Source organism: Taurulus bubalis (genome assembly GCF_910589615.1).
Source record: "Taurulus bubalis genome assembly, chromosome: 2".
In the NCBI taxonomy this organism is placed as follows: domain Eukaryota; kingdom Metazoa; phylum Chordata; class Actinopteri; order Perciformes; family Cottidae; genus Taurulus; species Taurulus bubalis.
Genome location: NC_136590.1, coordinates 38,215,211 through 38,359,389, shown reverse-complemented (window position 1 = coordinate 38,359,389; position 144,179 = coordinate 38,215,211). Strand labels below are relative to the sequence as shown.

General features: G+C 41.8%; 3 protein-coding genes across 3 annotated transcripts; 1 reads left to right on the top strand and 2 right to left on the bottom strand.

Moving 5' to 3' along the window:
• Nucleotides 1–12,787: 12,787 nt before the first annotated feature.
• LOC306753995 (T-box transcription factor TBX2b-like) lies at nucleotides 12,788–17,832 on the bottom strand (the record flags this gene model as incomplete). The annotated part of the gene is made up of 7 exons (XM_079237907.1): nucleotides 12,788–13,111; nucleotides 14,401–14,921; nucleotides 15,873–16,027; nucleotides 16,105–16,181; nucleotides 16,488–16,634; nucleotides 16,853–17,120; nucleotides 17,498–17,832. The coding sequence occupies 7 exons, from the start codon at nucleotides 17,830–17,832 to the stop codon at nucleotides 12,788–12,790; spliced, it is 1,827 nt and encodes a 608-aa protein (XP_079094033.1).
• An 11,075-nt stretch (nucleotides 17,833–28,907) lies between these two features.
• On the bottom strand, nucleotides 28,908–44,530 carry LOC306753994 (protein phosphatase 1D-like; the record flags this gene model as incomplete). Its single annotated transcript, XM_079237906.1, has 8 exons — nucleotides 28,908–28,922; nucleotides 29,965–30,054; nucleotides 39,242–39,562; nucleotides 41,077–41,310; nucleotides 41,409–41,590; nucleotides 41,712–41,836; nucleotides 42,022–42,250; nucleotides 44,029–44,530. 8 exons carry the CDS (start codon nucleotides 44,528–44,530, stop codon nucleotides 28,908–28,910), a joined length of 1,698 nt encoding a protein of 565 aa, XP_079094032.1.
• Nucleotides 44,531–60,694: 16,164 nt separating this feature from the next.
• On the top strand, nucleotides 60,695–135,549 carry LOC306732908 (roundabout homolog 1-like; the record flags this gene model as incomplete). Its single annotated transcript, XM_079214083.1, has 30 exons — nucleotides 60,695–60,788; nucleotides 62,578–62,670; nucleotides 84,369–84,695; nucleotides 116,569–116,726; nucleotides 120,027–120,147; nucleotides 121,103–121,241; nucleotides 121,344–121,471; nucleotides 123,467–123,591; nucleotides 123,691–123,862; nucleotides 126,000–126,205; nucleotides 126,304–126,385; nucleotides 126,476–126,638; nucleotides 126,733–126,899; nucleotides 126,992–127,113; nucleotides 127,983–128,217; nucleotides 128,410–128,531; nucleotides 128,706–128,877; nucleotides 129,181–129,378; nucleotides 130,093–130,119; nucleotides 130,954–130,993; nucleotides 131,185–131,339; nucleotides 131,505–131,864; nucleotides 131,963–132,082; nucleotides 132,175–132,310; nucleotides 133,036–133,188; nucleotides 133,293–133,753; nucleotides 134,625–134,765; nucleotides 134,857–135,078; nucleotides 135,164–135,300; nucleotides 135,425–135,549. 30 exons carry the CDS (start codon nucleotides 60,695–60,697, stop codon nucleotides 135,437–135,439), a joined length of 4,791 nt encoding a protein of 1,596 aa, XP_079070209.1. The 3' UTR covers nucleotides 135,440–135,549.
• Between the last annotated feature and the right edge of the window lie 8,630 nt (nucleotides 135,550–144,179).

Genomic DNA, 144,179 nt, shown 5'->3' with positions numbered 1-144,179 from the left:
CCAGCTGCAAGCCAGGCTTCCCTGGGATTTCATCCTCCGAGTTCTCCTCCGATACCGATCCCACGATGAAGTGCGAATGCAACGCTGCAACCGCGGGGTTCTTCTTGGCAGCGCCGTCCTGCTGTGCCATGGCCGGGCGACACGAACAGGCTGCAAATACTGGCAAAGACACGACAGTGGCAGCAACAGTTATAGAGGAGATACAGAGAGTCCAAAATATCAGGGTATTGTGTGTCACAAGCCGGCCTTGACTGGCATGCAACGCTGTTTGTCATATTGCAAAAGTGAGTTACATAAACTTGAGTATCTTGATAAATGCAACCGATATTGCGACACTTGAACTCACACTGGGATCATCAGAACATTGTGTGCAGACTGGGAAAAGGGGGCCATTATTTAGGATGCCAAAATAGTTGAATATCAGAATGCAGGAAGGTTTCAATGGCATACACGCTGTCCGTATTGTTATCATAAACCAGAAGCATCTGCAGCATTGTTTCGGGTCTAAGTAACCACCCCATGGGGAGAAGAAAAAATGTGAGAAGCATACATTTAAAAAAGTCTAGAAAACATGTCCATACAAATGCTGCCTGCATGGGAGATACACTTAAAAGTGTCCCTGCCAATTGAAACAAAGTGTAATTGACAGTGTATAATAACAACAGTCTGGTGCATTCAACTTCATTTCAGGGCACATTTCACTGAAAAGCCTGACTCAACCGTCTGTAATGGACTTCTCCTCGTGCAACAACTAACTTATAAAAGACCATTAAGACACCCTACGGAAAAACAATAACAACATTAACTACCACAGCGCTGTCCTTCAACTACATGTTCTTCTTTTTTGCTTGTTTTTTCCAGCAGCTCGACCAAGTGGAAGGAGTGGACTCGCAGGTATGGCACACCTTACCGTACCTACCTTTCAATAGCCGCTCGCGGGACCAGAAAAACAAGCAGAGCACTGCGGCCACACACAGCGCGACCGTGAGCCAGGGGAACATCACACAATGGTCCCGAAGAGCCACAATGTTAGCGGGCCCGCACTCTGGACTCGAACCACCATCATTCTCACTGCAATGACGTCGAGCTAGCCGAGTTAGCGTGAAGTCAACCAATCAACGGGGGACGCCACCTGTCAACGTCAAAAGCTAGCTTCCTCGCTCAAAAACCCGCGGATAAACTGAGGCGCAGATGATAGCAGCGTAACCGGTAGATTTACGGAAGGTTTACGGAAGTAGCTCGTGCAATAATAACCCGGTGGTGGCACTGGTATAGTATCGCCGATTTGTCCGCAGGTGTACTGTACACGCAGCGTGGTCGAAGTCGTCAATGCAGTAGCAGACAGATAGAAATAATCTGAGATGAACGTCTCGGCTGGTAACTGACTCACCGGTGGAGATGCACTGAAACGTAATCCTGACAAAATAAAGTTGCGCACGAGAGATCGATGAATTAGTGGTGTCTTTTAGACATCTCTGTGTCCGGGGATGGTGATGGGGAGAAAAGAGAAGAAGGAGAAAGTCACATCATGATGAGGTAACAGGCGCTCTAACAGCAGAGAGTGGGGTGATGTGATGATGCGCGTGCAGGTTACTCCTGGACGTTGACCTCGGAGCGCAACTTCCGCTATAGAAATGGATTTGGTAGAAAACACCTCACGCCCGAGATGGTTCGCTGAAGTTGGCAAATGGTATGTGGGAAATGAAAAGACAAAAATATAAATAATGATATTATTAACATGAAAGTAAAATTATTGTGTCGCTTTTTATTTGAATAAAATAATGATTACAAAAATGCACTATCTACAACTACACTATCTGAAAAAGCAACACAGATGAAGTGAAACTGAAGTACAAACGCTGTTTGAAGTTAGTGTTATTGTTTAAGCTGTAAAATTCCAATGCATATTGTAATACAATAAATCAACAATTACAGGGCACTTTCATTCTGATAGTCCCCGTTTCTAAATAGTTAAATATAGTGACTATTAATGTTGTTATTGTTGTTGTTTTGTTTATACTGTGCCTCCATCAGTTTCTTTATACGTTTTGATTTGGTGATACTGTAACTTGGTTGCTGTAATAAGAATCCCCAATAAAGTACTCTATTTATATCTCATGCGATCTTAAGGTCACAGAAAGTCCCTGTTAACAAAATGAGGCTCCCTTGATTAGTGAAACGATGTTAAGACTGCCATGGAAACATCTTGCATCAAACGATAAATATTACACTTTGCGTGTACCGCAAACAAGATCCACTGTACACAGAAAATATACTTTTCTATCTATTACACCCGGATCTAGGACGGTGTCGTTCGTAGAGAACCAATCAGATTCAAGAGCAGTTAAGTGGGCGGGTTTAGAGGGTTTATAGGAGGGGCGGGTACCGGAAGAGGCTGTCTTCGCTTTATGCAGCCATGATGTAGCTGCGCCGGGTAGGCTACTCCTTCCTCAGCGGACTGCTGGCGTCTTCACGCTGTGGATCATCCTGTCGATAGGTCCTCCTCTCACAGATAGCCGGCTCTGGGTCACAAGCTAACGCTAGCTTAAGGCTAACGCTATGTTAAGGCTAATGCTAGCTTAACGGCCGTATACTCCACGTCAGATCTTCACAACTTCAATAACCACCTGCGTCCGGATTCCATGGACATTATCAACGTTTATGAATATGCTCGTTGAGAACTGAGAGAGCTGCAGGAGGCGTTGACAAAAAAAAACTGCGGTCAGTCGGACAGTTAGAGCTGCAGGGAAATGATGATCTGTGGTGGATTCTGCTCAGGACCGGTTCATCCCGAACGAGCCTATTACTTTGCCGAGGCCATCCTTCACAGAGAGGCTCTGGCCGCATGTTTACTTACAACTTCACGTCCCCAAACTACATCCCCCATCTTCCCTATGGTCCGGCTCGCAACCTAAAGCCTCGTTACAAAATCACAACAAACGACACGTGAATCTGTCCAATCTCTGTCCTCTTCCTCAGTCCTCACAGCCTATCACAAAGCAACGGCACCTGAAACTGGCTTTGCTCAACACTCGCTCACTCAACAACAAAAGCCTCATTCTGAATGAATTCATTATGGATAGTAACCTTGATTTCCTCTGCTTCACTGACACATGGCATACACTCCTGGACTAGATAGATAGATAGATAGATAGATACTGTATTAATCCCGCAATTTGGACATGCATACAATACAATTTTTATTTTTTTTAAAGCACAGTATATACAAAACAATTCAATAGAATTATAAGAAAAATGCACAGTATGTACAGCAAATAGAATAATACTAATATTAAATTAACTAACAAAACGAAACAATAGTGCAAATATGTAGCCACAACGGTGTTGAGTGATTGATTTGGCCAAAGGTGATTTATTGTGAATACTTTTATATGGACTTTCTCACTAAACCAGAACACCCCCAGAGGAATATATATATATATATATATATATATATATATATATATATATATATATATATATATATATATATATATATATACACATTGGTGTTACTATGTCTGTAATATTCCAATCCTATCCCAGGTATCACAGTACCCAGCATAGCGGGCCCCTAGGCTAACGGTAGCCTAACGATAGCCTAGGGCAGTGGTTCTCAACCTTTATTCAATGGTGTAACCCCTGTGAAATATGTTTTCAGCCAAGTACCCCCTAACCAGCGCAAATCATTTTTGGTAAAAAAAAAAAAAAAAGTAGTAATACACAGTGCTGTGTCGTCAGTGTTGGATTTATTAAACTGTCAAGAATGAATATGGCATTGAACTGAATGCTTTTGCATTTACATTTTAGTGAGAAACTTGTGCTTCACTGAGGATCTTTGTCAGTCTTGGTGGCAGGGAGGCCATTACTGTGATCAAGCTCTTCTCTCTTCTCCAGACACAGTCTGCTTCTTTGCTTTGTTTTGATCAGTCATTGCAGAGAAGGAGGCCTCACATAAACATGTGGAGGCAAAGCGTAGTAGCTGCTCCAAAGCTTTCCGTCCCAGGTCAGGGTGCTCCTGCTTCACACACACACACAAAACTGTGTGAGTGTGGATGTGGCAAACTTCATCTGGTGGCCACGGTCAGATGACACTTCCAGGAGTTTTTCCTGATTAGTAGCAGCTTGCTTCCGTTTGCTTCAGACAAGAGAAATGGGTTCCTCACCCAATCCAGCTGTACAGATTTATCCTCCATGTCAGGAAAGTAGGAGTGAAAATCTTGAATCAAGTTGGTCAAATGTCCCACTATGACCGACTTGACTGGAAAGCAGGTGAAATCTCCCTCTGCAGAGGACCTTCTCCACAGCTCTGCCTTCTTCAGGAAGCCACCCACCTTGTCATACAGGTTTAACATGCTGGTCTCTTTGACCCACCTCGTCATACAGGTTTAACATGCTGGTCTCTTTTGCCGCAGAGACACATACTAATACTGTGTTTGACCCCCTTTCACCTTCATTCTATGTGGCATTGATTCAACAAGGTGCTGAAAGCATTCTTTAGAAATGTTGGCCCATATTGATAGGATAGCATCTTGCAGTTCATGGAGATTTGTGGGATGCACATCCAGGGCACGAAGCTCCCGTTCCGCCACATCCCAAAGATGCTCTATTGGGTTGAGATCTGGTGACTATGGGGGCCATTTTAGTACAGTGAACTCATTGTCATGTTCAAGAAACCAATTAGAAATGATTCAAGCTTTGTGACATGGTGCATTATCCTGCTGGAAGTAGCCATCAGAGGATGGGTACATGGTGGCCATAAAGGGATGGACATGGTCAGAAACAATGCTCAGGTAGGCCGTGGTATTTAAACGATGCCCAATTGGCACTAAGGGGCCTAAAGTGTGCCAAGAAAACACCCCCCAGCATTACACCACCACCACCAGCCTGCACAGTGGTAACAAGGCATGATGGATCCATGTTCTCATTCTGTTTACACCAAATTCTGACTCTACCATCTGAATGTCTCAACAGAAATCGAGACTCATCAGACCAGGCAACATTTTTCCAGTCTTCAACTGTCCAATTTTGGTGAGCTCTTGCAAATTGTAGCCTCTTTTTCCTATTTGTAGTGGAGATGAGTGGTACCCGGTGGGGTCTTCTGCTGTTGTAGCCCATCCGCCTCAAGGTTGTGCGTGTTGTGGCTTCACAAATGCTTTGCTGCATACCTCGGTTGTAACGAGTGGTTATTTCAGTCAACGTTGCTCTTCTATCAGCTCGAATCGGTCGGCCCATTCTCCTCTGACCTATAGCATCAACAAGGCTTTTTCGCCCACAGGACTGCCGCATACTGGATGTTTTTCCCTTTTCACACCATTCTTTGTAAACCTTAGAAATGGTTGTGCGTGAAAATCACAGTAACTGAGAAATATTTAGACCGGCCCGTCTGGCACCAACAACCATGCCACGCTCAAAATTGCTTAAATCACCTTTCTTTCCCATTCTGACATTCAGTTTGGAGTTCAGGAGATTGTCTTGACCAGGACCACACCCCTAAATGCATTGAAGCAACTGCCATGTGATTGGTTGATTAGATAATTGCATTAATGAGAAATTGAACAGGTGTTCCTGATAATCCTTTAGGTGAGTACATACATGCATACATACATATATACATACATACATATATATGTGTGTATGTATGTATGTATGCATGTATGTATATAAATACATATGTATGGAACATGTTTGACTGTTTACTGTCAAATTACTTTAAAACATGTTTAAATTTTCATTGTAACTTGAAGAAAGAGGAACATATAAAATGTTTTATGTTCAAGAATACCATAAAGAAAGTGTTGTTGTTTACATTTTTTTTTTACACACTAAAAACTAAATGTAAAATGTGTATTTAAAATGTTGAAATATTAAAATAAATGACTTTATTTTACTGTTATTCATTTACAGTAGAATGCGGATAAACAGTAGTCTAGGATTTGCTGTAATCTGTACACGGTTACTGTGATGACAAGTACAGTATTTTGCTAACTACTGTAATAACAATGACGGTACTGGGATTATTACTGTAAAAATGACTACAAACAGGTACTGTGAATCAGCTTCCACTTTCAGTTCGGGAGGCAGGCACGGTCACCTCATTTAAGAGTAGACTTAAGACTTTCCTCTTTGATGGCGCTTATAGTTAGGGCTGTTTCAGGCTTATAGTTAGGGCTGGCTCAGGTTTGCCCTGGTCCAGCCCCTAGATATGCTGCTATAGGCCTAGACTGCTGGGGGACATTTTAGGATACACTGAGCTCCTCCTTTCCTTCTCTTCCTCTTTTCGCTCCTCCTCTTCACCTCTTCTTTCTCTCCTTCTGGATAAATGATTGTCTCTTCAATGCATATTACTAACTCTACTTTCTTTTTCCATGGATTCGTGGCTGCCTGGAACCAGGGGGAGGACCCCTGCTGATACAACCATGGCCCTGCTGATGCAACTGGCCTGGAGCCGTCCTGCCAGCTGCCATGGCCCTGCTTTCTCCTCCCACTGCCCCTGGGATGCCCCTCGTCTCTACCTCCTTCTGCTTAATGGGTCGTGGCTATCTGGATCATGGACCATGCATACTCCTCATTATATGAATAATTTCTGTCACATTCATTGAATGTGCTGTAACTCCGTTACGTTATTCATTCTGGCCACATGACATCTATTGCTTCTGTCCATCCGGGGAGAGGGATCCTCCTCTGTTGCTCTCCCTCAGGTTTCTTCCCCTTTTTTTCCCTGTGAAAGGGTTTTTACTATCTTTTTGGGGGAGTTTTTCCTGATCCGATGTGGGGTCCCGGGACAGGGATGTCATGTGTACAGATTGTAAAGCCCTCCGAGGCAAACTTGTATTTGTGATGTTGGGCTGTACAAAATAAACTGAATTGAATTGAATTGATTAATTGTACAGTAAGCATACTGTGACACATTCTACAGTTATCTCGTTACAGTGTAGATGCTACCTAGAATCTCAGGCTGAAGCCTGAGAATCGAACTTGCTAGTGGAGTTACTGATGACGCCTTTCGCACAGAAGGTTACGGGCATCTGGTGAGTGAACTGCTGGTTGTGTTATTGTTTTTACATCTGCAGTCGTATTTAATCATAAACAAGCCATGGCACTGTTGTTGCTGCTGGTCGAGCCAGGGCTGGTTCTGTCGGGGAGCTAGCTGCTGCACCTAACGTTGAAAACACTTTTTCATATTTGTGCTGAATTATCCGTGTTGTTTACTAGAATTAAAATAATGTGCAGGGCAGCAGCTGCTACTCCTGCCGCCGAAGATGTCTTGTTTGTGCAGTGTTTTAATGCCGCAGTTTTTGATTGTTTTGTTTTGTCATGATATAACTAACCCACTTCGGGTTGGGCTGGTGAAGTCAGCCAAGGTCAGCCAGGATGCACAACATCAGCGAGGCGAGGTTGGAGGCATCCAACCGAGAAGCGCTGCGTATTTTCACATTGCTGCACTGTCCGCTGTCTCATAAAACACCTTTTTTTCTCGTCAAAACACCTTTTTTTCTCGCCGTGTATTGGGCAGCGCGCTGTGTATTGAGTGAATCGGTCTGACTAACTCCCGGGACACTTTTTTCCCCCAGTACGCCCCTGTGTGGACTACACGGCACTGAAGGCCTAGGTAGTAAATGCACGGCCTGCAGAGACCGTTCTCACATTTCAAAACGCTATATTTTTCAAGTTATTGCTGTTGATGGAGCTGAGGCGGCTGCCCGTAGGAATTGTGGGTAATGTTTATGACCTTGATTTTGATAGAGCTTTGATAGGGCTTTGTAAATATGTATGTATGGAGAATTCTCATAACAGATTTGCACGTCAAATTAGTGCAGTGACATAAATCACCAACATAAAATACATTTGTATACTGATGGAACGAAAAATAGACATTGTGTTTCTGCTGCATGGTGTTTAAGGTGAATTTCAGCTGCATAATCAGAACATACAACGAAGTATGAAGATGTGAGCTTAATGCTGAAACGAAGCAATCAATTAATTTCAATCTTTTAGTTTTTATTGTGTATATTTAAATTCAGTGAAACAACCTCTCAATGACGCAGTCCCAATTTAGTCTTCAGGGTGTAGTTCTTAAACGCTAATTGAAATTGCAGTGTAACTGCAGTTGTGATCCACTAGATGGCGACAGAGGCCGATAGTTTGCCATTTTCATCTCATGGTGGAGTAAATTAAGCAGGAGATCAAATGGTCCAGACAAGCAAGGCTTAGTAGAAGTGTAGCATTATGGATGTATAACTATACAAATAAAATATCTACACGTGTTTGTCTTTATCTATATTTCATTAGTTTGACCCTTGGCAGTGACGGCAAAATAACTGTTATAGGCGATTATGGGCTGTGTGTAATGGAAGGGATACAACTGTGTGGTATGCGAAATAACAATGTTGCATTTAATCTATGCATAACATAACAATAGACCGACATGTGACATACTTGCACGAGAATAGGTGCACGGTCTACCAACAGACCTACTCTACAGCGTAATGTTTGATCCTTTATATCCATATGAATGCATTTGGTGAGCAAATCCACAATACAACTGTCAACACTCAGAGGAAGTTCTCACTGATCCCCATCGACCTTCCCGTTCTAAACTTGTGTTCATAGCATCCACACACCTTTCTGCATCAGCACTGTTGCAAAGCCCCGCAAGACACTAGGGCCTTATTCATGATAACGCAGGCTTTTGGATGATAACCGTATAAAGAGCATTATTTATACTGTATGCTAGATGACTATCATAGCGTCTTGAAGACATCTGTGTTGACATTTCTTATCTCGGCACTTATACTTTCAGAGGAGAGGAGATGAGTGTTCTCCCAGGAATATGTGATGCGCCATGTTGCTTTGACACAGCGTTATGATTAATTTAAAAATCCCATCGGGAGTTTGACAGATCTGAGGAAAAACAATATTGCATCTCTTGACACGTTCCAGATCAGCTAAACAGAGGCAGCACCACGTGTGGTTGAGATATTATCACGATACAACTCATTATGTGCGAGTTAATAGTTTAATTCGCTGATGCATGTTGGCTTGCCCTTTCAAGCAGATCTAAAGAAGAGGAATATGAGTGAGGCAGGATGTGGTCTCCTCTGCTTTTGGTGCTTCTCTCCCCGCGCATGCGCAAACCCCCCAAACTCTGCAGTGCAGCACGGAGAAGTTTTCTGCTGTCTGCAAAAACTTTGTGGGTTGACCTCCTCGCCACATTTTTGAGCCAGTGGAGATGTTCATTCGCTATAACGCTCAGCCAAGGAGAAAATGCGCACAATAGAGGTTTGACAGCACAGTGGGAGGGCTCTCAGATCAATCTTTCCTCCTGGGGGACCGCCTGACTTTCTCACACCATCAGCTCCAGTGGAAAAGGGAACCGTTTTGCTTCGCAGTGCCCTGTCGTGGCTATTTTGTCACGATCGAAAAATGAGCACAAATATATTTTAGATAAGAGGTCCTGCTGAGCAATGCAATCGTTTCCCCCATAAATAGTGGAGCGTGAAGTCAAACAGATTTTGTTCTTTTATTAATTTACAAGTGATGATATTAGTATTGCTAATATTACAACAGTCTGTGAGACACTCATTGGGGCATTTGATTGAGTGCATTGCTAATTCAAGCATTGCAGCCTGTGGTCATTTTTCTGTCCACCCTTAATCTACGACGTTATTAAACACAGTAAATGTGTAACTCAAATATGTCCTAATGTTTCCTCCTGGAGGCCTACTGAAGCCGTTCCTTATATCTCCTCTTAATGTTCAGATAAAGCTTTTCTTTGTGAGCCCTATCATATTTTAAATCATGCACTTCCACTGTTTGCATGAACAAATGTGAGCAAATCTGTGTGAAAGCTGTATAGCGTGTGAAAAGGTCATACGCTTATAAATATCTGAGAAATATTTCCAAAGCACCTTGCGTCGACCACATGAGTCGATATGTCATTTATGTATTCAGAAAAAGTATTTTTTTCGGTGCAGTTTGAGCAGATGTACGAGCAGAGGGATTAGCAACTCAAGTGTAACTTTGCTGTCACAAGCAGAGATGTTTTGGGAATTGCCCTAGCAAGCAGTGAGCTGCAGTCATGCATATGGAATGAAGTGCACAGGACCGCTCATTCACCTTTATTGCTCAGCCACCATCGCTATGGCCAAGGGCATGGCAGCAGCTGTTGCACAGAACCTCTTCCAGCTCCCTCTCCAACAAACAATACAATGAAGCAGCAACTACTGAAATTAAATCCTTTAGTGACACATAACAAAAAAGAAAGAGGTCATTATTGATTCAAGATGGAGTAGTGCTCAGATGTCTCCTCACATTGCCATTACTTCAGAACTAGATCATTTGTTTCACAGACATCTTTGATGATGCAGTTGACTTCCAGTGCCTTTTTAAACTGGCAGAACGATGACAAGGCAGAGTGAGTAATATGGTTAGAAGGGCAGCCAGGGCCAAGACACAGTACTTCAATACGACAGGAACACACACAGGAGAGAATTCATGCCAAGCCAGAAAGGGTACAACAAAGGCGGACTTTGCCAAAACAGTATTCGGAGGTACAAAAGAAACTGAAAGCTTAATTTAGTCAAATTAACTTAAAAGATTAGGTCTGACAACCAGACAGACCCTGATCCCACGCCGGATGAGCTGGTTTAATTGAATCCAGCCCTTGCATCCAATCTAACTCTTGACACATCTATAATACATGTGCATGTGTTGACAAGAGTCATTCCCACAGACAGGGTCAGGACCCACAGGGTGTCACAGGAGATTACATTAGTGTCGCCAAATACATTTTCTGAATTTCATTGTCTTTTGATTCAACATTTATATCTGGAGTAAATCTTTGAGCCACAAGAGGGAGTCTGGATATCCATATTGTTATAATATTAAATCTGATGTGAATGGCTAGCCTATGTTTATTTAACTGGTGAGAGGAAAACATATGAGCCTGTTAACTCCACCTAAATCTATGCATCTGAGTTCATTTAATACATATTTAACGTGTACATGTTTTTTTTTATTTCTTTGTTTACTTCTTTCGATCTTTGGGCTGCTGTAATACCTGGATTTCCGCTCTGGGATCAGTAAAGGCTTATTTTATCTTATCTAATTTTTATAAAAAATAATAACTCCTGCGTCTGTGAGTGAGTGTGCTTAGCTGTGTCCGTCCACGGCTGATCTCGTATTTTGCATTATATTTTGGGTGGCCAATCATAGCTGCTTGCTTAAAGACGTCCTATGGATGCAGTGACTCACAGTTTCTCAAAACACATTTTATGGCATGTTTTACACTGACAGTGACTCCCTGTTGACTCCTCAGTCACTACTCTTGACCGGCACCCAGCTGGTAAGCCGCTAGTGATAACACAGCTGAGTGCATCTGCCTGCCTTAGACACTGTGTGTGTGTGTGTGTGTGTGTGTGTGTGTGTGTGTGTGTGTGTGTGTGTGTGTGGTGGGTTTAGTGTACGACCACACTGCTGAGTACATCGCCACCTCTCAGCCGCTGCTATACGGGCAGACAGCCTACTGACTTTTATTTTTTGGAGGGAGTGTATGATGTGTCTTACACAACGACTCTGATCCAATTGCCTGCATACATCGCCACTTGTTTTTTAGTTTGAATGAAATTAGTTTTAGGACACCTTACTTTCTAGACTGGGGACTAGCCAATTGTGGCTTGTGTTCATTTAATGACACAATGCAGCAGTCGTTGTTGCAGACACATCTTGAAGAGATCTGCACTCTGCTGTGTGCACCTTTCTTTCTTTAAGCTGATCGGGTTAGCTTGTGCTTCGAAATCACTAATTGTCACGAATGACACGTTTTGTGTGGTGGTGCTACAGCAGAGGTAAATGTGAGAATAGTCATCTGAGTATTTAACGTGCAACATCAACAATACTATATAGTTTAAACATATTAAGAAAATGTGAACAACATCTTTATTTAAATTGTGAAAAAAATACACACGCAAAAAACAATTCACCTGAATAATTTGCGAGATTACTGAAAACTCTTTTCTTAAGTGCTGGTAAAAGGTAAAAAAAAAAAAAAATCCTGAGTTTCCCCTCGAAGTCCACGGTGCGGGCTTGGTACATTAACACAATGTGAAACAGTGAACAGGTGGTTTACAGTTTCCTCATGACGAGCAAAATATGTACACCATCATACAGAAGAAAGAAATACAAATGAGTTTTATTCATATTTAAAGCACATTGCTGTCCGTCTTTAATCGGTCCACTTTGGGAATTTTGCATAGCTCGTTCTCCCCAAAGGAATTCTAATTAACATATATATATATATATATATATATATATATATATATATATATATATATATATATATATATATATATATATATATATATATATATATATATATATATGTTCTTCCAGTAAGCATTTATTTGGTATGTTTGCAAGTCAAAAGACACCCCGATATGCATATAACAGCATACAACAGTTATTTAACTATATTCAAACGTAATGAGAACCTGCTTCACACTGAACTAAAGTAAATTCAATGACGCCTCGCGTTAAAACACACTTTTGGGTGTCTTTTGCCCTACAAGTCGCTAAATCAGTGTTTAATGGGAAGGATTACTGATGATATAATGACAAGTTGAACAGCAGCAACACACAAAATACTTATTTTAGGTGATTATTACGTGCAACACCATAAACCTTCTGTGTCCATCACACTGTATCCACCAGGTGTGGGATGAAAAACAACATATATACTGTAAGAGAGTGTATTGTGGACAAAGTGGAGTCCACCAGGTTATGTGCCCTAAATGTTTTTCGGTGGCGAAATCTTCTGCTTGGCCTTGATTTGGTGACTGTGATTGTCAGGCACTAAACTGGACTCTCTGCTCCCTGATTTGGACACCTCGGATTGTGAGTTTGAGGAGCCGGGCGATCTGGTTGGCAGCGGGTTTTGGCTTGAGGGGACGGAAGTGGGGATCTGATAAGGGCTGAATCGCAACCAAGGCCGAGAGCTGCGGAAGCAGGGGTTTCTGGCCAGCGTCGGGGTCGCCGAACAGGTGGGTAGAGCTGGTGCCGCCATGTAGCCGTATGGATAGAACAGTCCTCCAAAGGGTGACAGTGACATTCCCTGCGCACAAGAAAACAATTGTTAATTTTACTAACGCCGTACATTTTCTGATGTTCCTACATTTTCATGTACAGCGTCACAGGCTGCATGTCTGTGAGTTGTGAGTTCAGAGGAGTGGTTTTATTGAGAAAAGTCTTTTATTTATTTTTGTCCTATTATTTTCTAACCGGCAATCATCTTGGAACCGCAAAGATTCTTCCCTTGACCTAAAAAAAAGCATATTGGTGTGACTGTTTAAAAATATTCGTTGAGGTTTGCACTGCTGCAACAAATTGCATTCCATGCTGATTTACACGCTTTAAAAACTTGTCAATTTAGATCTCTTTCCACAGCTCCTCATTGGAAATATCCTTCCCAAACTTTAAATCATCCTCCCATTCCCCCAACCTTCCTGGCCAACTGGCTCTACCTCTCTTGAACCAAGAAGGGACGTATCTCCGCTCAATGATAGAACATAAGTTTGTATGATATTCCTTCTTCAATGACTTAAACAAACAATTGTTCTTTCATCAGAGGAATATTGGAAGGAAGTTTAAGACCCCCCTTCTTGGGGTGCCTTTCATGGGCAATCCCCCTCTTTGACATCTCATTAATGCATGTGTGTAGGTCCTGTTTTTGAATGTGTTAATTTCGGGCTTGTGTGTGTGTGTGTGTGTGTGTGTGTGTGTGTGTGTGTGTGTGTGTGTGTGTGTGTGTGTGTGTGTGTGTGTGTGTAATGTGTAAAAAATAACAAATTGAATTTCCTCTCAGCAATCAATAACTTCCTCTAAGGCACCACTGCCCATCCTGTTTAATGGGCGCTTGAACAATTTGGCAGTCAAGGGCTGTATTGACCATAATGTAAATATATACAATTCCCAAAAGTATCATTATCTCATTTGTCAAGGTATAATCTCAAATTAACACAAATTGCCTTTAATAATTTATGTGCATGCTGTGTTAAAATTGGAGTACTTTAAGCTCATTAAAAACAGGATCCTATAGCGTTGGCTGGTGGCTGATCGCATTATTTGGTCCAAGAAAGAAAGATCTTTTTAAAGGGTCAGCTGACCCAAATCATAAAAAGAGAATTTCAACGTTATCCCAGAGGGGCTCAAGTTCATTGAGGAGCTCAAGTTCATTGAGGAGCAATGGAATTGCATTCCCCTTGGAGTGATGTCTCTCTCTCTGAGGAAATATATGCTCGTATATTTTGAATGTACCCTTTGAGGAGCCAGCATCGCCAGCTTCCGGTGTCTGTTCACGAAGGTGCATGAGAAATATGTGTGATTGTGATATAAGACGCGTACCTGAGATGCCAGCATGTGCTGCGAAAGGTGAAACATGAAGGGAGATGGAGAGGCGATGCTTTGAGAAGGTAGGCCTCCGTTTTCTACTGCAGGCAAAGAAGGCAACAGATGTCCCAAGCTCTCCGGCAACTGTCCCGGTTGAAACAACAAAGGTGCCCCGAGCTTAAGAAACTGTTGGCTGTGCGCACTCGAGAAATCCAAAGTCTGAAGGGGACCTGCGCTGAGGGGCGACGGGCTCTGCGTTTGCAACATCATCGGCGGGAAGCCATCTTGAATTTCGCTCATGTGCTTTTTTAAAGAATCCCTCTCCGCAGAGTACGTGAACTCTGAGGATCGAGCCACTGTCCCGTCTTTGCTCGTGTCCTGATTGCCGCTGCTCTTGTTGAGAGCAGGCCGGTTCCACAGTATCTCCTCGCTCTTCTGACTCAGAGAAGACAGATATTCACTCCTGGAACGGCTGGCTTCAGCAATGTCCTCTTCTTGTTGATCAAAATCGGAATCACTTTCAATGTTGTCGTCATCTGTGGGGAAACAAGTCATTATATTCATTAAATATATATGCAGTTAAAAGTATAGAGAGCATATGTCTGCCTTGTTAGAGCCGTGCATTATTATTAGAACACAGTGCGGACAGAGATGACTTGGTTACATCTGGAAGCCATGAGCGAGAAAGCGGTGATTTCTGACTAACCCCAAGGCGCCAATACAGCTGATTCACAAAAGCAAAGCTATTTCTGTTTTGCCAAATTGAGTCACACAGTAAATTGAGATTGAGATCTGAACAATCCTGAAAGCCTCTGAAATCCTAAAACTAGTACACATCTCAGCACCTTATTTGTGTAAATGTATCGTTGCCCTTAGAAAATAGGACAAAACCAAAATCTTATCTCAAGGTCAACTTACTAGCTGATGAAGACCATGATATGTGGTTGAAAGCACATCGGAAAATAAGTATGTAGACCCAGAGTGGGTTTTGTTTCTGTCGTACATATGGACAGCCAAAAGCCAAAAATAAAAGCACAATTTCGCGGAGCACATTCTGACGTGACACAAAAGACAGGTGTAAAAGTACTGGATCACTGTCATAGGTGAGTTTCATTGCATATGTACAGTAGAACCTTCGGATGACAAGTGGTATCCCTGAGACAATCTGGGGTGTGGAGTTAGAGAGAAGTGAGTTTAGGAGACCTGTAGCCCGTTCCTCGTCTGCTTGATGCTAACAGCTACAGGCTACATTAGCCTCCCAGTAACACACCCTATAGTAACACACCCAGTGAGTTGCAATGTGCGTAATGTCGATGCCCAATTTAACAGAGGAATATTCAAAGTAATCAAAGAGAACATGCAGACTCCACACAGGCCGTCCAGCCCAGGTTATTCAGTTGTTTGTTCATTATAAATGAACATTGTCTTTGTTAAGTGACTGCAATGATCATCGCTCTAATGACATCGTGGACTGTGAGTTCACCCACCTTGACAGGTTGGTGTGGACATCAGAGGGCTGCTCACCAGCTCCCGAGGGGAATACAACGGATCACTGGTACTGGGTTGTTCACATGAGTCATCAGAATCCGCACAGTCCTGGTCCGCTTTGCTTTGGCTCTCATGCATTGTTAAAGGCCTACTCCTGCGGATCACAGATTGAGATTAGGTCTGACATATATATGTCCTTTAATATCATGATCATGCTGGCAAGGCAAATACCTCTTTTCTCGCCTCCCATTTCCTGTGTCTCTGAATCCTTTGGCAAACGGGTTGTGGTCGATTTTTAGCTGTGTAATCTTGCGGAGAAAAAAGACACATCAGCAAGTTAATTATTGCAAAAATACAGCTTCAGTATCCAGCTCATAATTAGGTTGCTCTAATGAGGGCCCATAGCCTCTTTTTGGGTCCCTTTTATTCTATTTTATTCTATTATAACCCTAAAATGTATACCTGCTAGTTTCCAAACCATCCCAATAAGACTCAGTTTCCCCCCAAATGTTTGTCATACACATAACATCAACATCACTGCCAAATAGTTGCCAGGTCTGCTGTGTCTGCATGTGCGGTTGGAGCGGAGAGGATGGGAAGGGACGGGGGTTTACCTTTTCATTCTGATACGCAGTGACAGCGATAAACTCCGTCTCCGGGAAAACATAAGTCCGGAAGGTGCTGTACGGAAGCTTCATTATGTCGTTGGCTCTCACAATATGAAATCTGGGCTGGTATTTATGCATTGAATTCAAAATCGTCTGGAAAAAGAAAGACAAAGAAATTCAAATGTGTTTGACTGGTAAATTACGTAATTTACTAGAATGGCACATACTAGAAATTGTACAGTCAGGTTATTGTGAACTCATTGATATGTGATTGTAATTATAGTCAATTAAAACGTTGCATATGCTACAATAAAATACAAAATAATATGTACGTATATATGAAATGTAAAATAAATATATTGTCTACTCACAAATCCATGCTTATCCGAAATATTGTTGGTGAGTTTGAGTTTATGGAAAGCGACGGGCTTGCTCATCCACTGCTCCCCTTTGGACGGGCTGTCCGGGTGGATGTACATGCGCTTTGGCATCTCCGGGTCAGCTTTTCCAGCCACCACCCAGCGGGAGTTGTGGAACTTGTAGCGGCAGTCATCAACAGCGACGATGTCCATCAGCAGGATGTACTTCGCTGTCTCAACCAGCCCGTCTACCCGCACTTTGAACGCCGGAAACATCCTCCTGTGGCACAGAATGAACGAAGCGTCGATGATGGAAACTTTGATTTCTAACTTTTGCATGCGAGGAGCTTCCCTTGTTGTTTTAATTTGTTTTAATTTATTTTTTACAATAATAGAGGGTAGAAGATTTACACGTCTGATCAGAGTACGGTTGTTGTTTTTTTTGCAGCTAATTGGACAAGGATTGAACTGGACCCCATGGAGCGTGAAGGGCCCCGATCTAAGTGACACGGATGTATTGACTTATTACAATAATAATAATGGCCCCATAACAATAATGATAACAATAATAACAATACAAGCTACATCATATTGGACCGTATAATAACAAATATAACTGTATGAACACTTCCAATATGCACATCGTAGTTCGCGTACCTTCCCGATTTTGTAATAACCATCTCCGTTCCCATTTTGTGAAACTCATTCCATAATTTCTTTGAGTCCAGTGTGACTTTCGGGTCGTCATCGAGCCCTTCCTCCGTCTGCAGGCTCTTGAAGGACCGCGGGGGGTGAACTGGCTGATGCCCCGCGTCAGAGGCAGCGCGCTCGGACAGAGGCTGAGACCGGGAGGCCACGTCCGGGAAAGCCAGCGCGGGGAAACACGAGGGCTGAGCGGCGGCGAGGAAGGCGGACAGTGGCAAGGCACCTGGTTGATGAGCGTGGAACGTGTGGTAAGCCATGTCAGCCGTTGTGGCGAGTGGATCTTTCATCGGGGCATCCGATCTGACGGGTCGACACTAAGGCTCAGCCCGCATGCTGCTGTGGCCGTATGGCGCGCGCGCGAGCGTCTGCATCCAATCGCGACAGCCTTTTTGAGAGTTAGAGAGTTCTGTAGCATGCCCGAGAATGCAAATTCCCACAAGTAGATGCTGAGAGGTGAGGACGGTGCTTTATTTGTCCGCTGGTAAGAGAGGGACGCGCACTTTTGGGGCCGTGCGCAAAAGATGGTTTCAAAACTTGTAATGGTTCCCGAGGAGTGAGGACGGAGAGATGGCGTGAACGCTGTCACATGTCTGTCCTCCCCGGGTCGCTGTAACGAGACAAATGTTTTTGACATCGCTTCACTGTCCGTACCAATTACCGAGGGGGCGGGAGGAGGAGGGGGGGGGGGGCGTGGCTTCAACCGCTCAGTCTGCGGGGACATACCCGGATTTTAGTGGATTGGACAGCAGCGTGGATAAACAGCATTAATAAGTGGCCCACCATGAATGAATCATAATTAAAGTATACTTTTAGCGATGGGACTAATACTTACTAACAGACTGAAGACTCATCTTTTCAGCCCAGTCTTTGTTATTCATTTTGGAGATTTTATTTTGTGTGAAATATTTGAAATAATAATAATATCAATACTACTACAACTACTACTCATACTCATAATTGTAATAATACTGGTTTCTCCAAATGACAAAGTCCAACTGTTCTTCGTCTGAATTCATACAGGCTGCCTGACTCATTCACTTCTCCATCACCCAAGGTTTTTGATGTAGTGCATGGATCTGTTAATTAAGGCAGACTTAAGGCGCCAGTTTGCTGGCATCACGCAAAGAGCCAAAAGCTCTCTCCTGTCACTTCACATTTAGGCAACTTTCCAAATCCTCAAGTTGCCTGCTCCAGTTTTCTTTCAGTGCAGTCAGGCCATGCTGTTGTGAACAGGAGAAAACCTGAGTTCAGAAATGAAATGACAAGGATCTAAATGAAAGCAGCCCCGCCTATCTATTGAAAGAAGTGGCGATACAACTTGGGACAATATGGCTTTTTAGTGGTGAAGATGTATTTACTTTATTTGTAATCTTTTTTTAAACAATTCATAAATTAATTATAATTGTTGAGTAGAGTCTCGAATTTCTGGGGGGGGGGGGGGGGGGGGGATCCCTAGCAATAGTAAAGGCTTCATTAATATTAAAGGCCGTATTAATATTGCAAGAGTCTTCTGTGAAACAAAGAAAGATTGTGTCAACTCAGAAAAGCACATTTCCCTTTCAGCAATGTGATATCGAGTGGTGTAGTTTGCACTTACAATATCTAATTTCTGAGTTGTTTTTTTCTGTCATCATATTACACATTAATAACAGCACAGATTGACATCCAAATAGCACTATACCTGCACCAATAAGTCACATACAAAAGATGTGGTGAAGAAAGTTAAAGCTTTCATCTACACATTTGTAATTTTGTGATTCTGATCAAGTATCGTTGTGTCTCTTATTCATATTTAACAGAACCGAAATAAAAAATGTTTTTGGTCTCTCTCACTCACACACACACACACACACACACACACACACACACACACACACACACACACACACACACACACACACACACACACACACACACCTCAAGCTATCAATCTAAACAGCTCCACTCCAATTTCTATATTTGAGATGATAGCTCTAATGTTACCGTGCTTTAATTTGCACGGTAACATTAGAGCTATCAATTTGTTGTTTCTTTTCTTTTCTCTGTGGAATTTGTAGCGAATCCAATATATATATAAAGCCAGCAATCCTGCACACAGTGACCAATTTGGCATAACACTGTAGTTTGCTTTCATTAATAAAAAATAATAGTTGCGTCTTCATTTTATATTTCACTCTTCAACATGTATTTGAACAATATCACACATTAAAAATTGAATACCACAAACAACTTATTAATAATTTAGTCATACATACAGAGTGTGATAGAGCAAGAGAGAGAGAGTGAGAGAGAGAGAGAGAGAGAGAGAGAGAACATGTTAATTATGGATAAGTAAGGAATGATAATTGAGGAGCTTAGAGAAAACGTTCCACGTAAAATTCTTGGTTTGATTTGTTGTAACATTTATTAAACAGAACATACAACTGTTTCAAAATCAGCGCATAATGATTGTTAACTTGTTATCAGACCTTTGTCCTTGACTATAAATAATAATAATAAAAAAATTCTGCAGTTTTTCTCTTTGCTGTGTCAAGGACTGGACTTCGATGAGTGCAAGGTGAAGGGGAGTGCCGCATGACAGTTACATGGCAGGAAAGGCTCGGCGTAGGAAGTGATCTCACAGGTCCCACAAATGATCAATGGCTCCTGAGATAGTGAAGGGTAATAACTTGTAATCAAAGCCAGAAGAGGATTTCAGAGAATTATGGTCCAGAGAAGATAGGTGGGGAGATAATCATTCTGCACTCCTTTTTGTTGATTTTCACAGACTTGGTGCGCACAATGTTGCCTTTCTAACACAGGCCATGACAACACTGAAAGAAAAATGTGGTAGTTGAAGAGGGGAGTGGCGGTGTTTGGGTTTGCTTATCCTTACTCAGCGCTACTGAGAGAGATGGACCATATGCCACCATTTGTCTCTGGTGCATCTCCTGCCGACTGTTTGAGAAAAGCACCAGAACAGGAAGGAGGCAATCAATCTGAGTGATGGTGCATGCATTTCACCTCTCTGGTCACAGTCCACACCTGGGACAAATTCAGAAGAATGTTAGGCCACTGCGGATTCCTGGCAAGTCATCCAAAGGGCAAGACAGTAAAGTAGGTATCGGATCTTAAGGTTGGAGAGCACTCTTAAATGACAAACGGGAGGAAGAGGACAGGAAGATAACTTAAGCGTGGACTTAAGGCCGAGCAGAGAGGTCTAAGGACCGGCCACCTCAAGTGTTGTCTGGGCTCTGTTGTGCCTTGTTTTAATCATGACATCATCTTGGTAACACAACACATGGATCTGTTTATCCTGATTGTTTGATGTAGATGCTGGGATTAGTGCAGCTCCAAAGGCAGGGAGCTGCATTACTACGAAAAGACTTATTTATGGATTCAATTACGAGTGTCTTTCCTGTAATGCGCAGGAAAGATACCCTCTGCCTCCATTTATTTTTCATCACGAATGTATGAATCATGTATGTGCTGTGATGTGAAAATGTCTGTCCAAGCTTATCTAAAATGATGCATGATGATATCACTTTCTAAAGCTCAGACTTTGGTCTACTTTCCGAGCTCCAGCAGCGTGGAATGTGAATGTTGTGAATGTAAATGATGAACTCTATTAGAGAGCTGAACACTTTGTTCTGCATCTTAGAGCTCCCACATGTGTTTTCTTACGCTTTTTGGTTTCCAGACCATTTCACTTTCGTCGCAGAGTTTGCATGTGTTTGCACCATACCATGGTACACGGCTTACAGGCTACATTTCTCATACACTCTAAAAAGAAGGAATTCCAGAATGACACCATATTGCAAATAAAGTGTTACACTCTTCACACAAAACACTGCACTTTAGCATGGAAGAGACACTGCATTTATTATCTTTGACCAAACCTTTCTTTTTTTTAAATGACATTTTATTTTTCAATAGTAACACATATATTCAGGGATATTTTTTTTATACATTGAATACCTGAAGAGTAATTCTGCAAATCAAATGTGACTTACAACTAATGTAGGAGGCATTTGACGCACAGAATCTATCAAATATACTCAGCAAAAATGTATAGTAAATACAAATCTGTATTTCAGTATTGGACATGTATCATATGTTTAGTTCTGGCTCTGTAATGGAGTAGAAATAAGACAACTCCAATGAGGTTAAAGTGCTTTAAGTGCCTTTAATTGTGCGAACACTTATTCCGTATTAGCTGAGTAAACATTGTAAACATGAGTTTATGGTCTCTGTCTCTAGCTTCAACACAGCATAATGTTCCGTGTTAATTGTAGCATTTTGGTTGCCTACAAATGTCTTGTTCAATGTTCGTTTGTACTTATCTCCACCTTCTTGTGTCACTTCTGGTTCCAAAAACCAGGTGGCGATGGCCAAAAAAAATGTTGAACTCGAGGATTCAAAACCGTAGTCCACAGAGCAATGGGTGTCATTGCGGTGACTATATCAGCTTGTTGTATACATTCTATGGATGGGACTGCAATATGTGCTACAAGTCACACTTCAAGTCACTGAAGTCCTTCCGGTTAGAGTTTATCGGGTAAATAATTTACTCAAGCCCTCCATTTACCACTGCTTTTACCATCTGGCTAGCGTAGCCGCTAAGCTTTTGAACAGTTTGTTGCCAATTGGGTACCACAACTAGGTTGCAAATCACACGGTTGATGCCTTAATAAAGCCACATGCCGATGTCAGTGATCCATAAAAGGAGACACTTTCTATCTTCCCTTGTGGTGCTCTGGCCTGCAATCATCTTTAATTCTTTTTGTCAGACCTTTTTGAGTAGATGGCTTTCATGCCACAGGGTACTCAAAACTAGCTTCATACACAACCGACCCATTAGTTTTCACATGAACATGAACATACTGTACTGCCGTGCAGAGTACACACACTTACCCTTTGTTCTGCACTGAAAGCCCCCAATCTGCTTGAAGCATAATCAGCCCTGTCCAAAGTCATTAACACAGATGCAGTTTGGTTGACGTTACTTTCGCTCGACCTCCATCCTGACAAGCATCACTTGAGCTATACTTATTTCGCTCAGTGGCAGACTGAAAGAGGAATTTAATGATACAATAAGAGCAGAATGGATTTATAGAAAAGAGTATGTGATGTGTCACTGTGTTACAGAGACGTTTTCTTTCTTTTCCGACAATATTATAAGGTGTTTAGTCAAGCTAGCAGTGTGGCTTCTCGGATGACATTGTTGGTCAGGTCGGCCACCATTTTGTTCCCGACTAAAATATCTCAACAAACATTGGATAGACATTCAGACATTAATGTTCCCCCAGAGAATGACACGTGCTGACTTTGGTGATTCACTAGTGTATCCTCTAGCGCCACCATAAGGTTGACAGTTCTGGAAATTACTCACTAACCAGTGGATGGATTGGCTGTTTACACTGGTGAGCACTTGTATTTTCATCTAGCACCATTAGAGTTTAAATGAAGAAAATGTAAAGTTTGAATTTGTATAACACCGTCCGATACTCATTTGTCAAATACCTACAAAACTAATGACCATCCTCACCTTATGTTTTGTGCTAATTAGCAAATGTTAGCATATTAACATACTCATAATGGTGAATATGATAAATATTATAACTGGTTAAAATCATAATGTTAGCATTGTCATTGTGAGCATGTTGAAGCATTTAGCTACAGTGTCAAGAACCACTAGTGTGGCTGTGTAGACTCTCTAGTCGTGTTCTAACATTGTCGCTCCTGCATATGTAAGTGAGGTGGACAAAGCATTAAAAACAACTTTCATAAGACATGATTCAGTTCAGTACAACATTACCGCCTCAAAAATATAGCTTCAAAAACAGTACTGATTCAACACAAAAGAAAACTGAAGTAGTCTCAACAAATAATGAAATGCATTGCATCCCACCGTACAGGTTCACCGTTCACTCAAACAAATAATATATTGTGATCCGAGTTGGATGTTCATCCATACAGTAGTGTTGCTGAACATCACAGCAGACCAAGTGAGTTGCTTCAAGTGAGTTCAGTGAATGACAGAAATGGAATGGTTTCATAGCTTTGAACTTAGAGTGAAAGACGGATACGGATGGTTCTTACGGCATTTTAAATTGTATGCAATTTTGTGTGAATGGCTTGTGAGGCTGACCTGAGGGGAGAGGCATGTTGTCTACGAGATGAACCTAATGTAAGGAATTTGGGGTTGCATTAACTCATTTGTGGTGGTATTTCAAGCACAGACACTGAGCGTCTAGGATTCTAACTTAATCTAATGACAGACAGGCAGAGACACAACTAATTTTAAAGAGAGGGCCATGTAATTGTTCTTGCTGCAGGTACTATAAATATATATCCCCAAATGTAATCAGTGACTAAGACACACTAAGACAAGCCTTGTGAACTCCCAGTGAAAAGTGGCGCTGGCTACACCACGTCCAATGGCCTTTGAAAAAGCATCTTTTGTTCACTTAATGAAATTAGAGCAAATAGTTTTGCTTACTAAACAAGTTAAACTTTCGACTCATTGGCATGGCAGACAGACTTCTTATTTTGGAAGTCATGCTTAACAGAGTTGGCTCCCTGTTGAGGCACCGTCATACCACTATAACTTTGTTTGTTTAGATTTATTGGATTTACAGGAAGATGTGTTTTCCTACAAATTCATTTAGCAGTGCTTTGTGCCATTAGTTGTAACAAAGATTTAGACCATTTCCCGTGAGGTGCTGCAGCTCTCTGGTTGCTTTTCTGCCTCAGATTTGCTATTAAATCATTTACTCCATGTCTTTTTAAGCCTACCACTCCTGTGCATTTCCTGGGACCCAAAAGCGTCAGATATCCCATCAGAGAGGTAGAGACAGCCAGCAGAAGACTATTGTAGAACTCATCTGTACCCTGCCTCACCTAGAAGTCTTTTTGAAGACAAGTTCTTTTGGAACCCCTGGTAGCAGTATGAGTGTCTACTAAGGGACCTTTCATAGCCAAATAGGGCTGCCTCCATGCCTAAGGGCATCTGACAGTGGCGGATGGGACCTGAGATGACAAGAGGGCTCACCAGTACTCAATATTACATGACAGTCAGTGTAGCTATGAGGCAGTGCGACTCACTTTACAGAGAAAAGCTACACTGTAAAAGTCTCTGATTATGCTCTACATATTTATTTGTAACATCAGTACACGTAGCTGTGTATTCCTTTAAACCTTCCTGGTGTCTTACACTGTTTATTTTGTAAAAGTACAAAAAAAGATTCTATGGAGTAATACAATTGGTATGGTTGCAAATGGAAACGCCATTACATTACATAACACAGCATGTTAGTTTTATTTCTCTTTTCCACATTTCTCTCTCAGCTCAGAACTTTGCTTGGCGCCGCAATGTTTCCATCAGTGGTTGGAGCAGCACCACATTGTTGCAGTACCACAGTGTTCGCCGTGCCCACCATGTTCATTCCTCAGAGTACAAACAACATCCACTTTTGATTATGTTAGATGATAATGTGATCTATGCAGAAACGCTGTAGCAGACCCACGGGCCCACGTCTTACGTGAATTGTGACGCCGCAGGTTTGACCTTAGTCAAACAATCTGAGAGAAATCAGTCTACTGCGTGTTGAGCGTGCGTCAGTCGACCCGCGTCATACGCTCGTCTGCTGTCTGGTGTTAGTTTGGCTGTGCTATGCTGACAGTTGCTAATGAGCACTAAACACAAAGCACAGCTGAGGCTGTTTTTTTTGCAGGAATTTAGTCAACTCCAAAGTTTGGGACAAATTGAAATTCCAATCCATTCAGTAGTTTTGAGACATTTCATTAATTTTTAAAAGGCACTCATCCAGTAGATGTTGACCAATTTTAGTAGATTAGTGAAAATGGATATTAATTGACTTGCTGGTGGCACTAGAGGCAAAGTAAGGGGATTTCCTGAAATCATTCAAACTCATCCTCTAGGCACCATGGATGTCTGGAATACATTGTGTGCAATGCATCTAGTACTTGAGCTATTGAGAGATTTCAGTCTGGATTGACGTGGTGGACCTTCCGACCAAACAACGTAACCCATAGAGACATGCCGTGGACATGGTTAGATCAATGCAATCAAGGACGGAAATTAAATAAAAGGGAGGGGGAAAAAATCTACTTTATAAATAATATCACATGGTACAAAAAGTGCTCACTTGTTGTCGTGCCAATTGCACTGCATTATCACTGCCTGCTAATTTGATAATTACCACGTTTCACTCCTTGATGAGTAAAATGACTTTGGAACGTAATTGGCTGCTGTGCTGCTAACACAAGCATCGGCTGTGTGAGAGACTGACTCACTCACTGACCCGGGTGACTGTGGCTCAGTGGTTAGAACGGGTCGTCCTTCAATCACCGGCTCCAGGTCGATGTGTACTTAACCCCAAATCGCTCCTCTAGGCTGGGCCTGCTGTGTATGGAGGGATTTGAATGATTAGACAGCCCTGATGGGCAGATGGCAACACCAAATGGCTTGCATCTGTAGGTGTGTGTTAGCGCACGTGTACTTATTTTAACCTGTTGGCTCGGAAATGATGTTAGCAGTGCAGATGTTGCTGAGGGATTGCCGAAGTGCCGACTTAAAGGCAGACAGTATTGTTTAGCTAGAAGAAACTCCTGCGTGATAATCCGTGATGCATTTCATCACTTAAGTAACAACTTGTTGAGATATACTGTAACTTTGCTCAGTATGTCGCTTGTGTTCTTAAGAATTCATCTCAATGTGTTGTATAAAGTTAGTTCGTAAGATAGCCAAATAAATAAACAATTCTTGCATTATTGCTATGATTTTATATGGGTAAAGCCCACAGCTTACCCATATAAGCAGTGGGCTACACTTTTACGTAAGGTTACGTAAGAATGTCCGTGGTTGTTATTCATTCATACTCATTGACATTTGTTGCGTTGTTAACGTTGTTGCGTTAAGTTGTCTAATCACAGACCATGATCCTTTTTCCAACCAAGTACTTTCCATTTCACGACATTCACGATGTGGCATTGTGCGCTACTGCAGGTGTGCTACACCATTCAACATATCTCGTGGTTTGCAGAAACGTACGATGCCAACGTGCTTCCTGGCAATCGGGTTGCAAGATTAGGCCTGCAGCGATGCATACATTATATCAGACCAAGGTGGTATAGAGCTGAGCCAAGGAAACTTTATTCAGACTTGGCTGCGAAGACATCACAAACACAGGTGATTAAATGTCGGTGTCTTTTTGACGTAGCCGAACTGAGCTGCTGGTCTATTTCAGGATGAAAAGCTCAGTGAACTGAGAGGAACTCCGAGTTGAGTTGTTGTCCTCGACAGTGAGATTGTGAATGGCTTATTGTCCTTGGTCTTAAAGGAATTGAACTAATTCACTTTCAGTTATGACTTGTAAGTATTGCATGGGATGATTTGTGTCTTGTCAGGCTGAATATCTTTCTAGTGTCTAAGGGATGAGCCTTCTTGACTTCGCTCCATGATTCATTCTGCATCTGTGGTCCGGGGATTGACCATTGGTGACCTTGCATTTCCCCCAAACAAGATTATTTTGGGATTCACACGGCAAACTCTTTCTATTTGGTCAGACTTTGAGGATGTACTGCGCAACCAAACCAGTGGCAAAAACCACATTTTATTGTGTCCGACTTTTCCACAAAGCACACAAGGGCGGACTAAAATGCAGTAGATTCAACATGCAGTTTAGTGAAAGTTTAAACAGGGAGATTACTTTTCAGTGTCTTGCTCTAGGCCAGCGGTTCCCAAACTTTTTAGGCCACGCACCCCCTTCTACATCCCGACCGGGTTCACGCACCCCCAATCCCACACACCTTTAAAAAAAAAAACGCAATAGAGCCTATTTATAGCCGCATAAAATCGGACCAATGCGAGAACTGTTTGCTCGCGCGTGGCGTTTGTTACAAGATTTAGTCCACTGTATAAATTTCAGTTACACAAGGCGTCACTTTTAAAGAGCAATAAGGATGGCGAGGACACACACGCACAGGCTCAGAGGCAGATTGCATTTCACATTTATTTACTTAAACACAGTAAGCCACGTAAAGAACAAAGAGTGGCACGTAGGCTCAGAAACAGATATTAATAAAAAAAAGGAGGCTCCTGGGGTGCGCGCACCACACTTTGGGAATCCCTGGTGTAGACCCAACACATGAATGAGACTGCAATTGTTTTTGGCTGTTTTGTAACTCTTCCAATTTTGATCTAAAAAATGTAAGGGGCTTCTGACTTGCACATTTGGTGTTCAGGTGGCGGCGCAAATAAGAGGCTTCAGACGGCTGTTAGCCAGAACCTCACTGCACAACACGCACTGTGGCTTCGGGCAATCTGCATTGCCAATCCAAGTGAAGCCCAGACCCAGATAATTGTCATCATATTTCCTCTTTTTTTTCCCCAGTCTGATGCTCACTCTCGTTTCCTCTTTTTTCACCTTGACTCCGCGATGGGTCTCTGTGCTCCCGCTCCGTCTCCTCTTTCTCAGACTCCCGGTCGATTTCTTCTCCCGGTCTCTCCCCAACGCACCTCTCCGTTTCTCTCGCCTCTGGTTCCTCAACCTCTCTCTGTCCCTCTCCTCTTTTATTACTGATAGCTTCAGATGTCCCACCTGACAGCTTCCCCGATTTCAGCCAGTTTTATATATTTTCATGGATGTTGCTGAATGAATGAAATGACGTTAGGTGCACAAGCTAGGCTAGCTAGTATGTACGTAAAAGACAGTCTGGCGGCCGGACCGGAAGTGCATCCATTTATTAAATTGTACGTTTTTAATTGTAATTAAATGTAAATCTTACAAAGGGAATTTTTTTAATTAAAAAATCCTACTTAATTTTTTTTAAATTATGTTTAATATTAATTATTACACGATTAGACCACCATTACATTTTTCCTCTCGCGCAACCACTAGAGGCAGCTCGCGCACCCCAGGGGGTCATATCTGACAAACTCCTGTTAAACAGCGGGAAACCTAATTGTCATAAATCATCTTTACACAAACACATACACAACCCATTGTCCTTGTCATCTTGTATTATCTACCAATGTGCCGAGATTGTGTGTGAAGGCATGGTGGCACCGGATTGAAGCTCCCATTCAGTCTCACCCTCTCACCAACTCTTGGGCTACTCTGCAAAAGGCTGTGCCAAAGTCAATAGCTTAATAGTGTTGCAGGTTAGCTGGAGTTGTGCATGTGTGTGTCTGTTTTTGTGTGTTGTTGGCCTCTGTACAGCGGGAGTCTACTTGCCTTTACAGACGGTTGTGTTGCGTATGTGAAATTGTTGCCGTTAAAAGCAGCAGACGCACTGGCAGTGACAGAGGAGGCGTTGGACAGCTCCCAGGCTCCGGCATGTCGCCGTGCCGTCCCTCTCACCTTAATTCAAACTGAAAAGACAACACATAGCAACACAAATTCAGTGACTTGAGAGTTGCCTCCATCGCCAGCAGGGAATTAGGAATGAGATGAGTCAACTGTTTCTTTTTACTTCTCCCCGCTGTGTTTTTGCATCTGTGAGCATCTGCATTTGTGCACGTATACCCGGATTTGGCATGAACAAAAATAGTTAAGGACAGAACAGCGGCAGCAAGTAAAATCCGACACTCTTGTCTTATCAAATTAGTTACTTTGTACAAGCATTTACTAAACTAAGGCTGAGTTACAGAAAAAATATTACCTTTGCTCACATTTTCATTCTGATAAAAAATGTATTTAGATTAGCTACGTGTGCAATTTAGAAGTTTGTGCATATATCCTTTTCTTCTCTTCCTTTAAGACTAAAGACCCAATTCAAATAACAACGACACAGGCAAAGCGGTAAGTCCTGGGCAGATCATGGACATTTTGGGCGTCTCCAAGCCAAACTGTAACTGTGGTCTATGTGGTAAAGGAGCGCAAAGTTCAAATAGGCGAGTGGAAGTTGAATATAAATCGAAGGGTGTGATGATTAATAAATATGCTCTCAGTCAGTTACATCACTGGCGTCATCGACCTGAAACAGATGTGCCTGTAATAGTGATGCATAATGACTGCTCAAGTAATAGAAAGATCCCCTTCCGGAAATCTTAACTTATTGTTGTCTGGGCGATGCAGAGTTTTTAACATTTAGTTATAGTACAATGATGATAAAAAAATGATAAAAAAAACAACAAAATTGTTTGGTGAAGCTGATCACATCAATCCAACACGTTTTCATCACAATGGTAGGCTACTGTATTTGACATTGAAAATAACTCTAAAAAATAAATATCTCAAAAGGTAACACAGCACCGTTTTCTTTGTGATGCATTCAATGAATGTATGATTTTAGGCTTTTTTTTGCAGTTGGAAAAGAGGCAGTAAAGCACAGGTTTCAAGAGCTCCCATAATCCAATGTTAAAATGGACCCGTCTGAAGTGTGTGGTTGTATTGACTTTGTATTGGTTGTACTGCATGGAGCCCGGGGCCGGCCTCCATGCTTCCGTTGGCGACAGTTTCAGTAACCAGCGTGTGAGAGCCGTGCAGCGCGGCGGCCATGACCTAGCCAGTGGGGAACACTCACATGCACTAACATGCACTAAACGGGTCAGTGGGATTACTAACAGACCTTCTCACAAAACCCAGTGAGCACTGTTATATTTGTGTTGCATACTGGCTCCGAATTAAATGGATTTAATGATCAGCTGACGAAATCGTAACAAACTTCCTGGAAATTGGAGCGTGCGCAGAGCGTGCCCGAGGATAGCGAATAAGCCACTTGAAGCAATCTGTATCTTGCTTTTTGGGTGTCTCATTCAAGAGGAGTAAACCATCAGCCTTTGACATCCGCAGGATAACGGCAGGATAACACGTTTCACTTCTGGTTCTTAGCGATGACCCTCTATGGCGTTATAATCCAGGCTTCAGAGGTTTGATCAGACTAAGAGCATTATAAGGTATGGGAGGTCAGATGGGCGTCTGAAAGCAATGATGGCTCGCAAGGACACATTAGCAGAGGATTAAACACCGTTCCATGCCAAGGGTACATATGGTGACAAAACTGCATTAAGAAGGAGAACAGTACTCCCCTCACACACCAGAAACTTCTCAGCACGTCACATTGGATGGCTAATCGTTGTCACACTATATTTCTCACGAAATCTCTTTGGATTTAACAGCTCAAAACTCAAAGCTTAGGTCAGGGTTTTTCTCACATTTTAACCAATTTTCCTCAAAATGTGTATGCATCAAGGCTTTTTCTCCAACCAGAAAATTAGAGAAATTTTGTACGATTTTGTACAATATTTTCATATTGTCATGGCTCTCAAAGTCAATTTACATTACATAAGATCAGCAGCGAAAAATATAATAAGCAACAAAACGTCAATGAGTATGCCCATTCTTTGTTGGATAAGATATAATCGAACAGTAATCACAGCTATTGCCAAAGCCTCGTTCTTGCCTCAATTCACCAATAACACATAGAATATAACACACAATAACAATATTTGTATTTGTGTGGTCACGTTCTCTCAGACACTGGAGGATTACTAACACCATCCTTACACCTGGACATGCCAATCGGCCTTAAACCTGTGTGTGAGGTGAAATAGATTTTTTCAGGGTAAAAGCCCCAGGACTTAAAGGCAGCTAAGAATCTTAACCTCAACGCACCTCTAAATCCAGCTCCAACATGAGTGCATATAATCGTGGGTCGCATCGCTCACTCAATCGTGGAACGCTCATTGTAAAAAGACAATGAAGAGCGTAGACGACCTTGACGTGTCTCGGTGAAATGGAATGCAGCCATAGTTTGATTATTTACATCTGTGTTTGAGAAGTCCAAATGTCTAGTGTGAGAAGGTCCAGAGTGGCAGTTAACTTTGAATGGATCAAGTCATTACTTTATACCGGTATTAGAAGTAGAATTGTGAAATGTAGTAAACTGAACTTATTTGATGTATCTTTTCACATTTAAAATTGACCATTTGAGAGATGAGCTTTCTTCATAAAGTAATGTTAGTGGCAGCTATTCACTTTGCAGTCAGCCAAAGTCTGTTCGGCCATAACGTGATGGGAGCAATACTTAGTTGCAGTGGGCTACAGTGTCATCTGAGCATTATGGCTTACAATTAAATGGATTTAATGATCAGCAGATAAACCTTCTCAAACACTTTACCCGTTCCTGGAAAATTGAGTTTTCCTATAAAAGCCTGGGATAAGCGAATAAGATACTTGAAGCAATCTTTATCTTTTATTGATCTGTATCTCATATTAATTCCTAAATCAAGACGACCCAGAGGTTTTAGTGGATGCCGCCTGATAAAGAAAAGAAGAAAAAAAGTTGCTTATTTGAACTAGTCACAATTAATGGTATATTAAGGATTTAACAAACTCTTTGTGCTGGTTTCAACTAGATATTGGATTGCAGAAGGTTAGTGATGAGAAGTGAGTTTGACATAGGGGCTTTGTTTTTTTTCTTTCCACTGCATACCAGCATAAGGTAGGTAGATTTTATTTGACCTGTGTGAGAACCCTGTCGGAACCTAATAAAAGCCATTCTATCACATAGCGTCATGCTTTTTCCATTGCACTGGCTCTGTGCTGATTAGTTGACTGGTCAGTAGTGTTTTGAAAGCGGCAATGAGCAATATGCTATTAAATCGTCATGTGAAAAGTGCTGCCAACTCTGGAGCTCAGCTTTGAGCTCATTGTTTTGCTGGCTGGCCGACACAGGCCCAATCCCAATGTCCCCCCTAAGCCCTCAAACCCTGAACCCTCAGGGACTTAGTGAGGTCACCTGGTAAATGGTTGAGTGTGTGAGGCGGTGAGGGCTTGAACTGGTGTAAATACGAATGGAACAGCACTTTGCATATCACGTGACAATGACTCCATAAATAAATATTTTGTACAATTGTGGGTATTTATTTTATACTTTTTATTCCCTGATTTGAACATCTTCTAGGCTCTTTCCTCACAAGATAAAATGTATTTTCAAATAATCTATTTACTCGTTTTTGTCAAAACAGTTTCAATAAAAAAACAAAAAGTTTTATGAATAAATCTGTGTAAAATAATAATAATATATATATATATAATTTCTGCTTGCATTCCTCTGATTTCATGTTTTTGTATGTCCCATCTTTAATCCTTAATGTTGTGTAAATGTATTGGGCTGAACACCCAAGTGCCGTCCTCTTTTTTTACCTATTTGTTTTTTTTACGCCTCCATGCTTCAATTGGTAACTGCGTATTTAACGTCGGTCACATTGCTATGAATTGTGGAAAATTCCCTTGGGCAAAGTCGGCATCTGATGCTGACTTACGGAACGTGTTCATAAAGGGCTCAAAATGTCTGCCAGAGAGCCCTCAAACACACGACGATGTGACAGTGGGACAGAACTCTGTGAGTCCGTCAGGGTTGAGATCGGGACTCTGCTTACCTCTGGCACTACCAACCCTCCATGGAAAACCCCTCAGGCAGCAGGGTAGTGAATGTTGGGGAAGTGATATAATTGTTTTTCAGGCAATTGTTTCCTGTTAGCTTCGTTGTAGGCTGGGATAATTTACATCATAACCATAACCATTTTTGGTGACATCATGGATAAATTCCAAGTATAATTTCACCCACTTTCAACCTGATTATCGAGAGCAATTGAAAACATCTGAGTTGGTGACAGGACCCTTAGATATAGTTTTTAATTTTTTTTTATTAAAAGGCTGTTAAAAAACAAGACGGTAACCTAAACAACAAACATGTAAAAATTACGATGTAAAATAAATTATAACAATAAAACAAACGTGATGGCCCTTTTTGTTGGACATAATGTTCCTATTAAGTTCACTCTATCTTTGCACATGTGCTGCAACGGGCAGAAAAGAGTGACTTTGAGCTGTCGGCAATTGGGTTGCGTGTCCCTGTGAGTATTTTCCTTTGAGCAAGAGAGTGAAGGAGTGAGTGGACTGAGGTATCAGGGAGAGAGAAAGAGGTTGTGGAGGGAAGGCACTGGACCATGGTGAAGTGGAAAGGGAAGGTGACGGTGTCTCCATTTTAGCGGGGAAGGTGCACGCCATCTAAATGAGTGACTTTTGTCTGAAGTGTTAAACCATGTGATCCTAATCAACAACACAGACCATCCAGTTCAGAACTATCAATGCGGAGCCAGACCTCATGACCTACCACAAAGAGAAGTCATTATGTTGCAACAAGCCCTCCTATTCAGCAGCTATCGTCAACATCAGCCACTGCAATGAGCATAACGAGAAACATTCTGATTCATCACAAGATGCATGCAAAACCACACCAGTGCCACAAAGCAAAGACGCAGACATGAATGAAATAATAATGAAAGGGTGGTTGTGAGTTTAGGAAAGACCGATTCCAATCTTGTGCAAGCGTGAAATACACAAAGAATCATTTTTATGATGAAAACAGTATTTGATCAAAACCCTGCCTGCCTTCTTTGAGAGGGAGAAAAGGAGGGCAAGTCACCTCACATCATCCCGAGAAGTCTCCCTCCTCATAGCACTTACTCCAGAGCCTCCCAAGAGTGGCAGAGGGCACACCATTAAAGTCCACAGAAACACTACTGATACTGTCAGAAGGAGACAGGAGACATGGAAAGAAACAAGTTAGGCGGGCTCCACCAATGGCTGCGACTCTCACACACTCACAGTGAGTGAGAGTTAAGGTGCCAGATGAGCAGCGGTCTAATTTAATAATAATCAACATTCATGGGACATCAATGCAAGGTATGAAATGTTTGGTTACAGAGACCGAAGGAAGAGTGAGGCTACTACTTTCGGTGGGTGTCGCTAGTTCCACGCTGTAGCCAGCTAGCGCTGCTGCTAGTTCCCCACTAACTTCCGCTAGCTCTCCGCTAGCTCTCCGCTAGCTCTTGCTAGTTCCCTGACAACAATCGAAGGTAGTGGGACCAGCCCCGGCTCGATGCCCGACTCGGGCAGAGGGGACGCGGGCAGTAGCAGCAGCAGCGGGGAGCTAGCAGCAGCGGGGAGCTAGCAGCAGCAATAGCTTGCTACAGCGGGGACAACCACCAAAGGTAGTAGCGACTTGTGACCTGGCTTTTACGGAAAGTGAGGAAGGCTTTGGTCCACCACAAGCTGCCAGAACAGCTTTCAAGTCTGTGACCATCATTCCCTTCATGGAAGCTTCATGTTTCATCATACATGTACTCCTGTTTTTCCATTAAATATGTCTGTATCTGCAGGACCGTCTCAGTAAGAATGGTTTGGGTGATCAGAGGATGAAAGGGAAAGATCTGGTTTCTATAACGGATGCATGTTGAGATATTGAAATTGATAAACAAAAATGTTGAAACAACATAACTAAAAGCCAAATACAGCCATATCTGACAGAGAGACCCTCTTTGATCAAGACAGAATTTCTATTAGACCCATTAGATGATAACTTTTACAGACATTCGTAGTCCCCAAAGGATGTATCCACTGGTGATCTTCTGAATTTTCCTCGAGCGCAACTATGATGTCTGTGGTTTTCTGGGAAATGTCTCAACAGCCATCGGATTAGATTCCCAAGAAATTGGGTCCATATGTATGCCCCCCTCAGGGTGTGGTTTGCAATCTCTTTGGGGATCCCATGACTTTTCATCAAGCGCTATCATCATTTCAACATTTAAATTCCTATAATTTGGTTTATGACCAAATACCAAACAAAAAAAAACAGAACACATAAGCATGTTTGCATTGTTAATGAAGAGACGCAAAAACATGTATTTCAAATTCAAAAACTATCTAAGGAGACCCCTTAGGACAGATTGGCACAGCCTTTGGAGCCGCTTCTGATGTGCACGAAATCCACAATTTAAAAGGTGCTAACTTTGGAGTACATCTATGATATGCCTCATATATCAACCAGACGACTCTCAGCACGGGGATTGCTGAGCCTGCAAACTAGAACCTAATGGTGCAATCAGCACAAACAGCGCAAACAACGACAACAGAGCTAACGGTGTTGGAAGGTGAGCGGGCGACCGCTGGGTGTGTCCACGAGGGTCGCGACTCATGGGTGTCTACACGGTCACACCATCTGACACCTTGGTGGGGGTGCCTGTCCACGCAGTGGGTGGAGTGTGACTTTAACTCTACTCACGATGCCATTACTCCACGACTGTCATAGTCCCCACACTAGTTTGCAGTGAAGATGCTTATACGAGGAGGGGGAGTAGAGGGAGAGGTGGTGGACAGTGATACGCTCCACTGGCTGATGCACAGTGACAGACTGTCTGCAGTAAGAGGGGAATGTTGCATGTTAGGCAGGTCAGCAGATGTTGGGCTGACAGTCAATGAAATATTCAAGTCAAGACACAATCATGGATCTGATGTCTGTAATGTCTCAGAAACAGACCCTGTGTAGAAACAAGAACTGTTCCTAAAGTACAGTATATGTCACAGGGACATGCCATCACAAAAAAGAAAAGAACAAAAGACCAGTGAAGTTACTTATTTACGTCAAGCTTTCAAGCCCACCTTACTGCTGGGATGGCTGAGGTAATCTCATTAGCACTGGCCTCATTTCTTTCACTCTACCTTCAGTTTAATATCCAACACCTTTCTCATCTGAAAGAGTAAAGCTTGCATAAAAGACATTGGAGTGTGCCCACCCACCCCCACACACTAAAATATCCATTCTTTAAAAAAAATGTGTGTCAAAATGTGTGTAAATTCACCCAAAAATTCAATAAATCACAAAAATAAAAATCAGTTTATCAGTAAATTGTACTTTTTTTGCAGACTGGTCAATGTCATTGTTTTACCCTAATTATTTATCTTAAAAAACATGATAATTTCTCAATTCATAAAGGCACACTTGATCCTTCAATTCTTAATTTTTTTATTTGAGTAAATGTAGTCAACTTTCTTACATTTCACCACTGGTGGCAGTTAACAATACAAAATAAATAAAATAAACACATGTTTGTACTACAGCTTTATGCCCTCGGACATAATTGTCCACTACAAAATGTGCATGACTAGACTGAAAGGAATCGGTGTGTCTCCTATAACAGAAGCTCAGATGTGCCATTGAAAGCATTTTTGGGATTCTGTATAATAAATATGGGGTGTTTTAATATTTGCAAAGACATTTAGAGAAGTTCATATTTTTCATCCCATTGTTCTTTTGTGGAATTTACTCCTTTTGATGTTAACATTCACTGAGATCAGTATTGTGCCAGTTTTAAGTGGATCAGTGTTGGATCCTGTCCAGGCCAGTAGGGGGGCTGACGTAAACCCATCATCTCCCACGTTTCACACTTTAACCCTTATAAACCTCACAAATGACCCTTCTTATACATGATTAAAACATTCAATCCTCAATATGCCCCCTATTGCAGATGACCTGAACAGTTAAGCAATATGACTTACAGTTTTTGAGTTTCCTGAGCTTGTGCACCAAGAGTTCCAAGGGCTTTAAAACGGAGGTTTCTATTCACACAAACGTCCACATTCAGCAAAGTCTTGGGATGCTCAAAATGAATATATTTCAGAAATACAACAAACAGGTTTTGACTGAGTGTCTTATTCAAGTAGCACGTGTTGTGTACCATCAACAGCTATGGCAGACAACGCCTTTCAGGCCCAGCTTACAGAAACACACAGCTGATTCTCATCAGCTGATTGGACCTCAATCAGTTCCTCCTCCTGTCTGTAATACTGTACTGCGCTACACTGCGTGCATCAGAATATTCAAGAGACTAGTCACTGCAGGAACACAACTGTTTAATCTCTTTACATCAGCGCCATCTACTGGAACTCAACGCCAGTGCACACTGCACAAACGTGAGCAGAACCATCACTCCTATATTCGAGCTACACAGTAGCTGGAGGACAACACGGCTCCATTGACAAAGTTGACGAACAGGTTGCTTAAAAAAAAAAAAAAAACAGAAACATGCGAGGTCATGAATCATATTCACGATAACAGCTCCACACACTGGGCTGGAGATTGTTGTTTGAGCAACACAGACACTGCAACAGACTCTTAACGGCACCGATTATTGGAAAATGAGAACTTTATTACAACACACAAAAACGCTGTTTGTCTTTCAACGTGTGTAGCTTATACAGTTAGTCCTAAAAACTGGTTGCAGTGGATATGAAGCCAGACACAAAGTATTGCCACTGTCAAAAAAAACAAACACATGCCCATTAACATCCATTACCTCTGGACACATAACATCACATTAGAAGATCTGAGCATGCCAGAGTCCTGAAAAACCCATTACTTTTGCATAATAACGTACTGTACAAACTTCTATTGCATATTGACGTGCTGTACAAAACAAATCCACAAACTGCTGGGCCACAGCCGTACTTATATTGAGATATCCAAGAGATTCTCACCCGTTTGAGTCCCAAATATGAAAACCTGTGACTAGCACCTGTGACTCATTTGTGCTAAGGCAACCATTACACGTTTATGGAAAAAGGAAAGGGGAAAAACTAATCGGCTAAAACAGGAACCGAGCTGCCATGTTAACATAAGCTACGACTTTACGACACACGCCACGTAACGGGCACTTCCTGCATTCGTACCGTAAGGTGTTTTCTGTGCAGATTAAAACACAAGTTATGGAGCAGACCACACACACAATATATGCAAAGATATGTAAGGGGCCAGTAAAATTAACTGAGTGTTATGCAAACCAAAGTCAAGGATAAAGCAGACTCCAACCCACCTTCCAGTGAGGCACGGGTATTGATCTTGGCTTTGACATCAGCACTCAGTATCATTGGTCAAATAAAAAAATAAAAAAGTAAAATGGAGATGGTTCTCTCCAGCAAATAAAGAAAATGTCCATCAAAGGGTCAGTTCACTACAATCACACATCATGTACATTACGGATAGAGATACGAGGGGAAATGAGAGAATATATTCCATTTGTTTTTTCTTCTGATTTGGGTGAACAGACCCTTTCACGCCTCCTCACAAGCTGTGCATGAGATACACCAATTAGCAGAGTAGCAATTGTGATCAGGACAGTACATAATTAGTCACTGATCAAACACAAAACAAGCAACAGATCTAAAAATCTATATCCTCATCAATAACCCCAGACCATTGCTTCTCAAATGTTTCCATTATTTTGCACGCTACAGTATCACCACTAACAGGGGCCTCTATTGAACCCAATTAAACAATAATAATGTCTGAGGTATTGACTCCTATGAAGTAAAGACTGGGATGTTATGGCATCAGACAATTAAAAGACATCTTAAAGAGTAAATTCATTCGATAGAAATCTAAACTGGAAGATTGCACGTGTCATAATTTTGTGGAACTGATGTTATCTCAGATCTTAGTCATCTATCCTCAAAATACATCTTTTGGATATATACTATACATACTTATACCTATGAAAATAGATTGTGCGGATTAAATGGATTTTAAAATTTCTGTGAACACTCACTTCTAAAGAGGGGCCAGGAAGAAAAAGGTTAAAACAGCAACACATTTACAATCTCAAATTTCTCACATATTTACATAAACAAAGTCTTTTGGTATAAAATGTATACATCTCAGAATTGACCCGTGGCACACCTGATACAGATTATCCTTCTCGCCTCAGGGCAAAAAAAAAAAAAAGTTTCTATGAGACAGGAATCAGCACACACACATGGAAGAGCTGTGGCGCCGCGGTAGGATGCCGCTTCCCATGGAGGAGCTCCTCCTTTGACCTTGAGTTTGACCGGAAGGTTCACTTTGTACATTGCTGTCCGGCGCCGCCCGGGGGAGACGTTTGCTGGAGGACCGGCCCAGCCGACGAGGGGGACCCCGGAGCTCAGTGTGCGGATAGCGCCGAGGCCTCTTAAAGGGAGGTGCAGGAGCAGCGCAGCCCATCTGGGTCGCAGTGTCTTGCTTTTCAAAATCTTTTGCTGAAGCGTCTGAGGGGGGCCGAGTGGCCCTCATGGAGTCAGCGTCAGGTAAGAGCTGCGCGGGGGCCCCGGGAGCTGCTTCATGCAGCCCAAATGCCTGCCACAGGGCCGTGGAACTGTCTTTGAATGGGGAGGAGGCATTTGCTGGGTCACTCTGCTGAAATAAAAACACATAGAAAAATAAACCTTATTATTACATTATAATGCACATGTATATATATTCATTAAAATGTAATATTCTATCAGTTTTCTTTTTGTCGAGAAAAATAACAACTTGCTATTCATCATTCGAAAAAATTAATAAACACACAGATGGAAGCCGTTACAAATGGACACAGACTAAACTCATGGAGATAAACCATTGTTTGACACACAATATTGGATTAAGATTTATTTAAATGGCTCTGCGTTACGCTTTATGTGTGCATGCCCGAGATAATATGGATCATAGAGAATGCAGGCAATGAATATAGATCTAGGACTGAGGGATGTGATTTGGCAGGTAGAAGCATTCTCAGGAGCTATTCATTTATTAAAAACCTACAATGGTCTGTTCAGAACTATTACTGGCAAAATAAGAAAGATCAAATGGTCATCTTCTCCTGCCAAAGAAAATCCCCCTCTTCTGTAAGAGTTATGCAAAGTACAAATCTAGTCTTCAGATATTTTTCTTTCATCAAAACTGGATGAGGGGTCAGAATGAATAGAACATCTAATTCCATAGTAACATATTATATCATGTTAATGTCTCCTCACTTGGTATATGTATGAAGACTTAATACTGTAATACTGTTGGGACTGTGAATAAGCCATTATTAATGTCACTGTCTCCCTCTGCTGGATGAAGTGGGAAGAAGGTTTAGGGTGGTCCTGGTGATGGGAACCATCTGTGACTAACAAAGTCATCTAATGTTTCTGAATTAGTTATCACACCTTCGTTTTAAAATAATGGATGATACATTTAAATAAATAAGTGATCTACAGCTCTCTTATAGCAGTCCAACATCAACACCACCGTAATCAATACTCACAAGCAGAGAGGACCAAGCAGCTGGAAAGGAAGTTTGTCATGCTGATATCAAATAAAAAGCTGTTTTTTAGCCACCAGGTTCAACAAGGAAAGCCTTGCTTTAGCAGAGCATATAAATCATTTGGCTGGTCACATAGCTGACACTTTGACACATTTCTTTTTTATAACTGAGCAGTCACCTCACTACCACTCCAGGCATGGCCATCCCTCATGTTCTTCTCCATATATCTCATCTTCTTCAAAAAACATGTCATCCTCATCATGCTCCTCCTGTTGGCCCCGAAAACAAAGAGTGATTTGTTGAAACCAGCGGTCCACTGATAGAAACTGTTGGTGTGACCTGAAGTCAGCCGCCATTGGTGACTATATATATATATATATATATATATATATATATATATATATATATATATATATATATATATATAAATAAAAGGACAATACAGCGAATAGCAAACAACAACAAAAAGGGGGGAAAAAAAAAACACACACAAATAGGTGGATATTTTTCCATTGTCAGACTTCCCTGGCAGTGACTGACTCTACATTAGGAAAATATATAAACCTATAACATGCATGATTTGAATTGTTCACCCTGCATTAAAAATGACAAAATGAGAATACAACGACACTGTGGCACTGACCTTTGGGACCACACACGTGTTATAAGTAGTCCCCGGGAAGGGAACGTGGTCCATTCCTGTAGACATGTCAACGACGATCTCATCTCGATGCATCGGGATCGGTGGGCCCCCGCGCTCCTGCAGGGCCAGGACAATCACTGTTGTGTTGTCTGCACGGAGCATGCGCTCCTTCCAAAACAGCAGGGCGGTGCACCCCAGCCGCCGGGCGCAGGACATTCCCTTTGGTCCCTGGAGGCAAAAGAAAGAAAGAAATTCTAAAGCTTTTAGGCTCCAACATTTGTGAAGGTAATGACTGCGACAGTTTTCCTCCTTTGACAGTTACGTACCACCATTTTGTCGTGGCTGGAGCACATGTTGACTGCATTCTTGGGCGGCATCATATTCCACAGTCCATCACTGCCGATGATGACGTAGCGATGGCGGCTGGGGTCAAGGGTCATCATGGTGGTATCGGGCTCTGGAGAAACCACAAACTCCCCGCTGTAGAAGTCGTAGCTCCACAGATCGCCTTTTTAAAAAAAGGCGAGGAAATATTAGCACTTTTTAGAGGAATAATGAAACAAACAAAAATGCTTCTTACAGTATCATTTCACGGACACTGAACCCGGTAAACAGGGTGTCATCCTTACCGAGGGATCGGGCCACAGCCAGGAAGGGGATCTGGTCGATGACCGTGCTCCTCCTCACAGGGCCGTTGTGGGTCAGCCTGGGCCTCTTCCACACAACACGGTTCACCCCAGACTTTTTCATTACGCTGCAGTCACAAGAGAAACACACTTCAATACAAAAAGACAGGAAACGCGGCAATGTCTAAAGGAACAGGGTCAAGTAAATATCTGCCCTCAGTGGGATGCAATCTAGATGTTTGACATAGCCCCCGACCTTATAATACAACTCAATCTTTAAAACAAATTGTCTGAGTCCTGTTCACCAGCTCACCTGCCACCCAGTCGTTCAATCCGTTCTTTTTCTTTGGGAAGTTCAGGTTTGTGGTCTTGTGTTATTTCAAGTGCCTGCAGCGTGACGTCAGAGTCATTTTCCTGCACTCCCACCACCACTGCCGAATCTCCGACATGGGCAACGTACATGTGGACCCCGCGGATCACAATCACGCTGGCTGTGGTGCCCGACGTACTGGGCAGGCCGGTTATAGTCTTTGGCCACTCCGCTGTAAGGGGGACAATGAGAAATAAAAACTTGAATTCATGAATGTTACGTGCTGATCAACACTGCATGGGCAAAGTCGGGAAGTCAGTGAGGACAAGAACACAATTGCCAAAATAGTCGTGGTTTAGAAAAAAAAAAAAATATATATATATATATATATATATATATATTTTTTTTTTTTTAGATGTAAGACGCAGGTAACACTTTTAAGAAAAGTTTCACTGGCAACACAGAGTGAAGAGGGTACATTGGAGCCGAGTAGAATGAAGGTGGAAGAAACACCGAAGGAGGCATAAGAGGATTATGAATATTAGGAATACGATAGTTAAGAGGCCTTTTCATCTGGCAGGGAAAGCTGTGAGAAACGTCTACCGAGGTCAGGAAACCTTTCCTTGTCTTTTAAAATAGTCGAATACAAAGTAAGTAGCGACACAGCTTTAAGGACAACCATAGGTCATAGATTGGTTCCGTATCCTCAGGAATTTTCTCCACAGTAGAGAATTATACTGCAGCTTATTGCATCAACAACAGTTCAATACAGGTGAAACAACTGGTTTCTCCATTTTCAAGGAAAACGAGCCAAAAGGAAAAAAGTCCTTCATTTGATGGAAAACAAACTGTGAACTCTTATCACATATCACTGATGAAGATAATCTGCTCGCCACGGGTCAGAGAGCCGTTGCATAAAACAGGATGACTGCGTAAGGCACGCTTACTCGAGTCTCAAAATCTGGCTCATTTTGAGAAATGCAGTTTCATAACGTGGGATTAAATAGGTTTGACCCATGTTACCATAGAAACTTATCCTCCGCAGGGTAGCCTCCTGCTGTTTGGGCTAGTTTTTTTTTTTTAAGACTCTGCTTCAGCTCAGGCTTAATCAGAATTAAATCCTACTAACCAGACTGAATCACGCAGCATCTTTATCCAAAACTCCCACCCCAGCAGTCCCCTCATCTCTGCATGCAGCTCCTCCACACGCGTGTCAGGAGCTGTGGTCACCAGATATCTGGAGGTTCTCTTTTGGTTTTGTCTTTACCAACTTTAACATGTAACCATTCATTTCATAGGTTTACAACGTGCTGCTCCGCGGCTGTGGACGTCAGAGCTTGCTGTACCTCCATCTTTCCTTCACAGTGAACTGATGTGACCCAAGCTTCACGTCTCATGTTTAGGTTCTTCTGTTGATACTCATGAGGACTTAACAATGCTTCTGGGAGCTTCATTTATGGACTCACTTTTTTCTTTTTCAAACAGTGGCACCTTCTATACACCCTTTCTGCAAAAATTGATATTTGAGGAAAACACTTTGTGCCTCTATTAGATTGAGCGATTGATGAAAGAAAAACACACACACACACACACACACACACACACACACACACACACACACACACACACACACACATGCTCACTCCTTACATTTAAAACATTGGATTGGAAACTGATATAACCCCAAATAGAAAGAAACAGAGGTTTTATAATGCACAGACTCAGACCACGCAACTAAATGCAGTTATTTACATTCAGGTTATCACTGAGTTCTTGTTTAACCTTCAATCCTCTTATATCTGACGCTGTGATGAAACTATTCCTCAGAGCCTCATTGAGGGGTACATGTCCACTCTGAACGCTGCGTTGTGGTCAGATGACAGCATCAGCATCATCATCATCATAATACCAGCTGAGAAGGATGCTTTCACGAATCGTGAGCAATAGGCGGCGATCAGACAGGCCTGCCGAGGGAGAGAAAACAAGCGAGCCCGACTCTGGTGGACTTACGTAGCTCCTTCCACATCGCGTGGTGACAGGCGATGAAACCCTTCCTGAGGGCAGCGCACACTTCACTGTGATCCTTGGACCAGAAGCCCCGCTGCTTCTTTAATAAGCCCCACAGATTGTCCCTCGCGAAGTGCGCCGCTTCGCGACCCCCGTGGCCGTCGAACACGGCGAAAAACGCCACGGACTTCCGAGTGTCCACCGGACGCTGCGCGGCTTTCTCCCCCGCCGCCGGCGTGTTGTTGTCGGCGTCGTTTGACAGACTCTCGACCCACACCGCGGAGGAGGCCGGGCCGGGTTCGGCTCGTGTCTCGTCCACGGGCGGTTTCGTGGGTTCCCCGTCCGCGTCTCCCTGTCCTCCATGTCCCTGCGTCTTTGGGTAGTCTTCGACTGGCGGCGTCGGCGGCGGCACGTACTCGATTCGTATCTCGACCACGTCCTCCATGTATTTCCTCCCTCCTTGCTCGGAAAATGCACTCATGCGAAATATGATCCCCTCGTCCATGATGGTGACGCTTTTAAATAATAAAACGGCCCATGGAGCGGATAACTGTAGCTTGCAAGCTAGATTTTTGAACCGATGTTTTGCCGCGATTGTATGGCCGAAGGCTTCCTTCCTTTTTGTTTATCTTCTCCCGAGACGTCCCGCTGTACGCGCTGACGTCACGTTCTTTCCACCTATCAACGTTGCAACCACGCGCGGCACGCCTGGCTTAGTGCTGCCTTGGTTGGCACGACAAAAAATCGGAAATTTTATGCAGTAATCACGTTACAATCACAAAGCGGCAGACCACACACAACTGAAACATAGACTTACAAAATAATGGGGTTTACATTTCAATTTCAAATGTAGTACTTATTTATTAGATTCAATTATTAGATTATACATAATCATTAATTACACATCATCGTACATATTGTTATATAATCATGCTTAATTTGAGCTGGCAAAGTTACAGATAAGGTGTGCTCAATAAATGAATGTCACTAAAATTACAACCATATCATCAGCATTTGCTGTGGAAACTGAGCTTATATCAACACACCGAGTAGGATAACTTAACTTCCATACAACACACTTATACTCATATTAACGCTAATAAGGAAGAATCCTCCCCCTCCACAGCCTCTTATCATCAAAGGGACTGAGGTGGAGAGGGCCGACAGCTACAGATTCCTGGGACTGCAGGTTACATCTGACCTGAGCTGGACTCTTAACACCACAGCCACAGTGAAAAAAGCCCAGGAAAGGCTTTATTTCATCAAGCTGCTCTGGAAAGCTGGTCTGAACCATCGCCCTCTCACCCAGGCCTACAGAGGACTGATAGAGAGCATCCTCACCGCAGGCATCACTGTCTGGTTTGGTAACACCACACAGGCAGAGAGGACTACTCTGCAAAGAGCCATAAAGACTGCGGAGAGGATCACAGGGACAACACTTCCTTCCATGGACTCTATGTCAGCCTTGTAGGAAAAGAGCAGAGGGAATCATCAGAGACTCACTCCACCCAGCTCACTCTCTGCTCAGACACAAACACTGCAGTACAACCTGAGACACAGCAGATCGGACAGCATCATCACCCACAGAACACTTTTTTTCAACAGCTTCTTCCCTGCCAGTCAGACTGATGGCAAAACAAAACTGTTGCAATATGTGTAACAATAACCAAACATTACCTCACTTCACTTATCATGTGCAATATGTGATATATTTTGCCTGTGCAATCATGTGTCATATACCTTCTGATACCACCTTTTAAAATGTGCAATATTCTCATATACTGTAACTCTCCCATTTCCCCTCTTTTCACAATCCAGGAACAGCACTCAGGACTAGCCTATTTCTTACTGTTATTTAACACTTTTTAAAAACTGTATCTAATACCTTTTTTGTACATACCTACCACCTTCTATACATATACCACCGTATGTATAGTGTTTTCATATTTTAAATGTTTTCTCTTTCTTATTATACTGTGTTTTTTATTTCAAAAACTGTTGACTCAGAGAGACCAAAGAGTTTCATTGGAACAGATACAAGTCTGTGAGCTTAAAAAAAAAGCTGCTGAAAGCTACCTGGGTTTTGCAGGTTGTTGAATGCAATGCTATATATCAGAAGAAAAGGACATGCATTATGTTATAGTGTTGCAGAAATCAAATAAAAAAACAAAATAAGTCAGAGGTAGAGGCAGTGTCAATCCAACCAAATCCAACCAAATAACTTTAATGATCCACCTTCACCCCATTTTTTCACCGAAATTTTACAAATATTTAAAAAAAAGGAGTTTTCACAAAAAGGCACGATGACATCACACACATATTACGACAAGAGACAAGTATAACTCTAAGGGATCTCTTATGTTGATGTATGGTCTCCATATGGAATCCACTTACTCATTATTATGTTTGATTCATTTAGGCCTAAGGTCACGAGTGACAGAGTTTGTGCGGTGCGTATTCTGATGCATAAAATGTACATTACAGACATGTCTTTTTGGACTTGAGAGGTGTGGTCGTTGGGACGGCTCTGACACATTGATGCTGCTGCGGAAGTTCACAGACGTTTATTCAAATCTTTGATTTACTTTGTGATGACCACCACAGACACATAATTAACGGTTAACAATAAACTGTCTTTCAAGATAAAATGCATGGAAATCGGATCTCTTTTCAAATAAGGACACATTCCTGTATTCATTGTTTCACAGTGTGAACTACAATGCTGGAACCTATATGCATTCTTCTCAAGGCCTACTAAGCTGTGAACTTTGATGCTGGATTTCTCTTCTTCTTCCATGACTAATCTTTACATCTCTCTCTTGTATGAGAGAAGGTGAGCGGAAGGGGAGAAAAGGGAATTTACCACATTATACTTTCTATCAGTGTCTCCATCCCCTAATACTCAAAGCTCTGACTTGGGCTTTAACCCTGAAAAGCCCATGTTTTAATATCCAACCTCTTCTACATTTTCTTTCTTTCTTTCTTTCTTTCTTTCATTCTTTCTATCTTTCTTTCGTTTTTTACCTTCTTCTGTATTTTTTCTTTCCTTTTTACCTTCTTCTGTCTTTTTTCTTTCTTTCTTTCTTTCGTTCCTTCTTTCATTCCCCTTACTGTTTATGTCCATTAATAGTCTAGCCCTCTGAGAGGACCTGTCTGCACACAGGCCACTATTACAGGCAAAGTGATTTCCATGTAAATGGTGTCAGAATGTCATTTTGAAGTGAAGCTGCTGAGAAAATGAATTCCTGAAGACGAGCGAGATTACCATGGGGCAATGACACCTGAGTTGCATTCTCGCACATTCCCCATGCAGCTCTTGTATAATAGTCAATCCACAAAAATAGCTTTGTTTGGCTCCAAGACTGTGTAGATGCTGAACTGTCAGTCAGCCCAACCAAAGAGGAGAAAGGGATAGCAACCCACATATTACCATATGAATGTATGGTAATATAACCATTTTCTTGATATAAGCAAATCACAGTTAAATTATGTGTGCGTGTGTGTGTGTGTGTGTGTGTGTGTGTGTGTGTGTGTGTGTGTGTGTGTGTGTGTGTGTGAGCACTCGTATTGACGGCATTTGTTTCCTCATCAACATACAGCAAATGTAATGATACATTGGTGAGGTGCATGGTAAAAAGGTACCCTCAGGGCTTGCCATTAGTTTATGCGACAGGTTCAGCATTCATCTAAAGACACAAATATTAAGATCAAGGCCAATAATGTATCAGGGCAGAGAGAGGCTCGGACAAAGAGTCAACAGGTTTCAACTCAAATCTCGTTCTCTTTCTAACAGAGAGAAGACACACCAGCAAAATGCTCTATATGCCAGTACGCGATCTCGCTACTGTGTGACCATCCTAAAGTTATAGATTGTGATAATTGAAAAAGATTAGACATTCTATTTCTCAACATTAAAACATTCCAACAGATATCAATGAGCTAGGAACAAGTTCTCTATAGACGTTTATCTCTTACATGTATAATGTTAGTAATAAGCGATCTCTGCAGGAGGGTTGATTTATTAAATTAATGAATGTGTACTGTCTTCGCTAAAGATTGTTGTCAGAAACGTATTCTTCAGCTTTCCAGCCAGCTTGACATTTATATCCTCCAGCACCGTATTCTCCAAAGAACAGACAAGTTGTTGTAGTTGGCAGAATTTAATGTAGAAAATATGTAATAATATTGTAAAACTGAAAAAGGGCACAAACATATGCCTTTGTAAGTACTACACAACAACACATCCATATGTAGTTCACAGTAAATAAACATCAAACAATACTGTATTCAACAAAATAAATATTCAGCTAAACATGTTAATATAACTGTAAATAATAGATGACTTACTGATGTGGCCGAATTTGTGGACTTTAAACCAAGGATTGCAAGGATTGTAAGCTGATATTCCCTCTCTGTGACCTCATGGGCAAACTGAATTTCCTGTCACCTATTAGCTCACTTCCTCTTCAGTGCAGCTATACACGATCGCCACTAGGTGTTGCTATTGAACGTATAGCATGAACCCAATACATTCGTTCCAACACACTCCCCGCCTGACATATTAAGAAATATGTCACTAAGTACATATTAACCCACAGTCCTTTCTAGTCAGAGTCTGTACAGGAAAACAACCGCTATTGTACCAAATGTCTGAATGCGGCTTGCAGTGAGTTGACCACGCTGCTCTGTTATTGACCTCCGTGCTGCAGAGACTGATGTGTTGAATGAGAACTTGTTGGCGTTTCCTTGTCTTCCTGGAAGAACAGCAGTACCACCTCAGAAATGGGTCTGGAGAATATCTTGACCGTCTGATTTCTCGTCACTTTTACTTCCACCTTCCTTACCAGTCCATCTTTACTGGGAATAGCAGTCACAATAATTCCCATTGGCCACTGATTTCTTTTTGTCTGGCTGTCCTTCATCAGAACTATGTCTCCTTCTTTGAGATTGGGTTTTGGTGCTTGCCACTTTTGACGTTGTTGTAGCGTGCTCAAATATTCTTGCTGCCACCTAGCCCAAAAAGTCTCTGCCAAGGCCTGAACCCTCTTCCACTGGTTCTTGAGCAAATCTCCTTTTGAAAACTCGCTAGCTGGAGAAGGAGATGCGCTCGTTTTCTGCGTCAGTAACGTAGCAGGGGTTAGAATGAGGGGAGCCTCTGGGTCGGTAGATACAGGGATTAACGGTCTAGCATTCACGATAGCGCTGACCTCTGCCATAAAGGTGATTAGCACTTCATGTGTGAGTTTCAAAGGTCCAACTTGGAGGAGCATGCAATCTAGAATTCGCCTAGCAACTCCAATCATGCGCTCCCAAGCACCAACCATATGAGAGGAGTGAGGAGGGTTGAAAACCCAGGTGCATTTTTGTTGAAGAAGGTAGTCTTTTATGCTTGTATCTGGATTACACTGTAAATCCATTTTCAGCTACTTAGATGCTCCAACAAAATTGGTCCCACAGTCTGATCGAAGTTGTTTAGCATGGCCTCTGATGGAGAAAAATCTCCTGAGGGCGTTTATGAAGCTCGAGGAGGTCATTGTTTCGATTACCTCAATATGAATGGCACGTGTGGACATACACGTAAACAGGACTGCCCACCTTTTGTCCCTAGCTTGGCCAGCTCTGGTGCGACGTGTGATGACCTCCCATGGCCCAAAGACGTCAAGTCCCACATAAAAAAATGGAGGGTCTACCTGCAAACGTTCAACAGGTAGATCAGACATTTGTTGTTGTTCCATTCTTCCTCGCAGCTTTTTGCTTGTGACACACATATAAATGCAGCTGCTGATGAGACGTTTTCCTCCTACCATCCACAGACCACTGACGCAGATTGCACCTTCAGTGAAGTGTCTGCCCTGATGTTTCACACATTCATGATGGTGGCGGACAAGCAGTGTTGATATGTGGTTACGACCTGGGATAATGATAGGATGGGCTTCACAACTTTCAAGTTGTGCTTGATCGATGCGTCCAACTATTCTCAGCAGGCCTTCACTGTCGATGACTGGCCGAAGTTTATGAAGAGGACTGGTTTTAGAGAGGACACGGTTTGACTGAATGCATTTCAACTCTTCTGAATAGCTTTCATGTTGCACACATTTTATGATGACGTGCTCTGCTTTGACGATGTCAGCAACTGACATCTTCTTCTTGCACATGTGCCAGGCAGCACAGCTTTGTTTGTTTGATGGGAGAGAGAAGCATTGAGCTATGTGACAGAGGCGGGCCACAGCTTTGGTGAACGAGCTCCATTTAGAAAAACGCTCAAACCTCTTTGAACCCAGCTTGTCTTCAGTAACTCTTGTGGCGAGGGATGTTACTTTGCTGCGAATCTCAGCATCAGCATCTGGATCTACGAGGACATATGTCGTCTCCTCTTCAGTGTTGACTACTGGACTTTCCAGCTTGGTCAAGAAAGCTGGTCCTGTCAGCCATGTGGTGCCTGTAAGCTTGGCAGCGGGAACAGATCGGGATCCATGATCTGCTGGATTTAACTCAGAGTAAAAAAAACTCCATTGCTCTGGTCGTGTCGACTGTCGAATGCGCTGTACACGGTTACTCACATAGACGTAAAATCTTCTTCTCTCATTGTGTATGTATCCTAACACAACTCTGCTGTTGGTGTAGAATTTTGTTGTATTTACTTTCAGGTCAATCTGTTTGATGGCTAGCTCTGCAATTTCAACAGCCAATACAGCTGCACATAACTCTAACCTAGGGATGGTCAGCTCAGGTTGGGGAGCGAGCTTTGATTTACCGAAGACAAATCCTACTTCACTGTGACCCCGCTCATTTGTTACCTTCAGGTAAGCCACAGCTGATGTTGCTTTGACAGAGGCATCAGAGAAGACACACAGTTCTGTGTTTGAGGCAGATCTTTGAGCAGGATTTTCCTTTGGAGTCCTCACCACATACTTTGGTACACCTCGATGTGATATCTGGCTGCCTTGTGTCCTCCCTCTCCCCGCCGTTCTCTGAGTAGGGGAAGAAACCTGGCTGGAATTGCGGAGCAGGACCAGGGTGAAGAGCTGCGAGGTGCTTATCGCTGTCACACTCTGTACATTTGATGTGGGCTTCACACGATTTAGCCATGTGTGTAGTAGAAACACAACAGCAAAAGCAGATAGTGTTCTCTTTTAAGAATTTCTTTCTTTCATCTAAGAACATTTTCCTGAACCCTCTGCATGTCTTCAGTGGGTGGGGTTTGCTATGTATAGGACACAGTCTGTTGATATTTTCTGTTTTGTTCACTGCATCTGATGATGATATGCTCGTTTTATGTACAGAGACCGGTTTCATGTGACTTAACTTCTCATTCTTGTAAGAAGTTGGAGCGAGAATGGGAAAGTTAAAGCTTGGGTCATTTCTTTCTTCAGCTTCTCTGCAGATGCAGTCTTTAAAAAAACAGAAAGGAGGAAACGCAACACGATGTTCTCTTTTGTATTGGCATCCTCGGGACAGCCACTTATCTTGGAGATATAAGGGCAGCTTCTCGACAATAGGCTGCACTCCCCTTGTTGTGTCAAGGTAAGCTAGCCCTGGTAGGTATCCGTCTCTTTTAGCAACATCCAATTCTAAGTCTGCCAGATCTTGAAGTTTTTTGCTGTCTCTGTTTTGGATCTTGGAGAAGTTTTCTATTTTACTAAACAGAGCTCTCTCTAATACTTCTGGAGATCCATATGTTTTGTTCAATCTCTCCCAAATGGGAGAGAACCAGGGAAGGTTCTCTGACATTTACAGACCTAATCCTAAGTGCCTGCTCACTTGAATCCTTACCCAGCCATTTGATCAGCAAATCCATCTCTTCACTTGTTGACAGCTCAAGGTTTTAAATTGTGTTGATGAAGGTCTCTCTCCAAGCTTGGTAGTGTTCAGGTAAGTCATCAAACTTTGTCAATCCTGAGGACACCAGCTGGTTTTTAACAAGAAACCTGGCAATATCAGCTGATGCAGTGTTGTTCTTTGTGTTGTCCGAGTGTGATGACTTTGCGGGGGAAGCACTGCGCTGATGGTCATAATTCCCTTGTTGTAACACATCTGTGGGACGCTGTTGTGAGTCCCTTTGTTGATACACTGGTCTCCTATTGATGATGTGCAACTGGGTTTGAGCACTGTCGTCGTGCTGGGGTGTGAGTATTGAACGTAAGGGGTAGACATCCTTCTCCTCACTAGGTCCCTGTGGGAAATGATGAAGGGCCTGTTGCGTGACATAGTCATATGTTCTTTTTTGTGCATTTTATTGACAGGGGAAGAAATCAAGTTCTTTACTGTGGTGCGAGCCATCCATATCTGCAGCTGCTCTCTCCAGCACTACAGCTTCTGCATGGGCAGCTTCAGCTTCTCACTCTAGATTGAGTCAATTCTGGCTTCCAGCCTGGCTTTCTCAATTTTGAGTTCACTCTCCTTGCTTGTGAAGGCCAGCCGGGTTTTGGCTGCCTCTGCTTTAGCACGGGCCCTTGCTGCTTCTAAGCTACTCTAGAGCTTGTCGATGAGCGTGAAGAGCGAGATGTTCTGGAGCGATGGTGAGAGATGACTGTCTCAACACCATCTTGTGAGCCTTCTCCTCTGTGTTCATCTGGAACCTGTGACCTGGTTGTAGATGTCATTATGATGAAGCACAGTGTAGCTTGTCTATCTTGAAATCCTCCTTGAAATCCCACAGTAGGTGGTCATCATTTTACTGTACTGTCTTCGCTAAAGATTGTTGTCAGAAACGTATTCTTCAGCTTTCCAGCCAGCTTGACATTTATATCCGCCAGCACCGTATTCTCCAAAGAACAGACAAGTTGTTGTAGTTGGCAGAATTTAATGTCGAAAATATGTAATAATATTGTAAAATTGAAAAAGAGCACAAACACATGCCTTTGTAAGTACTACACAACAGTACATCCATATGTAGTTCACAGTAAATAAACATCAAACAATACTGTATTCAACAAAATAAATATTCAGCTAAACATGTTAATATAACTGTAAATAATAGATGACTGTTAGCAGGTGTGCTTTTATAGCGTATATATACCCAGAGTCAATCCTAATACTGACGGAGGAATAAAAACAACGTGGGTCATCACTTAGGTTTCAGTGGAACTCCTTTATTCAAAAAGCAAAACTTTATTACCACACATCAACTTGACAACTTGAGCGCTTCATTGGCTGTTGTACTTGTCCATCTAGACAGTTGCTGGATTAACCCCATACATCCTGCATATAACATTGATAACAAAATGTTAGCCTGTATCCAGTGTTTGATGTAAACACGGTTGTCATTCATGGGGAATTGTGTCACCAGTTATTGCAGTAATCATAAGAATTATAACAAAGTTGAGAACGTTCATGTCAAAGGTGCCAAAGAGCATATGAACGTAATCAAATAAAAATTATAATGTTGCTTCTAAATTGCTTCATCAAAATAATGTTTATGTGTTTAAAGTCCATAGGAAGGGATGTGATTCTCATTTGCTTCACAAAAAAATATTGTTAAATTAAGTGATATCCAACATTTTCCGAATACAAAACATTAAAATTGTTTTTTAATGTTTGGCTGCCTCTGCGTATTTCACCTCGGGTTCAAACCGCAAGTGGCTTTGTTATTCTGACCAGCGGAGCAACATCTTCACGAGAGGAGACCACCTTTCCAATGTCACACTGCCAAGTCTGCTCCCGCCAGCGTGATAGATGACCATGATATTGACTTGAGGTTAATTCAAAACCGCATCGCTGAGTTAGATGAAGGATCTGGATAAGAGTGCTGGAGATAAGAGTTCAGTTGAAAAGAAAATTGTTTTGGGTCACATGCCCTGATGCTCCTTTATTGCAGCATCGGGCTCTATACACTCCCCCATCGTTGTGTTTTCCTATAGAATAATTATAGTGAAGAAGATCCAAAAGCCAAAGAGCTAAATGTTTACTTTTGTGAATTTATAAATGCTGCTAACCTCACTCGTGTGTGTCTATTGTAATGTGCAGGTCTTAGGCTTGCATTAGTGTCAGTTAGGAAGAAACATTTGACTCTGGAGATGAATATGCTTGCACATTGCTTTTTCTGTAAGTATAGAAAAGGAATTAGTTGATAGGCCTTTTAACACTTTTAACAACAACAACAATGAAATAAAATGTTTTAATGGAACACAAAATTATACCTAAAGCGACAGTGCAATTTCTTGATTTGTGCAGCCCATCACAATGCTGTACGGTAGATTGAATTGAATAAATAGCTGCTGAGCAATGTTGCGGATCAATTCTCCTTTTGTTACACACATCATTACACAGAAGAAGATGCATTCATCAGTCACTGTGTGTGGACATTGTTTCCAATACAATGAAATATAAAAAAATCAATTATTGTAAACAACTGTTACTTGTAAGTGAGCACAGGCAATCTTGTCATTAAAAAAATACCCAGAGGGGCGTATAGTGGAAGAGAAAAGGACAGAGTTGCACAGACATGCAAGTCAGAAGGACTGGAAAATCTAACATTTCTTTTGATGTAAAGCTTGGCTTTGCTATCTCCATGATGAATTGGGTGTGTTCCTGCCTTGTGGCTTATGCATGCTAAGGTTCCAGCACCCCCGGTTTTTATACCCGAATGGGAATGAGCAGATAGCAAAAATATGAGGGCAAAAACAATTTCAATTTCACTCGGTGAAAGAGACAGAGGCAGGCTGCTTTTGCTGCAGGTGAACATAGACCCAGCAGGATGCTTTCCTGCAGATTGTGAACTACGATGCAGAGATGTGTCCCCGTATTACAGCAACACACACTGTGAACCTCTACTGCTGCAGGTAGAATGAGCTGTGATGCTTTATTTGGAAAATCATCAACAATTTACAGTCCATGTGTATATATACACTTGACTACAATTTGCGACAAACCATAAGTTATGTAAAAAAATATTTTGGAATACATAGTTTTATAATACATAATAGACAGACCCTATTCAAATATATTCAGAATTTACTGAACACTCTGGTTCACCAGTACACATAATGAAATCATCCCAGAATAATCTTCAACTTGCCACACATATTATGTAGTCCATGAGGTCCTCACTGATTTACAAAGGACTGGAAATTGGAAAATGAAGAAAACATTTTTTTCTTCTTCTTGTTATTCAATAGTCTGAGAAAATGAAATAAAAATGCTAATTTTATTGTTGAAATTCACCATTTTATAATGTCCTTGAGTGTGCGAGGTAGCAGGCTTAATCTGTAAGAGTAAATTGTCTGAGTGCAGCCTTAGGACCCTGAGGATATCGGACCTAGGTTGCTGCAGAGGTAGCTTTGTGATTTGTATGCACCCCATCTGATAGCTTCTCCTGGATCACAGATGGATTATTTAGGCTTTTCCTTCAGCATAGGCTCCCTCTTCTGATTTTCTCTCCCTTTTTTCACAGGTCCGCATTGTATCTTCCTTTTTCCTTTCTGTCTCTGCTTTCATTGTTGGGTACTTGGATGCCTCAAAAAACACTCTGGTAGAGATTTGGCTTCACCAGAGAAAATGGAACAATAATGCTGGAGGAATAACCTGGAGGGGTAAGTTGTAAAGTTATACTCGTTCATATTAGCGGGGCTTGGTTAGTATCTTTGATAATTTTACTATCGTGAGTGTGCATGTTTTTGGCATAGGTGGATGGCTTCAGAGAGAATTGAATCCGTTCCCTGCCCATTGATTCAGACAGGATCAGATGCTGTCCACTTGCCGTGGTGCTGAAAGTTACTTGTCGTGGATATTATTTGAATTCTAATGATTGCATGTTGTCAAACAAACAATGATTGCCGAGTTTACCTTCCAATTTCTAAACATTTATTCTTCCATTCCATTTATACTTTGCCTGAAGAGAAGTCTATATCATAAAATTATAATATAATCAGTTTTACTGTACTTTGTATTAAAGGTTATGTTTTTTTAATAAAAACTCAGTTAACCATGTTGCTGATTAATCACGTAGTGGTAAGGAATGTAGCGGCATGCATATACGGAATCACATGTACAATAAATGTAGCATACGTGTATGTTACAGCAGTAACAGTTTGCATTTCTACTAAATCAAAGTCTTCCTCTTTTTCTCTTTCTCTCTTTGATCCCGGTGTTGAAAATCCTTCACTGAAGGGATTTAGCTATGTACAAGTAACTGTTGCTACAATTACAGTCAAGCAAATGCAACTCCTATCCTCAAGGATCACCTAATCTGCTGGATTTAGTTTCTTTGGCTGTACTATCAACTCAAAGAACATTGCCCTTTACTGACTTTCCCGGCCAAATGGGCGGGTATGGAGTTTTTTTCTCAGCAAACAGTGGGGAAGTATGAGGACTCTTCTAAAGTATTGTACAGTGAATGAGAGAATTGACTGCAAAATCACTTTGCCAACTTGAGTGGACTCAGTGGATTTATTCCCCAGTGAATCCCTTAATCTGTAAATGCCCTCAAGTGGGCCTGAGGTGTTTATCAATGAGAGGTGAACAATGGTTACTGCACCAGGCCACTTGTCGTGCGGTCATTTGTCTGGTCATCCACATTTCATCATTTCCTCTTAACACCTAAATTCTTAATCCGATGTTTATACCACACCAAAGCACACAGTGTGTTTTCTTCATTATTTCCAAATGCAGCTAATGGCGAGTTCAGTTGACTGAGGTATTGATGCTGACACATCAGGGTCATTCATCCTCTGGGGCCAAAGGTCACTGTCCCTTGTGGCTAGTCCACGGCATCATCTGTTACTCCCCAGACCAGTTTCTCTCCTCATATAATGCCGACTCAGCCGACTATGACTTGTTACTACGAGCCCTGACAGGGCCCTGGACATTGCTTCTCATACTTTTAATATCCTTTGTCTTGCTCTGATAGCTCCCGTAATGCATTATAGTGGCAGTGATGGAAGCCCTGTATCCGTCTCCCCATCCATTTCCTCAAAAGACACAGCCACATGTCAGCGATAACTGCCAGGTGTTGATAAGAACTCTTCAGTCCTACATGAGGAGACAGTGAGCCTTGTACAATGTGAAAGTGTGTGATGTATGGCTTTACTTGATCGACGCTAATATATGCAGGTGGTTTGTGTGTTGTGTGTACATCAAATATCTGAATCTGTCTCAAAAGCACAAACCTCTTCTTCCACACAGCTCCCTCTGTGGTCTTGATTTAGACTCCAGTTATTGTGCGGGGAAAATAAAAGTCAGTGAATCATACTTCCCGGTTTTGCCCCCGGCTTTCAGTCAGACCCCCGGTGGTGTTGTACTACAGAGCTGCTGATTAACCATCACAGCTCAGTCTGCAATGGGCATAGATGTATCCACATTTCAATATGTGTGGCCCTATATTAAAAAGCCAATGCAATAGTACATTTGCAAAAGGTGTATTAGTATATAATTCATGCAAATGCTACAAGTGCAGTGAAATATGTCTGCTTTTTCTTGTAATTTGCATCCAAAGTAAATATGTCTGCTGTATTTAAGTGTCTCCCCCTGCACCTTTTGACATGGCGTACCTGGCATAACTTATTGCAATTCACATGTCTGTCTCTTTGAGCACAAGGGATTGTATTTAGGAGGGAGAAAAGATGAGGAGGGGGATGCTGGAGGCTGATTCCGTTTACGCTCCACTGCTCTCTACAGTATGTGATCTGTCTGCTGTGGTATAGGGGGAGCTCCCGTTCTGTCTTATTGACAATATGTTAGATGGTAAGCTGTGATTATTCCCCAGTAGACAGAAGAAGGAAGGGGAAATCAGCACTCCCGTCTCCTTCGATCTGCAGACTCTCCACATTAGCTCACAGCAGATATTTTATTGTCATTCCTTTGAGTATGGGCGTCTTTTTTGAGTGTCAGTGCATGTGAGTGTGTGCATGTTTCCGGTTATGAGGACAGCATCTACTGGATATGACACAGTGTGATTCACAGTGCATTTTATTTTTTATATTATACTAATACTAATGATGTCAACACAAAGTGCTCTATTGGCTGCACATATACTGCATACAACAATGCATAGAAGAGTACTATATCATGTGTTGACTACACATACTGCTAATCTTTATATAGGGCACTCCTGACTTGAATTTACTTGTTTTCATTGTAAAAGTAAAAAAAAAAAATCCACTGCAGTCATCAGCATATTTACACATAAACTTAGTTGTTTTTCCTGTTTCACTCATATCTCCCACTGGCATATTTTTAAATTACATCTTGGATTTATTATGTTCTACACCCACTTTCTGCCATTCTCCTTTCAGTTTTCCGCATGTTAGATAAAACTAAACAATGCAGTGTGGTTATTACCGTCCACATTTAATATTCAGCATTCTAGAAAATGAAATCTTCCTTGCTCATTATATTAGTGATATATCCTAGATGTTTGTGTAGATGATGTGCAACAAATGCCAATATGTGGGCCATGAATGTTATTCATATTGAATATTATATTACAATGTTGTATTATTGGTTCTGGCTTTCATAGCTTTTGAAACCTCAGCATCTTTGCTATATTGGCCTCACACTTTCAAATCTCAGAAGAGGTGATTTGACTAATCAAGTTTTTATTGCCGTGTCATGCATACAAATATGCCAAGCTTGCATTGGCTTACAAGATTCCACAAATTATTATAAACCCGAGAGCAGAGGTAAAAGTAAAGAATACTAATGCTTCACACACCTTGTATACATTTCAGACAATCAAATTTATAAAATTCACAACAGTGGATTACAATGAAATGATATAATAAACTGTATATATATATATATATATATATATATATATATATATATATATATATATATATATATATATATATATATATATATATAATTTATCAAGCCTTCTTTTCCAAGGTTTTAAAACAAAGTCAACTGGGTCAAGGCTTTGGAACAAAATATCCAAATGATATATGAAAGATTGAAAAACAATCCCCAAACAATAAACATAAAAAGTTCCTCCTTTTACGTTTAATATACAGCAAATGTAGTTAACAACACATCATGCATTTGGTCGATAAATCTCAATAACAAGCTTTTGGCATATTTACAATTTTGGCTGCTGGTCTGCATTTCTCAGAACAATTAAAGTGGGCCATAGAGTCGGTGGCCAAGACATCCCAGGAATCTGGCTGTCCATCAGAAAGCGAGGATGAGTTATAAGGCTGTTTGTACCACAGATGGCTGATCAGTACAAGTGACTTCCTATTGCTCCCACTTGGTGCCGTCACCGTATCCCATCACCGTTCCCACTTGAGCCCAAGAGTGTGTGTGTGTCTCCTTGTCGTGCGCATTTGTTTCGGGGGGTTAAGGTCGGGAGGTGCAGCAGGTAAATGTGAGCATGTTTGTCTGGTGTTTGACTTGGATTATGCATGAGCCCAAGGAATCGTGATGGAGCACTTGGAACACAAAGCGGTCACATACACTGTTTTGCACGAAGCACAGAGAGAGCATGCTTGAGACGTGCGGCAGAGGCTCACTTGTGTGTCGGAATATAAAAAGGAAAGCAGCAGTGAAGCCATCGTGGTATGTGAGGATGGATCCGACTGAAACAGACTCTGAGTTTGGCTGCATGCTGGGTGGGCTTCAGAGGAAAGTCCATCTGGCTTCCTCTCTTCTTTTATAGTGGAATTTCACACAGGAACATTGTTTTGTTTGGTGGTCGCCAGCAGGGTTGATGGTAAACGAGGAGTTTGTGTGATTTCACTTTGCAAAAGGAATTATTTAAAAACCATAATGGGACTTTATTTGGATAATGATACTGTAAATATTGTAGGTTATTTGCCTTCCTTATTGCTGTACTCATTGTAGAATGAGACAGAGATGAGTTACATCCCTTTACAAAAAGGGCTGAATGGGTCTTACCTCTATTTAGTCTTTTTTTTTTACTTTCATGTCAAAATAATAGAAGCATAACGGCAAAATAAAAGCTAATAATTATAATAATGCATTTGATTTGTATAGGTACTCAAGGCACTTTACATGGTAAAGACAAATAACAGAGGCAGCAATAAAGCAAGAAAGATGACAATAGTGAAAAATAAAAAACTAGTATCACAGGTTAGAATAATAATAATAATACCTTAATTTTATATTGCACATTTCTAAGTACTCAAAGACACTTTACATAGGGCAGAGACAAACGAAAAATAGACAAAGGAGCAAACAAAACAAACAAACAGAACATTTTTGGTACAGAAGAAAACTGGAGAAGCTGCAACGGAATGAGTCATGTAGTGGAGGGTAGGATGCAGGGGTAGCAGGTGAAGGCGAGTTGGAAGAGGTGGGTTTTGCTTGAATGATGATAGGGTGGGAGTCAGGTTTAAAGCAGATTTAAATAAATGGGTTTTAAGAGCTGTTTTTAAAGTGGCGAGTGATGGAGAACGTCTGGAGGTTGGTGTCGGCGGATGTGAGGTTGCGGGTGGGAGCGTGTTGGTGCAGGAGGTCAGAGAGGTATGGAGAGGCAAGGTTCTGAAGGGCTTTGTAGGTGATAAGGAGAATATTGAGCTGGATTCTTTGCTGTATGGTGAGCCAGTGGAGGTTGTGGAGGACTGATGCTATCGGACTAACGTCTGATCGTTTTGTTCCTCCAGCACGTCTCAAGTTCTGCTCACATGTTTGTTCTGTCCCAATAAATGTGTCTCTGGGTTCCAGGTTTATTGGGGCCTTTTTTAAAGGCAGACCCGGGCCTCTGGGGACCATGCAGGCTGCACAACCACCCATCCCACTCCTTCTCATCAGCCTTCTCTGTGTCAGCCAGCTGCAGCGAGGCCATGCCCTGGACATTTCATCAGGTGAGAATCTCTTCACTGACATTGAGAGTACTTATCCTTTCTCTTGTTTTGACCTTCTTGATGTGTTGTTGTATTAATGTATTGTTCTTTTAAGATGGCATCGTGTTTAGCTGGCTTTGAAACATGTGGTTCAATCATAGCTAATTAAATATGTTCAACTCAAACAGCCTAGTGATGATTGAAAAGGCAGTCAGGGTTTAGGGATTTCCAGTACAATACAATTTTTCCCTTAAGTGGAGAAGAATATTCTTAAACAGAATATCTCTCCCTCTCTGGTATTATGAATACCTGATTCTGAATACCTGACCAAAAGACATCGTCTAAAGACTTGCTTTGCAATTTGTTTTGGGTTTTTGTGGATGAGAGAAGAATGAAAAATAAATTCGCCAATACTATTTTAATAGCAGAATGTCAGCACCTCCTAGGTGCAGTTATACTGCCCTCTTCTGGTTGAAAACAGACACAGAACTCAGGATGTCTATTAATAATTTATTTGTGACATGTCCAGAGTGTGCATTCTCATGCAACAGTGCATCCTCAACCTGATTTTTCCCTTTAGTTGAGCTAAAAAATGTTTTGCCCCTCTCTACCTTCATTTACTCTATATACAATTTATTTAATTCTGATAAACGGGGTTAATAAAGGTCAGGTGTAATATTAATTGGTGATCTTTTGAGAGGGTTAATGTCTCACTTTATAAAATGATTAAACACATAGTCAGGTTTGGTTTTAAGTATAATTATTGACTTTAGTATGAACACTGCCACAGCCAAAGCTGGTATGAACATTCCACTGGACACACTGATATGTGTATTTACGATTCGACAGTTCTGTGTGTCTTTTATATTCAAACAACTTTTTAAAGCCTGAACTTCAACAAAACAAGACCAAACTAAGTTATTGGTTTTAAATCCAGTTATGTGATGAAGTGGTGGCACCCTATAGTTGCATAGTTCTATACAATTCCCATAAAGCACGGCTACATCAATGCAAATGTTATTGTTGGTGCACGAAGCATTTGAACATTATGCATAAACCATATTTTTCAGATGGTGTTCATCGCGTATATAATTTAACTATACTGTAAATTGTATAAAAGGTTTATTGGTTGCTTAGCTAAATCCCCATTGCCTGTGTTGCATTACATTCGGTGCTGAGACAGAAGAGATCCTATTCTTCTTGCGACTGAGACGTGAATGTGTTCATACATACTTCACCACTGATTAAATCTGATCTCAGTGTCGGCGCTCAATGTGCTTCCAAAGAAACATGTATCAATCTAGCAGCAAGGGAAACGTCTCTTCAGACTTCTTTGTTGACACAAATCATACTGAGTAAAAGAAGGCAACTTACATAACTAACTGTGTTATTGTGACTGCTGCCATGTTGCACCAATGTTCAGCATCAGTAGGAATACTGTATTCCATAAAATACACATTTGTGATACTCTATTTCAGCACTCTCTGAACAAATGACTATGAATTGAATAAAAAAAAGCAAGCAATAAATAGAAAAACAATACATTGAGCCTAATAATAGTATTGCAAGGTCACCATACAAGAAGACCTGTTGTAGACTGAAATAAGATAACATAAGATAATCCTTTATTAGTCCCGCAGTGGGGAAATTGCAGGATTACAGCAGCAGTGCACACAAGAGACACATAGTAAATGTCCATTTCCACAGTATTTAAATCTATCAGTGAGATTTATTAACTTAGTTTCCTGTTCATAGTTGAACTCCTTTAACTCCATAAACTCTATTACTGGTGGTGTCCCCATCCAAACAGATACAGAGCAACACAGAGGGAACCGTGAGGTCATCTCCCAAACACCTGAATCCGAACCAGCTTCTGAACAAGACAACAGCCTCGGATACAAAGGTATGGTCCAAGTGCTACATTTGATTTGTGCAATTGTTCAACCAATGGAGAGCCTTGATGTGTTGAAGTTTAGCTCATGCCTGGCACTCTACACAACACATCACCGCCATTCTTCAGTCTCTGCTCATGCACCACGTTGTTGTTACTGTAGTAGACTATTGTGGTAATCCAGCATGAGGTGTTACCAATCAGAAGTGTATGTTGTTAGTCTGTGTTTGTTTTTTCTTCTTCTAATTTTGTCACCATTCAAATTTACAGATCTGTTTTATCCAATTCGTTTTGCTCTTCCTCGAAGCAGCCTAGTCTTGAATTGTTCTGATCTTGTGAAACAGTTTGAAAGAAATCTCTGAAATAAACCTTGAATAAGCCAGCAGTCTGTAAAGTGGTGCTCCAGATTGTGCGGATTCTGTATTTGTCCTTTGAAAGATAAAAAGTTGAACCCAATTCCCAGGAAGAGGGCTATGTTTCCCTTTTGCTGACAAAGACTCTAATACCACTTAATGCCAGTTCAGCAGCTGCAGACCTAAAGTGCTGTGTCCAAAGCCAATGCAGTTCAATCCCCTCTCCCTTTGCTTTGACATTTTATGGTTTAGGCTCAGACTTTGGGATGTACTGATATAGAACAAAGCTCCACCTTTAGCAGATCTCCCTATAGCCTCTACGGTTTTACAGGGTGACAAAATAAGACTTTCTGCTCAGTCTTTCTGATGCCTGGAGAAAATGGAAGTCAAAAAAATGGAGATGCTAAAAATAATGATGTGTTGGGCCTTTTATCTTTAATGGGCAGCATAACACATATATTTTTCTTTTTTGTAACCTAAATTGGGGCTCTTACTGGCTGCCATCTGACGTAGTGGAGCTAATGGCTAAAAGAGGGGTTATTTATCCGTCTGTTTCCTTCCTCATGATAAGGAGCCTATTTTTTTTCATACCTTAAATCTTTGTGGCCCAGCAGGAAAGAAAAAAAAAGATGACAGTGTGAATGTTAGAAGTTGAAGGGATGTCCAAGTCTTAAGGACTGATAAGACCATCGGGTTAGCTGCCGGTTTGCCAGTTTGCAGGAGGATTTAAAGAGCAGCGGCATGGCTATTGCGTCATCCTTTCTTCCTGTGTGTTGCTGAACGCCAAGGCTGTCTCTTATTTGTCTTCAACTCTTTGTGTAACTCAGAGCAACTATAGTGACGTGCAGTGTGAGGTGCTGACAAATGTGCAATGATATGAACAAGTGGAGGGAAATGAAGGAGTCAAAGAGCTGTCACAGATAATAGACAAGCAGGGAGAGTGGAGAATCAGCATGGAAAATAAACGCTTGAATAGAAAAACGTAATGTAGCGAAAATCCCAACTAATGGCAGGACAATGTGTTACAAACATAAATGTCCACGTGCAATTAAAATCAGCATTTCATGTCTATGCACGTCTATTTTCTTGGACAAAGCAGTCAACAGTGATTAATAGAGGACGAGCTGAGGCCAGGTTTGTTGGTCTGTTGAGGTTCCAAATTATTTATTCCTTCATAAATATTTTTTAGATTTGGCTTTGTGCTTTTTTGGACAATATTTTCTCCCCTGGCCCAGAGCCAACTGGAGAGCTACTTTGGAGTGAAATAAATAAATAAAAATAGGTCTCAGTCCTTGGCACTGTCTGCTTGAAATCCTTTGCCATTTTATGTGCTTTGTTGCCATGAAGACGCACATTTCTTTGTGTCCATTTTGCACCATCTGTTCCTGGAAACATCGATGTTGGAGATGCTTTGGATTGTGACCAATTGTGAAATGCACGACAGAACTCACAAACCCTGCATTTAGCTGCCTGCACTGCACCTGTTGTTATGTTGAGGCCACACGCGACGAAGGCCAGAGCCCCACTGTTGAACCTCTGTCCTCTCGTCGTTGCCGCTTTTGCCCGACTGTGATAACAGCTTTTTTATACTGGTCAATGTTATAAAATGAGACTAATTATGCAGACACAACATGACCGTGAGCATATTGTCCTCTCCAACACTATGGTGCTATTATGGTGGGAGCAGTCATTCAGTCTACCCCCGCCGAGATGCCAGAGAGTCGTACAATGGGGATGATATTTACTTGGAGGAAATAGAAAAAAATGTGAACAGAGACCCAGAATAGCAATGTGCAACAATTGAATAGGACATGGGACAAATAAGAACATGCAACAAAGCAAAGAAAGGAGTGGATGCTGCTCTTTAATGAAAAGATAGAGCGCATGTTTTGTACGAGACTGTAATTTCACATGTTTTCATGGTTGTTTACCAACTGTGATGTATGGGCCTAGAGCACAGGCCCCATTCAGCAGAGCCACCAGTGGTCCACAATGGGCAATTACAGGATTTGAGGTGAGAGGTCCGGGACCAGGGAGGGCCGAGTCAGTCTAAATGGGACCTAAAATACCAGAAGCATCACTGCTTTTTCTGTGGCGTGCTATTGAGGCCGAGTGATTGAAGTTTCTCTGAATACATAATTATCCTCTCTCTTCTTCCGTTGCTAATTTTGGTTGGACTTCTGAAGGGATTTTTAAGTACGTGCTTTTTGTTGTAGAGGTGATGCGTGCACTTAACTTGGCATATTTCGTGTGGTGTCATGCAGCCTGCTTGCTTATTCCCCTTGGGGACCGGAGATATCAACGTGGAGCGGACAGAATAAAGACAGACTGAATTTTAACTTGGGATATCAATATTTAAAAACCAAAAAAAGTGAACCACCAGCCTGCACTACAGCCCTGCAGCCAGCAGAGGGAGTGCTGACCTCCTTTGACAACACAGGACATATTCGAGGTTCACTGGGTCACAGCTGTACTGTTACTATTAACTTTAAAGGATCAATCTTACCTCCATTCAAATGGTAATTAATTCGAGTAGAATTTCACTTAAGCTGTTGGAGTCATACTCCAGCGTGTTTAATATCAGGACATATTATGTTAGGCATCACATTTCTAATGTACTTAAAATGCCATTTGATTTCCCAGAGGGGTGTTGAGAGGTCAGAGGGTGAAAACGTCATCGATTTTTGTCGTTGGAAGAAGACTCACAATGCTGCTGCCGGGTGTGGTTGGAGGCACTTTTTACTGCCTCATTAGGAATATTCTATGTATTTATGTTTCATGCTGCCTGAGCGGATCCCTTTAGCTTTTAATAAGGGCACAGATACAGTGCACGTCCCTGCCGTAATGGGGGGGATAAAAATAGTATAAATCATTAATCAAGGTCAAATTATGCTGCACTTTCAAGTGTAGACACACTTTGAAATATTAAGTATACTTTTGGTTTGGGAATTTCTGGCGTTCATAAAAGGCTCTTCTTCACAGATAATGATGGACACTTAAAACAAAGTGTTTGATTGGTGCAGCCAATAGAATTCATAGCAACTGCAGACTGCTGCCTTTCATTAAGCTTGAGCCAGCATGCTGTAGGATTAATTGGATATTACAACTTATAACACCCACATTCCGTATAGTTTGCAGTCATTTTGATGCATTCACCAGGCTGCTGTAGCCTGGATCTTTTTTTCTTCTTCTTTCTCTTTCTTTCTTTTTTTTTTCTCATACGGGACGTGCTCGATGCAAAGTGGAGCCTCGTGTTGCGAATACGTCCTGATGCGGTTAAATGGTGCCTGACTCGCTGGAATCTCCTCTGACTGGTTCAGGGAAACCAAAGCAAGCGCAGAGCGCAGAGACGCGCGCGCCTCATCCAACCAGCGCCGGTCCCACGAAACCGGGGCAAAAGTACACGTTTGAACAATTTAAGTGGCTGTGCAAAACTGGACGCGTCTGCATGTGGCTTCTTTTTTTTTGGATTCTCGAGGAGCTGGTCACTCTGGGAGTGGGACTGCATTTAGCGCATCTGCTCGCGGGTGAATTCCGCCAAGTTATCAGCATTTGGAAGTGAGGAGTTCCAAGTGGCGTTGAGTGGATTACTTCTCGACTGACCCGCGCAACGATGCCGCCGACTGATCTGAACTTTGATTCAAATATAAATTCACTCTCCCAGGAACAGCCCTGAACGGTTTTTATCTTCAGGAACTCTCCTCCAGCAGCCGGATCCCCGGCATCGGATCTGAAGTTGTGGTTTAGATGAAACAGACAACAACGCGCATTCTAACGGGATTTACACCGTTTCCAGCTGCTCTGGGATGATGCCTGCCTGTCTGACGGGGATTTACTGTCTACTGGCATGTCTACAGATGTGTTCAGGTACGAGTTATTGCCAATATATAGCTTCCTTAATGTTTTCATTATGGACATAGATTATTACAATGAGTCATTTAAAAAGCGTTGGGTGGGACAGAGAGAGAAGTGAGCAGGGGTGATGCCTTTTCTGATCCGTCATGGCACCCTGCGGGTATTTCGGTCACCTATTTCTCTGTAGCCCCTTCTTAGTGTCTGTATGTGGCCCCTGACCCACACTGTGTGTTGCCTGCTTGCTGAAAATGACCCATTTATCTACTGGGCTCTGCTGCAGTCCACGAGAAACGCGCAGCCTTTTACAAGCAGCTCTTATCACACCGGGCGAAATGAATTAGTGCCACAGTAAGTGTCCAAAGAGAAAAAGAAAAGAAAAAGAGGTTTATGTGAGAGTTGGTTGTTTTATGTGTATGATACAATCAAATCAAGGGCATGGCTGAATGCATGTGAGGAGTCAAAGTAGGACATTGAAGGTTATCATCCTCAGTCCTCAGTGGCTGCATATATTAAATGAGCTGCAGGTTAACGAGGAACAGAAAGACTTTTCTTGGACTTGGTTCCTTTCCAGTCAGACCATTCAGGATGTGTTTCTCTTGATGGATGAAAAACAGGCTCAGTGCTCTGAGAATGTCACGCATGGTAGATTCACTTCTATAGATCATTCTGGAGGAAATATAGGTACTATTTTCACCATGCGCTCTGGTGTTTTAGTTTACTTTATATCTTTAATTTGTGGCTTCATTTTTGAGTGTGCCAACTCCAACCCAGCATGGCTGTATGTTGGGAAAAGGGCATCGTCAAACCATCATCTGACCCAGAGAGAGAGAGAGATAGAGAGAGAGAGAGAGAGAGAGAGAGAGAGAGAGAGAGAGAGAGAGAGAGAGAGAGCTTTGGGTTATACATGGTGTGCTGTGTTTTTGTTGGAGGGTCAAGGTTCGTTCTTGGGAAATGAAGCCAAGCATAACATTGCTATACCACTGATGGCGCAGGTGGAGTTTGGCGAGCACATCAGCAAAGAAAAGTTTTTGCTGGAGTGCTGACAACATACTTACTTTCCACAAGGCTTTATTGGCTCAAACACATTTTTCTTTAGCCACGATCACAGTTCACACTAGCCACCGTGCTCCACAGACCTCACAGGTTTATCCATTGAAGGAGAATCGCCTCCTCCGCCCAAGGCACACTAAGCAATCATAAAAAAAAATACACAAAAAACTGATGCAGCTCTTCTTGGAACTACAGGGCAAATAAGAAATCACAAATATTTCTAGAAATTTCAAGTCTCTCTAATTCCCTATGGCGCCAGTCTTGTTCATTCTGTAAGACAAAGACAGCTGTCAGTGACATTAACAGTGGCCACAGACAAAAGAACAACATATTTTCAGCGTTAGAGCAGAGTGATGCTTTATTAAGTGCTGGACTTCTCTCTTTGACAGTGCAGGGCCTGATTCTTCCAACACTTTTGAGCGCTGAACATCGTGTGCATATGTAAGTTAAACCTCCTTGGGTGTAACTTCATTCTTTTAAAGTCAACATATTATAAGTGTTATTTATGGAACATTTTCCAAACCATAGATAATGTCCCAAATGCTCCCCTCCAGGTCCTGTGACCAGAAGCAGAAGCTGCACAGTGTCAACATGTGGCTATAGCACAGCCATTTACCAACAGTTTGAAATTGACTCACAAAAGGAAACATTCTAAGGCCTGCCTCTCCGTGCCAAAAGCCTGCAAATGTGTATGACACCAATTTTCCAGTCTGTTGTCTCCAAATTTCAAAACTGACACACTCGCTTACCACGCAATTCTGAGCATTTCAAGAGCACTCGAGGAGATCTGTGCTGCTCTGGACTTTTTCAGGAAGTTCTCTGATCCTTCAACGTGACATGAATTATGCTAATCTGCACGGACATGAAGCCCAGATGTATTCAATGCATAAGGTGACAGTAAATATGCATGCAATGGCCATGTTTGAACCTGTGTGTGTGTGTGTGTGTGTGTGTTTACCACATCCCTATCCCGTCATAGATTACAGGGCGTCTCATGCATTATATCTGGGATGGCTGCCAGGTTTACATGCCTGTCCTTGAAAATGATCCATGCGTAACAAATTGCAATCAGAATGATTGCGTGTTTTGTTTCCGCCCTGCTTTTGTTTAGTGTAACTCATCCACTGGCATGGCATCTTGACTGTAGCATGAACAACGTACAGCGGTCCATGACCACCCGTCATCAAAACACAGAGCTCCTAAAGGTGTGCTGTTAAGTGACTTCACCGCACTCGGAATTAAGAGGAACCTGGAACTCCCTCTTCATCGAGAGTTTAATCCCTGCATAATAAATCTGCCGACGGTAATTGGATGATACGTAATAATCTAAATGATGGCCATTAACAGCATACGCTCGTGTCGAGATGGCTTTGTCCCTTTCATCCCACAGATGTAAATTATGCATCCCCGGAGTGATGATGTTACTCGCCTCGCCATTCTACCTGCTTTGTTTGATGGTCTGTAAACAATGTCTAAAAAGGAACCATGGGAGAAATAAAAGAATGGCTCATCCTGTTATCCTTTGTTATGATGGTTGTCTCAACTGAGCTTCCAAACAGAAGAAAGGATTTAAAAGCTCAGTTAACTCTCTCAGTTCTGCTGGCGGTAATCATTCATATACTACTCAAAAACTTTCCAGCTAAGCCAATAACTAGGCTAATTACCTTAGCAATAAGAAACCAGGGTCCCTCTGAGGCTTCCTTTACCTTTCACAGACCCCCTGCTCCATGTGTTATCAGTGAAGAAGTAAGTACAAGAGGGGCTCAGAGACCAGCAGAACAGCCTAATTCCATCACTGGTGTGTGCAGCAGCCCCATAGGGAGCCGTTTGATTGAGACATCTGGCTGGCCTGCTGGAGTGACTTGCACACAGGTCAGAGGTCACATGTACCTACTCATGGTGCTTCGGCGACCGACACTCATGGCTGCAAGACGTCGACTGTCGTTGCGACCCAAAATACTACGCTGCACTTGTTACGGAGAGCCGGACTTTAAGCGATGATGGCTTGATTGGGGGATGGCCGGCCCGCTGTGTCGCCCGCCGAAGCTAACGAGCCTCCCCGTAGTCTTTGTGCTGGTGACAGTGATGAGCCGAGTCCCGCTGCTAATGAGGACTCCTTCGCCACGGATGACGGGGCTGGTGGGATATCTGTGCGCGCCGGCGAGAATTCCTTTGTTTGTTGGTGGAAATCGTCAAATTCCTTCTTTTCTTCCTGGGTATTAATGCATCGCACGAGCGTCACTGGAGAACGTTGGATTGGAGAATGCTGTGTGTTTCTTGGAAAACACCGACACGAAGGATAGGAATCAGGAGTAGAGTTTTAAGTAATGTATTCAGGGTGTGGCCCTTCCCTGCTTCACTGCTTCAATCTGCAGAAACTACTCAGCTTTTTTTATTTTATTAAGCAAGGTGCACTGGTTGCTTGTTTTGAAGTATTCTTTCATTCCTTACTGCTGGCAGTGACCCTGGCACACACTGCCTTTTCAGCTTTGAATGGCTTGAAGGCTTTCAAGCCATTCAATTTGCAATTTTTCTCATACATTTCTGAGATCTGGTTTTTAGGTTTATGTCTTTGAAAGCAGTTTCTCTGTTTCCATTTTTGAAAGAGCTGAATGGACCGAACACTTAAATGATGTGTTATCTATCTAAGAGGAAGCCATGCCAAAGCAATTTTTGTCTGACACTGATGCTTATGAGAACTTTGTCCCCTAGGAACTGTTCTGGTAGAGAATCTGAGACTGTGTCTCTCTCGTCCCTCAAACCCCAGCAGACATTGCTGCGATTGTTTGCTTCTGACTGAATATGCATGAATGCATACGTAATGGTGTTAGCGCAAGCTCGTTTTTTTAATGTGTGCTTTTGGGTTGTGTACTGAAAGCTGTGTTCCACGATTTCCTTCCTTGTTTACTCACCGGCTTCCTGTGGCGCTGTGAGGCCGAGCGTGGTTTCCAAACCCCTGAGAGCTTTACCAAGCACCCGCAGGCCTGGAGTTCACAGGTCATCACACCTTCTCACAGGCACCCACACACACACGTACACACACCGGCACACACACAATTCCTCAGATCGATAACTAACCGCTTGCCCCACAAAGGGAGCGAGTTACTTGCCTGAAGGATCCTCCCACACCCAGACGACTTCCTTCAACCTTTTCTACTCATCTCTGTACAAATAGAATCACGGTTCATTTGTTCATTCTGCTGTTACTATTGCTTCCATCGACAAGCTCTTATTATAGCGCAATGATTTCATTAGGCGCAACGAAGACTCAAGCTTGAGCTGAAACAATGAATATAGAAATGACATGATAAAAACAACTTTACTTTTACCGCATGTATAAAATCATGAAGCGGAGCATACACTAAAATAAGAATATTAAGCTTGAAGTTTCATTGTCATTGCCACCTCAATAATTGATCACCATTTGTACTAACCACATCATTCTGTCATTTAAGTATGTGTTATTTAGGCTGAGACAATGTGGTTGTGTGCGCTGTGAGACTGATCTACTTTGTGTTAGGCCCAGGCAAAAGGGAAAAATGAGATGAAGAAGATTCATAATTGTTTTAGAGAATAATGTGGCGAGAATAAAGTCAAAATGTCAATGTATGCGCTAATGCTAGAAGTCGGATTTATTCGCAAATTTTGTTTTATTCATGACATTTCTTCTTTATTCTCAAAATAGTATTTCAACTTTATTCTCACCATATACACTTCTCACCATATAAACTTTATTCTCACCATATAAACTCTATTCTCACCATATTAACTTTATTTTCACCATGTTAACTTCATTCTCACCATATAAACTCTATTCTCACCATATTAACTTTATTTTCACCATGTTAACTTCATTCTCACCATATTAACTCAACATTCTGACAATATATTTTCAAAATGCAATGCCTGGCTAATACTGAAAGTTCGACCTTGAACTTCCTCCTCTCCTCTTCTTTCCTTATGCCTTACCCCAATGCTCTTTCATACAGATCACATCTCACTACTATAAAAACACATTACATACGCCTATTGACCTGATATGGATCTTCTTCATTATTTGTGAGTTTTAGTCTATTTATTAAATCTTTTTGACATGTATCGCTTGTCGCCCATATGCGCTGCTTTTAGTTCCTCACGGTAAACTCTTTTGAATAGTGAACCAATAGCTCGTCAGGAAAGAAGAGCTTCTAAGCTCAGACATTTCCGTGGGTTTGTGGTTCTCTCCGGGCTGCTTGTACTCCTTTGGCCTCGGTTTTCTGTTCTGAGGTCAGTGTCCCGCTACGGCTGCGTGCGGAGGCACTTGGGATAATTACTTCTGTGAATAAATCTGCTCTTTTTAGTTTGGGGATTTTATATGTAGGCTGATAGTGACGACATCCCACCCCTTTCATGAATCCTTCTTGTTTCCTACTCTTATAATCGAGTTGGACAGAGACTGGCACATTTATTCTTTCTAACTGTGCCTCTAAAACAAATAGTTTTCCATATGTGGCCTCATGCAACTTGTCTGTCAGTGCCTGCATTGATTGAGGTGCTCCAGTAGTTGCTTCAAAAGGGATGCTGTATTTCCTTAAGGAATTTGGGGTTGAGAGTAATTGGGAGAATTCATATTTTGAAAGGACAGCTTTAAAGGTCATGTAATAGTAAAACCTCAAAGATGCTTCCCGAGGTTACATCTCCTCTCCAGTCAGGCGGCTAATAATCAATAGAATCAAAATGCTCCCGGTAACTTGGCTTATAGAATCGATTAGCCGAGCCACTGGTGCGTTCAGTTCAATTGACCGTCCAAATAATTAATCAAGAATCATTTTTTCACTCATTCAACTGGTCTGGTTTTATGACATGTCTTTGAAATTCTTATGTTATAATTTATTGTGACAGCCTTGATCAGAACACATCTAAACCAAACCGGTCCTTCACTTGGCTCATTAGATCCCAGTAAGAAACTCAGAGCGGGTGGAGTCAGCAGGCCAGTAAAAGCATGATGCCCTCAGGACTGACCTTGTTTTTACAGGGTGAGGACCGACCTAATGTTATTTTCATTAACCAGGATGATGACGTTGGAAGGCCTCTGAAAGCATCTGGAGCATTTTAACGTACAGTCTCATTAGCTAGTCGGAGATATTTAAATTATGTAGGAATGTCATGATGTTGCACACTACTGTATGAATGCAGATTTAAAGGGAGATATTGGCCAAGACTGATATCTCTATTCAGTGTTTATCAGTTTGGTTTATTCTTTGTATCTAAAGCCAATTTCTTCATTCAGCATGAGGAATTGAAGAAACATTGTAATCATATAAAGTGGACATTTGCGTTTGGCTTGTGTGATACAGGGATTAACGACACCTAACAAGTAATGTAATATACAGTAGAGCTAATCCTATGTAAAATGCATGATCTATTTTTATTCTAATAACTTCAATATTGCAATATCCTAGGCTTTTCTGATTGTATTTCACCTATTATTATTACTTTCCTATGCTACTTTTGATTAATTTAGAACAATTGATTCTTGAATTTTTGCTCCACAATCACCACACGCCCTTCACATTTTCAATCTGCTAATTAAACTCTAGAACTTGTGTGAATACAACTTTTTTGATTTTATTTGCTGTACTTTCTCACATTCCGTTTCTGCTGGCTTGCAATGTAGCTGGTGGCGTTCTTTTGCAAGTCCATATTACTCGGGGCTGCAGAGTGGCACGATATCATGTTTTCTTTTTTTTTTTTACAGGCCTCAGGTTAATGAGGGAGTAAGAAGAAGAAGAAAAGTGTGGACAGGGATAGTGTCAAAGTGTTAGGAAGAGGGAAGACATCCGCAGTCTTTGGTGACTATGTGATGAAATGCAGTAATTAACTCATGTTCAGAATATGTATGAACACGGAGATAAAACGAAATTCCAGGCAGCCATTAATCTCACAGGCATTTCACTCCCATAGCCTGGGATTTTCCACTGCTATAAGAACTACTTCCAATCAACCCAAACAACCTGCACTGTTTTGCTCACTTCAAACAGTGGCTTTATTGTGACATGCACCATTGGTATCAAGAGTGGACTGTAGCCATATTTTTAAAGCTGCTTTATTCCAAACAGCGTCAGTTTGGCAGTGAGAGGCATAACACATGTTTGCAGCTTGTTTTCACAAATCACTGCAGTTGCATTTAACAGTCGAGTGGACCCTCTATTCAACCAGCAGATCATTAGAACTTTTGCCAAGATTTTAGGATTGCCAGCTCAATTTTGCACTCTTGAAGCAATTTATTAGAGCACACAGAGTTTACCTCAGAAACACCTCATGTACCCTCAAACTCAATCCGCACAACCGAGCTGGAAAGCCGGGCTTTGACTGTATCCCTCACGTCAACAACCAACCCCGGCCAACAGGCGTGATCAACAGCACCACCACGAATGGAGCCAAATAAAAAGCTGTTCATACAGATAAACTCTTAAATTACGACCAGATGAGCTGCTTTAATCACCGTTTAAAAAATCAGTTGGAAAAGCTTATCGGAGTTTCAACTTTATACTTTTCATAGAAAGAGGGATTGAAGCCTGTGCACTTCATTCCTTCATAGCAAAAGAAGTGAAAAAGCAATTTGTCAAGACGCAGTTAAAATGATTCTTTTTTCGCCCAGTCGAAGTGATTGACACGAGCAGGTTTGCGGTGAAAAGAGAGGTCAGTATATTATGGATTTCTTTGAGCCGCTTCTCTTCCACGCTGAACTCTGACTTCTTGTCTGCTTCCCCTGCGGCGCTTTATTGCCACTCCCTGCAGTTAGTGCTGATAGACTAGATTCTGGAAAATACATACGACAAATGTTATACTTTTTTGTACATGAACATTATCCTAATCTTTAGTGATTGGTATCCACTTCATCAATTTAAGACATGCATCTTTGGAACGGGTGATACCAAGAGGTGTATTTTGTGGCCACTGAGTGCTACAAGTGCAGGAAGATCTAATGTTTAAAATGAAGACTGTATTTTCAAAAAGGTAGCAATGTGGAAGCAGCAGCAGCAGCAGCAGCAGCAGCAGCAGCAGCTGTGTTTTGATAAGATTTGCATTCGTCTTCCTGGCTTGACTTTTGCCAGTGTGTCAGACACCCGTTGCTGTTTTTGAAACAGTCGGACTGCTGCCTCCGAATTGAAACCATTTTGAGAAACAACGAAACACATTAGAGTGTTATTTCTTTGTAAGCAATGTCCGGTTATTGTGTTTCTTTGTGTAAAAGGCCACACGTAAATCTCATAAATCTTCATGAATCTATTTCTGGTTGATACATTATTTAATTACTTTTGATCCCATATTCTGATTGCAAGGGGACACAGTTAGACCCTAAAATAATATGTTGGCCAGGCTATCTGTGGTGTGGACAGAGAGGCGTTTGTATGTGCGTGCGTGTGTAAATGATATTTATCCTGCAGAAATTCTTTGTGCACAGATGTTACCAAGAAGCGCACAAGTGAAGCAGGTGGCAGCTCAGATAGCTGGATATCAGTATCACAAGAGGGTGTGATGTTCTTTGCAATCTGCATTTTTATTCAGAGAGAGGAACCAAAGATTCATTTTAAAGGAATAGTTTAACATTTTGGGAAATTTACATTACGATTCCATTGAAATAATCTTTGCGCAGATGAAATATACTAAGCTAAACAAAGTATCTCCAGGCTCTTGCTTCACACTTAATAGTGAGTGGTATCAATCTTCTCATTCAACTCTCTGCAAGAAAGAAATCATGTTAGCTAAAGTGTCAAACTATTGCTGGAGGTCAGTTGTGAACGTGATTCAACTAGAAGAATAAACGATTGGCCAGTCTGCGTGTTAGGGGCGGGTCAATTAACATTGCCAGCAAAGTTAGAGTGAACCTACACAGCACTGGCTCATAATCAGTCTCCTGTGGCTTAAGGCCCCCTCTTATTAATATCCGCTTCGACCATTACGCTCATGCTATGATTCAGTGCAATCCAAAATTAGTGGCCACCCATTCTGCCTCTTTGTTAAAGAGACAGACATTTAGAGTCAAAGGAGCAGTTTATTGGCAGATCCGAGTTGTGTTTGAATGTCTGTGCGTTTGTTATGCGATATTGTGTGGTCCAGTACATGTATGTGTCTGCTTGCATGCACACATTCATGAAGTGGGACTTTAGGAACCAGAAGAAGTCCTGGGAGAGGGCCTCCGTTTGTAAATGGGTTTGGTGCTCAGGGCAAAGTCTCTCCCTTCACAGTACGACTGCCAGTTCACATCTGGGCTGCCACAACCAGGGGCGCAATTAAGACTGAAAAAAAAAAGTAGGTCATGCAGACATGCACTTGTGACATGCAATGACGCAGCATGAAGCTAATGTCATATTAATGTAATAACTCAGTTAGTGTTGCAAACACGTTTTAAATGACAGTTTTATAACTTAATTTGCCTCAAAGGAGATGAAGGAAACATGATTAAGTACAGATGGTCAAACACGCATTATGCAGTCTGTTTCACTGATTATATTAAATACGGCCGACAATGTAACTTGAAACTGATGCAAAGATAAGTCAACCGTGTTAAATCTCCCATCGTGTTTATTTTTCTTGCATAACAACAAACTACACCTTTGCCTCTTCTGTGTCTGTCTCTGTTCATGGGAAGTTTGACTTTCAAGCTCTGCCTGAGTGATAATCAATGGCCTATACAGCCTCTTTACTTTGCACTGAACATTTAATAGAGTGAGCATAAGCCTCTCGGATGGGCTGCTGGCCTTTCCAGACAGTTGTGTTTCTCATCACAAATACAGGACGCAAGCTCGGCTTCAACCGCTCCTATTCCACGGCGATGTGCACATGTGCACTATATACAAAATGTGTGGAGAACCCAATCAGCGATTACCAGTAAACGGTATTAGCATATCTGGGAATATGTTGTGCGCACTTTGGCGTGTTTGAGCAAATCAAAACGTTTCAACACCTTATTATTGGATTCTTTCAAGCTGCAGAAATGCAGTTTGTTTTGGGTTTGAAAAACAAACCGAGACCGCAGCTTGTGCGTCATTGACAGACTGATGGATTTATTCTCCAGTTAAAGTGTCCTGGTGACCTAGTTGGCTCAGATGTTTATCGTGTACCAGCAATGTACCGGTTTGAATCTGCCCTGGGGGAATTCAGGGCTTGTTACCTTCCCAGCCAGCTGACAACCCAAAGTGGGTTTTCTTTTCACAAGATTGCATTACTGCACAGTGAGAGACAAATAAAAAGAAAACAATTAGGTGATCGACTTCATGAAGTTATAAACGAACATACATATTTGCGCACACTTCTCAAAGAAGGTGCTTCATAAAGTAATTTAATGTAAACGATGAATCAAGTATTCAATCGACAGATAGATAATTGTCAACTATGTTGATGATGTCTTCATCATTTGAGTGTTTTTTGGTATTGTTGAGGGAAAACCGCTCCACAGTTACTGATTAGGCTTTCCAAAACGTGAGGATTTGCTGCTTTTAATTAAATTGTAATTGAAAATTGAAACAAGTTGTTTGAAGACATTAATTTGGGCTTTGGGGAAATTATAATAGCCATGTTTCTGACATGTTATAGCCGTAAGGATTAATGGATTCATCCTCCAAAAAATATTTTCCAGATTAATTGCTTTTGAAAACAATCGTTAGTTGCTTTCATTCCTTTCAAAAATCTTTCCCTGCATCTTTTAATTTGAATTCCTAAGCCACTCGTGTGTTATGGCTTGCGAGCATATTCCTGGTGCATTCCCACTCCGTTGGTATCTCACTCTGAACATCTGGGTGCTGCAGTTGGGAGGTGTTATCACGTCCATGACCTTGACTCTCCTCTCCGCAGACTGCACCACTGTGCATTGTGTTGTTAGAAGGGTGCCAGAAGAAAGAGCCTCCTAGTATTGTAATTAAAGTTTTTTCCATAACTTCCATGTGATTAAAATCACCTTTACAAAATGCAATTTATGAAGATCAAATGTGTCGCCGCAGTCTAAGACAGAGTGTGGTTGCAGACATCTTTTCCTCGCCACACACAGACATAGCAGCCCGCTCGCATTCCTTCCCTCACATACTCGAGTGAATGACAGTGTTCAACTGTTCCACTTAATTGTAGTTTATACAGCCTGAGAAAGAATGTCTGGCATTTATTGGTTCCCCTGTGTTTTACTTTACAAATGAATGAGTGTGTCGCTCCAAGGGATGAGCAACACAAATGGTTTATTATCCAATGAGTCCATTTTTCATTTTCTTTGTAAAAGGAATAACTCAATGTGAGGGGAAATACGCTTAGATAGATATCACTCTTTCTGATAAAGATGGAGCAAAAGCCAGGAGACGCTAGCTAAGCAAAAAGACTGGAAATGGGGAAACGGCTACCATGGCTCTGTCAAAAGGTTAAAAAACCTCTCTCACGGTTAATCCGTACAAAAGCTGAAGTGTATGAAGAACACGTTGTGGTTTTTTTGGGGGTTATGTGCTGGACTATTTCTCGGGCACCGCTAAGCTAAACCAACTGTCTCCCGGCTCCAGCTCATAGTTAACATACACGAGACATGAGAGTGGTATCGGTCTTCTCATCTGTTGAACTGTTTCTTTTAATGTAGAAATATAAAACGACGATCTGTTCGTGAGGCTTTTTACTCCAATTTCGAGTAGCATGGTGTGTTTAAACTGTTTAAATGGTAATGACCACCAAACAGTAGACCATCTATGCCCAACCTTCGTAGCAACAAAAGCCATCATGCAGTTTTTATTTTTTGATATGTGGACCGGCATAATTCATTTTACGAGTTATTTAATTGCAAGCTGGTTAGTATGAATATTCACAGCCGACGTTTATGCTAATCATTCATCTGAGTAGCGACGAGGATTGTGCTGAGACAGCAACCCCCCCTTTTATAAACACATGCATGGACTTTAAATCTCAGTGAAGTCAACTACACAAAATTGTACATAATGAGGTGGTTGGCGAGGCGGAGGGAGCCTCTGCAGCAAACAGGCTCGAGCATAATCATCAGAGAACAGTGACAAGTTTAAGGTTATATTGTCCATACACCTGCATGAATATGATTGGACGTGACTAGCCACACAGCTTTGAATGAGCCAATCATTGTGAAGCATATTGACAACAGCTGATGCCAATCAGCACGTCCTCAGTGATCTGCCTGGAGTAACACTGGCTTCATTTGTTAAAGGTAGCCCTTTATATGCTCATTATTTCTATTTAATTGTGCTGCCGTGTGGAGAAATTGTTTCGTTAGCAAGTGGGTGGTTTTTAAAATAAGTATTACCGCGGTTTCGTCTTTTGTGCTTTTTTTTGTGTGAGTGTACCCTTTCATTTTAGACTGTGCACCGTGTTATGAACCAGGTCTGTGGTCTCCCTTAGCCCCTTTGATGTAGCGCCGAATCCACATTAGTCAGAACTTGGCCTTAGAAGGGAGGATTTGTTGGATGTTTTGCTGACATTTCTGTATAATCAGATGTGCTTAAAATACCAAAGGTGCTGCAGTGATGCGCAGTGATGCGCAACACTAGCATGATATCCCCCACTTGTCACACTAATACTTTGCCGCTGCGAGTTAAGTGCCACAGAGTCAGAAGGCTGTCTAGTCTGAGTCTGAAGTGTATTTTAGGATGGAAATGCTGACGGCATTCAGTTCTTAATAAGACACAGGATTCATTCTGCAATATGAAGTCATAATCAACCCACTTTTTTGTTTGCCTTATTGTGTACGCTCATTGTATGTCAGGACAAAGGTAGAGAAGTGCCAACATCACTAGTCATTATAATTCCAAATAGCATTATTGATTTTTGACTTTTAACTAAACATAAAACAACTTTAGTTTACTTCACTGATTCCACTCTTTGGCGCGATGGTGGTCCTTTGTTTCTCTGTGTAACTTGTCAGGTCCGTCTCTCAAACGCTCTGTAAGCCTCTAAATCTCAGTTTGGGTCTCGTCTCGATATCGTCCTGGTTCGTCTGGCCTCGGATCGTTGTCTCTTCAAACATGTGGTGTCACTCGACTGACACGAGTACTGCTTTGAAGTCCGAGGCTTCCGGAAGTCTCTGTCTCGCCATTAAAAGTGTGGGCTGATCCGCGATGGAGCCCGCGGGTCACAAAACAGCCGACTAAATGACTTTTACAGAATGAAACAAAAGGGATTTCCTTAACAAGTCGTAGCTGTTCCACTTAGTGCACACTCTTAAGCCTCCCAACAAAATTGGCCTGTGCCTGACTGCTGCTCTTTCACAGCGGCACTCGAGCACAGGTAATCCCACAGAACCTCGGGTGGAGATTTACCGCTTCCACCACTGTGGCTCTGGCAGGCTTGGTTTGAGACTCACTGAGCAGCCTGATTGTGTCACACAGATGTCAGCAGCAGCAAAAGGGTGGCAGTCCACAGCATTCTGCATTGATACATGTCACTAACTGCTTCCTTTGTATTTATTCTTTTTTCTTTTGGCGAGAAAAATCACAGACCGTCACTTGTGCACGTTCATCAAGAAGTTAATTATTCTAATTTTTTTAGTCCACGTGTGAAAACTAGTCTCGGAGTGATGCTTCAGCGACGTGTATATCTGTGTGTGTGTGTGTGTGTGTGTGTGCGTGTGCGCGTGTGTGTCCATGTGTTATACTTTTCGAAAGGATCATTTTTCATGCTGAGCTGACTAAAGCTAATTTGATTGTGATATTTGATATTTTCTCTGTATATTTATTTGGTTTGGTTCCAAACTGTCATAGTAGCCTCCTTTCATGCACTCTAAACACATACAGTGCTGTACTGTACTGTAAATGACACTGGGGTAGGTCGATCCAAGACCACCAACGTTGCTTTAAATTACACTCATTTGTCACATTCAGTTATTAGAATCTCAAATTGCATGATTTGTTGTTCCAAATCCCATACCTTACGCCGTTATCACCTCTGTTGCCTCCTCTACTCCCTCCCCTCATACCTTATTTTTTTACTCACATATTCACCAAACCTACTGGAAAAAAATACAAAATACCTGGCTTGTTATTCCTCCATACTATGGCTTTTCATGTTTTTTTCCTGTACATTTGAGTTCATTCTCTCGAGAGACTCACAGTAGTGAGGAACACAGACTGTGTACCCACCTCCTTTCTCTCAGACAAAACTACACAGACATGCTCCTTTCTCTTTCATGGTTGTTGCTCTTCACTCTGCTTCTCTCTCTCGATCTTCACAAGACAACAGAACTGCCTCTAGGATGACTGACAGAAAAAAATACATATTTGTAGGGGCACAGGTGCTACAAATGACCTTTGGTGTGTACGTATGTACTCCATTGTGCATCTGTGGGCATGTTTTTGCATACTGATTGTGTGCTGGCGGCTGGCCCTTTGCAGATAAAGCCTGGTGTTCTGGGGGCCCACTTGTAGCGGGCTGATATTGCCTTTCTGCAATGCCAGGGAGCTTAGGGAGCTGCTTGGACCCTTCGGCATCAGCCCAACACAATTAGGAAACGTAGGCAGCATGTGGCCACCATGTTTATATTGTTCGGTTATGGGTTTAAATATTAAGATGTGTGTAAAATTGTACTCAAACGTTTCGCCAATTTTTGCTACATGGGTGGTTTTGTCTTTACATATTGCTTTTAAAGTGGTTTAAGATTTGTTTCCCTCGTCTTTTTAATAATTCAGAGCTTCACCTGCAGCAAATGAGATAGGTACTTTCGTAGTCTTGGCAGCACAGTCTCAGACCTATCTTGAGGTGAGAACCTGGTTTTGTGCTTTTGAAGAAATGGGTTCACCAAATTTACTTTATTGCTCACAGTACTGTGAAATCCTGGAAATGTAGTGTTATCGTTGCAGCACTTCAAGCTGCGTTTTCACTGTGACATAGGAACGTATACATCGATCCGGTGGTATCTATACTTCAATACTCACAAGCAACACGTCTGGTATTGGTAATGCCGATAATAAAAGTACATCAATACAAACATGTGTGGTTTGTAGAGAGATGCACTATTTGTTGACGTTCAAGTGCCAGAAAAGCAACACGAGATATATTGTGAGTCTTTTTAAAACCACAGACTCTGAAATGTTATAAGGAGGCCTACTATGTATTAGTATATATTTGTATTTGTGTTAAATACTGCACTATTTTCTTCTTCTTTTTTAACATAATGGCACAAACATTTTATTTGAATTGCACTTGCTTTTGTAATACATGTGTTATTAGTGGCCATTATGTCATGTGAATTGCCTGTGAGTGCAATGATTTTTTTCTTAAAAAAAGAAAACAAACATCCCAATTCCATTTAAGAAATAATCGGCATCCGGCATTAACATTGTGAAAATTGGTATAGTATCAACATTAAAATGTCTGGTATGGCATCCCTACTGTGCAAAGAGAGGTCTTTTTTATGTATAGGGCTCTGAGGTGTTACTTAGGAGCGTTTCATAAAGGGTAATTACCTGCCTGTGCAGTTCAACTTTTTGGCAGTTCATTACGTTCATCAGCATGTAGCCTTTTTAGGGCAGTCGACCACTTGAAAGCATTAAAAGAAAAGAAAACCATGGAAGCAAATGGTAGGAAAGAAAGAACAAAATAATAATGTAGTGGGAGGGCTTATCTCAGCAGCCCACATCCATTCAGTCAGACTGCTACCATCCAGGTAATATGGAGCTTTTGAATGCAAAACATTAAATGTCAGCACCTTTCAGTTTTTTTAATGATAAGCTTGCACACTTGTCAAACGCTGTTCCTGTTTAGTTTTTTTCTCTCACTAAGGACGTTGCACTCTACCTCTTAAATACTATCACATTTTCCTTAATACAATTTTTGGAACAGACAGTAAATATAGATTTGTGCAAACACACCAATCATCTATCACACCGCACAGTGGATCAAATTCTCACCCATTTCACAATGTGCGAGGTGTTATCTATCTGGGTAAACACTTGTCTGTGTGGGATTTATTGGTTGCAGCGGGAGTGTAGGAGCTCATCACTGTCTTGCACGCTGGTGATTATCTGCTTTACAGGACCATTGGCACATTAAAGCGTGACCTGCTGAAGGCTGCGTTAGCTAGTGTTTGCAGGGGCATGAAAGAAGTGTTTCCACAGCAATAAAATGAGTAAACAGTGGTTGCATGACTGACATTAATGCCACATTTATGTCATCTCCTAGGTCTCTCTCTCTCTCTTTCTCCTAAATTTAAATCTAGATTCTGAGAAAATAATGACCCCTTAGCTGTTTTAAGGAAAATCCACACCAGATTCTTCAGCATTCACACAATACCGAAGAGGAAAAAATGAGGAAGAATGACTGAGGGTGTGGTTTTGGACCGGGTTGGAGCTGGCTTTACTGTGTTGGGGGCTTGGGAAGAGATGGAAGGAATTTAAGATGTGCAGAGGCATTGGAGTTGTGTACCTGGATCTCATTAGGGAGGTTTGCTTTGTCCTCCGCTTCACAGGGACTCATTGTTACACAGCTTCTTTGACAAGACCAGCATGATTGACATCTCAACAGTGTATCGGGGATTAGAGGTATTTTGTGGTTGTTAGTGTGTTATGGTTGGTGGTATTGATTCCTATTTCTATGGCCGGTTTAACGACTAGAAGCTGTGGTGAAATTGGCTCCAAAATGGTAAACACAAAGCATAAATAAATGTATACTCCAGTCGGGTGGAGGACAGAAAGTGATGGTGAGGATGGGTATCATATCACTTTTGCTCAGAATATCGAAAATACGCAGCTAGAATTATGATTAGATGCTCCACCATATTTATTTCCCTTGTCAATAATGAAGTGCACTGTGAAAACAACTATAATACATTTAGAGACTTATGCATTTTCTGTATTGTTACCTATAGCGGTGCAAGTTTCAGACGTTTTATAACTACTGAATATTTAAATTGGTGAAATGAACTCAGCCATCGTCTCCAGCATTGTGTCTGTGGAGACATAGATAACACTGTAATCCCATTATAATTCAGCCTTGAAGCTCATCTCAAAAGCGGCGTATCAATATTTCTTTGCAAATACATGTTTTAAGGGGAGGCATGTTTTGAAAGATACTACTTCCTGAGGATTTTACATGTACACATTGTTTTTTTTAATTTTTTTAAATGCCTCATGGGGTTCCAACTGCTGAATGAAAAGCCACACATTTCATGAGCGACATGCAATTGTGTGGTAATTATATTGTCTGGCTAATATGAGGCACTTGCACAGCAATAATAGCGTGTCTTAAATAATTCATTTAGAGCTGCTGTTGTTTTGATTAACACTCCTCTTTATTGCATGGAAGGATTATTTGGTAATCTTTTACTACGGCTCTTTGTGGTGTGTTGTTTGGTTTTCAATTGACAAATACAGTAAATTCGATGTCCTGCATTACACATACAGCAATGCAGCAGTGAAGTGTATACCAGGAACTAATTTTCCTCTTTGCTAATGTCTCCTTTGCACCCTTCTTCCTCTCTAGGGTCTCGTCTTCGCCAGGAAGACTCCCCTCCCCGCATAGTGGAGCACCCCTCTGACCTCATTGTGTCCAAAGGGGAACCGGCCACTCTCAACTGTAAAGCCGAGGGCCGTCCGACTCCAACGGTGGAATGGTACAAAGACGGGGAGCGCGTCGAGACGGACCGCGACAACCCCCGCTCCCACCGTATGCTGCTGCCCAGCGGCTCCCTCTTCTTCCTGCGTATCATCCACGGACGACGGAGCAAGCCGGACGATGGCAGCTACGTGTGTGTGGCCCGAAACTATCTGGGCCAGGCGATCAGTCACAATGCATCCCTGGAAGTAGCCAGTAAGTCCTGTTGCCCCATGTGCCCGTGTTAACGTGTTATAGTGCTAACAGCTTTGATGATTCTGTTCGAAATGATACAACACAGACACACATATGCACATTATTCCAGCAGGGCGGGATCATCTGCAAATACACCTAATATATACATGGCCACTGTCGAATATTTGAATCGAAAGAGTACCCGATTGCTAAGTCTTTGATCAAGAATAACCAAGAAGCTACCGCTAATACCCAAGCATAAGATGCAGATAATAATTGCCTCAACTCTTTTGAGCATTTTAATTGATTTCACAATCTATCAATGTGCATGATGATAGTGGGGATTTGAATATCCATCTTCAAAGAAAGTAAGCAGCTATTTGGAAAAAGTATGGAGAATATTTCCCCAATCCAACCTTTGGATAATCTCTTGCATGAAGTCCTGAAGAAAGAATAACTATAAAAAAACACTGTCATTAATTGTATTAGTCTTGTGTGTTATATTGACTTACTTACGAGTGTTGCATCGATCAAATTAGACAAGATCAATGTCAATCCAAAAGCCTGTGTACTTGTTGCTTTCTTTCCAACATGGTTCAGTTTTATGGTTTAGGGACAGGTGGAAGATCACTATGCGACCCACCTGTCAGACACGCAGCAGCTGTGTGTCTGCTTTAGTCCTCAGGTTCAAACAAGTGCTCAGTGAGTAACAGGTGACAGTGTCAACTCGCTGACTCGCAGAGCTGGAAGTGTCGTAGTGTGTGGTGTCGCCAGTTAAACAGCCTTTCACTGCAGTATGTTTGAGGCAGGAATCTGTCAGGTTGCATGCAGCAGCCAAACATACAGTGTATATGTGTCTGTGTGTATATATATATATATATATATATATATATATATATATATATATATATATATATATATATATATATATATATATATATATATATATATATATATATATGTGTTAGTTAGAGTGATGGAATGAAGCTTGGCTAGAAGCGGGCAGAGGGCAAAAGGGTCAGGGCTTACAAGCATCAGAACAGGGTAAATGCAGATGGTCTGTGAATCCCAGGGGTTACGGGTTCTGCAAGTCCAAAAAAACCCCACTGGAATCTGGTAAACACCAAGAGTGAAGACTGCACTGAAAGAAGGAAGTGTTGGTATCAAGGGTTAACGACCGCAGCCATGCCCTCACACATCTTTCACTGTCGAGCCCCTGCTCTGAGCTCTACCAGGGCGGATATTTCGTAAAGATTTTCGAAAAATAATCCAGTATCCGTTTCACCTTTTGAATTATAATGAAAGCGACGGTCAAACGTATGACGGAAATGCTAGATCAGCACTCTAACCCCGAGAAGCTAACCCCTCTGGGGGTAGAGTTTATTACTTGGACTTCACTAAATTTACTGTCAGCTTTTAAGGTCGGGAGAGAGGGAACACAGAGAGGACTTGTTGAAGCTGCCTTGATGAATTATGTCTCCTTGTTTCATCCTTCAGAGGTCACGCAGATTCATGGGTCACCCCTGGGCTGGCCAGTAAAACAGAACCCCCTTCGGTAAATGCTGCTGAGTTAGGGAGTCTATAAGAGGACTAAGAATCTGGGGAGTGTTAAAAGGAGGAGGAGGAGGAGGAGGAGGAGGAGGAGGATAGGCCACACTCTGTCAATACACCTCGTTAATGGCGTAGTTGTTCATTTTGTGTAGAGTTTTGGTTACACAAATGTTGCTTTGGCTTAAGAGAACTTTATTCAAAGTAATGACTGGGTTTCGAGCTGACATGTGCTGGTTGTTCTTTTGTGTGAAACACAGTGATGTGATGTTCTTGAATTGTGTGCTTTGACAAACAGCCTACACACAAAGTATTATCCTGTCTCATTTGTTTGTCACTCCAAAACTTATTTAGGCAATAATACTGTGTAATGACACTCACATAATGATGGAGCAGAATCATGGATTGTAATCATCTTCTTCTTCTTCTTCTTTGACACTAAACTGTGTCGCTGTGAACCAACCAGGTGAAGATTGTGTTGTTTGTCAAAACGCACACACACTAACTCAGATGTGCAATTCGCTGCATTTGTGCGTGCAATGTCTATGGTGCACGGTCCTATGTGTCCAGCGTGCGTTCTGTATTTGTAGCGTTTTGAAAAACATGCTCATTTACGGACTCTTGGCACAGCCTCGTTTCCCAAATCAGACCTTAAGCCATTAGAGCTGTATTTTAATGCTGTTCATTACCTTAACATGAAGCTATTGTAAATCATTTTTTGTTCACCTATCCCCTACTCCCCCAAGTAGACCCTTCACTTTCCACATAGCACTGTCATCGGGTCATATTTATTTACCAATTCTTGTGGTTATGACCAAATACCTGCAAATGTTAGCATGCTAACATGCTAAATGAACATGGTGAAGATGGAACACATTACAGTTGCTTAACATCAGCGTGTTAGCATTGACATTGTGAACAAGGTAATCAACTAGGCTATTCACTCTTCACACTCACAACACCAAGGCTATTAGTTCACAATAGGGCCACTCACACAACTACACAACCACGCAACAGCTACGCCCTGCAACATAATCCACACAAGCGAGTGCAGAAACACACACATTTGTTTATTTGACCACTTCTGACAGCGCCACCGACAGAAACAACTGGGTATTCAATAGCAAGATAAGACAAAAACACTACAACAATATGTATTTGGGGTTTTCTGCTGGACATTGCAGGCAATCAAGGGGTGTGGGGTTCCCACACCCTGTATTTCACACCGTGCATTTAACTGAAAGCAGGTCTGCGCCTATAAGAACAGCCTCATAGGCTGTTCTTATAAAATAAAAAATGTAATCAATTGTTTTCATAAAAAAGAAAAATCCTAATTCAATGTTTGCATGTAGACAATACTTTGCTGAAGATATGAGGGCATTAGTCAATACGATGAATAGTTTATGCACTTCACCTTTCCCCAAAAATAAACATTAAATAGTTGTTAATATGCATGATTGGCTCTCCTGAATATCTTGTCACTTTATATCTGTATGATGAGTTCATAGACTCGGCTAACCAGGCAGGGAAGAGACTGCAGCACGTTGACAAAAGTTCCACAGAGCATTAGTCCTTTGATCTTTTATCAACAAAGTAAATGTGAAAGCTACAGTCGAAAATGAAAAACCCAACTCAATTCCAAATGAATTTACAGTATTATAATTTTCTTCTCATTTCATTTTGATTGAAGCGAAGTAAGGGGGTGGGGTGATGAGAAGTGTGGAGACGGCTGACAAAAGACAGGCTGGCAGGCTGCAAGTGATGGGAGCGGGAAAGGAGTGACAGAGACAGACGGGAACAGAAGCGAGAGAGGAAGAAGTGTCTGTCCTTCAAGGCACAGAAGGGAAACTAGTGCGCAGGAAATTGAGGTGACGTGGTGGAGACAGTGACAGATGTAGTATGTGCTGGTGCCTGAAGCGTGACCACGGGGTTGAAATACTGTGTAAGCACACACAACATGCTCACGTGCACAAAGACACACACACACACACACACACACACACACACACACACACACACACACACACACTGAGACAGACAAGTGTAGCGCTTTCTGAAAGTGAAGGGGATGAAATGGGAAAAAAAGAGAAAAGACATATAACTTAGTTCCTATCCAATAAATGTCACAGAAGACACTCAGCATATTTTTCCCCTGCCTGCGGGGACCCTACAGGACCCTGGGAAATGAACATATGTCCTATTGACCTCAGCCACTTGATTCAATCATGGAGCGCTTTATTGAGGTGAAGGCAAAGTCACAGCCTGTGTACTCAAAAGGTTATTGGATAGTGGACCTGTTTTTAGGTTTAGTAAGGGAAAGGAAGACATTATATTCTTAAACTAATTGGACACTGCCATTTGCCAGAGGAAAGGCTTTTTGCAGGACTTTTAAGGTTAGACCACAACACTGCAGTGATGAAGTAGTGAGCCACAGAGAAAGACGACGATGCAGACAGTCACTTTACCGCTCAGCCATGATGGCGTCTGAAGAGAAAGGCAGGAGCGTCTCCGCTGCGTCCTCCGTTTACACTGTCAGATAGCTTTTTATTTACCTCACAAAAGCGTTTGGCCCACCACACATGGGCTCCCAAGACACAGTCGTCAAAGTAAAAACATCAACCATATCATTATATACTGTACATGTTTATATATATATATATATATATATATATATATATATATATATATATATATATATATATATATATATATATATATATATATATATATATATGTTATGTTACATGTTACATTCCAGGTAGCATGCATACATTATGTTTATGTGGAAGAGTTTTTTCGGTTCGATTGTGCACCACACTGCAGAAGGAACAGAGTAATCATTATAAAAGGTTTGTTTCCTTGTCTCAAGGTTTCTCCAAGTAAGTCATATTTCATATGTAAAAAAAAAAGCCATATCAGCGTTTTTGCTCATTATCTGGAGAAATATAATATTTCCGGGCTCCCAGTAAAAATGATGATAGAGAAAAAAATGAAGAACAAATAAATAAATATATATATATATCTATCAGTGACATGTAATAGTGGATACATCCACTTAAGATTCAGAACTCAATTTGGCGCTTACAAATATATGTTTCTTAGAAAACGTATACTCATAAAAATGTATTGAAAGCATACATTAATATTTCATCATCCTAACTGTATGCAGTTTTGTTGTCTATACATATCTTGAAAAGCCAGTGGGAGAGACATGTGATGGCGTGTGGTAATTACATGAATGCATTAACGTGACGGACATGTTCACTGCAACACCGTGTTCTCTGAAGTGGATCATGGGATGCGTGCAGCTCAGTCAGACTGGGAGATTGACAGCTTAAGGTGGAACCCCTGGTCTGCCTCCCCGTCCGCTCCTCTTTGATGGTAATCTTATGTTGGGAAACGAGCGGCTGCAGGAGATGTACACGGCAGCGTGGAGAGAGGCGGATTCTCAGAGGTCACGTTCCCCCTCTGCCTGCCCCTATCCATTAACTAATGGCTCCCCACTTCCAATGGCTGTCACTGTCACTGACAGAATCCTCTGGATAAAAGCAATAAAAGATCCTAAGTGGCAGTCGAGTGGTACGGCACGTCTCAGGAAAAGTTGTCATTTTCTCTCTTAAGGACTCGGAGTGATATTTGTCTGATAGACAAACACTGACACATTGCACATGCTCTTCATCCACAGCCACAGAGTCAGATATCAGTGTTTACTCCAAATTGTCTGTGACAGTCTGTGACAGTCTGTGACAGTCTGCGAAAGCGGCGCCGGCCTCTTGTTCCTCATCCGGTTTTCCGCTGCCTTCTTCTCTCCCAGTTGGCCTATGGTTAGATCACTCAGTGAATAAGTATCGCACTCCGGGGACAGCTGGTTTGTGTTTACAGTCTGGAGACTGGGGCGAGTGCACTGCAAGTATTGTCTAAACAATTTGAGTCGCTTTATTCCCCTCGGCTGAGCGTCGTCAGGACGTAGGGAGAGAGTTTGTTTGGCTTGCCGCAGCACGGGGAAGGGAGAAGAGAGGGGAAGTACTCGAGAGCTCCTGACAAAGACCATATGGCTCCTGGGTGTGTGGCAATATTATCAGAATGTAATGCGTTCCTGCTGCGTGCGTAGCTGTGCACATTGTGTCAGGATCGTGCTGTATGCACACGTGACTCAAACCGAAACAACAGGCGCTACTTTTACAGAACTGGCCGTCACATCTTTGCATTCTTTGGCAGATTACTCAATTATACCATTAATTATAACTCCCTTTGTTGGTGTTTTTTTTTCCCCCTTTCTCTGACAAAAGTACTTTTCAATTAGCAGTTGGGATGTGTTTTAGCCTTGGCAAGAAAATAAAATAAATGTCTAGCTTTATGCGTGATGATAAACTGGCAGGCTTTGTGAAATGTCTACACTGCTGAAGGTTCCTCTACTATATGGCTGGCATGTGAAGCCTTCTTTACTGGCCTTGTTGTTTATTCCCATTTTTTTCTTTTTCGTGCTTATCATTGGAGAATCAGTTGCTGGCGAGAGGACACAGACAGGAGGGGAAAAGCAGCCCGGGGGAGTCAAATCAACACATCTGTCTGTTGAAGATATACTTTTGTGTCCATTATGCCCCCTCTGTGCCCATATGTGGGTGACATTATGTTTATATGATTTAGGTGTATCTCCAGTTCTTCTACACCAAATCCTGTTGAATATAATGAATGTGTTCTGCTCGGGTCATTGCTGGGAGACACAGTTTGCTTCCCCCCTGGACACTAAATCACTTCCCCCCTCTTCCCACTCAGCGCTGAACCTCGGTGCCGGTTCCATTTCCCTGCAGCCTCTGAGCAGTAATGCAGCCAGATTTGATCCCTTTCCAATAAAACTCTGTGCTTGCTGTGTCATGTTTCTCTGATGTCATATATAATTATATATGTCATTCGTCGATTTGTAACATGGCAAGAGAAACCTCTCAGAGGGCCAAACAAGCAGCACTCAACTGCTTAGCTGCGGAAGTGTTTCCAGCAACAGAAATTAATTAACAGTGAAAACCCATCATCAAGTCACAACTTGCAACAAACCCTGTAATGACATAAACTATGATATGTCTAGCGCGCCGTATATTTTACTTGTGAATTTGTCAGTGTGCAAGTATTAAGGGCTTACAGCGTGGTTGAGTAATCCTGCTGTCACTGAGAGAAGAGCGATGGTTGTGCCTTTACTGAGACGTTAGCTTCATCAATCCTCTTTCCGTCACTCCATAACGCCACAGTCAACAGCACCCACCGAGCATATCCTAGCTCGGGGGTTAATGCTATCTTCCCCAGGGGTGAAAGGTTGTGTCGCTTTTTCATTTCAACCTTGTGTCACTTTTAATTTCCCAAAGCTTTCCGCCTGCTCTCTCAGAATATCTGCGTTGTCCCGTCACCCTGTAAAAGTTGACTGCAATTCCGTCAAAAAAAAGAAGAAGCTCAAAGCTCAGTACGACTCTGACAGTCCCTTTAGGGCGTGAACATGAAAAATGAGCACTCTCCCAGATGTGCACTGTGTAATTGTGGTTTGATGATTGTTAGTGTTTATCATTAAAATGCCAAATTTTCAGACTATCATTACGCTAATCAAAAGTCCTGTGTGATCTAGAAGAGATGGACTCTTTGCTTTGTTATTGCCAACCATAATCAAACATTCTGAATGAATACCAGACAGCCAAATTGCACAGAAATTCAACTCAGTGTTTGTTTTTACAAGGTTTTGAAGCAATATAGTCCAACATGTCCTCTTATTTTTAATGAGCGTTCACTCTTTGCTTAACAAAGTGAAATAAGGCCATTGGATGTCGATGCTTTGTTTGCTTTTTACTACACACTGCTCTAACTGTTCCGCCACATAGGCGGAGAGGCTCTTTCCTCTTATATACACAATTTAAACCTAAACTATTATTGCTAGTGTCAAAATCAGCTGATTACACAATTGAACACAGATGCATGTTAAAGGTTGGTGCGCATAAAGTGTTGCAAGGATGCAAATATATACTTTGCACAATGTTGAATAGGCCACTGTATTATTTATTAAGAGATTGTTTGCTCTATGCAGTCAGGCCAATTTACAGTTAAATAAAAAAAAAATGTCATTGCATGCTGTTTCTGCAACAGCCTCCATATCTTCTTGGGAAAATGCATGTATTGATTTCTCCTTTGAGTAAAACAATCCATAACCAAAAGGAAGAAATGGATATAATCTATATTTTGGTTTTAATGATGGCTCCCATCTTTGCATTAATCCATGTAGAGTTAGTTCTCCGCCTGTAGAGAGATAACTCTTTTCCATACAGCCAATACAGAATAATTCATTTAAAATCATATTTGCACTACGCTGTAATGTCATCTTAATGCAAATATGCAGATATGCAGATATGTTCTATCACAACCAGACAGCAGCCTGTGACACAACACACTTTGAACAGCAACCCACGCACACGTCCCTGCTGAAGTCGCGTCCTTATCTAATTAACAAACATGAACACAGGTCTTGTCCTGCACCTCAGCTCACTGTCGAGCAGCCACACAAGAATTCACAGAGGAAAAGTGCACTGCTAACGTCAGCTGGCAGGCTCCATGGATAATTAGCTGCTCAGCTGCAGCGTATTAAAACACAACGTAATGTTACCTGCAAACACCACTTGTTGGTGTGGTCCTTACTCCTCGCCATTGACAACACGTTCTTCATTAAACAGACTTTATTTTGGACTGCGAGAGGAGACGACTAAATGTGAATTTAGTTGGACTTTAAAACACCTAACCTGGCGTAGACTGCCACATTCAAGATACAGGGTACTGCTTGACTGTCTTCAGATGATTATTGAATCTTGCTAAGCTCATTAAATCAATATTATCGAAGCAGGTATGTGGCCAACCAGACAAAATAGTTTGGTTTACCTGAGAGATAAAGCTAAAGGTCATCTGCATAGACTTAGTGACGAACTGTGACGCTTTTATGATATGATGAGAACCTAATATTGATCAAACGTCACATTCTGAACTTGAGCCTACGAGCACGCCATACATAAATAATGAGGCGGATGACAAATAACAATAAAATCAGACCATTTTTAGAAACATTGCAGGGAAATCTGAGATACACTTCGCTGAATACTGTTTCTCAATACAGTGGGCTTACTTTAAGGAAATGACACCACAGAGAAGCAGTCACAGACGCATGGAATCAGAGACGGGAGCAGTTTCCAGTGCAGCAGCAGCAGCAGCAGCAGAGTAATAGGCTGTGTATGCAGTATTGTTCCTTCCGCTTACCCGCCACAATCAAAGATTTTGGTATCTTCTGTAATAGGCTGCAGATGTGGTGATATACAACATGCAGCAAAACAGGGGACAAAGAGAGAGAGAGAGAGACAGAGAGACAGAGAGAGAGAGAGAGAGAGAGAGAGAGAGAGAGAGAGAGAGAGAGAGAGAGAGAGAGAGAGAGAGAGAGAGAGAGAGAGAGAGAGAGAGATGGTTCCTCAATGGCAAGCTGAATAAATGAGGAGAACATTTCCAAGGCACTACAACCATTTCTGTGCCTGCCTGGCTGTCAATTCTGCATCCCTTATTTTCTGCCATTCTCCTCCTCCTCCTCCTCCTCCTTCTCTTCCTCTTCTTCCTTCTGGAGCATTGCTTCATCTCTCTCCTGTGGGAATACGTTAGAATTTTCAGACAGGTTTGTGGCGGAGCTGCTGTTGCTGAAGCTGCTTACTGAACGCTTTGATGACCAGTGATGTGTTCCCCATTATTGTCAGTATATACAAATTGTATGTATGTATTTGCGTGCAAGGTGCACAGTGGTAAACAGACAGTAACACAAGGGTGTGTCTTTTTGTTTCCATTGTAATGCTGCCATATACTTAAAAACTAGTGCTATTTAAATTATTATTCTTAATTTTGTTCCTTGTGTCAGAAAAAGCAATCGTTCATACATTTTTCGACACCTGAAAAACAAAAATTGTGTGGAACTTGTGTCTAAACTTGGAACTGCCACTTTAAGGGTTCTGCTTTGTCTAGCTTTTATCTTTTTATCTTTTTTCAACAGCCTTTTGTGATGTTGACGTTGCAGGATTAATATAGGGAATTTCAATATTTTTTCAATTCAATTAATTGTGTTGCTATGTGTGGATGCAGTCATAATTAATATTCACAATCTCTGTGTTTGCTTAGCTGGCAGCTTCCTTCCACACCCAGAAACAACATTCCTTTTTTTTTCTTCTCTTCTGTCTTATCAAGGCCGATATTCAAGGTCTCAGTTTTATTATGAAAGAGAACCTTCTTTAATTTACTTCTAGTATGAGTATCTACAAGCACCATTACAGTAGATGTTTACAAGAAGGTTTTATCTCAAAGATAATACAGTATATTATCTTCAAATGCAATAGAATATGAACAGATGGAATATTCAAAACTCCCTCTGCCAATGAAACCATCCTCTCTGTTTGCACAACCTCACTCAACCTCTGCTTTTCTCTGTGGAAAAGTCCCTTTTACTGTTCCTCCCAGACTTCCCAAGGCCATTGCGGAGCTATAACAAAGAAGCACATATAGACATAATGAAATGAGGCCCTGAGAGCAGAAGGAGTGGATAAGGAGGTAAAAGGGAAACCAAGTGAGGGACTGTAGATAATTAAAACGATCTTCAGAGTGATACAGCCCTTAGCACTGGGACGTCTCATTCATTTACACAAATATATAAACGGCTCTCCCCTCACATACGTTAAAACCAGATAACGATGTGTTGTTTCATGCTGCATTCAGCACATAAATCTGTCACCTCCCCACCCATATCTTTAATACCAGTTATGCAAAGCACGTCATGATTAAGATCATTTTCATAACAGCGATCTACTGGCAATTTATCACAATCAAGCATGAACAATATGCTATTATGCCGCTGGAATTATAATTTTGGTGTAATGTAAAATACGTCTTTTCCACGAGAACAATTACATCATTTGCATTTTCATTTTTAGGCTTAATGTCAAATTGAAATATGTGCATTATACTAATGAAACTGTTTCCTTTTTGGATAGTGGGGTTCACTTTCACTATCTGCATACAGAGACTCCCACATGCGTCAACGCAGGACCGATGACAGTCGGGAGTTTACAGCTCATACATCAGACTAATGTGATTATAATATGTATTCACAGTTAAGAATGGCAAGGGGGTTTACATGGTATTGTGTATACAGGAAAAAGCTAATTGATCAGCCTCTCTGTAGTAATGTAACTCACTTCTTTTAGGACAGTGAATGTCATGCGTGACAAAGCGCTGCCGCCCTGTACTGATGAAGTAGCGCTCAGTGCTCTGTGGTTGCTTGTAAGGCCTGTAATCATAGCAGTTCTGTCCGGGTCTCTGAGGTCAGCGGGAAGAACAGCTGATTTGACTGTTTGACAACCTGTCAGCAGCTGGTCCGCCACCAGAATGATGTGTTTGCCACTGATATAATGGCACTGTCTGTCTGACCACTGCTGCTTGTTTGGGGGATTGGAAAATGCCTGCAAAGATGACAATTTCTCTGAGTCGAAATAGGATGTTATTATTTCAATGTTTAGGATGGTGGTGTCAAACCAAATGTGTACAGTCTGTGGCAAAGGGGAATTCAAGTTATCATATCACCAAGAAATGATTCCCTCTTGTTTGTCAGTTGTGACAAATACACCACCTAAAGGGCCGGTTACACAATTAAATGTCTGCGTGATCAAACGTGGAGACTGGAACAAAATACAACTAAAATGAGGAAGAGCTTTTTTCTGTAATAACATGAAATAATGACATAAAGCATCACTTTTCTGTGCAAATGTAATAAGAGCAATGGCTCTGTTCCCGATGGCTCCGCCATTATCCTCAGGAAAAAGAAAACAGCACATTAGAACAGTGCTTGTCACCTTACTGATGGTAGTTGTACCTGAGTGTCATAGCATCCAGTGTTTCCTTCAGCCTTATAGTGAACGGTTAGATTAGTGTTTCCCTTCTCAGTTGAAGATTTGAGGGAGGACAGATAGTGGCATCTAAATTAAGTGATTTCATCCTCTTTGAGCGTCAGATAAGTTTGACAGTTTTAGTATTTTTTTCTTGAGATGTACATCCTGTCAGATCTCACCATGCATTTGTACGTTTTGGATCTGAATGTGTCTCGTGGTACAGAATCAGATTTTCATCAGGCTAGTTTATTGGCAGGGTTTTTTCTTTTTCTTCTCATGAAAGATTCAGAGAGATACATAAGAAGGATATTCCTTTCCAGGCTCCTATCATATATGTTATCCCCATGGCCGCCAAGCAGAGCTGGCTAATTATAGGCTTACTGAATTCATTTGAGATTCATAACTGGACTGATAGTTGGATGAATCGGATACTGGGATTCCAGCAAACCTCTCTCTTCTAATGTGGTGCTTTAAAATAATGTCACAGTAAAGTTCATCAAGTGTTATCTGTTGTATCGTCAGGATTTCTGCACACAACAGTCACCTCTGCCGTCTGTTTTATTGCCTGCTGACGTTTTTTTTGGTTCAAACCCTGTCATGGCCTACCAAAAATATGTATATGTCAAATATGCCATGAGTAATGAGTTGCTAAAGGTCTTAAGCTAAAGGTCTTGCACCAAAATGTCGACAGGCGATAAAACACCCACCAGCCACAGGCAAGCACATCTTTTTCGTCCACTCTCTATTTAGGGTGTGAGACGCCTCTGAAGATGTATGGTTGTTTAATTGACAGCTGCTTCACTAACTGGTTCCCCTCACTGACAGATGAGAAAGTTTTTACACTAATAGCCATCGGACACCTGCGTGTCTTGTCAGTTTTTCCTTGAGATTTGTTGACAGCATGTGCAGAGACAGCGAGTGTGATGTAGGAACGCTGTCAGTCTGTTGTCTTGTATTCTTCGGCATTCGCTATTTATAAGTGGCACTTTGTGTGAGTGAGAGAGAAAGATGGCAGCAAGAATATAAGAAGATATTGGAAAAAAAAGAAAATGTGCCATGTGCTGTTGTTGGCATGCATTTCTTTCTTCTTTCTACATTTGTGCCTATAATAAACAAGTACTTTGTCATGGGCAGAGACTGAGACATCATAAGCTTTTAACATTCTTTTCATTCTTTTTTTAATGTATGTTCATATGCATTCATTTCATCTTCAACTTATTTCACTTCCTGGTCTCTCAAATACACCATGTGCCTTTTCCTCCACGCGTTATCTTTTTAATAAGCTGAGAATTCATATGATATACTGTACCCAGGCAAGAGAATTGTAAATATTTTGGGCCAGGGCACTCATTCATATTCATCATCTTAGTGTATTTTCTTTTTGTGTTTTGCTTGTTCGAGTAGAACTTGGCCTTGGGTCTACCTCTCTCCTCTCTCCACTGTCTCTCTCTATCTGCTGCGGCTCTGTTGGCATTGATTATCTCAGGGCTGAGTATGTGTGTGTGTGTGTGTGTGGACATGTGTGTGTATCTGTTTCACCGTCCCTAGCTCCGCTGCATGCTGAGAAGGCAGATATCTCTAGAGGTTCTGTAATAGAGCGGATAGTGTTGCCATGGGGGATGGAGGTAGTGTTGGATAATGGGGAGGGATAGAGAGGAATAAATAGGGGAGAGGGCAAAGAATGAGAGTATGCATCATTAGTTTACAGATAGGAATGAAAACCTGTCTGTTTGATTAGCCCTTTGACTCCACTGGCCACAAACCCTCCTAGTTTTAGCTACTGCTGTAATTGAATTGTGTGTTTTCAGGTCAAAAGCAGTTTTGCAACTGTTCGTTTATCCTTTCTAACCAGATACATCAGAGGGTCAGTTGAGCCAGATCGCTTAGAGTTATTTATTTGCTTACAGTGATATCTGGCCATTTTGGTCATTTGGGTTTTATACAACCATGTTTTCAAATATCTGTCTGTGGGATTTCTGGCTCCACTTCCATTCAATATACGTGAATGAAATGTTGTTTGTGGAGTTTAAAAAGTTTTCCATTTTTTTGGTGAACCGGACAGTAACGACACAATTTTGGAGGGCAACAGCACAAAGCCATGTAGGCGTCTATATCCAGGGTTCTGTTACTCTGGATAATACAAAATAAAAATAAAATAATAATAATAATACATTTTATTTTATAGCGCTTTACAGGGTACTCAAAACATGGTAAAAAAAAGAAGCCAAAAACTTCCATTGAAAACTGTTAATGATGGTGTTGGTTGATAGTTTTAGTAGGGCATGTTGCATTGTTTCATTGTCCAAACCTAAGATAATTATACAACTCCATTCCCCTTCATTGTGTCAGTTATCTCAGAACCTGGTCAAATAAAACCTATCAGCTATCAGCATGTCTAACTGACACTAAGTGTGAAAAGGTTTTTGTTATTTGAGTGAATTTGCATATTAAAGAACAAAAAAAGAGAGCAAAAACAGACATGGGCGGTTGTTGAAGTTCTTTTTCCAAAAATAAAACCCTGCTATTTAAACCACTTATATGTATTGGGAATAGACACATAACAGTAACAGATAGTAATGCTTCCTGTTTGTGCAGTGAGGAGCAGCAGCACAGCTAGAAGACTCCTGTTCCAAATTGCTTCTGGGAGGTGGAAATGCATGAAGCGTCACAGTCCCATGAACGCACAGCAGGGAATGTGCTGTACGTTGTTTACAGTCTACCCAGGCTGCCATGTTTAATAGCCCTCCCTGTCAATCCCATTTGGTTCCTGAAAAGAACGACAAGCTCACAAACACCGGGACTTTAACAGCCCATGCATGTTATTCAGTACGCTTCAATGGATGCTATTAAACATGGGCTACCTTGAGCAGAGACACCTACTGAGCCTAATCAAGGGTTTCAGTCCCAGTAAATCTCACGGTTTTCGTCTCTTAAATTACTTTGATGTAATCACAGTAATTTAAATGTATGTTGACCTCCCGCTTTTCATTCAAACCCCCAAGCACCTGCATATTTTTAGCGTCCGACAACAAACCAATTCATTTGGACATATGCTGCCGTATGAGACAGTGAATGGACATTAAGAAAGTGGAAGTCAACCATGAATAGAAAGAAAACCTTGGAATAATGTGGTTGTTGTGTGGGACTTGGAGACGCTGACACTACTGACTGAATAACCTCGAGTCAACCCTGAATATCTCCTCTATGTGTCATTTTTGTTTCTCTGTGCCTTGAGAGACACAAAAGAAACTCTCTCTCTCCACAGACTGTGAAGGACAACATTTCATTTGAGCCCACAATGCCAGCAATCGCTTCCCAGACAGAAAGGTTAGCCTATCCCTAACTGCCCTCTTTCTCAATTCTTCCTATTTGGATCCAGACAGTGCTGAGTCTACGAAGAGGAAGACAGCTGGAGGGATTACAGTGAGCTAATTATAAGATATCTATCCATAATTGCAGTGGATTACGCCATTATTCATACAGAGCTTAACTGCACAAAATGCCTTAACCACCATCATATTATGTCACATATAGCGCTATGTATTATTCACTGTTTGCACAGCTGAAACTAAATACCACATTTCAGTTTAAGGAGCCTTTGCAAATGTAAAGAATAACCAAACTCTATTAACCTATTATAGGTTTTTTCACGGTCTGTGGCGGGTCCATTAGACGTGTATATTGAGGGTATTGTTGGGCAGAAATGTGGAAATGGTATCGTCCATTCAGCTACTAGCCGATCAATAAGTGAAAGTTATGCATGATTTGACCTCTGGGCTGGCCTTAAGATGACACAGAGACACTTTAATGGAGGAAATCATTGAGCAAATACCAGAGTCTTATTGATTTGGTGAAACATTCCTGTCCTTTACTCCATCTACGCACTCCTTTTATATGATAAGAGAAATCCATGTTGTTATAAGGACACAGCTTTCTCTTCTTTGCTTTGCACTGTTGGCACTAAAACATAACTCAATGTTTCAGTAGATCAGTGGTGAACTGAGATTTGCACATACGTCCACTGGGAAGACATTTTGACGACATTTTGGTTTGACTGGTTCACGGAGGTGATACTTCTGATTCTAGTTGAGTCTAATAATTCCAGATAGCATACTCAGTGTCCGAGTTTGGCTGTGAGATAGTGAGCTCGTTGAATAAAAAATCTAAAACCATCTGCCATGTGCGAACTTGTGTCCTCTACTCAAATCTCAAGGGTGTCTCTTAAAATAAACCTTTTTTTTTACAATGTCCGAGGATAGTATGATATCAAGTGTGGCTCAGTGGCAAAGTGACTTTCCACAGAGCAGAGCATGAGGCAAGTATTTGAGTGTCCTTCCTCCCATCTGCATCTCACTTATGTCAGTACTGTCTTATGACAGTATGTTATTTATCAACCTCGCTGATTTTTTAAATAATCCATTTAGCAGTATGTTCACTCCCCTCCCTCCTGCCTCCTGCCCATCAGAGCAGCTGTCTCTGCACACATGGTGCAACAAGCCAACCTCAACGTTTTCATTGCACTGCTGCTAAAACCAATTAAATTTACTGCAAAGGAATCACCTGATTACAAATCTGCGGAGCCCCCCCTCCACCCTTTCCCTCTGGTGTGTGTATTCATGTGTGCATCTGTGTGTGCATGCCACCAAGGGCAATGCTAAGAGCTGATCAGGTGGGAATGTGACATACTTTCTGCTTGTGCCTGTGCCTGTCTCTTTGCTAATCCATATGGGCGCAGTACTAATTAAATCCAGCGGCTCAACCGTTCACACGACTGGCTGCTTGGCACGGAGCAAAAAAAAAAATCTGTTGGTGTTCTGCCAGGTAATATGACAAAACCGGCGGGGGTAGTTCATGGGGGGTGCTTGTTAATGTCAGTAATAGGGAAGGAGGTGTGATTGAGGCTTCGCATTAGCGAGAGGGAGTGAGCTGGCCTGCAGAGACGGAAATATTAAATCTAGTTCAGTGTTTGTTGATGGGACAGTCAGATTGGCTGCCGATGATGAAGATGTCCGTGTAAGAGCATGCGAGGCCTCCTCACAGGGCCAACCCTGCTGGAGTCACTGAGAAAGACTGGCAGACTGCTTGTCTCTCAAGAAGTGGGTGCCTCTCTCAGCAATTTCCAAGCCTTATCGAATCTAAGCAGTATAAATGTGTGCCTTCCCTCAACCCTGACCCCATCCCTCCCTGTGGCTTTCGACCGGCCCCTTCCATCTCCACAGCAGAAACGCATTATTGTGTCGTAAGTCGCGGCTTTAGCCCCAGATTTATTCTCCCGGGTGCATCCTTTCCATTTCGCTTTGCAGAATTGTTTTTATGTTTTATAATCACTGTTTACTATTTGCAGGTGCAGATATGGACGAGTGAGCTCGTCCCCTGGTTGCGGTGAATTCATTATAATTGTCGGTTTGATGTTTGTTTCACAGCAGACGTGAAAACGGATTTTTCTTTCCGGATTGTGTGCCGGTATGCTTGATTAGTCTCCTGCTCGGGAGGGCTAAAGTGTCGGTTTATTGGTGTTGTGTTAACAGGATAAAGATTTATGGGTGTGGGGGGGGGTAGGGACAGACAAGCATGTGTTCAGTGGTCCACACAACAGATAGATAAATAAATGGAAATTGGGTCCATTTGTCACTGCCTGGCCTCGCCGGGTTTGCCGTGTACCTGTGGAGTGCAGAGCCCAGCAGGGACGTGAGAGCCTGTCCCTGTCGGTACCTTATCAGGTCGTCTATCACACGTGTCCCTGTGAGCCTGCTGCAGAGCCCTGCATGCACACACTGCCACTGGCTCACTACACCAAAGGAGAGAACAAAGCAGAGGGATGTACCTTTGAAAAAAAAAAAAGTTTGTGGCTTTATTGAAGAGCTGCATGAAGCTTGGAAAGCACATCCTGAAAGAGAAGAACAGGGATATTGCTTTGAGCAGAGAATCAGGGCAATTATTTTGTTATTTTTCTTTTTAATGAACCTAAGTTCAGTTCAAGACTATAGCACATTAATATAAATTGATTAGCAAACGTTAATGATTCATTCCCAGCATGCATTTCAGCCTCTTAGCATGAGCTGTCTCATACACAGTTAATTGAAAATCATACATTAAAATGAAGAATCTATAAAGGCATAAAGGGATAACAAACTCCTCATCTGAGTGTATCCTTTATTTTGTTGAACACTGTAGCCCTTTGTGTTTCAGAATGCCTCTAATCATCGTGCCAGATCAGGGACTCTCACACAAAGAAAGTGACACTGACATTGTTGTGTAACTAAAATATCTTTTCTGCATGTGGTTACACTTTGGTTAATGTTAGGAAATGATTGTGGCTTCAGTTTTCTGTCATTGTTGGCTTTTTCAATATTTTACCCAGACAACAATTTGTCCTTAACCTTAACCAAGTGCTTTGAGTTGCCCAAACATAACCATTAAGTTTAACAGCGCTTTATTGGCCACAAGCAAATTGTTCTATTGCAGGAGCAGATATTTTATGTTGTTAGTGAACATTTTGCAAATAAATTCAGTACCAACATTTTGCACCTCAGCATATCACGTTAATTAACACTTTTTCTCATTATGTTGATGAAAAATACAATCCACACGGTATTATGTTCCTAACAAAACATACTTTTTGTTGCAACTTAGCAGTATATAACCCTCATTTATACGAGACAGGATTGTTTATTAAGCACATTTCCTCTATAATTTCCTCAGGGATACAAGTTGTGACACAAAATGAAAAAACTTCTATTGCACAGTAAGTGCAGAGTTTACCAGAAGCAACAGCAGCAGTAACCTAGAATAAGTGAGTAATTATCATGTTGTGCGATAGCTTCCATGACTACATGGGCAAAGGAAATGGAAACTTCAGCAAAATAAAACCCACAAAAATATAAAAGCCACGCAGCACTGACCCTTTATCATCAAATATGAGTTAAAATCTTCTTTAAATAAAGGAACAAACAAAAGTAGTATCTCTCAGTGACCAATGTGTGTTTCACACTTCACAATCAAATGTGCACCTCTGTTATTTATTTGTGACACAGCTTAATGAAGTGAGTAGAACATCATTGGAGACATTTTACTGTAATGTTCAGCCAGCAGTTTTTTTTTTTTTCGCCGTTGAGGCAGAGACAGACATGAAGCCACAGTGCAGTTGTGTGGTTTACTCTGGTATTCTGCTGACATGGGATCCATTAGGAGGGTTTGAGGGGTTGGGGGTGGAGAATGCACAACAGGACTGAGAGGAAGAGAAAAAAAAAAGAGGAAAGCGTGTGGGCCCAAAAATCAGTGAGGAAAATCTAGCATAGCTGAAAGACTTAAAAGCAGGTTTGAAGCAGGAGAGAAGAAAAAGGAGATGGGGAGGAGCAAAGCCCTGAGAGATGGTGAGATGGCTTAGAGGAAAGGATTGAAGTTGGAAGACAGGAAAACACAAGGGAGAATGAAAAGTGATGAGGGGTGTACAGTACTGTTACATACAGGGAGAGAAAGAGAAGAGAGCTGGTGGGGGGCTGATTTAGCTTACTTTGCACTGGCGGAGCATCAAAGCTGCCTGTTTGAGCCTACAAGAATGCCAAATGTCACAAAAAAATATTCAGGCGTGCACTTGCCTCGACCAAAATGAAGAATGACGCACAGCATTGACCTCATCTCGGCCTCCTAATTAACTCCCATTCAGTCAGGTGAGTCACGTAATGTTGCCAAGTCAGGATAGGTGCATTCATTTCCACGGAGCTTATTCATGGCATACCTCATACTAATGATAAGGCAGGGTGTCTGTACACACACTCAGTGATCTCTCCTGTGGTGCCCAAATGATACCCTCCGTCCCTGTCATCACCGGAGCCTCGCACGCCAACCAATGGGAGTGTCAATGTCGAGGAGATTGGAAACACCTGGAGGCTGGCATCATCCCACAGCACATCAGTCGGCCGTATTTACGCAAAATCAAACATTGACTGATGAATGTTTGTAGCCACAGGGCTGCGGCAGTGTTTGTGATAGGGATTTGCAGAATAACACAGAGGGGATGGAGAAAGAGGATAACAGAGTATTAGCTTTTTATTTTCCAAATGTGCTTCATGTAATTACAGATGCTCCTTCAGGTACGAACCTCCCTCACTTTGCTCACTTTTCTGGGAACATTTTCAAATGCAAATATGAAGTCTCCCCAATTGTGCCCCTGACCACAACATCAAACGGAATGAGCTATCAGAGACGAGACCGGGCGAAGCATCCAATATCATTTTTTTTTCTTCGTATAATCACGTTTTTCTCTCTTCCTTTGCATATCATTTCGAGCCCTCTGCTTTTTCCTCCCCCATACCTATCCACGGACTATCCTCGTCAGAAAGACAAATTACCCAGTGGGCTGCTCTTTTAGCTGTGCTTTCTTTACAATAATCAATTTGAGGACTAGCAAAAGGGAAGGCTAGAGAAACGTGAAATTATTCATCAGGGTCTCTCACTCGCCGGGCTGTAGAGGTGTGGGGGATGGTATCGGCTACCTCGTCCTCCGTGAGATAATTAGGCAGAAGACCGAAAAGTCGGCAGTGAGAGGGAGAGAAAAAATATGGAGAGATGAGGATGGGGGAGTGGTGTAGGTGCAGACATGAGGGATCCTAGAGAGCAGTTTGTTGTTATATTTGGAAATCTTGAGAATGTGTTTAGTTTGTCGTCCCAGCAACAGACAGATACACAGGAGAGGATAGAGGACAGACAGCTGGGGCTGGTGACGAGTGAAGGGGAAGTGCAGAAAGGAGGAGGAGGAGGAGGAGGAGGAGGAGGAGGAGGAGGAGGAGGAAGAGCTTCGAGGGGGAACACACGACTGAGAGTTAGCTTCAGTTAAACTACTCGGGAGAAAAGAAGGAGAGGGGAAAAATGAGCCAGGCGCTCTTTTGTGGCGGGTGTTTATTCGGAGACCTCTTGTTTCCGACCAATTAAAGGGTCTGTGCACTGCTTCAGCACAATCCTGCCTGTCTCACTCCCTCCTCTGCTCAATCTGTCTTCACTCTCTGCTTCCCTTCTTCTGCAGCGTTTGCTCCATTGGCAATTTTTTTTGAAATCATTTAAACATCTCACAATGCACGCGTGTTTTTTTTTTTACCTTCTAAATTCTCCCATCTGGCATTTTCATTTATTTACCACGTACATCTGATATCTACATTTGTAAAAGAACACTTTCGCAGCACGTAGTTATCTGTGGAATACGCTGTAATATGTTTACCTTGTTTTAATTACTTGGATTATCTACAACAGCCTGCATTTGTTCTGTTCTTATCTACACCCTTCGCCGTGCTGCTGAAATGACCCAATTTCCCCAGAGGGATCATTAAAGTTTCATCTTTCACCCCTCATTCATTTCTCTCTCCGTTCATTCCTCCCTGGCGAAGCTCGGTCCAAACCAAACAAGCTTGTCGTTATACTCAATTTCTTTACTGGTCCGACTCTAAATCACCCGTCTTTAGCGTCTCCAGGACTTGAAGAGGTTATACTGTGCGCGCCAAAGACTACTGTTTCAAGGCAGCTTTGTAACATTAAATAGCGCATAATAATTGGTATCCATGTGTCTTTGCATATCTGAAAACCCACTGAAGTTGTATATGTTGCATACATGAATATGTTTGCATCCAGCTCAGAATGTATTTCTGGAAGCCGTCTTGGACGTTGAGAAACGATTGAGAGTTGAGAATACAACCAAATGCTTGAAAACCGTGGTTGTTTCTCACCATCTGCTCTGGAGTTGTGGTCATGTGGTGCTGTGCTTCCACATCCACCCCCGCCTGCACGCACTATCAGTACCAAACACATGACATCAAGATCCATTTGGCTCTCAATCAGCCAATAATTCAATAGTTTTTTTTCTTTTCTACCTCTACTCTGTATCTCTTCACATATCCATCCGTTGTGAGAACATAATGTGTAGTATTGTGTCAAACACAGCCTCTATACATGCCTTGGATTCATGTGATTCTGCAATCTGCACCTGCACTGTCAGCATCTTTCCCCGTCACAATAGTGTAATTTTCCCGGGTTGGACAAAGGCATTTTTGTGTAATGCTGTGTATCTCGCTGCAGACTGTATGCCTGTCAATCAAGAACAATATAGCTTGGAATACAATGCCATAAACCCAGATATTTGTGTGAAAACGGCCCATGATTCTTGCTATCTCCGTCTTGATTTTTATTACCCTTTTTTTTCTGTGACACTGGAGAGACTTACACACCTATCACTTCTCTCCTGGGCCCAGAATTGTCTCTCAAATTGATGGCAGGGGAAGGACCAGGGCACCTCGGGGTACATTAGGATGCGGAATATTGCTATAACTGTGTGTGTGTGTGTGTGTGTGTGCTGTGGAATTTGCATGTGTGTGTTTGTAGGGGCATAACTTTGCCTATTTTAGCACCTCTCCTCTCCGTAAAGCAAAAACTCTCAGTGTCTCGCTCGGTGTTGCATTCACCGGAGCTCTTTGTTTCTTTGTGTCTGTATTTCTACTTCTACCAGCCTTGTATGTCTTTGTCTTGCTCACTTTTCTCTTTGTTACAATGCATCGCCCTCCCCACCACTAGCTCTTCCTCATCCTCCTCCTCCTCCTCCATTCCCATCGCCTCTCTTTGTGACCCGGGTGCACTCCTCCCGTGGAGCATCTCTCCTGGGTTTTGCGTTTTTAATATTTCTACCTCTACCCACTTTATCTTCTTTCAGAAACAAGGGCCAGGTAGGAGTTAGGGTAGATTCTCATTTAAACAAAGCCCACTAAGCTTCAGATTTATGCCCTGTCTGCAGTGTGTAATTGCACATACCCCAGAGTTGGTCCCTCTTTGCTTTTTGTGTACAGTTCATAGAAGGTGCTTATTTAGAACTCAGCCCGAGGAGATTTTCCAAACACCACTGCTAAGGTCATCCTGCTCAAACAAAGGTTTCCCTGAGCCAGTATACTGGAATACATTTGTCTCAAGGTCTGACTGCTGTCTGCTTTCCACTTCTTTTGTTTTGTCTAACAAATCCCGCAAAGTCTTTTTCTCAACAATCTCACTCCTTCAGGGGGAATTCATACGCCTTATTAGTGGAGAAAAATCTCGCAGTGTTTTTTTGTTTTTTTCTCTGCGCAAAAAAATTAATTGACACACACACATGCACTTATAACTTACCATACTTTATCTACTCGTTAATGTTCCCAATTACTCTGTCAAACACTGCCAATGTTTTGCAGCGTGGCACGCTTATTGAAATGGTAATGCAACCATCGCAAAGTGAAAGTCTTTCATTCTCTGGCTTCTAAGTGGATTTATTCATGACAATTTACTCTTCTCAGGCAGGATTACACTAATGAGAGGGTTAAAGGGTATGGTTGTGTGTGTGTGTGTGTGGCTTTTCACTGCTTTCATGCAAAGAACTCTTGCCCCGGAGAGAAAGGGCCACGTTTCTACTGCCTCTAGCTCGCTCCATTATTCAGAAGAAGAGGACTTGATTTGGTTTTGTACAATTTCCCATATTCATTGCATTTCCTGCCTCCGAAAGGATTCAGGTGTTGTTTATTGTCGCTGTTTTTACGAGGTTTCATCGTAAATCAGCCGATGCATCGCTTCATGCTTGTGTACCGCAGGACCAGACAGTAAGCCACCTTATTGCAGGAGGTCAGGTCCCTACGGGGAGGTATTGTTAGTACAGATCTCAGTATGTAGGTCATTGTTCTATGAGTTCAACAATCCCCAGGTATTGCCTCAACTCTAACGTCATAGCAGCTTGCTAACTGTCAGCCCCTTGTCTGTCATGCACCTCTGTGTTCCCCTGCCTGTCGCTCATTAGTGTCCTCCACCCAGCGTTCTCAGTCGTTTGGGCTTTCACCTTTCTATTATCACTCAAACCAGGAGGAAATACAGTTTCCTTTGAAATATCTGAAGGACAGTTTCTTTGTGACTGGAGCATCTGGTCATTTCACGGCCATGGTTGCGACAGGTGCTTAAAGTAAAGGACATGCTTGATGACTTTAGTTATACAACATGCAGTTAGCACTGTTTAGCTGAGGTGGTGATATACATTTATGACGCAATGCGTTTAAAGGCTCATGGTGAACAGGCTACTTAATAAATAACAGACATCACCCACAACCATGTAAACATTTCATTTAGACAAGGAGCGCTAAGTCCTTGCAAATACAAGTCTGCATAGAATATAAAACGGTTGGCACGTTGATAGCTTGTTTCGCTAACATGTTTCAGAGAACCGCGTCCTTCCACATGCATTTCGTGGCCTGTGGCAGGAGAGACGTGCCTGAATGCATTTGCACTGATAAAATGGACCATGCTGCCGTCTTTCTTTCGTCTATTAATTTATTTTGCTTAATATAAGCTTTGTTTAATGACATGGGAAGCCCGAGCAAAATTCATTTACTTAATCAAGTGATGAGCATGTTGATTGATTTTCCTGGTTTTCTGTAATAAGTTGATATAGAAGAAATAATATAACACGCATATATGTATTGCAGAATCGTTGTTGCAAAGTAATCCCATTTAAGGAGACGGCACCACATGTAGCCAGTGCCCTGCGGGTTTACTCTGTACACTCCAATGACATGCAGGGCATTGTAGTTATTGTCACAGAATTAGTATTATATATTAAATAGTTAAGATGCTATAACCTCATATATTACATATTGAGCAAATTATTGTAGGAACAACTCTATAACATGTACACTTGCTTAAACTCCCAACATTTGGCTTCAGCATGGATCCATCATGCTCATTCATCATATTTTTTTGGCACACTTAGAACCCTTTGATACCAATCGAACACATTTCTGCCACATCCCAACGGTGGTCGATTGGAGTGACTTTGGAGGCCATTTGAGGACAGTGAACTTATTGTCATGTTCAAGAAAGTAGTTTGAGATTAGTTGAGCTTATCCTGCTGGAAGTAGCCACCAGAGGATGGACACACTGTGGTCACAAAGGGATGGACATGCTCAGCAACAATACTCAGGTCGGCCATGGCATTTCAAAAATGTTTAATTGGTACTGAACCATTGCTACACATTCTGATGCTGCCATTTGAATGTCGCAGCAGAAATCCAGACTCATCAGACCAGGCAATATTCTTCCTGACTTCAGTTGTCCAGTTGTAGCCTCAGTTTCCTTTTCTTCCCTGACATATTGGTAATACTGTAAACATTGTAAATGTGTTAATTGTTATTTGTTAAGAACGTTTCTTTCTGTTATTGAAAGAGCTTTGTAATGGATTTGTGAGCTTTGCAGAAGTAATCGTTGGCTAAGTTTGATTGGGGGGGGGGATAACATTTAACACTCTTTTCAAATCTAAGCACAGTCGGATCTGATTCATGTGCTATTTACCATAAACAGTCTAATCATTATCTGCAGTGATGTGGCACTGAGCCTCTGTGCAGACGGAAACAACAATGTTGAATAGTGGCCATTAAAATCTTTATGCCACACTATAGCTACACTTGCCATATAACATTGCACTTCAGTACCCAGTAAGGTCTTTGCTATTTTAAAAATGACAGTTTGATAAACAGAAGTTGTGTCCATTGTAATGTAATATTTGGTCTGAATGTCAAAGCTTCACTGGCAGAGCAGGCTTGAATTATGGTGTTTTCCCTTGAGTAAATGAGGAGAAGTTATGTGTGGGAATGTTTTTAATAAAAACACTGTACATCCTATAAACAAAAGAGCATGTGTGTGTCTGTTTCTCTGAACATGTGTAACAACTTGTCGGCCTACATTTTCTTCTCAACCTCTCACAAAGCCTTTAAGTTAGTGAAACTCTCAGCAGCTCATAAAAATGTCTGCAGCACTGGTTTCGAAATCCTAAAACCAAACACGACGTAATGTCTGTACACCTGTATTTATCTTTATATTTTAATTCACAAAGGATTCAGTGTTTGATATTCATACTGTACCAGCATGTACTCAAAGGCACCACCTGTGTTGAATCTAGTCATAATAGAAACCCGGTCATCATCCTGAGAACTGATGTAGTGTTTGGCTTTATTGTCATAAATAGAATTAAGACCATTTAGGCAACAACAGAATCAGCCATTTGTACTTTTGTTTGACTGACAATTTTCTCATAGCAGAGCTGTTTCACCCAGCTCTTCTGCCACCTCACTAATTATCCTAATCTGTTTCATGTCTGTCTGTCTCTCTGTATCTGACCTCTCCTGATTCTCAGCAACGTTTTTTTCTTCTTTCTGCTGTCTTCATTCTTACCGAGGGACAGGATGAGTGGAGGAGATTAAAATGGAGGTTACACAATCCTTTTAGCTGGTTTTAATGTCTGCTCCTCACGAGTGATATGTTCCGCACGTACATCAACAGGATTAGAGTGTCAGAACATCCAAGAACTGATGAGCCGGTGCATCCATCCTTACACGCACACTCACACGGCATCATTGCACCCATAAACCCCCTGTCAGAATGCAGTGCCTCCTAATACGTTGTATGTCCATTGCACATGTACTATCATCTCTTCTGACTTTCCTCTGCCTTTCCTATCTGTTTTAATTTAATAAATACTTAATAGACTTCGTAAAGAGGCCAAACAGGTAACATAAAAAAAACATGACTGAATGAATTAAGACACAGAAAACAAGACAAAACTAAAAACTAAACTATCTACTAACTTGCAGGTCAACTGTGGGTCAGCATTCCTAACATGTCTTACATAAAGATGTGTATGAAACTAATGTCATGGTTGTTACTGAGCTGTACATGGGAGTAGGCTCTTTGAGCCGAAGAGAGCAAGAGTTGAAGTGTAAAATTTGGCCCAACAAATATTATAACCGGGAGCTTTATCCCGGTGAGTGAGCCCCTATGTTGAGTTAATTGGCTCGCCAAACATAAGATAGATTTATGGCCCTGAATGCAGAAAAAAACTGTTTGCCCTGGGGCTTTTGTGAGTAATGATTTCTGTGCAGAAAATAAAATTCAAATCGGGTTGCCTTGGGACGACAGGCAAGGATTTTGTGTTTGCTTTATAAGCAGAGTGCGGTGTCTTTTGGATTGCAAGTGTGTATTCCACAAGTCTCGTGTGGCGTAGTTATGAGACTGAGCTAATGCGTGTATTTTAATTTGTATGTGCAGGACCCTCTCTTTTTTATTGGATTTGCTTGGTTGCAGTTCATATTAAGATATTGGCACTGGTGTGTGCTTGCAGACGGGTACAGGGCCCACTGGACCTCCTTTGTAAGCCTGTATGTGTGTGTTTCTTTATTCAGTCCATCTGACCAGCTACATTACAAGAGCCGCGCATATTGGTTTTTCTGTGGAGCAGCTGTCTCTCCTGCAGCTTTCTGTCTCTCTAGACTACAGCCCTGCAAGAGCAGCGAGGAGAAGAAAAGCAGGAGGTGATGGAGGTGGAGAAGTGGGGAGATGGATAGAAGTAGAGAGGCAGGCTGTAGGGAAAGGTCAGGAGATAGATGGTGAGAATAAGTCAAGGATTTCATATCTGGGTTGCATGATAACTGTATTTTTAAGGCTAGCTTTGGGTATTTACTATATTTTCAGGTCAGTGCTCTGGGGTATTTTAGTCAAAGAAGGCTGGTTTGTATTTAAACTGAAATGAATGCATTTTTTTAAGCACTGAGAAACATTGAGACTTCAGGACAGTGCAATAGATGCCAGAAGTTATTTTTACTTATTATTACTTACTCTTGGAATAATGTGTTTTATTGCGGTCTCAGTGCAGAGTGCCACGGAACAGAGGAGGAGCCATAGTTCCAGCCTCTGCCTTTTTTCCATTTTAGTATTTACATATCGCTGACATGGTCTGATGAAGTAAAATACAATTAGTCACACTGTAGCGACAATATATGTATAGGCTGTCATTTTAAGATATAAAGTCAGTTTATTTTCTTTTTAACTTAATTTTCTAGGGAGCATTTCATCAAACCTCACTGCTTAACCATGTAGAGGAGCCCAGTGCTCCAATAAGTAACTTAGTAATAATGCATGGGATTCCAATAGATTGAGAAGTGAAATAGAGTGTCAATTAAATGAAATTCAATCGGACAAACCAAATAGTTACTTATTTAGTTTTTAAAATTTTGAGGATTGTTTTTCATTTAACTGAAGAAAAAAAACACGAGGCTTCTGTTACATGTGGTCGACATCTTTCCTGTATTTCTGTTTTGGTTAAAGGAATAGCTCGACATTTTGGGAATCATGTGAGTCTTGTCATCACCATGAGGTTTCCAAATACTGCAGAGACTCCAGAAAGTCACTACTCCCGGCCAAGAAAAAGACCAGCTTATACCCCCTTAAAACCAGAACATGTCATTTTACCACATTCGTTTTTCTACAGATTAAACAAACAACACGTCATATGTTAATTATTGAGCTTTAGAGGTGCTGGAAGGTGGAATTTTCTTTCTATTTTGGGCAGAGCAAGTTTAGCTATTTCCTCCTGTTTCCAGTCTTCATCCGAATGGAAGCTAATGCTAAGTGGCTGCTGGCATTAGCTTCATATCTAATGCACAGACATTGATTTTTTTCATCTAACTCACTGTAAGAAAGCAAATAAAGTATTTTCAAAATTGTTGAACTGTTCTTTTACCCCTATAATGTCAAAGACAAAACCATACATAACCTTTTTCTGACAAAAGAGGATATATTTTGGCATTTGAGGACTGCTCAACTGAATTTGAGTGATGGGTCCCTCTATTTAATTCTCTCACAATGAAAACTGTATTCATTGTACAGTTGGCAGCTAATTATGCTGATCGAGCTAAAACACTGCTGATTGTGAACATGTGGTCCCATTCTTAGTATTTTATTCCTCGAGTCAGCAATGATTTCCCCTTCTTTCAATTGGGCTCGACTTATTTATTTTTTATATGAATATTTTGATAAATGATAACGCATGACAATTTAAAACACATCAAACTAATGGTGTGGAAAATGCCAAAGTATTTCCATCTTCACTCATCTGTCAGTAGCCTTTAAACAGGCATTTCGATGAGTTGATTGCTAATTGTATTCCACCACAATAATATGAGTTGAAGGCAGAAGCATGCACAGCTGTTGTCCTGCTTTTGGCAAAGCTAAAACTGATATAAAAGCGCCAATGCCTTGCAGTAATGTTGATGTTGACTTTGAGACATGCTGATGATTGCTGTACCAAAATAGTGGTCCAGCTGGATGTGCAGTATATAAAAGTACTTTGAGTATTAAAAATGAAGTACCATGGGAGTTTGGCCGTGGTGACGAAAGGAGCCTTTGGCTGTCTCATGCAGTGATGCAATGTGATAAGGTTACTGTGCGTGCCCCATGCCGCCGCTGTCTGTGGGGTTGGATCGTGTTCCTTTTTGGTCCAGTTGGACTCTGCAGAGAGGATTACTGGTGCTCGGCTGCAGAAGGCCTTTCAAGCGATGGTTCAGGCTCCAGAGGACTAACAACAAGCCAGACACTGTCAGATCCAGGGTAGTGAGGCCAAGGGCAGATGCTTTGAAGTGGGCGATGAGATTCTCATCTGCAGGGATCAGATGGAGGGTGAAAAGAAGACAGGGAGAGGTGCAAAGCTCCAGCTAAACAGGGAAACTGGGGCTGGCTTCAGAAGCTGTCGAGGTGGTTTTCACTGTTAGAAACCAGAGCTTACAGTATACGTGCTATGAATCGCTTCAAAACCCTGTGAAATTCACATGGGTGCAACCTGTGGAATAACCAAGTATGATTTGAGAATAACAAGAGAGACATGCCGTGGACTTAAAATATCGATGCAAGAGCGAAAGAGAAGAGAGGAAAGATGTAAACAATTTAGTTGAATATTTTTGATTGGGGAGATAGAGGAGGAATATTAATCTTCCTGCAATCAAAGGGTTTGTTCGTAAAATAAAAGTGTTTTTGTTGCAGAGGTAAGACAGAGGGTTTAATTGGTGATTGTCCTCGGCTTATTTATTTTTCTAAATCCCTAAAATCAGGGCAGTCGTTGCAGGATGTTTAGATTATATTAAATCAGTCAGCAACGTTTAATATATTTATCCAGCATGTTTCCCCTCATTCTCCTCATCTATGCAGTCTTGTTTTGCAAACGCCACGGACTCAAGCGATATCGGGTTGGACGGCGGCATCACTCCTAGAGAGTAGCTTGTTAGGATATGTTTACTAATGAGCACAAATTATTACAATTTCGTGAAGCTATAAGAGGACAAGAAAAGGAATTTAGGAATGTTTAGAAACTAGAGTCTTAGCATTGCTTAGAAGTGCTCAAATTGTGTATGCTTGCATGGTTTTTACTCGGCCATGCATAATTTCTTATTATGACTTAATGCCCAGATACATTTTCCCTTTCTTAGAATATAAACAGTCAGTTTCACAAGCACATGTTCCAGATTATTTGTGCACTTACCTGGCACCACTGTATAACATGCACAAACGGGCCAACTTTCCCTTGTTCACAGACTCACAAAAACGTGCGCACTTTTGAGAACATTCTTTACTAACCTTCATAAGCTCCTTTTGCTTTTAACCCTCATCTCTCCTTGCCTTTTGCTTTACACTAACTCCGGCGCTATCACCAAAAATATATCTTTAACAGAGGGGTTTGAGGAAATGTTCCAGGCTTTCCAATCCCATGGAGACATTTGGACCTCACACGATAGTAAAAACAGATGTGTAACTCGATTGCTATTGGACTAATAAGATAGTATCAGTCAAAACATCAACACACACACACACACACACACATACACACACACTGTACGCACACTTGTGATGGTCTCACTTTCTTCCTGTCTGAAGTAACCTCAACCATGTTTTTGTGTCCCACGAGGAATGCCTTTTATCATGTGACACGGTGGTGTTGGCGGTGATGGGCTGGGGGGAGGTGAGGGTCGCCAGACAGCTGTTTCCCATCAGCACTCAGTCAACTGCAGTCATGCAGTTGCAGCCCTGCTCAGGGGATCAGAGGGGCAGAGCAGCAGAGTGGAGCTCAAAGAAGTGCGGAGGCCAGAATGCCTCCAATTAGAAGGTCATCCCAATTTGTTTTCCCATATCCACAGTGCCCGTCAGGCGTCTCAGGCCTGCTTGTCCAGTGTCATGTACAAATCCAGAGCCAGAGGTGAACGAGTTGCCGCCATCTGGGAGTCATTATGCCTTTTCCTCATTGTTTCCTGTCTTTTCACCCCAGCCCAAGCTCAACTGAGAACTGCTCGCTCTTTGTTGGCTCAGCTCCCTTGGCTTGTTCAGGTTCTGAGCCCCCCACCCCCAAACCCCCACCTCATGTAATTTAAGACTGGGAATGCTTAACAGCAGACACTCATGCAGAGGCGTCTACATTAGCACATGTTGTTCACCTCATCAGAAGCAGAATATTTCTCAGTTGTAGAGAACAAAAGGTTGTTTTCATTGATGACGTACCCCTTGTTTTTCCTTCACACACCCCCATTCCATTCTCCCATACTACAGTTTAAAGCTCTGACATTATTCCGGTAGAATATTTTTTTTTTTGACACACTTAATAGAATCCCTCGCTCCTCCTCCTCATGCTGTTCAGAGCTTGAGGCGGTGCAGTGGCGCTCCTTATACACAGTCCATGGTGGAGACGGGAATGAGCCGCCTGTGGCCGGCAGAAATCACACTCTTCTGTTGGGCTTCTTGGAGTGGATGAGGGTTTGCTTTGTCTCCAGTTCTGCTTCTGGTTCGCGGGCTCTATTTCTGTGCGCACGCTACTCGTTGTGGAAAAATGATGAATTGCGGTGGTAGCTTTTTCCGCCGGCTGCTCGTGGAGCCGCCTGGATCTCACCTTCCTGCATTGCTCTGGAGCCGTGTGTCTTCTTGTCTTTCTCTCTGTCATCAAGACAAGCAGCTTTCTCAGCAGCTTGTCTCAATAAACCGTATCCCGTATCTGTTTGAGAAAAAGGAAGTAATCACATGAGAAATCCGTGCAGCTTGTGTCTTTTATAGCACAGTGCTGATTTACATGAAGGATATATCACATCTATGATATAAAAGATCAAGGTATTGGAACTTGTAACACCGTATATTTTGCAATATCCTGCCACTCAAGTGGTTTATATCTCAAGAAGGCCTTTGCTAGGTGACAATATGGCCTTGCTCCTCTTACAAAAATGGCAATAATTTAGTGTTTTGTTCACGTCATTGCCATGCTAGGAACAAGAAAAGGGGAGACGACATCAAATAAAAAAAATAAAAAAACTATTTCCCTTGGCTGACATTAAAAAACCACACAGCACATACAGTATGTCAAAAGTTCTGAATTCATAGCTACAATTCCCACGGGTGAAAGCTGGATACCATCCGTCAGTCTTCTTATTCACACAATAAACACAGCCCCACTTGGATGCACCAACAACATCAGCCAATGTTATAATTTCATTGTCAAATCATAGTCAAACATCCTTAAATTCCGATGTATTTACTGTTTTGCTTTTCTGTGCTGTTTCCAGTTTTGCGCGATGACTTCAGACAGAACCCAGTCGACGTCATGGTCGCAGTGGGGGAGCCGGCCGTGCTGGAGTGCCAACCACCGCGTGGGCACCCCGAACCCACCATCTCCTGGAGGAAAGACGGCTCCAACTTAGATGACAGAGATGAACGCATCACAGTAAGAGATGCCACCTTGACTTTTTAACGATTACACGTCATTCTGACCTTTTTAAGGAATAGTTTTGAAGTACGGCGAAGCAAGATTGTGAGGTGGAAATCCCAAAATGATTTCCTTGTGGTCATGAGAACACTATATAACATCATCTGTGCCCATGTCCTGTTCCCAGCAGAGAATTGAGAATGCCAGGAGAAAACCCAAAAGATTTATTTGGCACACAAGAATGCTAAAGCAGTGCATATGATGTTTTTTTTTATATACCTTGTGGCAAAAATACACAACAACGGGAAACAAAGACAAGCTGTAACTTGAAAGTGTCTTCATTTGAGCTACAGCCAGCTATTAATCTGCTATATTAAGTTGTCATGTGGCGTACAGTACAGCGCAGGGATTGTCTTGCATGTTTTTGTATACACACAGCGGATTTCAGACCCAGAAGCCTCTGATTGGTCAGGCCAGTAGAAACAGGCTTTTTCATCCTTTAACTCAAGAAGAGAACCATGTTTCAGCAACTCTGATGTTGCCCTCTCTCTCTCTCTCTCTCTCTGTCTCTCTCTGTGTGTGTGTGTGTGTGTGTGTGTGTGTGTGTGTGTCCGTGTGTCCGTGTGTGTTGATTTGTTTATTTGAATGTCTCTGCATGCTCCCGGGGACATACAAGAGCGAATTCAAAGCTCATGTTAGTGCGCAGTGACAGGTAGAGTCTCTCTGGGGGACTGTGATGGACGGAGCAGCTATCTCTGATTTAAGGAGAGGCATGGATCAGAGCCAGGGGGGGCAGGCTCCTCTGAGGGAAATACAAAGGCTGCTTTCTGCTTTGTACTTTCTGCGTGCCTGTCTTTGTCCTCCCTAATCATCTTCTCTATATGGAAATATCTCTTTGCCGTGAGAGTTCACTCAAAGACATCACTTACTGTACAGAGACCAAAGAAGTCCACCACAAGTGATTCCTGGCTACTTTCCATCCTTTTGAGTAGCGTCCCTTGTGGCCTTGACCATCATGTATTAATTCTGATATGTAGGTAAAGTTGTGAGTTAATTCTTAAAAACGTTTTTTTAGAAAGATTCTCACACACAGCAAGAATTTGATTTATTGATTTTTACTTTTTTTTAAAAGCTTTTATACAAAAAAAAATAGATCTCACCATAAGCCTTTAGAACGTGTGGGTCTTCAGGGCATCTGAGGCTATGTGAAGAAGAAAGTGAACACACTGAAACAGAGCAGAAGTGAAAGCTGAGGTTTCAGTGTCCGAGATGGAGGATAGACAAACCACATTTGGATTTTCTTTGAAATGGAACGGCTGCTAAAAACGAGGAGCGGTCAGTCCAGGAAGTAAAAAAGCTCTCTGTCTGCTCTTTAATCAGCTGCTAAAGTTACTAGTGCAGCAGTATTTACAGCAAACAGCAAAAAGTTGCAGGACACAAGTATAGCATTAGTCCGTGGCATTGGTTTGCACTAGATCATCTTTTCAATCCTGGAGGAGTAATTTACTGGCATTGGTACTTACCACAGAATTTGATATTCATTCATAAAGGAACAGCTATAACACAGATTCCACAGGCCCAGGGCTGCCCGATGAATCTAAGACATAAATCTCTTATTCCAGGGTTCAACTAGATGACATCAGTGCCCTGATTTTAATATAGTTATGCATCTAATGAAAATGTTAGTGCTTATTCAATGAAATGGTAAACTGCAGTGTGGGAAAGATTATGAGCCAATAATACATTTATCCATTGACATTCAAGTAATTAGAAATAAATCCTTTATTGTGTAGACACATGTCACAGGTTACCCTATTTTATATTTTATATTTTCTGCTATACCATGTCGCTTTTAATCATGCAATTGAACTGTTTGGAGTTCAAGCAATTATCTCATATTTCATGTGCAAATAAGCCACACAAAAACTAAACTATATATATATTAAAAAAAAATTATATATATATATATATATATATATTGATATGTATTCATTTTGGGCCAGTAAAATACTGTCAGTCATGAAACACTTAGCGTTGACTCTAATATGAGTTCAGACATCCAAACCAAATCCACTGGATACTGACAGGAATGGCTGAATCTGCAATAAATTCCCTGCTCTTTCTGATCTCGATTGGTTGGCTTCTTGTATGAAAAGTACACAGGACCACAAGTCACACCACAGCCCGTTAAATAATCTTCTTCAAACCACATCATTTGCAACACATTTAGAATGTCAGCCACAGTTAGGCCACGCTTAGTTTGTATTTGTTTGGCGTACGGTATGAGCTGTTTGTGGCGTAAGGTTAGCCTGAAGGAAGCTTACTAATAAAGGAAAGGCCGTTGGTTTCATCCATGCAGCAGCAATTTAATGATGCATTCTATCTGTATGCTGGTGAGTGGAGAGTGCTCACCAAGCCAGGTGCTGTCTAGCATGAAGCCGAGTCCCCGGCCTGCTTCATGGACGCAGCACGGTAGGCAGCCTTGACCTCTGACCTCTGTTAAGAAATAACAGAGCCGCGCTATTCTAGGCTGTGTGTGTCTCTAGCAGACATGTGCGGACAGATTGATTCTGTTTCTTAGTGTGAGTAGGGGGGGAAAAAGCAATCTTAAATCACAATAACGAGGATGAAAGTTTAATTGAATGCCTGGGAGAAGGTCTCAGATGTCTGGGTGCAGGGAATGGCCTTGTGTTTGGTGCGGGATCTTCAGATGGTCATGTGAACCCGCTATAGTATCATGCTTGTGCTGAGTGCTGCTCTGGTATCACCTCTAGCACTGAGTAACTGCAGACTATAAGTGGAGCAGCTAACATTGGAAGCTATAAAGACAGCTAGCTACCACACTGTGGGGGCGTCTGGTGTATAGGATATGAAAAGAATAAAAACAGTATGGAGTGCAAATATCTTCCACCTCTTTGATGTGTGTGTGTGTGTGTGTGTGTGTGTGTGTGTGTGTGTGTGTGTGTGTGTGTGTGTGTGTTCAGATTTCAGTATAGAGGAGATAACAAGTTTGGGAAAGGCAAAGATGGCTGACATCTGAGGACAGTCTCTACAAAGAGACGGTGTCTTTGTTCCCAGGGTTCTGTGCTAATGTAGCACTAGATATGAATTATGTAATTTCATAATGGGTGACCTTCTGTGCAACTTTAAAAGCAGTGCACATTCTGTTCCTCAGATAAAGAGGTGCATTCAGAGACACACAAGCATGCAGGACTTCAGCTGTGGCACATTTCCTCATTCAATTTGCAATCTTTGACCACATATCAATTATGAAAGTTATGAAAGAGCTGTGCAAATATCTCCCGTGCTTTCTTTTAGATTCGCAGTGGCAAGCTGATGATTACCAACACCAGGAAGACGGACGCAGGGAAATACATCTGCGTTGGAACCAACATGGTGGGAGAGAGGGAGAGCGAGATCGCTGAACTCACTGTGCTAGGTAACATTTGCGGCTTGGTGATTGCATTTCCCACTGTTGCAGTGCTTCACTTAGTCTAAGTACCCTCTCAGTTCACAGTTGTTTAGTTTGCCAGTCTGCTATGCATATCTTTGTTACTGGGGTATAATAACCCATTAATTATGTTGATTATGCAGCACTACCATCCAGACTGCCAGCTTTGGAGAGCATTTCCCTCCAAACAAGTGCTGAACACCTACCGCTGCTACATCCAACGCTAAAACCCCTCAAACCTTTCAGTACAAGAGCTCCCCTGTTCCAAAAGCCCCTCCCCCCCCCCTCCTTATTTTCACATTTCAACATTTCCCATCTGAATAGAGCTCTTATCAGTATCACAGGGTTAGATGACCTTGGTTTAGATTGGAGGTATACAGTACAGTGCCTCATTGAGCCATTCAAGGCTGTGAGAATATTCTCGCTGAATGCAGAACTAGGTCAAAATATGTTATTCTACAGGTTTTGCATATTTCTTCTTTTTATTAGAAGTGTGGTGTGTTTTTTTGGGGTGTTAGTTGGGAAAAATCTTCCAGCAATTGGTTGAAGTCATGGGACCAGACGGTATTAGCAAAAATAGCTTAGTCCTAGTTATGTAAACATTTCACATGTTTTCTGTTCTTTACCAGATAGTTGGCTGACTGCACTCACAATAAATGTTATTATTTTGCTATAATACCCTGCACAGGTTCCTTGCATTGGGTACATGTTATTTTGAACATGTTTTATTTTAATCGTACGGAACATACAATGCATTATTAAACTTGGTACAGTGACGTTTAGATAAGTTACTGTAATGACACAAAAAGGTAGAATACACGGGTAGATCATCCAAATTGTAAATATATGAACATAAGAAGTGTATGAATATAGATAGAGAGCCATCTTTGACATAATGACAGTGGTGGTTCAGTGGATATTTATGTTCGTCGCTGCCCTGCAGAGCGGCCAACCTTCATGAAGCGGCCCAGCAGTGTGGTGGTGTTGGCAGAGGAGGGCGTGGAGTTCCACTGTGTGGTTCAAGGAGACCCTGTTCCCACTGTCCGCTGGAGGAAAGATGACTCCGACCTTCCTAAGGGCCGGTAATGCACAAAAAGCCCTCTATGCATTAATTTACCATGCTAACGCGCCGTTTCAACTTTTTCTTTCATCTCATGATTTATGTGTGTCCGTTCTCTCCACAGATTTGAAATCCTAGAGGACCATACATTGATTGTTCGCCAAGTGACCTCTTCAGATGAGGGCTCCTATACATGTGTGGTGGAGAACATGGTTGGCAAGTCTGAATCATCCGCCACGCTCACTGTACATGGTCAGTACAACCCAAGCCTCTCATGCAATGTCCTCTAAACCTTCTTCTCTTCTAAATACACTGTTTTCAGAACCTTGCATTTGCTTTTTAATGGATGAGATATTTGCAACACAGCTGCTTCTAGCCTAACAGGAGAACTAATCCTGTCTTTTAATGTCACAAATTAGCAGGCAATGACTTTATGCTTACAGTACAGACAAGCGCAGTTACAGTATCTCTGGAATTTTTCCGTCTGTTTTTTTTTTTTCCCTTTCCACATACTTGCTCAAGGTCATATGATGTCTGCAGCAATTATAACAAACACGCAGCATAGGTCATCGCAGCAGTTTGTTTACTGTGCGTTTCATGGTAATGTCCTGTATAAACCGAGAAGAGCAGAGTAAATGTTTACTTGCTTGCAGATGATGGATTCATTTGGTCTGTGGGTCCTGCCACATTGACACCCTTTAGTTCTTAAATCAGTGGGCGAAAATGAGCAGTGACACATAGCTGCACACAGAGACCCATATATGTATACACATAACCACACAAACACACAGCAGTGACACAGTGGGCGACATAGCCTGTGAGGGCAGTAGGACTTAATTAAAGATAAGACAGGGCTGGCTGCATGCTGGGAAATTACATGGTTCCAATTACACCGTCTTCTTCTCCCACCAAAAAAAACGAGTGTCTCGGGGGTGGCATAGTTAATTTGGGCAGTGAATGAAGAAGGGCAGGAATAAGTGGTAGGTGAGTAGAAGTTGTATTGTGGGAGGAAACAGCGAGCTACCTAAGTTAATGTATGTTTCATAATTACATTTAAAAAACTCTGGCAGGTGCAGCGTTAGTTTTAACCATTGAATCATTTTTACGGACCTAGAACATTTGGTTGATATTAAACAGTTGCCATTTGAAACAGATGTAGCATGCACAGTTTAATTAAGTGTCCTATCCACGATACACCTTTTTTCAGACAAACCCAGCATATTGAACAATAACCAGTGCTATCCTCTCACAATAGTTCCAAAACCCGCTGGTTAGCCAGCCATTCTTTTCACTATAAATCCAGTTCACGGATGTTAAGATGTGCAGTAGTTTTCATCTCAACATGTGTCTTTTTGTGTGTAGTAAATCCCTGCATACCACCAGCAGTTCCCGCTTCTACCTTCTATCCAGACAAAATACTCCTTTCTCACCCCTCACAGTTTTACGTGCTCGTTAGAGGATTGTATCTTTGTCCAAATACGCCTCAAGGACGTCTGGCCCTATAACTCAAAGCAGCAATTACATATACGTTTCACACCTTCCAGTCAACTAGTCAGTCGGGTCTAACAGGGGCTAAACAGCAGGCCTTGTCCACTGACACCTGTTTTGTATTTTAATTACCTGTTGTGTGCGCGTGTCTGTGTGTGTGTGTGTGTGTGTGTGTTTCGAAGACCCCCCCCCCCCCCCCCCCACACACACACAATGTTTCGAAGAAATGTTTTACTTTACTTCACAAAGATTCTGCACATAGATATGTTTGAACTTGCATCCCCATATTGTCTGGCTGTGTTTCATACCAATTCCTTTGTGCTCACTCTCTCAAGCGTGTGTCAGTACTGTTGAGTGTATCATTGCAGTTCCATAAACCTGTGTGTGCCTTCATTACTCATTACATCTGCTCTTTTTTTTGTGTCTTTTCCCTTGTAGTCAATACTGGTAAGTTGTCATCCGTCCCTCATCCACCATCTGACAGCAACAAGAAATCTTAAGCCCCTGTCATTGTCCTCTTCACTGTTTATCCATCCACCAATACAGTATGTAATTCATGTTATGTGCTGGTTAATCAATAGATACAGTATGTGCTGTTTTTTTTTCATTTGAAAAGAAGGTAAATAATGTCTGTCCCCTGCTTCATACACACTTAGCCTTTACTCCTTGAGCTTTTCATGCATACTGAGGTATTCTAAAACTGGGAATGATGACAATGTATCAGGCTGCCAGGTAATTAGGGCCTCATTTCCTCTGCAGCACCTCCGGCATTTGCCATACGCCCCAGGAACCAGGTGGTGGCAGTGGGCAGGACGGTCACCTTCCAGTGCGAGGCCACTGGCAACCCACAGCCCGCTATCTTCTGGCAGAGGGAGGGCAGTGAGGTGAGATTGACACTCGGTCTGTCGTCACACTTAATCACGCCTCTTTGCAAATAGCAAACAAATGGGATTCTAACTCTCTGATCTTTGTCTTCTCCCCAGAGTCTCTTGTTCTCTTACCAGCCACCGCAGCCCTTTAGCCGTCTGTCTGTCTCCCAGATGGGCAGTTTGACTATTACCGATGTTCAGCGCTCTGATGGCGGCTTCTACAGCTGCCAGGCTCTCAACATTGCTGGCAGTGTTATTACCAAAGCACTGCTGGAGGTCACAGACTGTGAGTACAGGGAAGGTGTGATGGAGGGCAGATGGAGGGGGGCAGCTTTCTAGCTTCAATGTTTTGTTTTTTGGCTAAGCAGACTACATTGTTGAGCAGGTGTCTTAAGCTACTAACTGGCTTTGGTTGCAGACTGGTGAGATGGGAATTCAGAATTTCTGTTGCTCAAAACCATCTGTTTCCATGGTGATTGTGTTTTAAAGAGGGTTTGGACTTTTCTGTTTTACCTCTGGAAATTACATTTATTAAATGTAGGCACAGTTTGTAATCTAAATTAAGAGGACGAGGGGAAATATAAGTATTATTATTCATTGTCACTCTATTTTCCATTAATACAACTTAGTTTGTGTTTTATTTTACCGTAAATATCTGTGAATTAAGAAGGCAGGATTGACACAATATTATTGAAAGGTAATTTGATTTGGAAATATGCCGAGGGACTCATCCAAATCCTGGCGGATGAAATAACTGTGTTAATTGTTTAAAAAAAGAAGAAGCAATTTAAATGTGCTTGGAGGGCCACGACAGTAATTACACACCGCCAGCAAAGTATACAAGCTCCCAATTAAATGACCTGTGTGATCATGAATGCATGTGTGTGGGTGACTGCATACTGTGTACATATAAAATAAATGAATAACGATAATTGTTTCAGCCCTAAACAGTCAGTTACTACATCTCTGAGTTGTTCAGTGCAGCCCAATTAGTTATAAAGGATAATCTGCTGTCTACATTGGTAATGTGTAAAGCCTCCTTCATAGGGAAATGAGAGGCATCCACTCAGTGAAAAATCAGTTACAGGTAATGAAAAAAAAAAAAAAAGATGGGGTCATGTTTTATGTAATTTTTTAGTGGTCTACAACACTGCACTCCCGCCTGCACCTGTTTCTCTTTACTCTCCCCCTCCCCCAAATTATCTCCATCCCACCACACTCCTCTCATCCCCATTTGGAGTGGTGCATTTGTATGGAAATAACACCTCAGGCAGTTTTCAAGGCGTGTTTCCATCACCTTTTTTTGGTATTTTTATTTATTTATCTAGAACCCCTGCCTCCATCCACAGGGTTTTAAAATGAGAGAGAGAGAGAAGGAGAGAGAGAGAGGGACAGAGAGAGGGGGACAGAGAGAGAGAGAGAGTTCTGTTATCTAAGTGGGATGGTTATTAGTTGGGCTTTGCCGTTGTGATTGGAGCCGGCTCCAGCAGTACGTACTGCCGAATGAACGATTAGTTGCTCTCCGCTGGAGGGGAAAAGTTGATTTATTTTTCCTCCACTGCCTGCTCAGCCACCTCAACCTATTGTTCTCCCTTTACCAATTTTCCTTTCAATATCTTTCACATCTTATCTGTCTTTTATTTTATTTTTTGCCAGCGTTTCGGGTTTCATTTTCTTTACTCTCATCTGTCTTACTTTTATTTCTGTCTCTGTCTTCATGACTTTGATCTTTTGTCAACCTCAATCTCCAATTCCATAATGTACTGTTGACACTGCTGGCATTTTGCCTTTATTTGAAAGTGATAGTAGAGAAACAGAGAGGGGAATGCGAGAAGAGAGGGCCATGACACGATGCAACAACCGGAATCAAACCGGTGACCTTGCAGTTAAAATGGTACGTGTCTTAGCCACACAGACAGCAGGCGTCCCCACTGTTTTTAGAGTTAACAGAATAAAGTTCAATAAAATAAAGTAATATTCCTTTTGTACCAACAGGAAAGTATAGCATCCTGTGAGCAACTTCAGTTAAGAGACCTCGTTTCCTCTGTAAAGTGTATTAAGCCCACAAAAGTGAGATCTTTCCATAACCTTACTTTACCAATACTGTCCTTGTATTGACTACAATCTTTCCCAAACCTCAAACAGATGCTTTTCGGTTAATAAACATGACCCCAAAAACCCATAAACAAGTTTTCGCTGTACTGGCTCTTGCTTGCTAAACATAAAACGCATGTGCAATGTGAATAAATTGCATTTGCAGTCAACATTGCAAGTTAAATATGACATCTTGCCATGTTATTAAAAATAATCCCGGTTTGGAGTTTCCTCTGAAACATATTTGCACATTCTTAAATTTGAAAACTTCTCAAAAAGCAAAGTCTTCTTTCACTTCCCTACTTCTTTTTTCTTCTATTCTTTATTAGCTGGGTCAGACCACCCACCTCCTGTGATTAGGCAGGGCCCACTCAATCAGACCATTCCTGTGGACAGCACAGTGGTGCTGGGTTGCCAAACAGCTGCCTCTCCACCACCTACAGTCCACTGGAAGAAGGATGGTGCTGTGGTGTCTCCAGTGGACTCCCGCATGTCTGTAGCAGACACAGGATCACTGGAGATCCGCTACGCCAAGGTAGGAGGAGTAACACAGCAGTTAGTGTTTAGCAATTACGTTGACAGCACCGAGCCAAGCTGCCCCCTAATATCTGCTACTGCACTTCCTCTCCTCAGCTGGGAGATACAGGCTTCTACACTTGTGTAGCTTCCAGTCCAAATGGAGAGGCTTCCTGGACAGCTTACTTACAGGTGGAGGGTAGGTCACACAAATGAATCAAATGTTGTCAATACACGCCGAAGAGTCCTGTGTCGTGGACTTAAATGCATTTCTTGTTATATCCGGCAGAGTTTGGAGTTGTTGTTCAGTCCAGTCAGCCAATAGACCCGAAGCTGATCCCCAGTGCTCCATTTAAACCTGAGGTGACCGACGTCAGCCGTACCTCTGTCACTCTTTCATGGAAACTCGACGTCGGCGCTACACCTACATCTTACCTGATCGAGGCATTCAGGTCAGACACATGTATTGTAGTGTATGCCAACCATCAAGCTCGGTGAAACTTCCCTTGCATCTGTGTGTGACCCTTTCGTCACCTCTCCCTGCAGTTATACGTTAGGCAGCAGATGGGTGACCCTCGCTGAGCATATAAAGACGCAGACTTTTGTACTGAGGAACCTGAAGCCTGCAGCTGTCTACCTCTTCATGGTCAGAGCGGTGAATTCTTACGGCCTCAGTGACCCCAGTCCAATCTCCGACTCTGTCCGAACACAAGGTCGGTGTGGGCTTTTCATTCCTTTTACATTCCAATTTCAATTCAAATGAATGATTGCCGTTTTACTTCATTCCTTCCTTTTGCACCAACAGACGGCACTTCCACCATGCAGGGGGTGGATCACCGGCACGTCCAGAGGGAGCTCGGCGATGTGGTGATCCACCTGCACACACCAACAGTGGTGTCGGCTTCTGCTGTGAGGGTGCAGTGGATGGTAAGGGCGCCGTGCCATGATGTGAACAGTTTTGCTACATGTCAGAGTTAGGGTAAATATGGGAAAAGGTCAAATGTGCAATTTTGCCAGTAAATGTAAACACATACTGCATCTCAACGAATGATATAAGAGCAAAGGGCTTGTGGTTTAAAATATAAAACAAGGCTGTCTGCTGACAGGTTTTATCAGGGGTTATTATAGCACAGATGTATACTCTCTGATATGTTTTCTCTCATTCTCCCAAACAAGACAAAGAAGTGAACTGTCAATGATGAATGGGCAAATTCACTTTCAACAGAGATGTAGAGAAACGTAGGAGCTTCGAGCCTAAAATGTCTTTGTCAATTGTTTAAAAGATTTATTTTATGCTGGAATTACATGTGGGTTTCTTTCTCAACATTTAACAGCAGAGATAAACCCACTGCTCAGAGAAGTGAATTATCTTGGTGTGATACATTTTGCCTTATTTCCAACACATTTTTAGGCATTTCATGTCAACATATTGTGGTTTAAATGGAAAGTGTTTAATCCTCTCCTGGCTTGAATTAAACCACAGCCGTGTTGAAAGGAAACTATTAATGACCTCCTCTTGTGGTTTCTGGTGAGAATTCAGATATGAGGACATGTTAATCTGTATCAACCTAAATACAGCCTGAATGAATCTTAATAGATCATTCCTGCAGGATTTTCACTCTCACTTAAGCCTCCCAGATGTGGGTTGTTTTATCTCCCACGCAGATATAATACTTGTACTAACAACTGCATCACATTCACACATCTCTTTGATTCTAGCCCAGATGGTTTTCGCTCATTATCAAAAAGGCGATCGCTGTTCATGCGCCGTGTTTTTTCCTCTGCACCTCCGCCAGGTCGAGCAGCAGTCCCCGTACATTCAGGGTTACAAGGTGCTCTACCGGGCGTCCGCTGAGCACGGCCAGCCAGAGGGGCAGTGGAGTGTCCTGGAGGTACACGCCCCACGGGAGGACGGCGTGGTGATCGGCCAGCTGAGAAGAGGATCCATCTACGAGTTCAAAGTGCGCCCCTTCTTTGATGAGTTCCAGGGAGCTGACAGTGAGGTGAAGGTGGTCAGGACATTGGAAGAAGGTGAGTGGTATTAAATGTAGCAATTCATAGGTGAGAGGAAGTAAATGACATCGGTGCAACTCTTTCATTTCTTTCAGTACTTTTTTTAATGTGCAAACCTGCTTGAGAGGCAGACCACAACTGGGATGCAGACAGCATCAAATGAGATTTAATTTAGGTCTGCATGGTTAACAGTGTACTTCATTGTCTTAGCCCCTAGCAGAGCACCACAGGGCGTTAAGGTGACAAAAAGTGATGCCAATGGGAGCGCCATCCTGGTTGCTTGGAAACCGCCTCCGCAACGGGAAGAAGCTGGAGTCATTCAGGAGTACAAAGTAAGAAAAGAAAGCGCCCCAACCGCCCTCTCTTACACACACTCTGACTCATGAGTGTAACACTTAGAATGTAAATGGCACCTTTATGAGGCTGATGATGCCTTTTGTGTTGTTGGATGTGTCCCTCCGGCAATCCCTGTCATCTCATCTCCTCTCGTCACCTTCTGCTGACAGATCTGGTGCCTGGGTAATGAGAGTCGCTATCATGTAAACCAGTCGGTCGATGGCTCCACTTTTTCCGTGCTCATCTCCAGTCTGGCGCCAGGAATTCGTTACAGCGTTGAGGTTGCGGCCAGCAACGGTGGTGGACCTGGCGTCAAGAGTGATGTCACTTTTTTTCAATTAGGTGAGCGTTCTCCCGAGATATGAGTGTTCATTTAGTTAGGTGTTATAAAACTAGGCCTAAAAACAATGACACAGCACATTATTGTGAAAACTTCTATAGTCTCTCTCAGCCTCCTTTTCATTATCAAGTGTTCATAAAAAAAAGTGTAATAAAGCACCATGTTGTGCTTACCCTGCTGTTACTTAGCTTCATATAGTTTTTTTAACGATGCTCTTGTATCTTTGCTGCTGCATCAACATTTTCGAACATTCATTTTCCTGCACATACTGTATAATGTCTCCTCTGTCTTCTTTTACTGGTTAGACTCTGCAGGACAGATGATGGATATCAGTGAGGAAAAAGACACATTGTCTCAGATCTCAGATGTGGTGAGGCAACCGGCCTTTATCGCTGGCATTGGCGCCACCTGCTGGCTGGTCCTCATGATCTTCAGCGTGTGGCTCTACCGTCATCGCAAGAAGAGAAGTGGCCTCAGCAGCACATACACCGGCATCCGCAAGGGTGTGTGTTTCTCTGTGTTGTGTGTATGTTTTAGACAGGTGCATGAATGTATGTTCAAGGTAGCTCATCCTATGTGTGCACCCGCATCAAAGTTGATCATGTTACTTTTGTGGGAACATTTGAAGGTCATTGCGATTGAGATAGAAGGGATGAAGCAACGGCACGCTGCCACCGCGCTAAACAGCGGTCTTCCTCTCAGTGATATTAAGGAATAATTTAAGAGGCTGATGAGCAGATCACATCAAAGGGAGAAAAATGCTCTGGTATAATCTGTCTTTGACACACAGACTTCAGAAACAAATTAGCATTTGCGACTGTGCAGCCAGTCAAAGGCTGACCTTTAGTCGTTTATTTGGAGAATGTCATTTTCTCAACACAGCACAGGTCTTAGAGGCACAGGCCTGTCAACCTGCCATTACCATGTCTGCTACAATATCACTGTTATTTTCCCACTCTCTCTTTGGTTGCCTGTCACCCTCCACCCCATTAACCCTCACCTGGACACTTTTCAAAGACAGAGGCAGCAGTAAGGCAGATGGCATGGGGTTATTTAAATCTTTGTACAGTATACATGAAGAGATGTCCATCACACAGCAGAGAGTGCAGGCATAGACACGTACAAATATCATAGTGTGAGTAACAGAGCAATACTGTAATAGTGAAGCTTATTGAAATTATTTCAGTTTGCTCATCTTATTCTCTGTCTTCCTACAGTCCCGTCATTCACCTTTACACCTACAGGTATGTACAGTATGGTTTTCTGTTAATGTTTGTGATATTTAATGTATTTGGCAAGTTATTTTATTTTATTCAGTTCAAATATCGTAAGATAAAACTGCATCCTGTCTCTTGCAATTCAGTTTTTCACTGTAATTTGCATATAGCAAGGTGTGGAAGCACAACTGAATGATTGCACAATGCTAAAAGAGCATATAAGTGGGATTTTATGCAGCTCAACTTATAATACTGCTAACACATAAATGTGTCGCGAATAAAGTAAAACATCATCAAGAATATGAGCTAAAAGGGATATTCAATAGTTATTTCTTTAAAGTGTGTATGTAGCAATTGTTGCTCCATAAACAGTAGGTAAGTACTAACATGTAAATACATATTTATTGGGTAACATTTGATCACAATGATGCAACAATGTGCTTTTGCATACAGCTCTATATGCGGAGGTGTCAAGCCTGCCTGTTCACGAGGTTAGGTTCATTTGATTAAATAAGTAAAAGACTGAATATATTCTGCCTGAGAACTTTTATTTGTTTGATGTTTTACTGGCGGCAGAAGGGAAACTGTCTCAAACAATGTTTCTAAATCTGTTTTGAAGGTATGCGGCGGTAGGCAAAGGCACAGGCAATTATTTATGTTGTGTTCATGCACATTAAACCATAGAGTCAGACTTTGCGTCCCAATCGATGAAAGCATGTATTAAAGTGAGTGCAAACTTTTGACTTAAGAGTTTTTTCTTATAATCTCTGCTTGCCTTTCATGGCTTCACTTTATCTGCCTTTGGCACTTTCCACTTTTTGACAGCTCATCAAGCTTTTTTTCTTCTTTATCTCTGTGCAGTGGCATATCAAAGAGGAGAATCTGTATGCAGTGCTGGCAGGTGAGTGATATTTTTGTCCCTTTGTGTCATACAAAGACTCACAGGAGGAATGCAGTTACATTGTGGAAACACTAGGGGGAGATGTCTTCCTTCTCCAAATGATGAAGCTCATGCATCCACCCCATGCTCATATATGAGCGATGATGGATGGCAGGTTTTGATTGACAGCCCTCTGGTCCTCCTTGTTGCAGACCCGGCCTTCTCAGCATGGGCGAACCTCTCAACCAGATGTGGCTGCCCGACAATTGGCCGAATGCATGTGCCAATCACAAGGACTGTAGCATCAACTGCTGCAATAATGGCAACGGCACCAGTGACAGTAACATGACAACATACAGCCGGCCAGGTTAGTGCAAGACTGAGCTCATGTCACAGTTCAGGAACTGTGGGAGCCTCTGAAGTACCTCTAATGTGCATATTGTGTGTCTTATATATACGCTGAAGCTTTGTGACTTGTGTTCTTCCTGTGTTCCTGTTCTGCTTTGTTTTAATGCTCATGTGTTATCCCCAGCTGACTGCATAGCAAACTATGGAAAGCATCCAGATAACAAACAGGGAGGACAGCTTGGTTCTGAGACGCCCATTTACAGCGATGTGAACCTCTCCAACAAGCTCAATGAGATTAAAACGTTCAACAACTCCAACTTGTGCTACGCAAGTCCAGGAGGAGATCCAGCAGCCACATATGAACCCATCCCGTATGCCACCACACAGATAATCCAGGCCAGCATTAAGAATAAGGCAGGTGGCCCTATAGTAGAGCAAATGGACATGCCCTGCTGGAAACAGCCCCCCAACCCACCTCCAATACCAAAGGAGATGGCAGCACAGATGCAGTACAACATATTTGAGCAAAACATGCTAAATAAAGGTAAAGTAGGGTCATTTTGGATTTGCTTCACACAATTTCTGTAAAAAAAAAGAAAAAAAGGAAAGGTTTTGAAATTGTTCTTGCGTCTTTGTCTTCAGATCACTTTCAAGGGAGTGAAGGAATGATCCATCCTAAAACTATCCCCTACAACCAGACCCGTGATCACAGCACAGGAGGCTCACACCACAGCTCTGACAGAGGCAGCAACAGCACCTCCGGTCAGGCCAACGGCTACTCTGTACACTGGTGAATTTTAACGAGGCGAGCCATACGTCTGTGTTTACCTTGATGTTTTCTTCTCCTCTCTCAGGGAGTCAAAATCAAAAGAAAGGAACGCGAGCCCCAAAGATCCCGAAACATAATGCAGTAAGCTGGGGAGAAGCGCTGTCTCCTCCTCATGCTAATGCCTGGGACTGTGATGAGTACAGCCTACCGATGGAAAGGAGGTATGGAGGGGGGGAAGACACACACAGATGCATGCACTTCTTTACCGCACACACTATTACACAGACATGCAAAGCTCCTTCAGCTGGTTGGAGTGGAGTCTGGAAAAGACTAGCACTTGAAAATGCCCTAAAATATGCACCAAATAGATTATTCTATTTGTTCTTGACTGACTATCCAGTGCACATAATTGGATAAACATTTGAATTACATATTATATATTACATTATATATATAACTTTTTTGTATGTGTTAAATTAAAGCTATTGCAGGATAAATTGAAGGAAAAAAATCCTATGATGAAGTTATCTGACTCACACGAGCGTAATTGGAGGTATGATGTGAACACCTGCAAGCCCTTTGTTCAAACAAGTCATTTTAGTCACAGTCAACACTTTTAACCCAACTAATTGCACCGTTTATATTCGTGTCATTGTCAGACGGTTTATTATGACAGCAGGTTGCAAATAATTACTTCATGAAATGCACATGAACATAACAGAAACAAGCAAGAGATGAGCAGCATTTCCACAGTAAAAAAACAGATGGTGCAGAAAGCCTATTGTTTTCGTCTTTGTACGTTTTTCTATGATGGAAATGTGTTTTTTGATGGCGGGACCAAGGGATTTGAACACAGGTCTAATGGGCTGTGACTAATGTGTCAGCACTGCCAGCACCCCTCTTTCCTTTAGCCATTATCTCATGTCAGTTGTCCTTTTCTTTTCAGTTTTGATCCAGAGGAGAGAATAGAAGGCTGCCCCACCCCACCAGTAAGAGCGGCAGCCTCATCTCCTGTTGAAGTGTCCTATAGTCACCCACACAACACAGCCCCACAGGGAGACCTGAGCAATGGCCTGCACGATGGAACTGAGCACATCAGGTAACCAGATTAAGACGCTGAATACCACCATTTTTAACTGACGCCATGCATTTCATTCTTTTGTTTTGACGCGACCGCACAAATATGTTTAATGCACTTTCCAGCCAACACATCGCCAGCCACCTTCGCCCTCTTTCCCCGACGCACACCTACAGCTCCATACCCTTCTGCATGGACACCGATGTACAGGAAGAGGAAGAGGAAGAGGAGGAGGAGGAGGAGGCAGAGGAGGAGACAGACGCAGAGCTCGCTGACAGTCACTACAGCCAACACCACAATCGGCAGAAGCACAAACACCAGCTGCACCACCCCTCTCCACACAAGCTGCTCCTCCATGGGCTGGAGCAGACCCCAGCCTCCAGCACGGGGGATCTGGACAGATCGGTCACAGGGTCCATGGTTAACAGCTGGGGCTCGGCATCTGAGGACAACATCTCATCTGGCAGGTCCAGTGTTGTCAGCACCTCGGAAGGATCCTTCTTCACAGACGGCGATTTCACTCAGGCGGTAGCCTCTTCACGGGATATTGTAGGCCTGCGCATGTGCAGATACCCAGAGGAGTCAGGTGAGAGGACTTCTGGGGAGGAAAGTTTGAACACGTGATTCTAGGGATGGCAACTGTGACCGTGTTAACATGTTGATGTTAGCATTTAGCCCAAAGCATTTACAGAGCTGCTTGCCTGGCAGGAACATAGCGCAGTGACTTAATAATATACTGTATTGACTTGAGAGGATGAGGAATCTAAAGTACTGCATTTTGGTTTTCCATGTACTATCAACCAAAGTTTTGAAAAAAGAGGGTTTTCCATCGGTTTCCATAGGCAGTCACAATATTAAAGTTCTTGGAAACTTGTTATTAATCTTAAATATTTCTCCATAAATGTAAATTGCTCTTTGCAACAATCAGTTAAAGTTAGTTAGTTGTTAGTTGGTCAGTGTGAGACTCAGCTAATCTGTGCCATCAGCCCTGTTTGGGTGTAGCTTAATCAGATTTCATTGGAAGGGTACTGGCAAACATAAGCAAAACATGAGGCAACTGTCATCACATTTGGTTTCTGCTGTTGTTAAATCCTGATTGATGCTCAAACGTTAGTGACTTTACCCTGTTCATATTCAAGTCCAGCCCATTTCAAACCAGAAATAAAAGCATGGACGCAAACAGCACACATTAAACTGCTCCAACATTGATGTACGACCACATTGCTCACAGTGAGAAAATAAGTTTTGACGACCGTATTTGAATGGATTAAATGAAAAGAGTATATAATTTTTATATTAACTGACCCTAAAAATCTTCTCGATTCATTTTCTGTTTGAAAACTTTAATCTCTCTATTAGTATTTTACAGTCTATCAACTTTAAGTGTACCAGCAGTACATGTGACATGTGATCTAAACAAATTCCTGATTTGTGCTGGATCTGTATGATGATTTCAGGCCGGCGGCTCCAGCGGCCCAGCAGCCCCATGTCCACTGACAGCAACATGAGTCCTGCAATAACACATAAAAGGCCCAGAAGGCATAAACAGAACCAGTCTGGTCAACAAGGCTACGAGTCCAAAGATGTCTTCAATGATGGTAAAAGCTGAACCGAGAATGAGATCAGAGATTTACTCCTCTTTATCTCGTAATAACTCTAACCTTTTGGATCTTTCCACCGTGTGCCCAGACTCCTGCATGCCTCTGAATTTCCCCAGCCAGATGTCCCACAGCGACTATAAGGTGAGGGGGGCCACGCTGCCTCGGATGGGCTCTGGGGATGCCCGGGGTCGACGCGGCAGCACTGGGACTCACAGGGCCAGGGAGGCTACATTAGAAGAGGGGGAGAGCCAGGACAAGCACAGGACTCCACCGGGAGGAAAAGGAAGCAGCAAAAGCCGACAGCACTCAGGCACTGGATGGATTATATTGCACACTTTTTAATAAGTCATTTAATGACCGGCCAACTAACATTTCTTTTCTTGTTTCTCCAACAGAATTTGGGGATGTCCTTCTGTACAGTCGCCCTTCTTTCCCATCAGGTCCAGCTCAGAGGGAGCCTGATGACACTAATTCATCCAGCTTTATGTCATGTGGAGACGCAAGGACCAAACAGGGAGGACAGGGGGAAGAGGTACATCACAATCAGGATTCTCTGTTCTCAGTTTGCTATTGGTTTTCTTTTTATTTACTGTGACACTTGTTAAGTATCAATTGAATTGAATTTCAGAAAACCTGAAACTGTTTTGTTTTCACAGTTCCTGAAAAGCTAAGAAGCAACGTGAGCACAACAGGAATACCCGGCAGTTGCTTCAGAGGAAGGACTTTGACCTTTCAATGTGCAAAAAAAAGACTTTTAAAATACTGCACAATACATGCTATTGTTTTCTACTTCAAATTTCTCATTAGGTGTTGGAAAAAAGAAAAAAAAAGTGCCCTCATTTTTAAGTCTGTAGACTTCAATTTTGACGCACGGTTTATTGTTTGCTTTTTGGGTGACCAGCCCTCCAGGAGCCTGAACCGCTGGTCGCTCATTAAAGTGAGATGAATGCACATTTGATGGCGGTCGTGAGTGTCTACATGAATATTGTCCATGGCGACTGCTTGATGCGGTCTGTTCATGATCTTTGCTTGTCAGTTGTCTTGTTATTTTACTATTATTGATATTCAGTCATTACCAGCCATCTTGTAAATTCTTGAAATTGTTTACTGCCACAGAAGTGCTTCAAATTCAAATTTTATATAACAGTGTTAATGTTTTATAAGTGATGTACATCTTGTCTTTGTATTATTTGTCCTACTTTGGTTATAAAAGCACAATCACTTAATTTTATTGTATGTTTTTGTTATATGAATTTCAGTCTGGAGGAAATCAGTCTTTGGAGTCTTGTTAATCATTTTTCATCAGTTCACTTCAGGCTGAGAAATTGATTGTTGATTGTGATTGTGCATTAAGTTGCGTACATTTGAGCTGCTTTCATTCGGATTTGAACTATCTATTGTGTGTACTGAGAGAATTGCATGCAGATTCACATGTAGGAGCTTTTACTTAACATCTTGACTGCTTTGCCCTCCCTTTTGGGATGATACAAAAATCTGGTCATGGACTGGTTCCATTTATTGTTTTCTCCACTGAGACCATTTCCTTTAGTCCTGTGTTCCCTTGACCTTTACTTCTTGAGCAGGGGTGGACACTGCCCTGCATTTATCGGATTACTGATCATGAATCTCTTACCAACCTAAATTCACTCTTATAGCAATTTTCAATGAATATGAAAATCAAATTTCAAATGGACACATATCAGAGAGCCAGTAAAAAGTGAAGATTATCAGGAACTGATGATTATGAAGATACATTGATATTGTGTATTTATAATGATAAAGTCACATTTGCATTGGCCTCTAGATTTTGGTCATATTGTCCAGCTCTAATCTGTAAATTATATATGGAACAAATATGTCACTTTAACTACTCTGTTTGAATAAATATTGCTGTTCCTTGAGCAACAACAACACATAATCTTTAACTCATTATTTCATTGTACTTCTGTATCACATACTCTTTTTGCAGTTTCAACTGAAACCCTGATTTTCTGACATGAATAACCAGCTCATGGTACCATGACCTGCATCTTCACGGACATATTAGAACATATGTTTAACTTGTGTTTCAAATGATTGTCGATCCTTTCCCTCATCTCTAAAGAGCCTAAGCTAAAAAGAAAAAACATGTATGATGAGTACGATGTCTCCTGGTCCTTTTTTTCACCTTTTGCCTGAAAACACATAAAAAGCCCTGACTGCGTCATGGATTTGTATTTATTTGTTTCAGACTTTGAGAAGTTCAAAGTAAATGCACATACAGTATGACATTACCTCTTTTTCTTGACCCACTAATGTGCATAACACAAAGTTCAACCTTGTTAATACTACAAGAAACATCATTGCATGGATTTGGTTGATAAACTGCACTCTTTGTGTAGAAGTGGCATCAAGGGAAAGATGTCTTTAAGTGTCTTTAACCATCTGTGATTTACACCATGTCATTTACTATGTTTAAAAGCAAAAATAAAAATAAATTGTAGTATTCCAAAAGGCCAGCTATTCTTAAGCATTTGGTGTTTGTTCCGTTATTTATAATTAAAACATCTTCAAAGATAGTTGTTAATTTTTTTTTGGTTCAGTTCATGATTTCCAAGTGTCAGGTTTCTGCTGAATGCCGTTCAGTTAGTTGAAGTAAGCCCGTCCTATTATGTGATTGTGAGCTGATGTGGATGAGGAAAATGAAAGAAAACTGTGAGGATGTGATGAGACACGGTGTTTAATTAACCTCACCGGTGAACCTCCATCAACAGAGCAGCTGTGTGCTGCTGAAAGGAAAAAGTTCCACAGATGTCTTGCGATGCATGTGTAAGTATCCGTTTGGAAGTGGTGCATCATCCACACATAATGACGGTGATTTTTATAACTCATTTTGATTCATTAACATGGTTCATCCTGAACCAACTCCACCCAGCAGTGATACGTGCGGAGAGTGGGTACTGTGACGTGTGTGTGTGTGTGTGTGTGTGTGTGTGTGTCATTTCAGATGGTTTTGACCTCAGTGTGGTTCCATCTGATATCACCCAAATGTGACAGAAAGCACACCACTTATGCATGACTGTGATTCCCTGATAAACTGGTTTAGGTAATGTTCACTTTATCTTTAATCTGGTACCTTTGGAAGGTATTCATCATATTGTCCATTATGATTCTTGTCTGATTGCCTTTATATTCAAATTAGACATTTTTAGAATATTGATTGCTGATTTTACCAAAGTAAGCATTCTGGATAAATCCCTCTTCTCCCCCCAAAAAAGACATTAAGCGGTTGTTTAAATGATCAAAAACATTTAAACAGCCATAGTCAATATGTTTATACCAACAATGGATGTGAAAGGGTATTTTAAATGAAATAAATTCACAGAGAGTAATCGCCTGACTAAGCTGTTCCCCACAGCACTGTGACGCTTTAGCATCTTTCAGCTCTTTGTTTTGCTGTGAGGGCCTGCAACTAAATGTTTTAGTTACTAATTTCCAACGCTCTCATTAGAATCAAAAGCTTTAAAACCACAATTGGACACTACCTGCCAAGCAGCAAACATCAGAGAGACACAATCAATAACAAGTTGGTGAACATAGTATTTAGCTGCAGGTATTTAGTGAATATTGCGATTACATACGCAAGGTGGACACAGACACAACTCCGGATGAATACTGGTGTTGCTCTGTATTTGCTGAATGTGTAAATATGAAACTGTTCGCTCACAAGATCGTCGTATCATAGTTTACAGCTAGTGGCCAAACATCTGTTATTGCAGATTTATGAAAATATATCAGGCAATACAATCTCCGGATTTATGACACATTTCAGGAGGTCAACTGGCCAAAAGGGACCAGGAGATAGACTTACTGATAAATAATGAAAACCTGTTTTTCAGTAATTAAAGCTTAAATTCTTACAATCGAATGCTCCATTCAACCTAGAACCAATTGAAGTCTCCACCTGGCTGTTTTTCAACACACACACACACACACACACACACACACACACACACACACTGCCAACGGGAAGATTATCAGAAGTAGAAGGATGATCTCCTTGCCTTTCAAGTAGGATCATACTTCTCAGGAAAGTGCCAGCTCAGTCCTTATGCCTCCCCTACATAAACACAGCAGAACTGGGAAGTGCTTTTGGGGACAGAACAAAATAAAGTACAATAAGGAGGTAAAGGGACTTAATGTGCAAGAAATAACCCAAATCACTCAGGGTGATTCTGATGATCTGATGAGAAGGAAACGCTGCAAAGCTAGGCACTGTATAACTGAATAAAATATACAGTATAAACAACAATTTTTTTTACTCATGCTGTGAAGGTAATGTCCACTCTAATCAACATAGCGAATCCATGAATCAAAAAAGAGAAAATCAATACTCTTTTTTATGGGAGAAAAAAAATCATCCTCTTGATTATTAGCCTTTGAGGTGATACTTAAAAAACACATTGTAAAACTGGAGTGTGCGTGGCCATTACTTTAATGGAAACTTGAATTATGCAACATTTATTCATTTATTTTTTGTTTGTTTGTTTTTTATTGAGTCATTCATACAATCAGTCTCTTCATGAATTATTCCAATAACTTGATTGCAACCAAATGGAAATCTAAGTAAGATTCAGTTGTGTGTGTAACGCTGTTTTCTTCTCCTGAAAGCCACTTCTCGTCACCATTAAATCCTTCATGTCCATCTGTTTCTTTGTCTTTCTTTTCTTCCTTTTCAAGGACAACGATCTACAGTGTTTTTTTTTTACAGTGTTTTTTTTTGTTCCTAAGATACTGTGTGTGTGTGTGTGTGTGTGTGTGTGTGTGTGTGTGTGTGTGTGTGTGTGTGTGTGTGTGTGTGTGTGTGTGTGTGTGCTGCTGCCAAGTTTCATTTTAAACTTTGCCATGTTTATCCAGCAGATTCTCTCTGCAATCTGTTGACAAAGAGCTGGCCATGACAGCTAGGGCAAATGTGGCGGAATTGCAAGAGAGGCTGACAGAAAAAGTAAAACTGATGTCTGTCAACCCTGAGCAACTCTTTATAAAAGGACCGATCTGTAGAGACAGTGGCTGAGTGCTCTGCTGCGAATGAAAATGTCTCCTCCGTCCTTCCAGCTGAGCTGCACCATATGTCATGGAGGTGTTCAACTCCCTCAGATTATCCCACAACAAATGTCCAATCTTAAAATCCAAGTAAATACTCTTCTAATTATTGTACTTGTTGTCGAAGTCATTTGAGGTTTCTGGCGCACTTTTGGCCTCTCGAGCAGGTGTACATGTGATCATTCAGGCAACATGATTTCCCACATAATTAGGTTTATTGAGGCTGTGCAGAAGGCACTGTTGCATGGAGGAAGTCTGGAGGTGATGAAGACATCGATTAGCTTCACGGCAGTGAGACAAACAGGTGGTGTCAGAGATAGGCAGCGTTTCTCAGCTCTGAGAGAAAATGTTTCCCTGTGTCACTGACGCACTCCGAGGCCGAGGGTGAGGCGATACTTTGTCGAGTGAGAAGTTATGTGTGAAAAGGGGTGCAGCGGTAATAGAGTGCGAATTTATGATTTCAAATTTATCGCAGTTGTGTTTGAGGAAGATTACTTTCTCTTAAAGCAGACAGTTGGCGAGGAAATTAACAAGGTGTCGGAGATAATGAATGTGGCGGTGAGGCGGAGGGGAGCTCCATCCAGCAGTGGTAAATTAAAATGTGTTTTGTGGAAATATATCACCGTCTGTCACGATAAAAGTTGACTGTGAACCGGGGGGAGGAGCAGTCCTACGACTTCGAGAGAGGACTTACTGTGTGGAAAATGAGGAGGGAATGCCGAATTGTCAAAAGCTGCACTCAAGGCAGAGAGGATGATGCCACGGCCCTATCTGGCAGTCGGGGAGAGGGCGCAATCTTTACAGAGAGAACGTTCTAGAATCTGAATATTTGTGTCGTAACACAATGAAAGACAGGGGACTGGAACAAAATCCATAGCAACATAAGCAAAATCACTCGCACAGTATATGCCGAACGACAAAAAGATGAACAACATGTGTAGGTGTATGCAAAATGTATGTTGCACCCAAGCATTTTAAGGGTGACGGGATATGGGGACATTTTGGAATACTGTCAATCGGAGTTTTGACTGTTTAAATTTTCCTTAAAAAAAATTATGTTCTTTTCTGATTCAGGTTGTTTTTTCACAGAGAAAAGTTCAGAGCTCTGATTTCAACATCCAGAATACGTGAATGAGTATTTGTCAGTACTTGGTCAAAAGATATTTATTTCTTCTCTGAAAGGTCCACACAGTAACACAAACAGTAAACACATTGGCTGTTATTTTTCAACGGGATTGTTTTTCTGATCTGCTTTAAGGATCTTGCCCTCGCTTAATGACAGTATACCATGACAACATCAGCAGACAAATCGTAAGTCGAGGCTGTTGAAGAAAACTATTTGGCCGATAGTGCAGAGACAATATGTTCAAACTTGAAAGGCTAAACTACAAACTCACCACTCAACTCTTCAGGAAACCTTCTAGCAACTTCCAGAGCTGGGTGTTTGTTCCATGATTGAACAGTAGAGCGAGTCTTGGTCAGTGAGAGCAGCGAGAGGAAAAGATACATATAGTCATAGAAGCATGTAAATGCCTCTTCTGTATTTATATAAATGGCCTCTATCAGAGACCTCCAGGAGAGGCCTCCCTGCTTCATATCAGAGGCACAATGTGAACGGGCAACATAAAAGAAGATGAACCATCAGTGTGAACAAGATGAAAATAAATTGGTCACTGAGGGAGCGAAAGGCTGAGGAGACCACTGATCTTTGGCTTTCCCTCAGAGAAGCTGAGCCAGGGAACGGGACAGCGGTCTCAGATGGGGAGGACGTAAACCACCACACTGTTTGAATGCTGCAATTAGCCGAGAGTCAGAAAGCAGCCTCTCAGGGAAATGTTGCATGTAATCATACTGAAAAGGATGTCAAGCTCAGGTTGGAGAGATTCCATGAAAGGATGCAGCTCATGCAGTATTGAGATCTCACAAAACATAGAAAGGAGAGTGAACGGTTGCCTTCCCTTAAAGCAGCAATAATGAATCCTCCAAACATGTTAAGCATCCTAAATTAGAAATAAGGAACACTTCTTTTGACAAATTCAACACTGCAATTACACATTTCAAGGAGTTTAAGGACTTGTCAAAATAAAAAATACTCGGAAAAGGCATATCTTGCTGCCCAATATGTATCAACATAACACAACCTGAGGGACAGATGACCCACACATGCATGTTGAAATGTTGTGCAATGCTGTATATATTATGATTAATTTATGTTCATGTTAATATTCATATTCAAATTATTATGTACTTTTTCATTTTGAAGCTTTGGCATTTTGCTTTTTACTTCCATTTTAAGCCACATTTAATTCAATATTTGCTCGGTAAGACATTACAGTAGTTCATCGAGCCTACTGTGTACTGAATGTAAAGTCTGGCTGTTATTTTTATATTAAAAGACTAGAAAAGTGTACAGTATAAATAATGCAGGTAGATCTCTTGCTTGAGCATCATGCTATGAACTATAATAACATGCTCTGCGTCCTGCATCACACTTTCCTTTGATAATACATGATTCTGACATTTAATGTGTCTAAAATTGTCTCTTCATTGGGACTGTGGCACCACAGATATGAATACCATGTATGTAAGTATGCTAATCTTTTGTGCATGTTGTTACATCTTGAATAAACATGTCTACTGTCTGAATTGTGTGAAGCTGATTTTTTTCATGTAAACTACAGCCTGTTTTTATTATTTATTTATGTTCACCTAGATAAGAGGGTGATTTACCCAGAGGATTCTTTTTAATGTGCTGCATCCATAATGAGACAGTCCCTCTTGCAGGGAACACTGACTGATTTGGTTAAAATCTTTAATTTTAATATCTTCATCTGGCTACTTTGCACAAACTGAGTTTGACGTGTGCAGTCACAATTTCTTTAGATGATGATTTTCTCAATGTCAAAACCACCAAGAACTCACTTAAACATTAACATCTTCAATCTTTGGCCAGATGATTTGTGACAAATGAGGAATGAAATGAAATATAACCATGTGTTAACCCTTTGTGTGGCATTGCTGTCACACCAGTATTCAAATATGAATATGAATGCTTGTAATGTGTTGTGTGAATTGTGTTCTTTTAAATAGTAATCCAAAAATCACTGACTGAATTAATATTACCATCTATTCTTCATTGTCATTTTCATAAACTACTTAGATGTATCCCCCACTACAAATGTTTTTTTGTAGCAATCTCGAGAGAATTTAAAGCAGTTTGAGGCCAAATTGTTTCCCTGAGTGCTGAAAAAATACAACAACAATAAATAAAAATTGCACAAAACTGCTTTTCCATCCAACCAAAACCACAACACCCCTAAAGTGACTACAGCATCCTAAAACTAGTGTATTAAACTACATGTTGAGCTGTAAGCCGGTGAATGCCGGTGGAGCTTTGTAATTGGGACCCGTGGGCTCTGCTATGTATTTCTGTTCTTCCTATGAATTCACATGCACTTCAAGCGGGTGAATTAGGAGAGGTCTGTGGAGGACTTGGTCGTGAGATTGCGTGGTGGGACAGGGGGTGATCCCTGTAATAGGGCAGCCAAATGATGTCAAAGCGAGTACAGAATTTACTACCGGATACCAAATCTTCTGTCCCTACAGCACCTCTGGAAACCCAACAGGCTGGATTTTAAGTTTAAATGGTGGACTGCACACGATGCGCTTTCTGCACACTATCTGCAGACAATCCTAATCCCTGCCTATCTGTCCTCAGATACAAATATTAACAGGCTCTCCCACACTGCGCATAGCACCAATTGCCCATTGCATGAAGCTATCCTCCCCACTGCTGACCAGATATTTGCTCGGGGAGCTGCATTGCAGAGATAACGGAATCTCTAAATGTGTCTCTCCTGGCTCCCTTGTGTTCAACTTGTTCAACTCACACTCGTTCAAATTATGGCCAGGACAACATGTTTTTATGTTTGTGAGACATCATCATAGGAGTTGTCAGACAGTCAATTCATGGAGGTGATTTATCCTCTAGTGCTTGGCTGTAAATGGACATTGGTCAACGATGATTTAGTTTAAAATATTTCAGATCAACAAAACTATTATACTTTAACTTTTTTTTTTGGTATGAGAACAATACTATATCATTTTATACCATACTATACTTAACTTTTTTCATGACTATTGCTTGACATATTATACTATGATCATATTTATGACATATTCATACTGTGCCAGGATCTTTCATTACTTTTTTACAACATACTATGAATTTTTATGACTTACTTTTCTGAAACCTCATAAAATGTTATAGTGTAGTATGGTAGACATACATTTGCCATAGTATAATAGAAACAAGTTATTAAAAAGTTC